We start from the raw sequence: 134,888 nt of genomic DNA, 5'->3' as shown, positions 1-134,888 counted from the left end.
TTAGTAGGTATTTGCTAGCTGTTTGCTGCATTCGTTTCTTAAGTAGGAAATGCATTCGTTTTTACCTACTTTAATAGGAATAGAAAATCATCCTTGTCAAACAGCAGTTCCCCGCAGCATTAATTCCCTACGAGATACCAGCCGTTATTGCCTACCTGGGAGTAAAAATAAATGGCAAAATGTGGTTGTGTACTCCATACTTATATTCAATCTCCTCAGGGAAAACCGACGACAATTTATGTAAATGCCTAGTTACTTCTTTCACTGGTAAAGGTGCGCTCGCTATAATAAGGTTTTATCATGTCTGCCGTTTTACGAGCCGTCCCAATGTAATAGGTGAAAGGAGCCCAGCACGCTTACGACTGGTTAATGAAATTGTAGTTATTAGGAACTTTGTCTCGTTGTACAGTTTGTGAATAATGATTGGACCACCATAGTTGTACCTGATTCATAAAACTTCACTAAATTCTAAACAGTTTGATCCATTTGAATAGCTATGACATTAAGAGACTGGCTGGATCTCTAACTTTTTTATTTTGTTTTTGTTGTGACAATACCAGTCTAAGGGCTAATTCCACAGTTTAGAAATAAGTGTTATAAAGACAATTTTTCTATCTGATAAGCTATTTGCTATCCAGATACTTGTAGTACCAAGGTATATAGGTATTGTGTATCCATGTAATTAATTAAATAACTCTACATGCTAAAACCGCTCTTGTATTCAACTCTGCAAACGGTTTTGACCGCCCAGTGGTCGTTTTGTTATTTTGCAGCTCCAATATTTGCCTTCCGCAATGAATCCCCTGACATCTATTTATAACAATTTGTATTAAAACCTTGGCATATTTCACATATCAAGGGAAACCCTTTCATCAGATGTTTGTCCATTTCCATGACAGACACCAAACCACTATTTTCCACCAATATTTGAAACGGCGAAGCATAATAACTAAGCCATAAAGGCTATAATCGTTTGATATTACAATTTTCGTAGTGACAATTTTGTTTGGTCCAATGTTTGGTCAAGGTTTTGGTGTAATACCATGGCAGGAAATCGCTTTTTTGGGGGTTTTAGGTCAAATATTATCATAAACTTGTACTGTAGGCTTGGTAAGGCGTGGTGACGTAACTATGAAAAATTGATAGAGGATAATCCGTATCTCCGACATTATGTACCCCTGAATTTAGAAGTACGGTGGACATGACATTAGTGTTGCTGTGGTCGAAGAGATCGCTACTTCGCTACCAAGTCAGTCAAAACAACTGAACAGACTTCCTTCTTTTAAATAGTTATTTCATTTGTGTGATCCTCAAATATTGTTGTTTCGGGTCTGGTTGTACTTTCGTTCTCTCGTTGTTGTTTGTAATTCTCTATAGGTTCCTGAAGCACGGGGGGTATTCGAATTAGTCCGTTATTATACCCAACTAATTTAACACAATCATTTATTGAACAAATTAACTATAATAACCTTACCTTACCTTATGGTAGCTTAGTTGTAGATATTATAACTGGTTTAAAGTAAGTTGTTTATTTTTTCGCTGACATCATATTAGTTTAGTAATAAATCTATCAAAGTTTCAGCACCATCATCATCTATCTGTGTTAAATATTGTTGTTTGCTGTAGCAGAAAGTTTGATCATTAATTTTCATTGGAATCAGACATGGCAGCTAGACATCAAAGGATTCCGACAATTTTATCACAATCATTTATGTTGATTCACTTAGTTAATCGAGGTTGTTAAACAAACATTACAACACACTTATTTCTTTAAAGATTACAACTTAAGTAGGATTTACTCTAGTGTCGCAAGGATTTTTACAAACATGAACCCCACCCAACTTACATGAAGCGAGACTCTTAACAGATATTTGTGAATCGCATAAATATTTATTCTATGTCAGCATCAAAACCACGACTTCCCGACGTAGAGGTAGAAGCAAAATTCGTCATAGCCTGCCAAATGTAAAACAATAAAAAAAGTAAGCATATTTATTAATATCTCCTTTTATTCCCAGTTGCTTCTTGTAACTTTAATTTTAAGATAATTTCAAACAGATATAAAATATTTTATACTACACATTAACTACTACAATTTTTTCCTTTGAAGTCCAAGCATCCGTTTACCGTCAAGATCGGTCGGTTACCCACCTCAAAGGCACTCGTAATAGTTTTTCCTTCATCAGTGGACTATGTAATTTCACCATAAAAACACACAGCTGATACACCATCATCTATACCTGCGTTGATGACACTAAAAACTGCAACAGCTGACGGGCATATGGCTAATAGTACCACCACACCCCTATCTTTGACGACAACATTAGCTAAGTTACCATCCATTGCGCTACCTGTTGTGAAGAGCGTTACAAATTTGTGTGTAAAAGCAGCAATGTATAGTGTTGTTTAATTTGTTTGGTTGTTTCTGAGTGCAGGGTTGTCCTATCCTTCAATAAGCAGGTGTGTATACCTGTTTTTCTATAAAAACGCAATCTTCGTTTAAACTCGTCGTGTGGCAAGGTGGGAATGACTGTTTTTGTACAATATCTCGGTGTTTTCAATGAGAAAATAATAATATACAACAACTGACTCTGAGCCGCCGCTAATAGCTGTTTTAATTATACGTACAAGTGATTAGCAGACTTCCTGGGGACAAATTGTACACATTTCCGTATTATGACTAATGTTGAAGACACTTGACTTTGGTAATTAATACAGAACTCATTAACTTTTGCTTTTATCTGCCTGCAAGACGCGGTAACTAACGTGAGACTTTAGTCTCAGTCTAATTTTGACTTATCAGCAAAGTTTGGATAACGTTTATTGTGAATCACGGGATTGCTGTGGATTCGGCTTTCCACTACCGCCATATTCAGTTGTGGCTACTATAGCCAGTTACACACACCAGGCGGTAAACTATCTTAGAACGGTGGTGGGTGGTGGATGGGTTAAGCAATACTTGGCGCGGTCTACCCGCCAATGGGTGACCGCTTAGTGCTATTTGAGCTGGGCGTCTCCGTTCTTAACAAGGTACGAAAACTGTCGGTTCCAGTTTTATGAACGAAGTTAACAGTCCTTAAGCCATATCAAAGGCTACGGGCCTTCAACTTTACATAGTAATTTCAAAATCCTTTAAAAAACCAAGAGCATAAATCATCACGTTTGCAAAAGTGAAACGTATCGTCGTGATGCGCCCGCGCAGATCGTGACACGCATTGCGCATGTAGCCTTGCCGATATGGACGCGTATTGTTCACACTTGACACTGCTAGCGTAAGGTGACCAACTTGCCATGGTCAATTTGATACCTGTATGAAGACGATTTTACTATGATAATCTTAGTTCATCGAAAACCGTTTAAACAGTTGTTTATTAATTGCGAGATGCTCATTGTAAACCAAACGAAATATCTTGTAATATTAGCTGTTTTATATAATCGAAGGTACGCGCGGAAGCCTTTGGAATTAATAAATGATGTGGTAGATTGCTGAAGTAGTTAAAAAGCAGTAAATAAGCTGTGCTTGCAACTGGCAAGATCTTCCTTATAGTTCTTTACTACGGGCCGCACGAGACTTCGTCGGCTCTTAAATTAGTTTCCCGTTTCCGCAGCTTATTTTGCTGATCTTTCGTATAAAAGCTTTCCCTTCTTTTCCAAAAATCCTCTCTTAGTGCGCTATACACTTCCTAAAGAATCTTCATATCACATTTCAACTATCTACGCTCAGTAGTTTCAGCTGTGCATTGTTCGTCAGTCAGTCAGTCTCTCAGTAAGGGAAGAGTTTTATATTTATTTATTGTTTACCGAGCTGTTCGATAATCACAAACATCTTTAATTCAAACTATTATTCTTTATAGTGCAGTAGTATATTTATATTTTGCACTTAGACATCTGAAGACTTACGGAGCACAAAACTATGATAAATTATTAACTAAAACTAAGTCATCATTAATCACCTTCAGTTCTGTAGATTTGTACTAAAAGATAAACCAATAGCACGTGGGCCGTGTCTCCTTATATTGTTTTAAATGTCTTGTACATTTAAAACTTCGATAAAAAATAGTATTTATTGCTATTGTTCAAAGAAAAACGGATGTTGAGATCATGGTATTATCAAGTAAATCTTAGTATTGTAATTTTATGCAAACTATGTTTAGTAAGCAAAAATCATTTATATCAAAATTTAAGTTTTTCTGACCTTGCAGTTATGGTATGCATAAGAAGAAACCTATATGTAGAAGTATTTTGGAGACCGTAACATGAATATTGTTCATAATCTCGTAACTTTTAACTAGGTACCTATTGCACATCTATGAAAACGTCTTTTTAAGTTTGATTTGAGTTTCAATGAAAATTGTTTGTACTTTCCGAATTACTGAGGTTGTACTTATAAGTAATCCTATGATCTATGGTAGGCACAGAGGTTAGTTCGTGAGTAAGCTACAGTTTAAGATTGTAATACAAATCTTATGCTGTAGCCAGTGTTGGGTCAATCAACTAATTTTTTTCAATCAATTGATTAGTCATGACTAATTTAGTCATGAATTATTTAGTCATGATTGAATTAATCATGAGTAAAAATAATAATCATAATCATGATTAAATAAATTAGTCATCAATCATTTAATGATTAAATGACTGATGACTAATTTATTGTATTTTTGTATGAAGATTAAACTAAAAAAAATAATTCAGGTGACATAATTTTAGTTTAATTGAACACATCTATAAAACTATAACTGATCACCACCTTAAGTTGACTGAAAGAAGATAATTCCATTATTTATAAAATTTGATTTTCAAACCGCGTAGTTTTAAAAAGCAATTTAAATTATTTTAAACTAAATTAGCCCGAACTTATTTTTGCAAATGTGTACCTGTGTAAATTAAAAAAAAAAACTGATTCTGTTGTAAAACTAGCTTTAATTAAAAACCTGTGATTAACAAATCAACAGTCATGGAACGTAGACTTGAAAAGCTTAGTTTTATTTAACTATTATTTTTAGTCATTAAAATTTTAGTCATGATTGAATAACTAACACTAACACTAATTAATCATCAATCACGACTCATGATTGAATTTTTTTAGTCATTACTCATTAGTCATGAATAAATAATTTAATCTTAATCATCAATCATCAATCATCAATCAAACTAAATTTTGCCCAACACTGGCTGTAGCTAAGCTCACTAATCTTACTAACTTTTACATGATGGATTACTATAATCTATACAGTAATATTATCAAATTATATCAAAATTATACACCGGAGGTAGCTCTTCCTCAACAGTCCATCTTCCGCCGTGCATACCACCTTAAAATAGGTACCTTCTGATTCGCAAAAAAGCACAACCCATGTAACAGGATGCAAGTCATTACGATTACGATCAACACAAAAACAGCATTGGTATTCCATAGTATCCCATTGTGTTCGTACACCATGGTGGCACCACACATTATACTTTCTATGACTATATGAAAGTGTCGATTGTTCCATAGAAATCATCGCTACTGTTTGACGATGACTAGCTGACTTGTCCAACTTCGCTCGCGTGTATTTTGTCTAAAAGACAGAATTCGTTTAACTCTATTTCGTTAACTATCTATATCATAGTCAGCTGCTCTCATTCGTCGGTAAACGAGTTAAGCAACCTTGGCGCGGTCATTCAATAGATGGGTGACCGCATAGTGGTAATAGAACTAGGCTCTAAGTCGACACGTTTAAAGTCGGCGCTGTTTAAGATAACAGTTGTTAAGCCATGTCAAAGGCTTTTGAGCGGTACTAACTACACAAATGAATGATAACACTATGTCGATGATAAATTCTAAGCTAGTATAATGTGAGCCGAAGCGTCAAGCAATCGAAAGTAAAACGACTGTTTCCATTAATCTCCGTATAAAATTTTAATTTTCATATAAAAAGCTTAAATTGTCTGTCACCCAGTTTCCCTTGACATGTCGTTGTATATTATTTAATGTATCGGCTTTTTGAAACCAGTAGGCAACAGACAGAGAGACAAATTTTCTTTTGTATTAGTATCGATTGTGACTACTATCAAAGAAATTTTGAAGTAATTGGTATGCAAGTGTCTGTCTGGTTGTCTTGTCATTTCCGGGTGAATACTGACTCAGAGTTGCGGCTGCTGACCTTTGGATACATACGCTAAGCGGTACAAAATGCTTTCAAATAGTATTCACCGGATTTCGAGTTAATCCTATCAATATTTTACTTAATTTTCTGTCTATAATCGCATCAAGGAAACAGTTTAATACCTATCATATGTACATAACTAAAAAAGTTGATTGTAATCTTAATTGGTTTCAATTTCCTGTATGTATATTTTCTTTTAGTACGATCATTCTCTTTTTAGGTTTATATGATATGCAAATTAAGCATAGTGATTCGGACAAGATATCGGAAGCTTTGAATTTACGTGTAAGATGCATAAGTAACGTAATCGAGTAAAACTTATTTTATGTTGCGCTAGAGTCTCTCCTGTTGACATCTTTTTATTAAAGCTGTGTTTATCCACCCAGTGTAAAAACTAATACATTACGATGTTAAGTGGACATTATGTATGCAGCGACGCGTTTAGAATACTTGCGATGTAAATAGAGCATGTAGATAAATGTGTCGTATCTAAAAATATATTGATTTGTTGTTTATATGTGTAACCACACTTGATTGTGATTTGTACTTAGATTGTTCTGCAAGACTAGGTTTATGATGGATTCTAAGAGAACTGGTTTTAAGGGTACCATTTATAAAATATGAGGAGCCTACTTTAACTGCCCTCCCTCAGTGAGATATCATGTTGAAGTCGACTTCGTTCAACTTTTCATAGCCTTTCGGTGAGGTAGATCCAGAGGACTTTATTCTTCTTCTTTTTATAATGCCTCTCCAACTAGTGAAGGTTAGCAATCAGCTCTGCATATAGAGGGCTTTATGGTCACCATAAATACTAAAATGCACTGTACACTAAAATACCCAAAAGTGCCAATATTCTATTAATATTATTGGCAAATAATCAATAATTTTAATGTCTGTCAATATTTTGAATTATTTGCAAAATTTGGTCTCGAGGACTTTATGGGTACCGTGAATCTTAAAATGCTGGATACACTGGCATAACCTAAAAAAAGATGTTATATATTATATTGGTAAATAAATATTTTTAAGCACTTGAATGAGTTGCAAAATTTACACTTATACTAAATACTATCATTAACTACATACAAATGTCAGTAAAGAACTAAAAAAAGCTCTCTAAATACATCGTTTACTTATTCAATCAAGTGTGTAATAACAGTCTAAACATATCAAAGACAATCCATCAATCATATCGTTCACTTACTATCTCTTTACCGCAGATACTTCTTAAAGCGTTCTAATAATAAACTTAGTTATTTACACAGTAAAGAAAAGTACGGTGAATTGACTTTATATGAAAATGGTTGTAATTTTTTTTCAGGGTGTTTTATGGGAAAGTTTGTAAGGATGTAAGTCTAAGTGGCATTCTTTGGTTTCTGCCTACCCCTATTGATAAAATCGTTGGTTTACTGCGGTAATAGTCTTAAAAGTATTCATTAACCTTTTTGTTAACATTTACAGTCCCAAATTAGTATAAGCAAGAATTATTGAATGTGGGGAAATAGTCGGAAGATCACGAATATCGATCAAAATGAATTATAATTTTGCAGAATGATCGACAAATTATTATTTCTTAGATACTGTGATTTAGATGGCTCGTATTCATATATTACTCAAGTAGGTAGGATTAGTGTACTTTCGTTTGGGACTAAAAATGGTCTATCTATATTTACTAAAATAATGCATCTAAGCTGATGATGATACCATAAGTATAGGTATAAAATTCATTGGAACTTAAATCGTATCTATCTGGCAGCTTGGCGTTTTTTTTCATACTTTGCACTGTGCACAGTAGCGCGATTCGCTGTCACTATCGATTTTCGTCAAATAGCTATTGAGTTTGTATGAAAATCTGATCAGCGCCTCTAGCGGATTTTTGTCAAACTCATGATACTCCATAGTACCGACTGTAAAGAATCGCGCTACTGCTATACTTCGTATTCTGGCACCTTATATTACTGCCTACACTACGTAACTCATCAAGAGCACTTGATGTCAGAACTTTCTCATCCGTACATAATACTATACAGTATATAATAGGTATATAAGCATCAGTTCCCAGCCTGTCTGTCTCACTGTCCCACTCAATCAGTTTCAATGAGTCAACGTTATTCGTAATCAACTGATTCAATTTCATCTACTGGTTATTTCGAGTTAGTTATGAGTAATGTCTTGTTTAATGTGGTATTAGTATTGAAATGTTTATTTATGATATTAGTTTAAGTTAAAGTAGTTACTGATTTTGATTAAATGACTGTTTAATTTAAACAAGTAGCATTGGCGTTAAACGCCATGTTCTTGATGGTTTTTCGTCATGACAAAAACGTAATTTAAAGACTACTACGTTTTAAAACGATGAACTCATTTCGTTATTTTTACTCTTGAAATCCAAAATACGACACTCAAAGAACTTATATTTTATTTGGTTTGGTTAAATAAAGAAGATGTCTGCGATAATCATGTCTTTCAGGAAACTGCGTGTATTGATTGTAAGTTTATCAATAAAGCTGTAACTACCTTTCTAAAGCTGTTTCTTATTTGCATTAAAGTTAACACTAAGTAAAGTAATTAAAATAAAATTAAAGTAAATTAAGTAGTGTAAGTACCTACAAATACAGCTGACATTCCTTGACTTTTACGAAAAGCTCAAACAACACTAGTAAAGTTCCACTATAATCTGTTGTTATCTTCAGTACAGCATCAAGTGAGTGCCTCCGGCTGAGAGAGGGATGGACATCAGTGCGGTAGGTCTCGTACTCGCTTACTTTCCAAACAATTACCTCAATAACCTCTAGTTAAAGATGTTATGTTGAAATATCGTGGTTTAAACGAATTATGGATTGTGTACAGAACTAGATAATATACGTACTTGATAAGGAAAGGCTTCTCCAAAATGTTAGATTTTAAGCTTTTGTTGTTATTGATGTCTGTTTATTATATGACAAGATGTATGAATGTGAATAATGTAAGGATCGTAGGATGTGGCGTTCTCTGGTCTCTGACTATCTCTTTGTAAAAAGGTAAAAGTTTATCTGGTATGTATGTTTGTAATTAATGTATCTATGTGCGGTGTAAGGTGGTGTTCTTTGGTGTCTAAATACCCCTATGGGAAAAGGCAGGGTTTATGCATATATTTTTTTTATTCCTCTTATTTTCTTCGTATGCCAAAAAGCGGAGTACATTGGGGCGACAATCATAGAATAATATTCATCGTATAAACCATATCTCATCCTTTCACCTCTTGAACACTAGACATCAATATCACACACAACCCCGCTCACGAATTCGCACAGAATTCCTCAACTTTACCTTGTATTATCCATCAAATCTATTTTAGTTCAGCCAGCTCACCTTGGCCCTAGACTTGTCGCGGTGACATTTAACATGTTCAACTTTATTCGTATCACATTATCGCTACAACTATTTGCAAATTTAACGCCTATGAAGGTAGATATGAACAGCTTATCAGTTTAAAGTTCTCTAGTTATTTCTTGCTTTCGCTTACTTTAGGTTTAAGCTAAACGACTAGAGTTGTTTGCGAAAGCTTGTAGCGATGAAAATACTACATGTATTTGAAGGGCGATATTTTGATACGCAAACGTATGGACGAATTTACAATATGTACAGACGCCCTCTTTGTGCCCTTCTCTTGACATGTAGTAGGAATATAACATGTATATGTAGCCTATCAGTGTCCCACTGCTAGGCAAGGGTCTCCTCCTGGAACGAGGAGATGTTAGTACTTGAGTCCGTCGAGGGTAGGGGTCCAGAATGAAAGATATTTTAGATACTAACAATTTGCCCTATGGCTATCAACATCCCTTAACCATACGATAATAGTAAAAGCATTTTAATAAAATGATAATTTTAGAATATACAAATTTAACAATGCAAAAACTGAAAAGTTTTTAAATAAAATCTCAGACTTAGTTGTTAAAAGTTGTGAAGATTTTTTTTTAGGGTGTTCTTCTCATCTATCATTGACTTACAATTCAGCGTATACAACTTAAAACAAATCGACCAATGTCCGACCATAGTACAACAAACTGAACAATACATGCGCGAGCGCAGTGCCATATGGCCGCGCGACCCTGGGCGCTAGGTCACGTCGACCAAAACTGGACAGTTACCGTCTGTCATACGTACCACCGGTCACTGCTCGAATTGACCTGTCATGACCGTAACACAATAGAAAGTAGACAATGATTTTGTACAAATAGATAGCATAATTATTTAATAATATAAAAACTAAATTGAAATCACTGCACCCATTCGGGAGTTATGATGCCACAGACAGACAGGCGCGTCAAACTTATAACACCCCTCTTTTTGCGTTGGGGGCTAAAAAGTATTTTTTTGTTGATATAACATAAAACAATGGAATTTGGCATGTAAATCTATACTTATAATAAATCTGTAGAGAGGTCAATTCTGTACATTGAATATATTTAAAAAAAACCAATGGGGGATGTTTAGTAACGGATACTGATACCGAATCTGCAATTTATAATTTTCTTTTCTGTCTGTCTGTCTGTCTGCCTGTCTGTCTGTCTGTCCTCCGTCTGTATGTGTCGCTATCACGTAAATACTACCGGATAGAATGCACTGAAATTTGGTATATGCATAGAATAAGTAGTGGAGCAACTTCTAGAATACTTTTTATAGCATAAAATTTCAAAGATTTTTAGAAAATTGAAAAAAATACGTAGAAATCGTTTGAACCTGCGTTTCCCTATAGAGACCATAGATGGCGTTGCAATCCATTTCACAACATTCGCATAGTTAACGCGGCGTCTGCCGTATCGATACCTGTTGTTCGCACCAACCAATAGATGGCGTTATAGTCCGCAACAAAGCATGTTTTTTCTAATTAATTTATTTTGATGGCTTTGTTGTAAAAAAATACCTTTGAAACATGCTATACATTTATAAGATTTTCAAACATAAATGTTGTATGATATATTACACAAAAATGTTGGTTTACGTGGGTCCGGTGCGGTCGGGATATCCTAGATGGCAAACCGAGTAATTTCGTTTGTTGTCGTTGTTCGCCGCAACTAACAGATGACGTTGTTGTTCGAAACACATAACCAAATTAATTGGTTGCATTAAGGAAATAAATTGGATAGCTATGAAACAGACTATGTGGTAAGTTTTAAAAAATAAACAACGGATGATATATAAAAAATAATTACGGGTTACGCGGTTTCGGACGTATCATCGCAAGTATACATTATTACGCGTGTGAAGAGCACCGGCGCAGATAGGTTTGTCTGTACCTGTAATAATATTCTGAATCCAGACGGGTAAGCAATGGTCAGTCTATAATAAGGTATTATATTTTACACTGTAAACTGCTACGGATACAGACGAGAGCGAAAAAGAAGGTAACCACAGGAAATCAGGCCTGCCTGAGCCTGTGTCACATTGTGTGTCCTTCGGGTCCCTTTCGTAAATAACCATTAGATGACAAAAGAGTTGTTAGCATTTTTATGTGTAGGTGTATCGAGTGCTTCCCAATTCGCGTGCTCAAACGAATAAGCAACAGTACGAAATTCACGCGAGCGGAGCCGCACGGGTCAGCTAGTCTTTAAATATATACCTGAAATTTCCCTGTTTTTTTTAATACAGCACTGTTCCGTGACTGTTTTCATCACATTTTTGTTTTGAATACATCAAAGCTTTGCCAGTTTTATTATTGGTTCTGGGAGTATTCTTAATAAATATACATTATTATTATAGTCCGAGCTATAATTATGTACAAGAAGTTTGTATTTCATAGAGCATAATATCATGTATGACTATATAGGGCTATAAAATACAGGTCTACGCGATTATTCCCGACATACCGGGACTTATTTAAAAGAATAAACCTGTACGTTTGCGATGTTACAAAACTCAAAGCTGAATAAATGCGTACCAAAACTATTAGTACTCAAAACCACTATAACTATAGTACTCAAAAAAGAAATTATTTCTACAGTACTACATCACACAGGTCTTAAAAGTAACATTAAATAAAACATAACCTTTTATTAATAAAATTCATGAATGAAGCCCGTCACAGTTATTTATCAAGTCTGTAATTACGAGTATTGGTCATAAAACCTCTCAAATGAGGCGGTGTAAAAACTCATAAAACTTTAAAGACCCGCCTAAATGACATTGCTATCAAGAAAATGTTGAGTAAATTGATTTTTAAAGTAAAAAATATATAAGGCTTTACGCCCAATACTCGAACGAAATTCAATTTTAAGCTGGTTAAGTAATTTAAATGTTGGTTAAGTATTATGTTGTTACCCCCGGTTAGGTTATAGCTTTTCTTTTTTGTATGAGTTTAAACGCTATTGAATAGATAAACTACCGTTAAATGTACTCAAAAACCTGGAGTTAGTGCTTCACCACTAGCAGTTCTTAGATTGTAAAGAAAATGAAAACATAATATAGATAAATATGATAAAATCCAATCGATAAGTTAACTCGCGATAGTTGATATCGGATGGCATAGATTATTCACTGAAATTAGTAACATACACGACTTAAGTCTACTGGCAAACCCTTTCCCATTTTTAAGGTTGCAATTATAGGGTAATTATAGAGAGACTTCAATAAGTGGGTTTCTCATATTTAGAATGCTTACTCGTTCACATATTAATTCCTGCCATCTGTCTCTCCTAATTTTTGAGTTCTGTTGGCTGGTAGACAAAGAAGATATCCATTTGTAATCTGATATTTAAACATTTTTATGCCTAGTTATAAAACAAAACATCAATCAAAACGTCTTTACCAGCAATAAACTTGACATCAATCCACCATATTGGATCAAAACTAGTCCGAATGAAAAGTCCAATCTAAGCTGCACTAGTTGGCCTTTGTCATCCTTTTGCAGAACATTTAATGCTCCCACTAACCCAATGAGGAATGTTGGACTGAGTCACGGGCCACCCGCTTTTGTTTCATAACTAGACTGGTTCGGTGACAAAAGCGTATCTTGATGTGTTTGTTCTGATGGTAATCTATGAGGATTGTTGCGTATGGTATTGTAACATACACATTTTGACTGCCTCCGTGGCGCAGTGGTTAAGGTCATCACGACGCAATGTCAGCGGCGTGAGGTTGTGGGTTCGATTTCCACACGGGACAATTATTTGTGCGATCCAAAAATAATTGTTTCTGTTTGTACTTTGTGTCCATAGCTTGTATGTTTGTAAAAGTCTCCGCGACACAAGAGCAATTAATAGAGCTGGAGTTATCTTTTAAAAATAAAAAAAACACAGTTTATTTTTTTAAGAAGACAACTCCCGCACTAAGAAATGCTCTTGTGTCGCGGAGTCATTTACAAACAACGGACACAAAGCACAACCATACCCGAAACAATTATTTGTGGAAATATTCGTTTCTTAAAAGCTGTGATATTGCTAAGCTTTATACGGCTACGGATCACAGTTGACAACTATTTCAAAGCCACTGTAGTGTGCATTGTTTTCTCTCTTAGATTATAGTGATTAACACGTTGTACTAAATAGTGATCATCAATTTGACGTTTACTAGCTGTCAACTACGAAAACTGATATGCCCGTTGATCTTGAATTTAGTGGACGTTGAAGTAAGCTTCCGAATGCAACGCGACGCGATATATTTCCTTTTCAGTCTGCTGTATATATTTATTAAAAGATGGGTCGTTGATTTAATCACGTACGACTAACGACTACGAATGACTTTTTAAAAACGGATAGTTGTGTAGGTCCTTTATCTCTCAAACTTGAAACGAAACATGAATGTGATGTATTATACATATAGTAATAATGACAAGTAGCAGATTACCGATTCATTTTACTACTCTTTCAAACCCTTATTGAAAAATTTACGCGCTTGTTCTTCTTTTGTTTTATTCATCTCACATATCAGTACTAAACTTTTATACATACATCTAAATCGATTTGTTTAACAATAGCATTATCCTACACAAGTCATAAATCAAGACCGGTATGTGAACACTATTTGGGAGTGGCGGAACAGACATGTTATGATGTCATTTGTGCCTACAACATAGCCTAAATCTAAATAGAATATTGTATAACACTCTGTAGTTCAAACTTAAATAACATTAGCATTCTTATAACGCAGTTGAATGTTGCTACAAAATTTACATTTACTGTCCAATTATTGTTGACTTTTTAGGATATTCGATTGTAAAGTGAAATTGTCAGAGTGCTGATCACGCCGTTATGACTCGGTTGAGACACAGAGCATTGTGTGATCCTCAAATACACATGACTTTATTTAAGGTGTCCGTGGAAGAATTTAATTTGTAAAAGCTGAAATCTTTAATACTGCTGAACACAAGTATTCTCTCGGCATGCAATAGAAGTTCAGTCCGAAACAGTCCATAATGCCTCCTATACCTAGACTTATTGGAGACTTTGCGTTCCTTAAAGAGCTATTGTAAAAAATATCAGGCATGTAATTTTTTTTGAAAAGATGTTATAAAGAGGAAGATGCTACAGTATTCATATGAATCTGTTACACAAGTAGAAAGTATCGCATAAAATAAATGTCCAATTAGCAGAAACAATCATGAGCAATCATCACAGACACCTGTTAGAAAGTGATCGGTTCATCTCGATTGTGTCGGTCCATTAGATTGATTGGATGCTGCGTACCAACGAGTCTATTGAACATTGTAATTTGTTGGTTCTAGAGTACGTGACTCAGTTGATTGGTAATGAGGTGCTTAGTGTATTGATGTTATGAATTACTGATGGTGGGGAATGAAAGAAAGAGAGGTTAATATTCTTTGCATCTTTTAGTATTTAAATATATATTGAATGTATAATTAGAGTCTCTTGTACATCTTTTTCTAGGCAATCTTGTCCCATTGTTGGCTAAAGTCTCCCTCAAATTCCTCTACCGGTCTCGATCCTCAATAATGACATCTCCGTTGCAGGCGTGATAAAAAAAATCAGCCAAGTTTTATCTAAAGTGGGTATAATATGATGAGAAGTTTGCAATTCGCAGTAAACCGTTTATCGTAAGAGGAATCGAACCTATGATTCTCGAAACTGGAGACCAAGCGAGGCCACCATCGTTACCGCTGTTCTATGAGTACCATCATAATAGTTGCCATTATTTAATCACAACATTTATTTAAAGCTGTAATCAATACACATCTTTCTAACTGTTCTAAGATAGAAGATTGTTTCATGTTTCTGTCAAGACTTGTCATAACATAGATCTAGCTATCTCAGATCTAGCAATCTAAAATAACAGATAGATTGGTTATTTTATACCTACATCGTCTTGTCTGCTCAGTTATCGTAGTAGTTAAATCAAAACGATAAGTTGTCTTATACATTTTCCTTCTAAAAATAACTTATAATAATAGTATAATAACTTATTATAGTGTAAAGTGTGTGAAGTGCACGAATTTTACCAAATTTCGTCATTACAATAATTTGTCCCACGACCCATGTAATATGAGGCGAACCTATTTATTGCCATTTAACGAGCACGTTACCACACTTTTGACAATTATTATAAAAGAAATTAGAAAAGACCCATAAAGCTTTGCCCGAACCGAGATTGAACCCGGCACCTCAAGCTCGAATACACTGACAGTCACAAAACTGTACCTCTCATCTTTGCTAGCGAAGATAACTCCGTGTAGGATAACCATATATAGTAGATATGCCTAAAATCAAATCTTTATCACTTATTCATTTGAGAAGATCTTTATGTATCATCTTAAAAACTTCTAACACAACTATTGTACAATGTAGTTGGTCCATATAACAAACGAACATCTTTGAAAGTGCAACACATCAATCAAGATCACTATCTCTACTTTCTACACATTTTACACAGAAATAATACATGTTTTTCAGCGCTTAAGTATCTAACACCGCGGGCGAATATGGCGTAAAATTAAACTAAAAAATATATTATGACAATCCCACGCTGTAACATGATCGTGTAATGTAAAACAGCGAGAGAGTATCTTTATATTACAAAATGCGAAAGTTTGTAAGCAGGTACATATAATTATGTTATGTTTCTTACTTTTTGATTCAAAAACGATAAAATTTTGATGTGAAGTGATGAAAGAAAATTTGGCAGTGTTGTGGCATAGTATATACCAGAATAACACATAGACTGTAAATATACTATCTTTATAATTTATTTGTCGCGGGCAACACCCATGTAACTATAGTCCATACGGACGGAGTCACGGGGAAGAGCTAGCAATGTTATGAATGCGAAATCTTGTTCAAAAGTTAATGTTTGTTATGTATTCTCGCCAAAACTACTGAATAGGTTTTGATGAAGTTTGGTACACAGGTAGTCTATAGCCTAGATTAACCTTTTTGCTTCGATGAATCATGCTAAGCGAAGTCGTGGGCAGAACTTAGTATGTAACATGAACCAGTGAGAGTATACAAGTGTGAAAGTTATATGTAACGTTACATTAGATACGAATGTTTGTATGAACTCGGCAAATGATCCGCGAAATTGTACGAAATGGAAAGTATTCTGTGTGGTTTTGTCTTAAGTGGTTAATCCGTGTTAAATGTTTGTGAGAAAAATAGTTTTGTAGTACTGATGATGCAACACGTTGTTATTAATTCATTATAGATGCAGATTTTAAGTGCATTTTTTTGCAGTCGCAATTCTTACTCCCAGAGGGAGAAAGACTACATTTATTCAGTCTGTGACATCTGCAAATGTATTTTTTGCGCAGTGAAAATGATAACAGATGAAATGAGTATATTTTTTTTGTTAAATTTATTAAATTGGTTCATCAGTAGGCATAGCCACATAATCGTTACAGATGGGGCACTTAAATGTGCCGTGCGGTTTACAGCACAGCGACCGCGTAGCGTTCAATGTGCCCTTAAAATCACTCTTTGCAAAATAAAATTTTAACGTTTTAATCTAATCCTATACCGTAAACTCGAGGACTCAAAGCCTAACCCCTCACCTCGTTTGAGAGGAGACCCTTGCCCTGCAGCGGGACAGTAATGGGTTAAAAAAACAGTAAACATGCAAGCCGAGAGTTTAAAATGTATTAGGTACTAATCTACCCCCACACCAAAACACAACTAGAGTTCGAAAATATCACTAAAAAATTATGTTCCCTGTTATAATCAAACAATCACCTGTTCTGACGACCACCATATCCATAACTTTGCCGAGAGTGTTAGTAGACGAGCAGTTAATTCAATAACCAACATATCCCGAGGCGATCTCTCATAAGAGTACAAGAACTTTCTTTGAGCATATTAATTGACTCTAGACAGTTTTGTTCATGGTCAATGACTTTTGAGAGTGAAATGAAAAGTTATGTTTGTTAAAGTATTCTATTGCTGTAATTTTATACGCACTTATATAAATGTGCTATGGTACTTGGTACTTAACGTATATAAAAAACCCGCCAAGTGCGAGTTGGGCTCACGCACGAAGGGTTCCGTACCAAAAAACACGTTTATTGTATGGGGACCCCCTTAATACATTATTTTTAAATTATTAGTATTTGTTATTATAGCGGCCACGGACAGACAGTGGAGGCTCAGGCTTAAGGTTCCGTTTTAACATTTTAGGTACGGAACCCTAAAAGGAGCCACACAGCGCGATCTTAATGGTGGGATGGTTCAATCCAAATGATGGAATCAAAAAGTTAAGTAGGAGAATGTTAATCTCCTTCCATAATACTAGATGTAATTCAAGTATCCAGGCTTACATTATGTATTCTTCTTCTTCTTAGTCTTCAGTCGCGTTATAGATGAATATCGAAAGTATACATCACATAACATATAAAATCATGCCTTTTTCTCAGACGTGTTTCTGCGTTTCCCACTACACGATCCTTGTGAACTTACCTTTGAAAATATTTCTACATAAATAGAAAAATCCAAAGCTTTTGCCTTATAATTTCGTATGATTTCGTCCATAATCGTTCATAATATTATCATATCAGACTTATTTTAAAGCTTATAATTACCACAATTATCTTTTCAGTCTGACATTGAAACGGTTAATAAATCAGTGCTGAAATACACGCGACCCACGAGTTAGGCAGTAGATAAGTTAAAACACGCCATAATTCCTACACGCTCAATTATAAGGGATTTAGCGATAATAACTGTTGGTTAAAGACTTATAATTAGTATGGTATGAAAATAGCAAGTTTTGAAGAAAATAATATATTCCGTCGTTTACATAATTACTGAAGGTGTCCTTGAAGACTGTGTAATTTAAATTAAATTAAAGCTCCAGCCTTCTGCTTTTTTGAGACATTAGCTATCGGGAGAAAATAAATAAAAATACGTCCGATTATACTCACGCCCCATTAATTAAAATGTCTTCTGTCATAATGGAAGCACTTTACCTGTCAAGATACAATTGTAATATAGTTAAACATGTACTGGAATCCAAAGTATATAAAGGTGCGATTTACAAAGCTATTGCCAACTGCTTTACTTATACAAATAGATTAAGAAATAAAAATTTGAGTTGAACGTTATTTTGTTGGGGCATTCTTAATCTGCATCTTAAAAGCTGTTTATCCATCCAGTGTTTTTCTTAAGTGCTCTTTATCCATCCAGTTCCCTAAGTCATCGTCGGGCTAGTGGCCAGATGCAACAGGCACAAGTGCACGGCAGATATTTGCGGAATGCAGCGCAGGCGCAGCGCGGGGCGAACGACCGCCGCTGCCCTACGTCCAGTCTCCAGGGCTTTCACATTTCACTGCCTGCTCTAACGACCTTCGACGACATTCATTATTGCGAATATTTGCAGTTCGATTCTCACCTGGACCCTTCAGGCACTGAATGATAAATCCAAATACAGTCAGATCTGAAGGATCTGTATTCTTGATGTTATTTGTAGGTCACCTGCATTGTTACATTCGGATATTTGCAACGTAACATAGAGTACGTTTGTCTTGGGTTATAGTCTCGACTATAATCTTTCTGAAACGGGTCGTCAATCAACCTAATTACAACAAGATTCAAAGAAAATTTCAGGTTTGATTTTTGTGTCTCTGTAGGATATGTAAAACATATCTAGTTATAATATTCTTTATGCAGAAAAGCCTTAAAACGTACAAATACTGAATGCGTTTGAAGAATACAAAGATCGACTTCTTTCAATAATGGTTGTGTTATGGCTAACACATTTAAAGCATACAAAGACTGATATCTTTAAATCGTGTTTGTTTTTTGGCTATTCTTGTAGTGCCAATAGCTTGTTATGGCAAAGAAAAACTATAGAGAGACATTCATATAAATATTTTTCTATCAAACCACTTTTCAGTAACTAATAAAGAATAGTCAAGACAAGTTCTACTTCAACTCTAGTTACTATAAAAAGCCAGAATAAGCCCTTTGTATCATTGACACTTTCAAAAGAAAGTTCAACTGTCCATATTTCGAAATACTAGAAATTACAACAAAAAACGTAATCACTATGATAAATACAACACTTAACCTTTAAGAGCAATAAGTGCTGATCATAGCTTCGCTGCATACCGCTGAGAAAACAACTTTTACTGTCACGCAACTTTTATAAATGGTTATCAATAATGTTTGTTTCAAATAGTTTGTGTACATAAGGAAGGTAAAGGAGTATGTATACAAACTATATGAGCCCTCTTAAGTTATTATATTTAGCTTGTGGTGCAAAAGTGATGTATTCTACAGCCTTAAGAAGGTGCTTTTAAAAAGCTGTTCTGAAATCTTCGTTCTAATATTTTTAAATTATATCATATGATTCTAAATGATTCATTAAAAAAAATATGCTTGTGTCAAATCTACGTCTTATACCCTACCCTAAGTGCCTTACCCTTAATTTACATTTGCGGGTTTTTAGCCCAGATTTGATGCCTGCTAGAGTTGCTAGATTCCCTGAAACATTTTAAGTTTATCATTCTTAACATCGGCTTTCAAATTACCAAACGTAAAGAAATTACCGTTTAAGACAAGATATTCTAGCATATATGATGAATACAACAAAACACGTCCCGAGCCAGTGCGTCGGCCTAATGTAGTCGTACATTAATACTCGGAGTTGCAAAGATAATAATTTCACTGATAACACAGCGACTGTGCGTATTTGTGCTTGTAGAAGCAGCGTGCGGTCACTGCGTCCGGTGATAATGTAGGTATCCGTTGTCTTACGATATTATATTTTGTAATTCGTGAAAAAAAGGTAATTGATATCGGCAAAATGTTTATTAGGATTTGGAACGAGTTAACTTTTTTCAATGTAGACAGCGCTATATTACTTTTATTCTTCCCATAAAGAGTAGGCAGAGACCAAAGAACATAACTTGGTACGATCTCTACAAACCTTTGATTGAATGAAGCAATGGAAGTTTTATTAGTAGTAGTTTACAAAAACATTATCTTCTTCTTCTTATCGTATGGTTAGTGGTCAACCTAGTGTCAAAGTTGTCCAAGCCGCCCGAAAGGCCTTTGACATAGCTTCCTGCTTCATTCAACATTATAAGAGTGTGCTATCAAAAGAAGTAATCAAACTTGGCAGTCATCAGCCTAGACTTTCTTTTATAGTACTTAACCTATAGTACTGCTTCATCGAGGAAAAAATAGTAAAGTATACGTTGATAACAAATGGATATGTACACAGGATGCAGCTATCTGTCCGTGGTCAGCCGGCAGATCGTTCTTGGAGATAGCCTCGCACCTGTTTGATCACTGGAATGTAGTTGCCACACACTAAACATTACACACAACACACTAGCACTCACTACCTTTTGTTATTTCAAGTGTTGAATAAACCGTATACGTGCTACAATTTGCAAGTTTATTTTTTATCTTGCTTGTATTTTGAGAAACTTTAATAGATGTAATTTTATTAACCATCAGTAATTTCTTTTTCTTTACTGATAATGTTTATCTTGCTTTGATATCTTCTTTGCTTGCTGATTATCATCGTTGAAAGTAAGAAATCAATTTAAAAGGTGCGTTTTGATTGTGTGTTAGCGGCCTGTGAACTTAACGTTCCATAATCACACGAAGTTTATTTCTGAGATCTTTACTTAACCTTTTGCTCGAAGGCAGGACTTGATTGAGTAAAACTCTTTACAACATGAACCAGACCGTGAGCAAATATCAACAACTTACGAATTAATTTTCAGGTAAAGCTATAAAAAATTTGTTTATGTAAAGACAATGGAAACAAAACATCAACCGCTTTAGAAGTGAGTGCTTTTAAAACTGTCCAGCCGCGCCTCCTACCTGTTACATGAACCATAATCCGACAACTCATAACAGTATTACGAGAAAGTGACAATAATATCTAACAACTAAATATGGAACATATTTCAAATCACTACATAATCATGAATTTGGTAAATAAACACCCTATTATCGTAATTTTGTTTCGGTCCGTAACTACGTCCGCGTCAAAGGATTTTAACGGGGTAGCAATTCTATGTGCTTATCCAGGCTATAAACTATCTGCGTAGCAAATCTTACCAAAATCTGTTAAGTAACTTTGGCGTAAATGAGTAACAGGGAAGGTTTTTTTTTGGAAAGTCCTATCAATGTGCAAATTTCATTTAATCGGATGGGTAGTTTTTCTTAAATAGCGTAACAAATAGAGTTTCCTTCACCTTTATAATAACAGTTATAAATGTGAAAGAAGGAATATAATGTTGGTCTTCCAGACATTTCTTGGTATTGATTTCATTAGAAAATATTGCGTATTATAATTGCTTTGTAAAGCGATAAACAGTCTCGTTAAAAGTGACAGTGCTCTACTTAACTATGGTCACGTATCTCGATGAGAGTTCAATCTGATTGTAATTATAGCCACGCCCAGATGAAACTGATGATTAATTCGGTAAGGTGGTGCTGTCAAAATAAGTGAGTTCAATGCCCGTAACACATTGCAGACCTGAGGTTTCGTCACTTATCAAACTCCATTAGTTTTTCATAAGGGTGTGTAAAGGGCGCCCATTTATGTTTTTCAATACTGAGTTGAGGAACTGATCTGACAATCTAACCTGCAACTACTTACCTACAAAATATTTATCTATATAGTTATAGTTAATATTGTGTGTTATTTGGCATGCAAGAATATTCTTAGTTGCAGCGTGTACATCGTTAGCTTTGTTAGTAAATAATAGGTATGTAACACTGTAATTAGCTAGTTTAATATAAAAATTTCGCTGATATTTGGGTATAAGGAAAATATGTTGCAATATTTCTTATCGTTCTCATGCCGATACCATACCATGTCTGCACCATCACCGCCCCAAGCCATTACAGATGTTCCGATAAACCATGAACGAACTATTGTTACACCTCATAGAAAAGAAAGTACAATATCAGATTCTAAATAAAAACTATTGGATTTTCTCTCATATTTGAATGTTCACTTTCTACGTTTGTTCTGTCGGAATTTTAGGCAAGAAATATGAAACTTTTGAAGGGAGTAAAAAGATTGTGCGCATCGAATTTTCCGATTGTTAATGGTGTTCCGTGAGTGCAATCAGTATTGACAGCTTACAATCGTATACCGAAAATTAAAGATTTTTAAGCTGAACATGGCCGCAGAAGCTGTTTAATATAAGGAAAGAGGCATAATGTAGTATTTTTGACACTTGTGTAAAATGTAACCCATTCCCATCCCACTACTGGGTAAGGGTAAGGTGGGTACGGCCTTGCGGCCAAATGCGATTTATACTAGTACCTAGTTGTAAAAAGTGCAACCTGTTTAGTTCTATGTTAGGTATGTTGATTTTATTGGTGTTTATAAAGAATTTATTTTATTTCTTTTGCTGCATGGGTACAGCGATAAGAATAAGGTTTTTTTCTAAGTCGCATGAAAATCAAACAGCAAATCACATCCGCCATTTTGTGAGGTTGTAGTAAATTCTAAAATTGCATTACGAAAAATCTCACGGTCCCCGGTGGCTGGCATGTCTAATAAGAATGAACTTTATTGTGTGGGTGCGTTCACCTCGTGGCCCCGGGTTCGATTCCGTGACCTCCGAGAAAGTAAAATTGAGACGGTACAGTTGACTTCCTGTTCATTCTGATCTCGTGAGGTTATTTGGAAAGTATAAATATTTGTTAAAAAAGTGAGAATTGAATTACTTTTCGTGTTTGAGCATCAATGTTTATTTTCATTGCGTGTTATAAAAGTAAGTGTTGTTATTGAATGGAGCCTAACACTCTTATTTTGATTTTGTTTGTATAAAATGTTTGGTAAGAAAATTTAAAAAGAATAAAATTCGTTGTTATCTTGTCAATAAATGTTAGCTCGTTGTGTAGTTTAAGTAACGGTGATAGCATGAGACACAGACTGCACGATTAATCTATAACATAATTAAGAAATCTATGTATTTCCAAAATAAGTAGCTGTATCAAACAGGCCACCGTCAGCTGTTTAGTTCTAAGGTTCACCGATGTCTAAATTCAAAAGTTTGTACACCTCCAACGGCCGGGAACATTGCTCGCAAGGCTCTCCACTAAGTAGTCGGATTATAGTCAAGCTAGTGTATGTATCTTTAAATTTAGTAGATATTGTTTAAGCATTGGACAAGTAAAACAAAAACGCAGGTCAAATCATTTAATAAGTGTTACAGTTTTTATTTTACTTTAACATTGAGAGTGACGCAACAAGCCTGGGAATCGTTTTGTTCATTCCACAACTTGATTTTAACTGGAAACTTGCCCTGAAATACAAATAAAAAATACTCATTAATTGTAAATTATAGAGGCTAGTGGCCAAGATGATCTACACTCTAATAAAACTGCGTGGATGCGATTTTACGAAACAAATATTTTGTTATTAATTTGTCTATAAATATGTCGTTTGTCAAAAGTCTTCCAAGAGGGAAGGTGCTTGAACAGTTTATATTTAGTCTCCTATCCTGAATCGGCTGGTGATTACAAGCAAAATAAATACATACACATAAATACTTAAAAAAGGCGGCAACTGTTTCAATCGACACTGCATCCTTAAACAAACGCCTAGTGCCTGATTAAAATGTCATAGCATTGAAATGTAAGTACACCAAGTGTAGTATAAATAAATAGTCATAGGCGTCAAATTACCGCGGCTCGTTTATCAAACATCATGTAGACGTCGAAGATCCTCCTCTCCTCAGCCTTAAGAGGACAGTACAGCAGACTGCAGGCATCTGCTGGTGCCTTGAACGACGTCGTGAAGTTACCACTGTTATCCACATCGCCTGACACGGATAGTTTCAGTTTTGATGCTGAGAAATCTGCGACAAAAAGTAAATATTTTAGTGTACCCGACGCCGGCATGATAAACGCGTTTGTGTGAAGTGTGTTTGGTGTGTCAAAGTACCGACAATTTTGAACATTGTTATATTAGTGAGGATAGGCGTATAAACTTGCGCCCCAAGAAGCCCCAAGATCCTTACCAGCCATATCAGCCCGTCGGTTCAACAAATAAGGTATTGTAACCTTTAATTTTCAATCGCGGTTAAGACCCGTTGTATTATGATATTGTTAAGGAACAAAAAATTTAAATCTAGATGATATTACAATGCTAAAGTTTGTAGGGATGGATCACAGCTTCATACGAAAGTATAATGATATTTTGATGAAATTTGACGGTATACAAGTATGTAACATAATATCACGCCTGTTGCGGGCAAAGGTGTATGAAACACACACAGCTTTCGCCATTAATACTCCTACGCCCTATATAATAAAATTTGAGCCTATTGCTAATTATAACCTTCATTAACAAATAAATATAATACAGATAATGACTTTCCATCCCAAATATATTTCTATATTCGCGCGCAGTACGTAGTACCTAAATACACAAAACTAGAAGCTATTTTTTTATTATCAGATATCATTGGTAAACAGTTCAAACACGTACCTATTCTTTATTTGATTAAAGCAGGTGGTAGCTACATAACACACTTACGTAGGTACTTATTTCAGATTCCGCAGTTGTTTAAACATAATAATTCAACTTAGAGAAGAATAATAAAGGAATACTATATCGTGAATAACAATTTATATTAGCTTTTTAGAGGCTCACTGCTGGGCAAGGGCCTTGATTTACAAAATAGCGTCATATCGTTTTTGCTTTGCATAAGTATATTTATATTCTTAATAGGTTATGGAAAGCTACCTACATATTTTGGTTGTTATCTATACTAATATAATAAAGCTGAAGAGTTTGTTTGTTCGTTTGTTTGTTTGTTTGAACGCGCTAATCTCAGGAACTACTGTTCCGATTTGAAAAATTCTTTCAGTGTTAGATAGCCCATTTATCGAGGAAGGCTATAGGCTATATAACATCACGCTACAGTCATTAGGAGCGGAGTAGCAACGAAAAATGTTACAAAAACGGGGAAAATTTTGACCCATTCTCTTAGGTTACGCAAGCGAAGTTGCGCGGGTCAGCTAGTTATTATATGAAATACTACCCTCTGTCCGCGATTTCGCCTGCGTGATAAGATTTCCCGGAGTATAACGTATCCTATGTGTTAATTCAGGATATCAGCTAGTATTGTACTAAATAACATTATAATCGGTCTAGTAGTTTGTTGGAAAAGGAGTAAGAAACATACACCTCTCCATACTTACAAACTATCGCATTAATGATGTTAGTAGGATTGTTTGTCACCAAACTAAGTTATATAGTTTCCCTAGCTTGAAAACTCTTTACTGTGACTAAATTATGTAATATACATAGGTACGTAGACGGACAGAGCATTATAAAAGACATGGAACAGCTTATAAAAGCGAAATAATGACTGAATTAAAAACTCCAACTCACGTGGTACCATATCCAAGGTAACAGCATAGTTTTTGTTCGTCTTCACGGTGCAGAAGGCAGGACCTTGAGGACAAGGGTCCACGATCACACTGTGCACCGTACATTGGGTCGCATCCACTGGAACAGTTTACATAAACCTTTCAATTTAGAAAACCTTATGCTACGATAGTTATTAGTATCACGATTCTTTACAGTTGGGCCAATTGAGTATCGAGAGTTTGACATTTAAAATGTACTTCAAAATTGTTCCAAGCGCGCCCACTAGAGGAGCTGACCAGATTTTCATACATTATTAATTTCTCGATAGCTGGCCGTTTGTCAGTAGTCGATAGTGATAGAGAATCGGGCTTCTAGATTGCGCGCCATAACAGTTATATTATGAAAATGTTAGAACAGAAAAACAAGGTACTGCTAGAACAGAAAAGTAAGTTATTTTTGTTTACAAACTAATTGACTAGAAAACAGCTGTGGCAAATATTTTTTAATAATATGTGTCTTTATTATTATTTGAATACGTTATCTTGGTATTATTAATGTTACATTTACTTATGAGTATAATATATGGATCTAATAATTAGGGGCAATGTTCGATGTGGGCATTAGATACTTTTTGTACATTATGATCATTATACATTTTTAATATTATATTATTTGAAAGATCAATGCTGTGTCTCTAGTAAAAAAGAGTTAAAAGTCCGATTTTGCCGAAAATTAGTTAAGAAATTAGAAAAGCGTAACCCACTTCGATCAAATTCTAAAGTTTATTGTGATCTAAAACGACAACTAAATTTTGTTGTATCCTTATTCCCTCTTTCATTTATTTATTTAATAATTGGAAGACGAACACAGTCAAAAAGTCAAAAGTCAGCCAATTACAGATCCCCGCTAAATAGTCGTACCTATATCATTTAGGAATAACGAACTCATAGTTGACCTTTATGATATTAAATACTTAATCACCTTACAAAAATTTGCTTGCTTAATAGGAACATGAGTTAAATATTAAACACAAACTAAATAATTATTTAACAATAAAAATAATGATTAAAGTTAATGACAGATGGAGCTAGGACTGAATAATACTTATTTATGTCAAAACAATAATAAAACATCACTTACCATCTTTACAAAGCTTTCGATTAACATATTCGGGGCTACCGACCACAAAACTGATACACACTAGCAGAATAAATGACTTCATTATTCCACTACGAATGAAGAACTGAACTTATTGATAATAACTGTCAATAATGATAACGAACGTCTCCTTTGTCTCAGTGTTTGTTCCATTGCGAAGGTCGTTGACGTGTGCCCCGTTAATAGTGTATGTATAGAGGCAATTATAGGCCGATATTTGAGTAATTGGTTTAATGTGATGTGCTGTTTTCAATTGGTTGTAGTCGAATATTCGAGGAGCTCGTGGCTTTGTTAACAACAGCCGCGCGGATCGATCTTTGATGTTAAACGCTTGCCGAGTTTTTCTGTGGATGGGTGACCTTATGCGTATCGAGTTCCTCCGTGTTTCGGAAGGCATGTTCAATTCTGGGTACCGGCTGTTATTTTTGAAGATCTTTGACAGTAGTTAGGAGCTTGAAAGTCTGACAACCAGTCTTAGCGAAGGATATAGTGTAATAACCTAGGTAAAACTGGGTTGTGGTAAAACACTGATATTCGGCTGCATCCGGTTAGACTGGAAGCTGACTCCAACATAGTTTGGAAGAAAGGCTAAGCTGAGAATCTTGGAGAATATTCGATTTCTGAACGTGCCTTTCATGCAGGGATAGGTTATTTTTTTCAAATAACCTTTATATTTGAAACTGTAAACTAGTATTACGCGGAGTGCGCTTCCCATCTTCTACGATTTAGATTTTTTAATCCTATTGACTACATAATATATTACTTACATTCTGCATCACATTTATATTCTGTATTATAGTTCGCCTAATTTCCCACTGTTTCGCCGCAAAGTCATTCCAATGCACATTGATTCGTCGCTATTGTATAAGATATTATATCCTACTATATTTTTCTTACAAAAACATCAACAATAGTTAGTTAGTTTACTTTTAAGTGGAGCGTCAAAGATTCAAAATTTCCTTTTTTAAAACTGTCGCTAGCTTTTCTATGCAATTTAATGGCGATTTCTCGCCTTCCTTATGTTGCGTGGTATAATCTACATATAGCTTTTTTGTACGTGTGTATGGCTATCATATAGAAAAGTATTTTTTCAAATAAGGTGAGAGATCATCGTCGATAGGATGGATAGGAAGGATCAGACACTTCGGTATTACGGAGGGCACGTAAAGCCAACTTATGCAGCACGTTTAGCTTGCATACTTGTCCTCTTACAGTACCGCGATTCTCTACATTTGGAACCATCGAGTATCGAGAGTTTAACATTTAAAATGTACTGCCAAAACTGTTTTTACGACGCCCGCTAGAGGCGCTAAACGGATTGTCATAAAACATTTTCGGTAGCTAGCCCGTTTTCGGTAGTCGATAGTGGTAGAGAATTAAGCTATAGGTCGAGGCTTTTGCCCTGCTATCGGCCTATGAGATTGATATTATAAAGAAAGTACTACGTACAACACGTAGTACTTTCTTTGCTACTTGCAGATTATTCTAATTCTCACATTATTTATAATACGAGTAGGATATGAAAGAGGAGTTTCAATAAAAAACAAACAAAAAATGTAAATTAATATTTTTTTATTATTTTTGTGCTTACTTCTGTTTTTTGTTTCTTTTAATCCTAATGCTAGTACTGAAGCAACACACTTCCCCCAATTCGTTATCAACGTTCCACACCTTCCACTCGAAAGGGTGCAAGCCCTGAAAGAAGAGAAATTAATACATAAATATTTTTTCTTATGCCCGGTTTCTGAGTACATTTAACGGTAGTTTATCTATTCAATAGCGATTTTTCTATTTGAGTTTAAACGCTATTGAATAGATAAACTACCGCTAAATGTACCTCAGAAACCGGGGGTTAGTCGGTAATGGCAGTTGCAGGATTTGTGACTTGAAAGGTGTTTTTGTCCCAATTTAGCTCGTAGGAAAGTGACAAAAAATACTTTTGTCTGGATAGGTCTACTAGACAAGACACATACCGTTGAGCTGTGTCATTCATTTCGTAGTGTTTAAATAACGGGCTTTATTCGTTTTGACAAGCATTCTTTAGCAAATGATGCAAGTGAAGGACTCTTTTTAAATACAAGAATACCAGAGTAACTTAAGGTGCTCCCACACAGCAGTTATATAACGGTATACAACATTGTGTAACACGATAACAAAACAATTTTGATACAATTTTAAAAGATTTTTTTTTAAACATATGTTATAAGTCAGTTTCTAACGTTATATAACTGAGGAGGCTGAGGCTCCCGGATCTGATATAAAACGATAAATGAAAACAACTATCGACCAATCATTTGATATTAACAAAAATACTTGCCTGTGACTGTGACGTATTTCATTGTAAGTGTAAGCAAATATTTTCATACAATTCTTTTAAAAAATCCGACTAATTTAACTAATAACTCATTGAATATTTTGAGAGATGGTTTTTTAACAGTCAAACATCATGGTCAACCTTTCATGGCTATAGTTATTTAAAACAGATCTTTAGGGTGTGCAAAGTACCCTGCCCCCACTCAGCCTGCGAGGTGGACTCGCGCCTTAATCACTCCAGATGGAGTCTTTGGAAATGAGGTATATAAATAAGTAGTCTCATTATAACGATATTTGCAATTTATAGCCACATTTGGAAACTTACCCTCTTATTCATAAACACACTATAAACCTATTTTAGTTAAACAACTACTAAAATATGTTTTCTTTCTTTCATTTCGCTAAGGAGTGAAAGAAACAAAACGCTTTATAAGCCTTTCATAACTTCATATATTTTTATGAATAAGAGCGTTAGAGACTTATTTCCTCAGAAAGTGCGATAGTTATTATTAGTTATCTTTTAAAAAGGACTAAAAATTATACTTACAGCGGGTATCTTTGACGTGATAGCCAGTTCGTAGTTCAAGGTTTGCGACTGGCCTGATACAGCGGGGCAGGTTGTGAATAAGCAGGCATTTGTTTCTTGGCCTGCGAAAGGTATGCCTCGGCTGTAAGCAAGCGTCTGCAGCTGCGTAGCTGCGAATTCTGAACACCACAAAAATTGATTAACGTTTTTTTATTAACATCTAAATTGCTTTATAACCCCTCCCTCCCTACTATTATTTTATATTTACGTTTTATTTATAGCCTAGCTGAGAGAATGGGTCACAATTTTTCCCGTTTTTGTATAATTTTTTACTGCTTCTCTGTTCCTATTGGTTGTAGCGTGATAAAATATAGCCTATAGCCTTTCTCGATAAATGGGCTATCTAACACTGAAATAATTTTTGAAATCGGACTAGTAGTTCCCGAGATTAGCGCGTTCAAACAAACAAACAAACAAACAAACTCTTCAGCTTTATAATATTAGTATAGATGCGTAAGTAAAGACCATAGCACACTATGTAGGTATTTTATACGCGCAAGCGACGCGTATACGCGCTTCATACGAGATTTGAACGCGACCTCGTAACTTAAGCACACAATGCTTTCGAGCGCTTTTACTGCGCGAGTACGAACTGTAGTCGCTCGTTGCCTTTGCGTTTTGATCAGAGACTCTTCTCTTCAGTTGTACAGTCAGCTCGAAAAGTAGCTGAACAACTTCATATTTTCAAACCTTCGTGTTACGTAGCTTTAATAAATAACTGGTCAAAATCAGGTAGAATGAGTTAGAATTAAACATTTCAATCAATTTCAGAAAACGCAAGCTAAGGCCTAAACATTTTTACATTTGAATGTACTAAATTTAAAGGGGAAATAGAACCGTAACCGATTTCCATAACTTAAGTCTAAGCACAAATAAAAACGTGTAATAACTTACGTGGCGTAAAATCGAAGGACAGAGTGATGTTAGTCCCTTGTTTGACGATACATTGACTACTTCTCGCACACGGCGTTACTCGCACCTCCGTCACACTGCATTTGTCATATGTTCCTGAAACATTTATATAAGACTAGCTGACCCGCGCAACTTCGCTTGCGTCACATAAGAGAGAATGGGTCAGAATTTTCCACGTTTTTGTAACACCTTTTTACTGTTACTCTACTCCTATTGGTCGTAGCGTAATGATATAAAATATGCTTTTTTTTCACGAAAAATATTCTCAAAATTATTTATATCCCTTAATATAACGAAATCGCGCTAAGGCATATGCGCCATTAAAACAGTTGCCATGACAACGGAATTTTGTTAATTCAGTGTCATAATATTGAATATTCGCGACTTCGTTCGCCACGTGAATTTACCCGGGAAATGCGTGATTTTTCCCGGGTAAAAAGTAGCCTATGTCCTTTCTCGGGTATCAAAATATCTCCATACCAAATTTCATGCAAATTGGTTCAGTAGTTTAGGCGTGATTGAGTAGCAGACAGACAGACAGACAGACAGACAGACAGACAGACAGAGTTACTTTCACATTTATAATATTAGTATGGATTTCACAGATATATTGGTGACATGATAAAATGGCTACAAATTTACTGCCTATTAATAAAAGTGCTATAAATCTTGTAAGTCATGAAGCACGCAATCATCGAAACAACAGAGGTTAAGCAAACTTCAACGAGGTCAACTTATGGATAAGCTATCTTGTTTTTGTATAAAAATAGTTTTCTACATACATACAAATATCATGCTTTGTTCCCATGGAGATACGCGTGATAGAGGGAAGAAGGGACTTGCAAAATTATATTTTTTTATTCGTATTCATATGTACATTTTTTGTTATATTTGGTACCTCCTCACATGATCAATTAGTGATCAACCACATTGTAAATCATTTGGGGATTGAAAAGAGTGGCTGTGTGTTTCTTGCTACTCTTTTATGGCTCTAACCTCTTTCCGAGCTAGTGGTAGATTTAGTTAATGGACGACTATCGTAAACGTCATTTTTGACGTAGATGCATTATTCTAATGCGGTATTTATCATTTTTTTACTATACCGGCAAAACATTTTTAACGAAACTTTCCCCTAATTCGTATGGAACATGAACAACAAAACATAAAATCTTTATTGACATAAAAGCGTTTTTTGTATGAGTTTAAACGCTATTGAATAGATAAACTACCGCTAAATGTACCTCAGAAACCGTGGGTTAAAAAGTTTTGCATTATACAAATGTGAATAACTCGTGGTATACAAGGGTTAATTTAATTATGTCGCGTACAACCAGATCCAATTATAAGTGCGCGTAGAATGCACTGATTAACTACCACTAGCACTGCTTAAAAGCGGATCAAATCGAATTAGACCTGACCATAAATATTGATCCAGCCAGCCTAGCTTAGAACTGACCCTTTGTGAAAAAAAAGGAGAACAAATCAATAGCGATACATAAAACTTTTTTAAATACTACGCGGATTGGGCAAAAATACCTAACGAATTTGGGTAACATGGTTGAAAATAAATTTCGCAACGAATAGGATTGTGGTGAAATTAAAAAAAAATGTTTTAAGTACAATAGAGTAGATTTCTATATCAAACTGATAGATATACAACTACAACCTTGAGTTTTACTTAAACATCTTTGGCCACTAGGGCACTTAGTCTACAAACTCGCTAATTTTAAGGTTTCGAATAGATAGTGTCCCATCCCATAGATTTCCTCATTGAATTGCAAAAGGAGAAAACACTGTCTATACGCGAACACGCATTAGGCATTTTAAGGTAAAATGCGTGTTAGCGTTAATTCCCGTATTGTATTATACATTAAACATGCAACGCGAGAGTTTAAAAGTTATGACTGTCTGCCTTAATAATAAACGTGATTTTATTCTATCACGACGAAAATTGCAGCTATTTAAGCTTATTTCATTAATTAATAAAAAAAAAGTAAACAATAATTAAATTAACACGAATATTAAAAGCAGTACTTTCGAGTAAAACAGACATGATAATATATGTATGTACATCGAACTTTTTATATACGATATATGTATGTATGTAAATACGATGGTATATAATGTAAAGAATTGCAGAAAGTAAGGAACATACCTGAGCACCGTCTGGTGTCAATAACAGTGGCTATAGCGCTCGCGCACAGCGCAACTAACAACACGGCTGTTGTCCAAGACATGTTGAAATGAACTGGCTGTCTACCCCAGCTCCCCGGCTCCCTATCTCCTGACTCCACGACCCGGCTGTAGATAATACATGACACTGCTCATTGTGTCTCCGTCTTCAACCAATTTACGATGTTTGCTAATGATAATGAGCTATTAAGATATTAAATTAATATTCGCAGAACTAAAAAATGGCTTGCAAAAAAAAAAGTACTTAGAACTAAAATACTGCTTGCACAAATCATAAAAGAAAAACAAGAGAAAGGTTTTTTAAGATCAGATGGCTGGAACTGGTGAAGATTTTAAATATGTACTTATCAATTTTCAGAAATTGTTTATTTTTATTTAGCGTTTTGCAACAGCAATGTCGTAGCAGCAGTCGCAGCTTAGCTTTGATTGTCTTTGAGGGAACTGTTTCACGCAGTAATCATTTGAGACATATTACCCAATAATTTGGAATATCCTGACAAAATCGGCTTCATTTTGTGAAGTGAGCTATGTACATAGTTCAACAAATTATTCAGTAATAATTATAACATTTTCTTCTATACATATTTATTATTTATTTCATTCTATACAAACGGTCGTTGTATGAATTTAAGTTACATAATTTTGCCATTTCACAACATTTTTTATTTTTGCTCCACTAATATTAATCATTGCGTGAAGTTCTATCGCACGTAGGCTTCTTCGATATGGACTATTAAATTTAAAAATATTTTTTCAATTGACATCAGTAGTTCCTGAGTATAGCGTGACCAAACAAACAAACACAAAAATTTACAGCTTTGCCTAGTGCTTTAAAACTTTTTCAAGGTGTTTGTAAAAAATAAATTAGGGCTATAAAGTGTAATTAGTTTTAAAGTTCAGGATATTTGTCCTAATTTACTTGTAATAAATAAACCATGTCATTCTAATTTCTCGTGATAACATTGTAATTATAATCTCATATCAATATTATGTATTTGTAATTAGTGCTAATTAGAATCATAACATAATGAAGTGCATTAGTACTAGGATGTTATTGTTGTGCGTTGTCGAGTTGTCAATCACGAGTTCGAGGGTTCGATACACGCGTCGGATAAAGTGCTATTGATGAATTCGAATATTCTTACTAGTACCTTGAAGTTTAGTTACTTTTGGTACAAATATAACAGCAATTTTTCGGCCTCCTATTACATGGGACCAACAATATTACCCACTGACGAAATGTGAGTGTATTTCATACATTTATTCATAACCGCCACCACGCCGTGTTGTGCATTAAAGATCATTAGATACGACATACTAATATATGTACATTTAATCATGCCTTTTTTCAATAAGGTTAGGCAGAGACAAGAGTATGGTGTCATTTGGCACCCTTTTTATAAACTTCTCTTGCTTCGTGCGGTTACGAGAACGACACACCCAACCTTTTTGCAAGACATTATAAAAAAAGGAACAATAAATAAGCCATTATTGTTAAGTACATATGATTTCTCCGAGGAAGTGGAATACAAGAATTAAAATACGTATACTTATTATCGGTAAATAACACTGCTCTCTTTAATTAGTCATGAGCCATAAACTGAAAATGAATGAGTAATTTCCATTAGACAAAACAAGAAATCGTCAAAATTAATTTTTATAATCAGATTACTGTTGATTTGCTTTACTATATTTTATAATCATAATACATACTTAAGTACATATATACCTAATGTACTAATCATTGTATGATAAGCCGGGAAGATACCTGACGTCATAGGGGTCAATCAATAAACAATCGATCATTTCATCTTATGACGTCATTCTGATTTAAATCTTAGCATTTAGTGTTAAAGCACAAATTGCTTTGGCATGAAATTAGTTCGTCGTAATGAAATAGAAGTATTGGGACATTGGGTTCAATATAATCTACTATGATATCATCTTATAAGTAGACTTTGTTCAGAAAATGCGAATGGTTTCGCGTCTGACGCAAATTTAAGAAATAATTGATTGCTGTGTCATTTAAGGCTAAGATGCAAATATCAGAATGAAAAACATTGTTACACCTAATCTACGCTTTTTCAAAAACGAATAAGAACGAGCAATAGGAAAGGCTTTCACTTAATAAAACTTAAGGAAGCCAAGAGTGTCTGCTTTTCATAAGTTTTAGTACCTAGATCACTAATCATTCTTTTCAAAAACATCAATTTTAATACATGGCTTAAAGATGCATCGGAAATATACGTCTGATCAAAGTATTGATTGTTGGTTAAAAACATTGAGAAATCTGCCGTTTGCAACTGTTTTCAGCACTTGTGTAAACCCATAATTTATTTATTTCTAAAAGGATGGCAACAGTACAGACGTCTGTTTGCAATTTTTCGTAACTAAGCTTATATTTGTACTTATATTGGGATACGGCGTAAATAAAAAAAGGAAAATGAATAGTAAAAAATGTTTATTCTATATTATTTACAAAAACCCCTTAAATACACTAAGGGTATAAAATATACAGTGAAATGATTACGTTGTATTTCTTCGTTGTCGTGCATAACACTAACACCTTGATCAAACATCCCACAGTTGAGCCGCTCAAAATAATCATACGCTCAAAATGAGAAAACGTTCAATATGAGCATACGCTCAAAATGAGAATACGCTCAAAATTTGAATACACTCACAATGAGCATACGCTCAAAGCGAGCATACGCTCAAAACAAGTACGAACATAAAAAATGGCTAATTGTAACTAAATTATTCTAAAACTATTTACAAACTAATTTACATCATTAAATACATGTTTTTACATACGCCGAGTCTCTTTGGCATACTTAATTCTTACGGCCAATTTCACTCTTGGATAAGCATCGATTAGCTTAATTAATGGAATATTGGCAGTTATTTTCATACACTTGCACTTCATACAAATAGTTGTCACCTTATCTATCAGATAGATCCATCAGTTATCCACAAGCTGTGAAACTGGCCTTTCGTACTTTAAATACGTTAAAATCTGTCGCGCGTTGAGAACTGAACAACTATTACCGTTTAAAATACATTGTTGTATATTTTACTTCATTTATTTTACTTTGTTTGATATTATACTTGGGTGACAAGATAAAATATAGGAGCCGCTGATTTACACAAAAAAAAATATTTTATTCACGAAACTAAATGTGTAAAGAAATCTCATTTCGATTATGATTAAACATTATAATTATTACAATACTTTTGAGTGGACTAATTACATAATTTTTCTCGTAGAAAGTGCATATTAAAGCCAATAGACTTCATGAATACAAAAAATAACTAACAAATATATAAAAGGAATGTCATGTTTCGTTGTTTGAGTATTTATATCGCATTCGTATTCGTTGTAAATTACCCGTATATTTAATTTCTTCACATTTGGGCAAAAACATAGCCATTTTACCACTTATTTATTTGCCTACCTACTATAAAATTTTACAAAAAGAGAACTTCGCACAAAATATCCATTGCTTCTTACAATAATGTCTCATTTCCAGTTATCGTTTAAACAAAATTTGAATTCGAAACGAAATATCGGTTTTGGCACATAGTTGCCGATCACTGAAAGTGTAACGAAACTTCTGATAAACGAGTGTACGCTCAAACGTAGCACCAAGACTTGATTTGAGCAATCAATCACATCAAAAAATCAGTTATTGAACAGTACTGATAAGACTTATAGTACAAAAATAGTACAAAATTCGTTGCATACTAATATTTATGTATCTTATTGTCAAATATAACGTAATACTTGTAACAAGCGAGCTTGTCTCGATACCTAGTGTATCAGTCTATTCTCAAAATGTACACCTTAGAACCAATAGGGAAGATGACTGGATATAAAGTGAAAAACAGATTAGTTCGTCGTGTGGAAAACAAAAGGATAATAGCATGCGACACATATTCTACGAGATAAACTTAGTTTAACTTAACAAATTTAAGGTGCAAATTGTTAACAATTTATATATATAACTTTGAGTAAATCTCACGACTCTGCTATTAAATTATGGAGTACGGAACAAAAAAGCTACGGAGCGGTAGTTTAGTAACCTTTTTTATTATAACGTCCAAAATATTAACTTTGTGAGACTTTTCAAATAACGAATCGTAGAATTATTTGTCCGAAATTTTATGTCCAGTGCCAAGTATCAGTTCGAATTCAGCTTCGATGCGAATGAATGTTGAATAGATTAAATATGTTTCCAATAATTTAAATCATTTATCAAACAGTTCCCATCATCATCCCTATTATTTTTTTACTTTCAAACAATAGCTAGTGTAGTAGTAGTATTATGTGCGTCGTCTCGTGACAGATGGTGTAAGTCCTGGTGGATGCCAGCCTCTTTCAGTATCCTCATCCTGGGCCCGAGGGGCACGCCCAGAGCTCGCAGCTTGTCTTCACCCACGTAAGGTAGTTCTGCTGCTCCTACCTTCTCTTTTTCCAATAGGGCAGCGTATTTCTGAAACATTTTTTAGATAGTTAATTAGTGAGAGCGTACAGTTTTTTTTTCTTTTTAACTCGTAATTGTCCCACTGCTGAGCAAGAGTCTCCCGAATGAAGGAGGGGTCAGACCTTCAGTCAGTACATAAAAAACATAGTTTTCTGGTTCAGACCAGAAATTTGGATCCCGTTTTCTGGCAATTAATAAATTTACTTTACAGGTACAAAGCCTAAAGCTGTGCTTTGAAAGACTAAAAGCTGATCTTTCGCCGGTTATGACGGTTACCGTCCTACCGGACCTGACCGGCTAAGAGGATGATGGAAAAAAAGATAATTGCTCTGTTTTGTGAAATAAACTCCTGCACAGTTCATTACTGAATATTGGTTATCATGTTATTATTTGTTTTAAAAGCAAATGTACAAAGAAATCTTAGCAGGTCATTTACCTCATATCCAAGCTTCTTCAAGAACAGCCTCATGAGAGGAGGTTCGTCTCCGAAGAACTTGGTGAGTCTCTTCACTCGGTCAGGGTTGCTGAACGAGTAGGGGTCCAGCTGCCGGCCGTGCTGACCTGAGCGGATGTACTGCTGGGATCTGGAAACAAACATTTTTGTATTAAATATTGAGCATTGAGGAAATAATCGTCACATTCCAGGATGATACGTTTTGTTTGATATTTGGAATTTGTATTATACGAAATTGTGAAGTAGTTTGTTACGGGCAAGTTATTGTACACGTAGCTTAAATTAAAATAAATAATTTATTGTTCACGATATCATCCTTAAAGTAAAGATAAAATTACCTTTCATGGGTAAAGAGGGTGGCCAAGTCAATTTAATAGATTTTCGTTGCCTTTCTTTAATATTACTCAGTTACTGTATATTTCACTTGGTGTGTGTAATGTACTTACTTGTACATATGCCTAAGAGCGGCAATTTCAGCTCGGATGTTGTCCATCTCCTGCATGACGAGATGCTGTGTTCTCATCTCGCTGGACAGATGGGCCACGGATCTGGCGAGGGTCACTACATGAGACTCCAGCCGCTGGAACCGCTTATTTATACCCTGGAAGAAGGTTAGTCATCTCATTAAAGCAATTTGCTGTGTGTTAATAATATTTTACGAAACTTCTTTCATCTTTTTCTTAGCGCCAAATGGGAATTTTTCAGAGGTAAAATGGCATAGTTTCCAAGTTTTTCGAAAAATATCTGATATTTTTGTTTACCAAAACACTTCAGTAACTTATCACCAAGTATCACTAAATGCCTGTAATTTTTTAATCTTTCTGTAGCAAAATTCTTTAAAATGTATCTTTAAATTGAAGTTACCTTATAGTCATGTTTCTTCCTATGTTCCGTGGTGCTCCGTCTCTTGTCCCTGACAGGTCGACTGCTCACTGAGCTGGACGGGAGTGACGACATGCTGCCGTAGCGACGCTTTGAAGATAACCTATAAAGTATTTAGGGGTTTGTTTAAGTGCAAAACTGTGGTGACTATTTGTTGTCATTACACAGGTATAAAAACAATAATATAATAACGACAAACATAATTTTGAAGCAAGATTAGAGATGAATTTTAAGTATAAGTACTGAAATGTATCTTCTAGTGTTCACTACCAGCCTGTTTCTTTCATAAGAATGCTTATTAAACTCATTTCAAGCGTAAGAATTGGGTTCTTCGGAAAATAGGCATAGGCTCTTAATTGGTCGCAGGGTCGTATCCTAGATGATACAGTCCTTTTATATACTTTCCCTTACCTAGACTCCCAAGTAGGTTGTTTAGCCAAACTAGCAGGTTTCCTAACTCCTAGCAGCTGCAGTACTTCGGCATACATGTTCTCGAGTCCTCGCAGCTGGCGGCGGATAGCTCGAGCTGATCCTGATGCTGAGCTGTCCGAGCGACCTTCCAGGAGTGAGGACAGGTCCAGGCTGCGCGTGGTTGTGGATGTCACGTCTGTCGTGTCTAGGCCGAATACTGGAAGTAGAAGGAATAATATTTATAGTATTTTAAAGTTATTTCTATTTTTTATACACATAGATTTTATACACATAAGAACATAGATCATAAAATAATCTGACAGCTACGACGTCTGTGACGAAACATTCGGCCGAACGCGGAAAAGTCTCTTAATGTTTAGTAGCTTCGTTCAGATAATTATAATTATCAAATGAAACGGATATGATTACAAACTGTGGTGCTTCGCTAGAATGTGGTTAGACTGTCAGAGCCGTGAGATAGAGGATTTTTTTCTATTATTGGACTACTACTACTACTACTACTATTTATGGACCTAATATTCTAACAAGTAATAGTAGTAGTTTTAATTAGTATAATAAGTCCATGCTTGTACCATGACCATTGACATTTTATAAAGAATTATAGAGTACAAAATCACTGTTTTAAAACTTACAATGTTTCTTATAATGGTGGTCTCTTTTGGAGGAGTGCTTCTTATGTGAATGTGAGTGCCACCGAGGTGACTCGCGACCGCGTCTTCTTTCCTCTGGGTACTCTGATGACCTTCCCGGCAGACTGGAAAAAAACAAACAGTAATTATCAGTCTTATTCAAACTTTAGAGCAAGTCTTAAGGTTAATTAAATCAATTTTATTACGGGGGTTACGAAACCAGGAGTAGTTTCAGGAGTCATTAAAATGTAAACTTTTCTTTTTCATATAACATTTTTGTGCTCTTTTTATGGTCGGGAATTACTGTTATTGCTCTAAAAGTTTACAGGGAACATTTTGGACAAAATTTCGAATAATTCTCACATTTTCATGTCGAATAATCTTCACTTAATTTTTTTAACAGAGTGTCGCTTTCTAAATGATAGTCTACTTACCTATTTCTCTTATGCATATCCGAGGATGGTGAGAGCGGCGGCAGGGGAGGAGTGACGGACGTGTCCGAAGACCCTGACGAGTCCAGCCTCATGCCAGCCAGCTTCGGTTCCAAAATGTGACGGAGCTCACATTCCACCCAGTCGTTCTCTACACCTGAAAGAGGTAAAGACGATTGTGTAAGTAATTTTTAAAGTCTTTAAATTGAATAGTCATTAACTTTGGGAAAAGTAAAAGAAATGGAAGACAAATGTTAAAAAAAAATAGTGCTGGAAAATTTGAAAGGCTGACTGAAAACTAGTACATGTGTCTCTTCCTATTTTTTAAGATGCTAAAATTAAAACGTAGGTGACAGTTTTTATTAAGAAAAAGCCTTAAATAATATTATAAAAAAAAGAAGCAGAATTTTAAGGAAACACATTTTATCCGTAATCAAAGCGACTGCGGACTTTTTCCTCTTGAAGATGTTTTTTGTTGTAAGTAATATACATACTTGGTCCAGGAGGTTGTTGGCTGGTCCCGGGCTGTGGTTGGCGAGTACCCAGGGCATCAGAATCAGCTGATGTATCATGCAGTGGTTCCGGACGTCTGCCGCTAGAGTACGCCACGCTGCCACGCCCGGAGTCCACGTTTGAGGACTGACCGCCGTTCTTGTCGTAGTCTGGAAGGTGGAGAATTAATAATTAATATTTTTACGTGTGAACTTAGGTATTATTCTATACTAACTACGGCGGTGGTCCGAATCACGAGTTAAATTAAAATTGCTTTCTAGGAAAGAAACCATAGAATACTTTTTAACGCCCGATCCGAAACTATTTCCATGCAAAATTGTACCAAAACCGAATTATACGGTACTCAAACCGTTAAAATGGAAGTACAAAATATACATTTCGTCATAGAGTAAATTAAATGTGACAATATAAACAAGTCAAAACGCAAGGAATTATGGAGTCTATAAAATCAAACACCGTTTCTGCATTTTAGATATTTAGTATTTAAATAGCACTAAAAATTTATTCGAAACTTAGTTGTAAAATGAACTTCGTAGAAAAACCGTAACATATTTAAAAAATTCACAATTTTCAATTTAATTTATGATCGAAGTTGTTAATTAAAAACGAATTTGCCAATTTATTTTATGTTTATTTTGTCAACATGACTCATGGGCTATTAATGACCGTGATATACGATAAAATTTGTCTAGACTTGAAATAAAACTAATTAAAAATTACACTGTGGTGATCAAAATAATTTCCTTTTATAATAATCATACTGTTTTATGACATGACTTAAATATTTATTTCGTCAATATGCTACCCATTTGTCAAAAATAATGCTCTGCTAATCAAGCTGCTGCTGCTAATCAAGAAAAATGTATATCAGGTAATTAATAGACTTAATTAATTTAACAAAATTAAACAAATATTTTTGGATGATAAATTATTTTATGTCTCAACAGACAGGCAGGTGTTAACGAGTAATAACAACTTCCAACTAAACTATTATGACAACCTATGAAAACTAAACCTATGTAAACATTATTAGTCAACTTTGAAGACCTTGTGACATTCTTAGTAAAGCAGGAGTTAAAAAATAAATAAACAAAAAATATACCTGAACTAGCTCCGGAGCCTGCTCCCTTCTTTCCATGAGCTTTCAAATCTTCTATCCTATTCGGCGTCTGTCGTGAAGAAGACGGTTGAGGATTATAAGCTTCCACCTTTCCGTTGGAATTATAAACGCTGTCAGCTGACTTCTGACTGGCACTCTCATCATTAATCCTGTCCTGCGACGTCGATGCTTCGTCCTTTTCCCTCTTCTGTCTCAAAGAATCTGGCGTCCTCCTCTCTTTATGAATGTCTGGCGTTCTTCGCTCTTTGTGATGATCAGGTGTCCTACGTTCCTTGTGATTATCAGGCGTTCTCCGTTCTTTATGGCTGTCAGGCGTTCTTCTATAAACATTTTCTTGTATTCTGTTAGATTCTACTGATCGTCCACTAGTCCTTATTCTTTCTTCGAAGCTGGATCTGCCTTGAGCTGCGAGCCTTGCACGGAAACCTCCATCATCCGATTCTCTTTCCTCACAATTTCTTGGCATTTCATGACCAGCTTCTAAAAGATTTCCATGGGAATTTCTTCTCCCAGGGTCGTGGATTTGAGGAGTGGTTACCTCAGGTCTGTGCTGTGGTTCGTCTAGAAGGTGAGGGTGTGATGCTGCCCTCCTGCCTTCTATTAAGCCTCTCTGTCTTATAATTTCTCGTTCCAACTGCTGTGGACTTCTGAGATCTGGTCTTGAGTGTGAGTTGTCGAACTGAAACGAAAATATTGTTTCTATTAGATTTAGTTTAATTTTTCTATGTGGTCAATCTAAATTTTAAAGTAAATTAACACTTTGGAAGACCAGACAGACATTTTTACATGACGCATTATTTTGTAAACTCCAATATATTATGTCGACAGTTAAGAAGATGAATTATAAACTTTGTTTAGTTGATATTTGAATGGTGTTTAGTAGCCATAATATCATTTAAATAAAATCTACATACCGCAATAAACTTCCAAAGTAATAAAATAAAGACGTTAAAATAATATATGTATGCCGTGAATTACTACTAATCGCAGTCGTTGACCGTCATTTATTAAAAGAGTAAATATTTTCTCAAAGGAAGCGCCTTTGATAGTGACGTTAGGTCGTGAGTTATAAAACTAGTTTGTTTTATAATATCATCGTGAAAGGAAGTCAAAGTTGCTTGGTTTCCTCTTATTAAAACGTGATGCGCAGATAGTAATAATTAAATTATGCTCTGATATTTCAACTAGATGCTTATCTTAGCTTGATTGGCAAACAAAACATGAAAATTGCAACGTTTTTATTGGTAAAAATTTAACAATACACATTATTGGAGCTAACAAAGCTAACAAGCTTCAATTAGATAATAAGTGTGTAAGAAAGGACGAATATATGAAGTTAGGTTAAGAAAACAATGATCCAATAGATCGAGTTTCTTGTAAAATTCTTAGTTGCGGCGCCTTCGTAACAAGTAGTCGTTATAATTGCACTGTATTCGTGAGAAACAAGCGTTAATTGTTGGGAACAACCATTGTTAACCGTCTGAGAACCGAACCTGGGACACAGTAGGTGTTGCAAGTGTTACAACAGTTCGGCATTTTGATGAATTGTTTTAATTTGCCATTAATGACCGAGATTTGGAAATTATGGTCAGTTTTTAATTTGAATTGATTGATCTAGTTTCGAAAGAAACTTCCTTGATTTCGCAATTTAAGATATTTTATTGATGACAGAAATTAGTATTTATCCTTATATGAAGCGTGGTAAATAATTTTATGCATGTCAGTGTCATTTTTGGAAAATTTATTTGGGTTTATAAAGGTCAATGCGCCGAATGGGTTTTATATTAGACTTAAGTTTTAAAGAAAAATGTTTTGTTTTTTTAATAAAAAAATCATGATCATATTTTGCGGCAAGTGGATATGTTAATTAAGGTTATTTTAAAGAGGATATCTGGTAAACCACGAATTAATTTCATAAACGTAATGTTCTGGTCGAATTTACACTTAGGACATGAGTATGAACTGACTTTATCAACAAATTATGAATACTATTATTTACATCAATTTTAACGCTCATTACGTTTCCTACATTTAATTCATAACACCAATCAGCTTTCCAAACATGAATGGAACAGAAAACGTAGGCTTTTTATACTTTTATAGACCTATTGTTACCGCGAGGTCAATGACCTGTATGTACTCTCCGATCGGTTATATACAAACAAGTGGGTGACAGAGTTCCAATGGCGTTTTTATAAGGCGTTACTCTATTGTTTATTTTACAGTAATGTTACATATTTTGTAGTTACGTGAAAGATAATTTAACCTTGGATGGGAAAATTTGTTTCATAGCTGTATTGATAGCGGATATTATTGTTTTCGATCAGAATATTTTGTTAAAGCTTTTTTCTGAATATGAGTTGATTAAAAGTAGATAGTTAAGTAGGAGGTCGGTGATAATAAAATCTAAGTTAATATACATGCATAATGAGGATAATATATTTGTGTAGTAAGATTTCTTGACGAATTGTGACATTACAATAGGTTATTTCTTTTTATGTTGTCGGTTCATGTTATCTATACTATACTAATATAATAAAGCTGAAGAGTTTGTTTGTTTGATTGTTTGTTTGTTTGAACGCGCTAATCTCAGGAACTACTGGTCCGATTTGAAAAAATATTTCAGTGTTAGATAGCCCATTTATCGAGGAAGGCTATATATAGGCTAGATAACATCACGGAGCGGAGTAGCAACGAAAAATGTTACAAAAACGGGGAAAATGTTGACCCATTCTCTTAGGTGACGCAAGCGAAGTTGCGCGGGTCAGCTAGTTATTTATATTTTTTATGTTTGGCTTTTAATAATTACTTATTAATATAGATAGGTACTTAACAAGTTTAGGGGCTATCATGTACCAGCCCATCTGTTTGTTTCCATCGGAAACCTTGACGTCGTTTTGTTCGAAATGTATCTTTAGTATTGTCAAATGACAAATAAAACATAACACATTTAACACACCTGACTTTGCGGCCCACTCTTCAACGACGTGAAGTTAGCCATGGACCTCACATCCAAGTCTCTCTGGTACATCGCACTCCTCCGGCCTGGAGGTCCATACTGCTGGTATAAGGCATCAGCTCCCAAAGCCTGGGGCTGTCGGTGGGGGGTGCTGGCTAACATCTCCTGAGACCTGGCTTGAGGACTCATCATCATTTGGGATTGCACCATCTGTTGCTGCTGCATTAGTTGTCTGTTGATGAAATAAGATTGAGTGATTAAAAACAGATATAGATAATATTACGATTTTTATACTTGAAGGTGTATGCAGCTGTGTATAGAATACACCCACGTTTTGCCATTGTCAAGGATTGATAAGATAAGATTGACCAAATTACAGCAGTCATATAGCTCAAAAGGCTGTGAAGGTGAATAAGTACATGTGGTTAACCATATTATTTCACACAGTAAGTAAACATCCTGTAACCGTAGTTTCAGTCACTGGGTAGCTATAGCCAGTGCTTTACTAAATCAAGCGAAGTCCCCAAAGAAATTATATTAAAGAAAAAACTGCTAAGAGACTAATAATTTGATTACTCAGTGCTAAGACAAACACTAAAAGCTACTACAAAGTAAAAAGCAATAGAATCACGAAATAAATTGTCTATCGTGCGTATCGTACGTCGAGTATCACGACTAACAATCTAACTAGATGGTATAGTGATTAAAATTTTAAATACAGACACTGTTCAATAAGTAAGGAAATCAGAAGGGTGGTCCTATCAATATTCAGCACCACGTGCGGACAATGACACCTTTGCTTGCATCACATTAACTTCAGAATATTGTAATATTGAGCTTGTAACGGAACGGCTTTCAGGAGAGGCTTGTATGACTATAGATATAAGATAAGCTATGATAAGTAAAGGAAATCACGTAAATATTAGGATAGAAAGATAAGTTAAATGACTTGGCTCTAGTTTTCATTGTGCAGAAAACATTGCAGGGGAATATGATCATGAGTTTTAGAAGTATCAATTTGGCTTGAATTTAGTAAGACTGATGGCTCCAATTATATCAAAAGTTGACGAGATCTGAGTTTCTTGAAGGGTCAGCTCCTTTGAAACTAAGACGAAATGAGGTTTCGGTATATTAATATAATTTAAAATTACCTGTGGGGTGACGGACTAGGATACGCCATATTATTCGCAAGTCCATGTGTGTACTGCATCTCCGGCCGTGTCTGCGTCATGGGTCGTCCATAGATCCCTTGTTCCACCTTCCTCGGTCCGCTGTCCCTCGGGGTCACCTGCTCCGGCGGTTCAGGCCGTCGTTCTGGCTCCGGCCGTTTTCTTTCCTCACTATTATTCAAACTAGGTTCCTGTTCATTGTTCTTTTCACCGTCATTCACATCTTTACTCTTAAACCTGCTCGAGATCATATCTTTAAGCGTATGATATGTTTTACTGACAGACTTAGCGCTTTTCGGAGCATCTCTCGTATTATCTTTACCAGTTTCAACTGTAACTGTTATAAGTTGAGGATTGTTAGGCGTGTCTTTGCCGTAAGTCTTAGCAGGTATAGGAGGTTTCGGAGAGTCATAATTCTGTATATTTCTGGCCACAGCACCTTGGTTTTGGTTCATATTATAGCCGTATTGGTCGTGATATTGTCTGAACTCCGTCGACGTCCCGGCTTGCTGGTTCTGCGTGAGAAATAAAAATTAAGTATATTATTGTTTCCCAGTGCTGTGGGAAACCTCCACAATGGGTTGTTAGGCAGTTCAAATTGTTGGAGTATGTTTGGTGTAGCTGTAAACGTGGTAACGTTTGGTGAAAGGCGCATTATTAAGAAGGAAATTATGAAAATAAGTGGCTTTAATTTACTTAGAGGCAATCGAAAGTTTATTACTTTGTGTTTTCTGTACTCGTAAAATTTTATTTATGTAATGCATGTACCTACCATGATGTGGTAAACTGTATGCATATGGAGTATATTATTATAAAAGACTATGCCTTCTGCAATGTACGCATTGACTTATAGCTTTTGGTTGAAGATACAACTAGATTTCATAACTTTTAAGAAGTAATTAACCGTCTATAATAAGCATAACAGATCTCCATTAAACATAGACTGCTCTACAAACATAGTTTACAGATCAAAGCTAAATTTAACAAACCAAAACAATAGCATTGAGCCAAAGATCTCCACTACCGATTGCCTACAAGGCTGCTTATAACACAGGCCACACAGATCTATGAAGTCAAAGGAGCCGCCACAGTCACCTCGCACCTTGCGGCGTGTCGTACCTACATAAAGGAAACCCCTGCATTTTTGTCACCGGATGCATTAATAGCTGAGTCAACACTACCACACTTCTAGTACAGAATTAAACTGATTCGTTTTGATTAAACTTGTTTTAAAACTTATTTATGTAAACTTAGATTTTTTTAGTGGAATTCTTTTCATAAACACAACAAATCTTGCTAGATTTATTGTAATGATGATGATTTAAATAAGTTCTACATTTTTACAATTTATAATAAAATAAAACTCATCAGTAATAGATCCAAACCGTACGTAAACTAGTCAAAAGTATTTACAGATTATAATAATAATATGAATTTGCAATCATATTTTTTTAGATCATGAATTCAAAATATGCACTATAAATAATATAAACAATAACAAAATCGTCGCTAACTGTCTTGAGACACACTATTCCAAATAAATCAGCAGTTAGACAGATAAAAAAAATCACTCAAATATAAAGTTGGGTACTTCCATTAAATCAATGACAAACGAAACAACATCAAACAAAAACAATTCGATATACCGACTTTACAACAAAGTCGATATTATTGCCCACAGCTGAGCAACCACTGCCTTCCATTCAAAAAACCAAACACAAAACTCTTTAAGACACCAACAAATCACATTATACTAACATTATTCTCTAAAGCGAACTCCACCATTTTCACAGTCTCACAGTTTCACAGGTTCACAGATTCACAGTGTTTCACATGACACGGCAGTAGATGGTAAAGGTCTAAGTAATACTGGCGCGAGGTAGCTCGAGGTGGCGCGAGGTGGCTCGAGTGGCGTGCACCGGATGTGTGCGTTTGGATCCGACCGCGCGCCTACAATACGCGCGGGTTATGTACGACGAACTTAAAGTTTTGTTATAATGTTCGCGGTTTTGAAGGTAACTAATGCCTGGTTTCTGAGGCACATTTTAGGTAGTTTATCTATTCAAAATGTTTATGCAGCTTAAACGCTATTGAATGGATAAACTAACCGCTTATTGTACCTCAGAAACCGGGTATATGTAATTTTTAATTGGTCAGTACGCTTTAATGGTGAAGTGAAGTGAAATGGATTTAGTTACAATTAAAATCTTAATTGTGCATTTGTGTTATTACTGACAACTTTTTAATTATAGTTTTCAGTTAATTTAGCATTCCGCTGTTTAAAAATTATCAAAACCCCTTACGCTAGACCAGGATTACTTTTGAATATAGGGGTTACTTTAAAATGACAAAAAATGGGCATGTTTAAGGTCAATTACACTATCTGAAGTGCTACAATTTTATTTATAACAATATTTATCACCAATAACCGGAAAACTGAACACGTCGCTAGCTTTTCAAGCGAGCTACTTTATTATTTCTAGAATCAAATTAATCCCAAATTTTCCTTAAGTTATTCCATTCAAAACTACTTGAATATTTAGTACCATATAGATAACATATAAAACACCATGATTGTACCATTGTAACTGTAGTAAACAGCATAATGCGTTACTTTCACAGTTTCTTCGCTACAAATAGCACATATGGGTACTATTCAATTATTACGCGCGCTACTATTAAATCGTTTATGTATTGTGCTTCAAGCGCCTATTATGGCCTTGTAACTGTTCATAGTTTTATGTGTGAATGAATTGAATACCATATACTTATGGAACTGTGTATCTAGTTTTCCTTATTTTCTGTTACAAGTGTAAGTGTTAAAGATGTAAAGTACTTTCCAACTCTCTTTCTAATAAACGTCGTGTAAAATCTAATTAATAATACAGAGTTTTGTAATTTTCAATCAATTTTGAATCTGCATACGAAAAAGAGTATAAAAGAAAAAACGCTAAGCTGTGAACGTATTTTTTTAATTTATTCTAGAAAATATTTCCTTAACATGGTATTTTTAGTATAATCAAAACCTAAGCAAATCGATTTACAAATTACCCGGATAGATCTCAAAACCTTAGATATACATACAAATTCAAAATCGCATTAAGAAAACTATTTACAAATCACCTCTTTCATGCACATCAAAGCACACCCGAACTTAATTCCAAACGCTACGAAATTCGCCCTCGTATCTTAATTTCAAAAGCTCAAACATTCGTCGTATAGAACCGGCACTGGTTCAGTACAGCTCGGCACACAACCGTTGTTTCTCCGTACGCAACACGACGTACATCAACGTCGCATGCGCATCATGAATTTTTATGCGCTACTCTGTACCGGCGACGAGCTATTCGTTTCATAACGTTTACTAACAAATATACTATATTTGGATCTATTTGGCCTTTGTTTTTAGTCAAGTATGCAAAGGAGAGTAATGTTTTTTCATCGATATTTTTAAATCTAGGCTCTGAACAGAATTGTGCTGTAGAATTTTATGGACTTTTGTACTACTCTCTATTTTTGCATTATGTGCTTTTATAGATAAAATTGTCGGAAAATGGTACTGACCATAAAAAATCGTTAAATAATATTAATAAGCTTTTCTATATTAGAAAAATATCACTTCAACATCTTTATTAACCATTGACCATTGCAGGCCTAAAGCTGCTTATGTTTGAAAATTCATTTCTAAGTTAAATTTTTAATTATATTGTCTAATGTTTATTCTATTCTTTACTTATAGTACAACCTTGAATGTGTCATTTTACCTAAAGTTTTAGTTCTAAGATAGTCACTTTAGCAGCTGATACTAACATGCAAATCAAATCAGTGCATTGAAGTAAAGTGCCGTAGCTTAGTCACATGGCTCAGTTGTGTAACCGGTCGCCACCCACGTCAGAGCATCAGGTTCGAATCCTACACGCAACGTTTGATTAAATTAATTGAACAATAAATATTGTCGGCGTTCGTTAAGGATATACTCTAAATGGGGATAAAGCTTGGCTTTTAAGAGTGAAGTGCAATTAACAATTTATGAGTCAGTCAATTCATTCATGTGCAGTAGTTCGTGCACTCGCCAACAGGTGGCACTACTATACCTACTGAACAGACTATATTAGAACTGATTTTCTTAATGCGAGAGTAATATAGACAGTATAAACATTACACACTACACATCTTGTCGAAAAATAAATTATTTTAAGATCGCTAGCTTGTAGTTTTACAACATAATTAAGCCGAACAATTATTTTTTGAGCACCTTTTAGTCGTAATTTCTAAAAGCTTTTTCCTTAAACTAAGGCAGTCTATTGCCTCGTCACACCAATAGGGATTTTTACTGAATAAGGTATCTCAATAAAATTATAACTCGTGAATTCTAAATTCAAGGAATGCAGGTAAACAATATTTTTATGCCGATTGATGTAAACAAAGCTGAGTAATATTACCTGGCAGTGAGCCAATATAAAGCTCTCACAAGTCTTATAGTATTGTATAATTACTACAGGTATGTATAACTTACTTACTACTTACATTAAAATTAAATTACTTAAATTAATAAATAAAATGAAGGTTTACCTAGCAATATTAGTCGTAGAGGCAGAATGTTTTCCACTTTTGGAATACATAATAGATAAATGGACGAAGTATTTTTAAAGGTGTTTAAAAATGTTATTTAGATATGTCTTGGAGAAATTGAGCCATAATATGTGTTGGTATTCTCTTTGCATGATGCAGTATTATAACTTGATACCAATGATAGTGCCTACACAGGAATGCTATTGTTATTGTCATAGAAGTACTCAAGCACAAGACCCTGCGAGGACCAGTCCCTACTTTATACAATTTTATAACTCGCTAGGAGTGATTCAAGGGAATCATTAGCACAACCTTGTAGCAGCAGTCCTGTTAAATGTCTGGCATTCCAGACTGGATTCCAGTCACGATTGTACCATATTCGCTTGTACCTGTCGCGGTTGGAATTACTAATTGTTATGTATTATGAGAATACATCCATGTGACTCTCAAAAATGTCTTAATTTATACTGAGATAAAATTAACGTTAGGTAAACATGTAAATCTTTTTTTGATGCCTTTTATGTATTAGTTGGTTATTTTTTAATAACTTCTAATATTAGGAGGAATACTTAGAACGCAAAAAAGGAAAATTTCGTAATTTTTTAGCTTTCCGTGAGTTTTTCCATTTTACTCTATTATGCATGAATGATGGAGAGGTAGTAGATACAGAGAGAGAGAGAGAATCCCCATAACACGCATGAAAACTTTTTATGAAGTCTACGATCAGATTTCGATTTGCTTTGCAATTAGTAACTTATGAAACGTGGGCTGTAATTAATGTTGTAAAAATGCTTAAAAACTAAAAGTTCGGAAATAAGTTAGTTTAAAATTATCTCTAAAGCCTGGGTATAATAAACTTCACAATCCAAATACTGTATGTTAAGCAAAACATATAAAAAGCAGCCTGATCCTTCCTTATTCTATTCTTAACTAAATAATTTTACATATTGATAACCTAATTGTGAATCTGCAAACGTACTGTGACGTCACTTTAAACCCGACCTTGGCTCAGTCACTGTATGACGCATCTCTATTTTATTTTCCAACCTTATACCACTAACTTTAGGGTTGAAATTTGCTCAGCAGGATTTACAGTAGGCAGTGACCGTTGAGGTATTTTCGCATACAGAAAAAATAAATTTTCTGTGCCTAGAATATATGTGGGAAGGTAATGGTAGGAATAAAATTTGATGGGTTGTTGTCATAGGGAGGGGGTTCGTAATGACGATACATTATGGGTAATAACCTGAATTACTTGTGGGTCGTTTTGTGGTTAGTAGATGATGCTTAGCTTCTGGAGAATTAAAAGTGTCCTGTGTACAAACTACTGGAAAAGTTATAGCAATGCTGGACTAGTAGTGAAGATAAGGGTTTAAGACAGCTAATTTTGACATTATCTACCAGTACTTATTAATATATGGTGTAAAATATTTAGTTTTGTTTTAAGATCCGCCTCTTTCAAGGCTATTTACATATTGTTAGAGCTAGAAATAATCTAGTATTATTTCGTACTCTTAACCAAATTCTCCAACCTATACTTGGCTTGTGTGGTGGACTCATGACCTAACCCCTATTTCTTTCCGGGAGGAGATCCTTGCCCAGCAATGGATAGTAACGGCTTCAGTTTCTTTATTATTTTGACAAACATTTTTGTTATTGTGTTAGGCCACTTTATCTTTCCTCATAGACATCCATATTAATTCATTTATAAGCGTTATTTTTCCTATATTTATACCATGGTATCAAACACAACAGTTAATACACCATAGTCTTCCTGTTGGTCAATGACCATGACGACTGGCCAACCATACAGATGGATTAAGTTCCTTGCCCTTACAATTATCACGTATGTCTTGTATATGCTTAGCTGTCACGCTTCGGTGCTTCTAGTAAGTACTGAGACGTTCCGGGTTTGATTCCAGGGCAGGATAGTTGAGATTTTTTGTTGAGCAGTGATTGGTTAATGCGAGCTTTCTTTAATACTGTAGACTTATTGTAGCTTATAAGACTTGGATGTTAAAGTATTGTTTTAATTTTTCAGGTACTTTCAGATAAATATAGTTAGTTTAAATAATTACCCGAGTGGTTAAGGTGGTCGTCATGCCCATTGCGTCGGGAAGTCGTGGGTTCGATTCCTACACGGAACAATTATTTTGAGCGAACCATAAATAGTTATTTCGGGTCTGGTTTCGGTTGTTATTTGCGTCCGTTGTTTGTATGTTTGCAAAAATTTTAATCAATTTCTCATTCGAAGAAGGTTGTTTTCCTGATTGTTTGAAAATTTCTGTAATCAAACCCATTTTCAAGAAAGGGGACAAATCAGATATAAGTAACTATCGCCCCATAGCCCTTATTCCTATTATAGCCAAAATCTTTGAAAAAATTATGCAGCATCGGTTAATACAGTTCCTAAATAAATATAATATTCTTAACCAACAGCAGAATGGCTTTCAAAAAGGAAAATCGACAACGCTAGCAGTTTTTAATTTGGTTAATAAAATACTCCAAAACTTAGATAAAAATATACGCACGTCAGTGGTTTTCTTTGATTTAAGTAAAGCGTTCGATGTTGTACCACATAGCAAGCTACTTTCGAAATGTGATAAATATGGGATCAGAGGTATTGCAAATAAATGGCTTGAAAGTTATTTAACTGGTAGAACGCAGTTTGTAGATATCCTCAGTGTTAATAAATGTATGCAAGAAATCCACATTAAATCGAATTCTGTGCAAAACCAACTCGGTGTCCCCCAAGGAAGCATACTAGGTCCACTGCTTTTCTTAATATTTATAAATGATCTGCCTGAAGTCACTCATCATGATTGCACACTCTTTGCCGACGATATAGCAGTAGTAATATCAGACTCTAAGGTAAGCAACTACAATGATGATATAAACAGTTGCATAACTCAAATTGTCTCATGGTTGGATTACAATGAACTCAAAGTTAATATTAATAAAACAAGATTTATGCAATTTTATAATAGATATCCAAACAATAATGATCTTAGAATTAGATATAAAGACGAAAATATCCATGAGTCACAAGATGTTTCCTTTTTAGGTATAATTCTAGATAGCCAGTGCCGTTGGTCTTTACACGTAAAAAAAGTTTGTAGTAAAATAAATAGATTTGCTTATGCACTCTGGCGGTTGACAAAAGTGGCTAACCAAAATACAGCTATTCAAGCTTATCATGGATATGTAGCATCGATAATCAGATATGGCATCCTTTTGTGGGGTAACTCTGCTGAGGCCCATAAAGTTTTTATAGCACAGAAACAATGCATCCGTGCTTTAGCCGGTGTTCCACCACTAACTTCTTGTAGGCTATTATTTCCAAAACTAAAACTATTGACGTTACCATCTATCTACATCCTGGAATGTTGTTATTTTGTAAAAACCCATCCTTACCTTTTTCAAAAATGGAGTGATCATTGTAATTTTAATACCAGGCATCCAGATAGATTACTTGCGCCTAGTATGCGAACTGAATTGTATCGTCGAAATTGTTACTCAATGGCTATAAAGATGTATAATAAATTACCAAAGGATATTATAAATCTACCAAGCAAAGTATTTAAGGCTCGGCTCTGGTCGTGGCTTGTAACCAAAGCTTTTTACTCTGTTAATGATTACTTACAAGAAAAAATTATTATTAACTGTTTACCTGCTGTTTCAATGTAAGTTGTTATAATTCTGTAACTGATATAAATTTACTATTATTGTTATTTTTTATTTTTTTATTAATATGTGTGTAATTATAATGGAAAATAAGAGTAAGACAGTACTGGATTAAATTATACTACTTGTTATATTAAGTTTCTGTTTAACTAAAGTTTTGCATGCTGTCTACAGCCAAACATATGAGACTATCCATTGTAACACCTTTTGTACTATGTTTGATGCAAATAAAGATTATTATTATTATTATGTAAGTCTGTACCTCATCTCGGGACTATGGAGTCCCGGATTTTTGGTAGGCGTGCGTGGGGCCGAAGCCAACACGTAGAGGCCCTTTTCGACTGCTTTAATATTTAAAAAATGTATGATGTCACAATCCGGTGATTATCCCTGTTTACACTATAAAGTGCACCCAAGGACAATCACCGGACTGTGTGGAACTATGGCAAAACTAATGGAAAAAACTACTTGGGCTATTGGGATGGGTTGCTTGTGGACTGGAGTGTTGGTGATCTATAGGGACTATGGCGCCTGCCGATAACTATGTTAAAAACATGTAAAAGTGGCAGACGGAGACTTGCCAACTCACAAACTGGGCCCCCTAAACTAGTCGCTGAAAATGCAACAAGGGGGCAACAGGGACGTGAGCGGCTGAAGGACGGAGAGGCCTCGCTGGACGTTAAACTCAGATCATTTGCTCCCTGAGGGTCCGGCATCACTGGCCCACTAGCCATTATTATTATTATTATTATTAAAAGTCCCCGCGATACGAGCAATTCTTAGCGCGGGAGAAGTCTTTATAAAAAGAAACATAATACCTTATTCTAATTTTATTGTGGGCATTTGTGGGTATTCAATACCAATTTTAATTGTATTGTACGTACAAACAACTATTTTCAAGTTATTAAATACAATAATATTTCAAAAAGTAATAAAACTAAACCTTATAATCAAGAGCCACTAGCTCACATTTGAACGTCTCAGCCGATCAACTTTCTAGCCGCGATAATACTTCTATTATGATGAAGTACAGTTCGTATCCTAGTGTTCCAGTCTAGCGATATCTGATAGCCGTTAGGTGAAACATATTTATACTTTAGAGCTATTTATATTAAATGGCTTTGGAAATAAGGCTGCCTGTTGAAATTGATCCGTTTACCAGCTTTTTTGGTTAAATGAGACCACTCCCGCACTAAGATTTGCTCTTGTGTCGCAGGGACTTTACAAACATACGAATGGATACAAAGTTCAACCAGGCTGGACAACTATAAACAATAATTTTGGAATTGGTCAGTGGTCAACCTAGTGTCAAAGTTGTTCAAGCCGCCCGTTCAAGGCCTTTGACATGGCTAAACGACTGTTCCCTTAGTAGATAACAGCCGGGACCGACTTTTTACGTGCCCTCCGAAGCACGGAGACGCCCAGTTCAAATACCACTATGCGGTCACCCATCTATGAAATGACCGCGCCAACGGTTGCTTAACCCACAGATTGTGACTAATTGGCTGTCGTAGTGACTGCGTAATTAATAGAGTTAATGTATCATAAGTTTTAAAACTTCTGTGTCTCTATCCCTAAGTACTTGTTAATTATCAAGCAGAAGTTGATAACGAGCAATTATTGCTGTTAAAGATAGACTCCTAATTTTTGATAGGAGAAAAAAAAAATTTACATGAAAGGAAGCCTACCATTTTTTATGAAAAACGATAGTCAGGCTCACGTGGAAAAGTAGAAAAATCTCGTAAAGCTTTTATAAAAATCTAGCCTTATTGGTAACCCTACTTGGTTAAAACACCGTACTTTAGGACTCTTAGCTGAGGTATCGGTGCCATTTGTGAAATGGACACCTGATCACTCGCAAGTCTCAAGTACTGTAATCATAGAACAGTCTCGAAAGTGGACAGCTTAGAATATCCCGTTCAGTCAAGTGGAAAGAATAGTGTTCATTCTGTTTTACTGTAAGTTGTCGTTTTCTAAAGTATTTAGGACAAAATAATGAAAACTGCGCAAATTTTGGAAATGATTTCCTCTCAGAATGAGGGAGAGATTAAGCTCTATAAATATTATTATTTAATAAATAAAATAAATAAAATATAAATAAATATTATTCTGAATATTAACCTTAGATATGTTATTGAAAATCATTGTATTTTGTCTCTAAGTAAGTAAATAAGACATCATAATCACGGGTTGAATGATAATGGTTAAGGAACTACGAAAATATTACGAAGCTCACATTTCACTTCTAGGTGATTTATAAGCAAATAATAATACCAAAGAATATTATTTAATTTAAAGAGATTTAAAAAAGTAACATCTATAAAATTGAATATTCAATTCCAAAACGGCACATGCCTTATCCATTATTAAAGTTAAAAGTGCTTCTTCAAAACTGCATATTCAACCGTGTTCACGTACAATAATGTTAAAAGTCGTACCTCAGCATGTGTCCAGGCTGACAGAGCTTTTGGTGGAGTATCAGGCGCGACGGCTCCAAGTCTGCCCCTCTTCCTCGCCTCTTGGAGAATAGGCACCTTGGAGTTCTTGTCACCTGATGACAGGATCACTTCGCGTTCTATCTGAGGAGTTAGAGATAGGTTGTTAAGTTACAATATTGTGAAGTCTTCTGTGAATCTTCATACTGTGAAATGTTTTGCCTTAAATTAATAAATAAATTTAACTTCTTAATGTCCCACTGCTAGGCATGCGTCTCCTCCCGAAAAGTGAGGTTTTAGGCCTTATTATAAAAAAAATAAAACAAAGTACCTAATTCTTTTGGGCACCACAGTTGAGCACATTGACAAGGAACGAAGAAACAACTTTAATATCAGACATAGACAGAAATCAAAATCTATGCAATAAAAAAAATAGTAACAAACACCTTGAATTTAATATTTACGCAAATCACACGTATCAGTTTAGATCAACAACACATTCGTTATCTAAAATCATTATACTCACGACATGACGCTTAAACACAGGACCTTGCTATCAATAAATAGCACTACACCTCATACCAAACTAATTGTCAAATATACCAACACTTAAATTCCTAAACCCAACAAAAAACTAAACACCAGCCCAATTGTCAAACCAACCTCACATTTAAAAACAAAGAACACAATCTAAATTCACAATCACTTAATTAAACCTTCCAACAATTCACTGATACACGTTCATCCGTCATTCGATCGGAGCCTGTGTGTTCACTTTCTCTCATACAATAGTCTAGTAAAAACATAATATTCTCAGTGCATTAGAAATCGCGGATATGTTCTATCACGAAAACGTTATGTTAATTGGTTTATGGTTATATTTATGGGGTATTGAAAGTGTGGATGTTTTGATGATGTTTCTGTTATTATTTATTACGGAGTACTTTTGGTTTAATAGCGGTATTAATTAATTTGCTGCTAAGAGTGATGGACCATTTCTAGTTGGAAAACGAAGCTTTCAAGCTAAATCTCTGCTTTTCTAAAATTCCTGAAAATATGGTGAAAAATATTCGTGATAATATGCCAAGAAAAAAAAACTTTTTCAATACTATTAAGTGTAGGAAAAAAGATGTGACACTTATAACACAAAATAATGGTTCTCCAAAATGAGTAACCCATGTTTGATGATTCATATTTTTGATCTCACAAGGTAACCCTACTGTCGTGATTCAGTTGTGTTATCCTCAGAAACTTAATAATTCTATGAACGAACCTGAGAGGTCCCTTGACGTATCAATAAGACCACGTTAAGCATATAGAAGTTTAAAAAGAGTCATATGATTTTATGTTATTGTGTGGTATACGCGCACTATGACTTGTAACTCTCAGACTACATAAGTAAACTTGATTAACATATTCTACAAACAAAAGTGTCTCCATTAATACAGATAGATTGACCGAGGGCATACACTGAGGTACTCTATATATAAGTCACATAACTAGCAAGTCAGTAACCCGGCCGAGGCGACATAACTAGTTGGGACGACAACCCTGACAGATAGGACCATTACTGAATCACATTGAACATGTCACTACTATGTGGATTGAAGACCATTCTGGGAGGTTCCAATAGCACTACGAAATGTTTCATGTACGGTTCCAACAGTAACATAAAGTAGGTATTTCATGTACTACTAAAATTAGTATAATTTGCTTTAAAGAATCGAATAAACATATGTAGGTAGGTATATCTATTTTTTTTTGGAGGAATTATTTGAAGCATTCTGTTTTAAAGGGTTTTTTATTGTTTTCTTTTCCTTTGCAGGTGAGGTGGAATTTTGTGTAATCCAAATCGAAGTTTTCATATTTATGAACTTACAGTAATTGCTCAAGTCAAATTTTTAAGCTTATTGAAAATATCTATAGTTTTTAGTTTGATGATCAGCGAATCTGCTGTTAGTTAGATCAAGATTCTGCTGGAACTCTACTTTTCTGGAATAAAAAATATGAACACGAGATCTTCTTGATATTGCTACTTTTTATGCACTTTCGATATCTGTCATTTGAATGACTGTCGGTTAACAATCTTTATACCAAGTTACAATGTAAATCATCAGTATTTACAACAACCAGACGAGATTTCTCGTTGCTTCTTCGTAAGAGACCTAGTTACTTACAGATAAACATTACCAACTTTAAGTGTCGCTCATAAAGGCTTTGAAGAGTAATTACTTAGCTATTGAAGGCTGTACTTACTGGAAACTTGGCGGAGTGCGTGTGAAGCGCGGCGGGCGCCGAGGGTGCGGGCGCGCCGGGCAGCGCCGCGTCCGGCGCCGGCGGCATTCTGTACGGCGGCACCGGGTCGACCGTGCCTGTGGGACATATATGTATGTGAGAAAAAGAGGTTATTTATGAAATACAAGTTATATGTAAAAATTTATATATAGAGCTTCTGGAGGACCTAAGGCGTGGCTGTGTTGGGCTTTTTCTTTTGGTTTTAAGGATGATTTTGGTAGATCCTAAGTTAAGTGAGTAAGGTTGTCAGCATAACAGTACATAATTAACTTTCCGATTTTAAAGATAGACTTAGGAAATTATCTTCCTATTTTTTCAGATTGTTATGCAAAATTACTACAATGTAAATTAGGGACAATCACAAGGAAATAATACTAAAATAGCGCAGATTGTAGTCTCTTAAGTTATTACATTGACAACAATACGAATGAGAAAGGATTCACATGTCAGAGTCGGGAACGGAAATTGTGCGTTTTTATTTATTTTCTTGTTGTTGGCTTGTTTTACTGAAGTAGATACTAGAAGCGTTCTCAGCTACTTAGTTATATTATTGTGGTTGAATGAGGGCTTGCATTACTATGTAGACAATGTCGAAGATTTGGTTTTATTGTAGTCAAAATGTCTTCGGCTACGAAATCAAATTTTTGATCGTCTTATAACGAATAAGTTATTATACTTTGAATAATTTTACTTGTCTGTCTGATCTGAAAAATCGACACTTAACAATACTTGTGATAATATATTGTTACGTCAAAATGATATTTTCTTTGATAACTTGATATTCCGCATCTTCGGAAAAGCTCAAAGCGTCTGGCATAAGTAAACGAACGCATTGCAATTATAGCAGTCCTTTGCTTTGATAAATCAGTTATCACGTTAAAGAAAATTAAACCTAGCAAAAACAATAATATAGAAACTAGGTACGCATAAGATGAGTTTTTCCTCTCGCTTCAAAGAATCTTGTGGAATGTGGCCAGAGCTTTCATCGCTTTATTTCTACGACCAGTAAGAAACATCGTCTACCATAGCTCGAACGAGTTCAGACATGTTCCCGACTTGTTTTTAAAGACAGATTCTTCCTGTCTGGTTAACTTATACGAGTTAGTTCGCTTTGCATGTTTAATTTGGTGTTTTTAATTATTTTCTTTGAATAGATTTAGTATGTTAAAGGTAAAGACAGGTTTGGTAATCAGATACGAAACGGGGATTCAACCGGGACAGCTCCCATGTTTAGTCAAAACTTGCCTTGCTATAAGCATAGGCAAATCTTTTACGATTGCTATATTTTACCAAGTTAACAAGAAGGAGGACTTAGACTGCCTCCGTAGCGCGGTGGTTGAGGTCGCCACGTCGCTACCACTGCGTCGGGAGGTCGTGGGTTCGATTCCCACACGGAACAATTATTTGTTACCACAAAAAATATCGGGTCTGGTTGTACTTTGTGTTCGTTGCTTGTATGTTTACGTAAAAGTCTCCACGACACGAGGCTCTCGTGTTACCTATTTCTTAGCGCGGGAGTCGTCTTTTTTAAAAGAAAAAAATGAGGTTCTCATTCCGTCTGTATTGTTTTCAAGTGGACCAGTTTAATCAGTTTTTTTTGTTTGAAATGGAGTCTCATTTAAATTTGATCCAGATTTTACGATTACTTTTTTGAAATAGGTATCCATAAATATTCGTAGTTCTGTATATTCCAATGATAAGGTCGTGCTGTAAGTCCATTTTTTTAATAATTATTTTATTCCAAAATAATTTAATTCAATAAAAATCTTGCATTAGTTACAATTTCAAGTGATCTTTTTCCTAAGTAATTTCTCCATTGTGGAATGTAAGAGACAGTTCAACGTATTGTAGCAATTTGTTGAAGCACTCCGACGTAATGAGACATAATGATAGTCATTGTTGAATTAATAACGATTGTTATGAAGAAGGAAGACGTTTGCGAGAGATAACGCGGTAAAAATAGTTCACGCAATTCTTTTAAATTGTGAGTCTTTTTTGTGTGATGATATTAGAAAAAATATTTCTGGAGCACTTTATAATTAATCTTGAGCCTTTTGATGCCAAACTGCATGCCTCGTTTGCCTGAAATTGTCACAAAATTTAGTGACGATTTTAACCGCTAGACAAAAAATAGTCAAATATTTTTTCATAATCTGCATTTCAACCCCAAATATTTTTTCTTCTTTTCCAAGAGACAACTACCGCACTAAAAATTGCACTTGTGTTGCAGGGACTTTTACAAACATATATACAAAGGACTCAAGGTACTTACAACCAGACCCGAAACAACTATTTGTGGATCGCACAAATAGTTGTTTCGGGTGGGAATCGAACACATGACATCCCAGCGCAGTGGTAGTGGTGCGGCCACTACCACTGCGTAACGCCGTTGATACTTTTTAAGTTTTATTAAATTCTAAAACTACCATTTTATTTTTAGTCAATACAAAAACGGCACCGGATATCAAATGACTATAAATAGTTGTTTCTCAGCAAATGTAATAGTTAAGTGGTCTGTGGTGAAGGAAATCGAAGGGAAACCGCAGAGATCAGACCATTTACGAGTTACGAAGAGTACGGCGGGAGCTAGAACGACTACTTTGTGTTATAGAAGTGATCATAGTCAGGTGCACTCGGTAGCAAAACTATCAGAGAGTTTTAAGATAGTTTTGCGTATGTACCTATGTATCTATACTAATGTTATAAAGCTGAAGAGCTTGTTTGAACGCGATAATTTGAATAATTCTTTCAGTGTTAGATAGCCCATTTCTCCAGGAAAGTAAAGCTATATATCATCACATTCATCACGCTACGACCAATAGGAGCAGAGTACCAGTAGAAATGTTACAAAAACGGGGAATTTTTTGACCCATTCTCTCCTATGTGACGCAAGCGAAATTGCGCGGGTCAGATAGTTAGATAATAAATAAAGAGCTAAACGTTTCGGAGCTTTCTAGTGTTTCCTAAACAGTTGCGTATAATGGATGGGAAACCACATTATCACATTTGCAATAAGTTTTTCTATACTTTGGAGGGACGACGCAAAGTCGGTTCACTGTGACAATTTAGGTAAAAGTCGAGTTTGTACCATAATACCTGGCCTACAATACCTAATTATATTCCAAAGCTGGGATAAAGTCTGACAGTTGGTTTCTCAAGAGATTAAGGGCGGGTAAAACCATTAATTTCCTTAAAAAGAAATCCCGAAAGCATTACCCCTCATTAAACTCAAAACCTCATTATATACCTGTACTCCATCATTTAGATCACCAAGTCATCAATGTCGTTGTTTTTGCGACATTAATTTAAGATGAGTAGTGTAGGACAATGACCGGAATCAGCTGAGGACCGGTCCCAAGTCTCAACGGTACCGTTTGTATCGACGCACCAAATACGATCGAGGTATCGGCATGAGACAGTTTTTGTACTCTCTTATGTTTGGCGATTCGAAGAAACTACAAACGTAAGAATGAATGACTGAAGATCTGTTTGGTGAAGATGTCTGAAGTTACAATGATAAATAATCTAATTTTCACTTGTGTACAAAATATGAATATGTGTTGGATAAAATATCCGATAGTTAAGTAACAGCAAGTATGAAAATAATAGCAAAAATTTCATAAAAAAACCAACACTTTACCTTATGTAACTAGTAAATGTCGAAGGATGTATCTATCAAATTTGATAAGTTTATATAATCCCAAACAACAACCAATTTCAAACATCATTTTCGAGTAATTTATGTAAAGATAACCAGTAAATTAAGTCAGTACATAATCGATTACGAAACATCGTTTTGAATGGAGATTAGTGAATTAATCAGAATCTTGTTACTTTTTTGCCATTATTTATTAATTATACATAAGAAACGGAAGTTATAAGTCAAGTAGTTATTAAAAACTTACGTAAATAAACAAACAATGGGAAATTATTTAGAGCGTGTTGTTTCTGAACGGATGGTGTTAAAACAATATGGCGTTTTGGCGGGAAACGAAACGTCATTTGGCTGTCATTAATTCACAATGGCGGTTTTTGCAATTGTTTAATAACTGTTACTCCATTTTGAGAGTCATTTGGGTTGCGTTTTTAGGAACGACAGATTTAATCTTTTGCTAATAATTGTGATGGGCAAAGAAACAAAAACACCAACGATGGCAGACGTGAGTCATGTTTGCGTAACATACAAATGGGCTGCTAGCGCCGTAATACCATCTTATAGAAAATCGGTGGATCAATTTGAATGCAGTTTTTAAGTAAAAAATCTTATGAAAGTTTTCTTCGGTGTAATTCTCCCTTATTTAATAAAGTTTGCTCATTATATATACCAAGATTTTGGTTGGCTTATATCCATCCGCAAAATAAGTAGTAAGTACTGTCTGGTGGCTTTGTGATCTTACTCTATTGAACCATATAAATTTATTACATTTAAGCAACTCTAATTCCGGTTCAACAGCTTCCATATTTATTAGTAAAGTCGAGGATTCTATGTGACAGTTAAGTTTAAAAATAGTTTAACGACTCAGAGTCAGTGTTAGGTCATCAGTATGCGAAACAAGACATGGAGTAAGGATCTTGGGACGCGGCCAACACCATCAGATTATTTTGCATTTACAAATAAATAACATGATAAGATCTTTTTGTTGGCTGTGCGTTATAGGTACTTGAGCTATGGAACAAAGTAAAAAAGTTAGTTAAACCTATTGCTTAGATTTATTTTTCTGCTGGGCACGGGTCTTCATTTTAAATAAGAAAGGAATGTAAACCTTGAGTTTACCACATTTGCCAAGTGCCTGAAGGACTTTTCGTTCTTTCAAAAACACATGAATTCAATTTTAAGCACGTAATATTAACACACAGTATTTAATTCCAATAACTTCAAAAAGCCATTGGTTACTAACCATTTGCCAACAGTTCTTAAGAACCTCAGCTGCGTAGGTGGCAAATGCTTTAACCAAGCTTTGATATCTGTTTTATAGATACTACGCACTATTGACTTATAATCTGCCAATAAACATTTATGTCTACTGCTACAAGACCGAGTCTTTCGTCCACTCTTAGTGCGATAGTTCTAATAGCAAACTAATTTCGCTACAGTCAATAGAGAGCGTCCCACATCCGTCGATGGACCATAACGATCTCTTGATACTAAAGAAATAGTTTTTGTTACTTCCGATACAGCCTTTCAAAACTATACTGTAAATAATTTTATACGCATCGCCACAGTTAAAGTTTGCTTTAAAATCTCATAGATTTAACGGACATTAAAACCGCTTTTCGAAAATACACTTTATAACGTAGATCATAAGGTAGAATTTTGTTTGAAAGTGTTTAGGGTCGAGGGTCTCGTGAATCAGCAGGTGCATCAACCTGCGTTTTTTTGTTATTTGGAACACATCTGTTCTGTTTTAACGTTAAGTTATTGGTCGTACGACTTTGTTTGAAAGATATGAATCATGCAAACGTGTAGCAGAATTGGATATGAAACAGGCGAACTTTTTGCTGCTGTTTGGTTTGGGAGTACAAGGTTCTATGATAAAAAAGGTTAATACGGTCATTTACAGAATTAGGGGACGATTTCTTCAAACACATTGATGATATGTCAATAAAGAATTAAGAGTATCTTAAACCTAACTTCCTTGGGACTTGTATACTTAAAATAACAGTTACTGAAGGCATGCAAAGTACTCAACCAGAAATCGATTAGTTGGAAATGGAATGGAGACTCAACCCCTCTCTTATACTTGGAGAAGACTTCCCAGCAATGGTACAAAATGAGGTTAAAATATATTTGATGACACTGGTAGTGATTGGAAGATAATGTAGTTTATGATGACGATTCAACAAACGTAAGTACCTGCTTCACTTTGACGCCACAATGATGACTTTAGCAAACGCATTAGTGACATTCAGAACAGATACTAAACACATTAAACAATCGCAAGTTGTAATGATAATTCAAATAAATTCATGTCAATTTGCTCTAGATTACACAAGTAGTTCTAGTTTCTAAGTATCATTGTCCCAAAATTGATTTTCTAGGTCATTTATTTGAACGACAGTGTTAATAGCTCTTGTTTCAATCCAAATACAGCAGAATTTATTGGTTTCTAATCTTATCTAAAGATTTATACATCTAGTATTTAAAATAGCAAATTTTAATCTATTTTTAAAAGTCTTGAAACATAAATGATTTATCAAAATGTATTACGTGTTTCCTAAATCGAAAATTAATGTACTTTGGGCCAAAATTGTTTGAAATTTCGTAACAATTTGAATTGGTTTGAAGTGAATGTGTATGTGACATGTAATAATATATGTATGCCATCAAAAACATTCTGTAAAAACCTCAAGTCTCGCCGTAAAAAGTTGTGAGATCGATATAATACCAAGTCGATTAATCTATTTAGTCTCTACTTAAAGGACCTTCTGTCTTAAGTTATTACGTATGTTATTATCATGCCAATTTAAAAAAAAATACCTTTAAAACAAATAGACCGACCTGGCCATCGCATGATTTAATTATTAGTATGTATCACACACTACACAGCACGACGAGAAGTTAATGCTCCTGAAATGTTAATGGCGAATTTGTGTTTTCTTGCGATGACCAAGTCGATCTATATGTTTTAAAGGTATTTTTTTTTTAAATTGGCATGATAATAACATACGTAATAACTTAAGACAGAAGGTCCTTTAAGTAGAGACTAAATAGATTAATCGACTTGGTATTATATCGATCTCACAACTTTTTACGGCGAGACTTGAGGTTTTTACAGAATGTTTTTGATGGCATCTCACTTCTTTTTGTAGAGCGAACATAAGTCCAATTTGTATGGAAAAACGTTTTTTTTTCATAATTCGACATATTTTCCGATGGAAATGTTGTTCAGTTTCATGGGCTAAACACCCTTATCCACCCTATACCCCCGCCCCCGTTATGTCTCATATAGTAGGTACCTATTTACACCTATTTATTTTATTTTCTACTGTAATAATAATTCATTAACTGCAAATGTAACCTTGTAATCTTATACATTTATATGGGATTACAAAGTTATTGTTGCAGTTGGTGTATTTAGAAAACTGGACCGAAATTAGAAAATATTAAATTTTTCCCATGATTAAAACACTAAACCCTATTTGTATTCTAAATTTTAAGCTTCTAAGTCTGCTAGAAGTACCTTAGACTTTTGATGATCGGTGAGTCAGTGAGTCAGTGAATCAGTGAGTGACAAAATTCAAAATTTTAACAAGTTGTCATTCCTAAACTACTGGTTCAAATTGACTGAAATTTTAAATATACCGTGTTTATACAATGACTGATTAGTTGCTGAAAATCCAGGCTTCTTGTTTTATCCACAACGAAATTATAGGGGTGTCAAAAATAGCCCGAATTGCTTCGAGAAAAGGATGTTACGGCCGTGCCGCTTTTTTTTTGCTCGACTTGCGGGGGCACTTCCGTGCCCCCAGATAGATTTATTTATAACCTAGATACATGGTTGAAGGTTTGTTACAGCCGTATATGGATAAAATAGAGTCGTTCTATCATGTACAGATAAATGTTCAATTAAATTAGCTACGTGAGAGGAATAATGATGTATGTTCATGTAAGTCAAATTTTCTGTAGGAAATATTTTAACGATATGTCTTGAAAGGTTATAAAGATAAGTTATGGTACACCCACATTTGAGAGGAATAACGATCTTGTAGAAATGAAAGTAGAAATAACCAAAAGGTTTTCTTGTAATACGCAAGAAGATTTTATGATGAAAATCTCGACTAAATCAAGCACCATCTGTTTTTAAGAAAAATATAATTACCGGTCGCTTATTGCGTAAACCATAAATACGTAAGCAAGCCAGCAATTTTAGCCTCTTCGCGGAAAAATGAAAAATTCTTAAAATTTAAACAACATCGGGACTTCAAGCCTTTATTCTTCTTATGATATGAATTTAGGCCTCACTCTTTAAAAATACCAATAATTAAAATATTTTACCTGTCACATTACATTAGTGCCAGATAATCTATGTCCTAGATAAACAGCAAATGTATGTAAATGACTGTGAAAATTCCATCTGATTAGTTATATTAAAATCGCATAATAATCATTGTACTTTCAATCAACATACTATTTTGACCTTTCTCTATAAGTTAAGACAAAGGCGTTACGTTCTACATTGTTTAGGTCCTGTCAAGCGTCAAATATGGGTCCCATTGTTGTATGAGGTCGTAGTGACAGGTTGACTGGTCACCTTGACTGACTTGACAGGTTGGTTCTTATTGATTGTTGGGCTATAATTGGTATCGTTGAAGTTTTAATACTACAATGTAAATTACTATACAGTGTCTTGTCACTAAATATCTAGGCCGTTGATTTTGAAAAGTAATAATATAAACTGTCATAATTTACATCATCCAGGGAGAGTTATTTAGCAAAACATTTTTTTTGGGTTAGAAATACGATGCGCAATAAGATAGGTCTAGGTGTTACAGTTTAAAATGTACAGCTTCCATAGTGTTCCTTTCATCACTTAATCTTTTGCTTTATACACGATATTGAGTAGATAATGAACTTTTGAGTTAATATATGCATAGTATGTGGTCTGTCTTACGCAGCACATATGTTTAAATAGAAGCAATTTAAAAAAATATTTCTTTAACATTATTTAACATCTTAATAACAAGACAGATATTGTTCATTTCTTTGGAAGCTCAAAATACTTTCATACTTTATGATGTTGATTTTTTGATCGATTCTTATAATTTGAAGTTCTTATAACGTTACTCTTGATTTTGAATACAGTATTTAGAAAGGTCGTCCACCCATTAGCTGTCTATTTCATAGCCAGTACTAAAAGCTTATTGTAATATATTACTCTCTGTGTCCACTAACACTGTGTATAAGCACACAATTATTCCGTCGTGACTCCCCCGGCGTGAGGTGCGAGACAGTTTTACTAATAACTTCCTTGTATATGCATATTATTCTTATTTAATAAACTAGCAAAACTACCAGACAATTTGCTGAACTTGGTACCAGATCGCAGATATTTTTATATATTATCATATTTCAGGAAATACATACAACTTCATCATACATAGTATGCATTATAAATTACAAACCATGCATAGAGCCCTTCTCATTAATTCTATTCAACAATAACAACGAATATTGTTGACAAACGTCTGTATTGGACCAATATGAATAAATGTTTTGATTTTTGACCACTTCTGTCTATGGGTTTAAAACTTTAAATTATGTGAAAATCTGTTCAGTTATTTTTGAGTTCCTTTATTACAAGCAGATAGACGCGACGGGAATTTTTATAATATATTATTTAGTGCTTCAGTGGAATGCTTGAATTCTTCTGTGTTTTATACCTACATTTTAGTTAATTTTAAATGGGTAGTAAAATTCGAAGAGTCTAGACTAGAAGATTAAACTACTTTTACTAGTTTTATGAGGTTGGTGCTATTTGACATTTATATAAACGTGTTAAATATTTTTTACGGCTTTTAACTGTAAGCAGATACTCCTAATAAATTGTGTGTTTTTTTTAATAATCCTAGACACGAAAATATACCCTAAATCAAGAGAGCCGAAAAATTATTCGTCGTCTCGGCTCAGTTACCTCCGTTTTAGTTAGTCCAGTTAATATCATTGTACGTATTTTTTCATTTAAATCAGGATAAAGTTATTAATAAAGACATTAGAAAAGAGTCCTAGATACATCAAATATAATCATTTATTTAATTATTGTGAACTTTGTTTGTTTAGATGTATTATATACAGGCGGACTTAATGCCAAAGGCAATAACCAGGTTCAGTTTCAAACCTAGACCAAAAGCAGGTTACTATCTAATGACATTTCGCTTAATATTAAAACATTAAATTATCATCGGACACATAAATATCATTGGATAACTATGTGATATCTTATTTAGGAGGTAATTTATTCGAGAGATATATTCTATAAATTAACGAGCAAGATTTAATGGCACGTCTAACTTTTACGCGAGTATTGGTTAATTCTGTTATTTATAACTGTAAGCATTAGTTTTTTTTCTAGATTTTGTCATCAAAATCATAGACATTTTTGAGAAAGTGTAGTATATAGTAGCTTGTTGATGTTTGTTGCCCTATTATTCAATAATGATCTTGATTAATATTTCCACACGGTCTCTAGCAGTAAAAAGATAAATGTATGCTTACTGTTACATGTTTGAAGTCAAAGACAGCGGAAATATAGGTGTAACTTTACGCATGGATATAGCGAAGGCTTTATCTTTTTTACTGAAAGTCAGTTTTTATTAATATTTTCTTTGTTCCATTTCGTTAAGTCCCTTTATTTATACCACTAGCTGACCCGCGCAACTTCGCTTGCGTCACATAAGAGAGAATGGGTCAAAATTTTCCCCGTTTTTTTAACATTTTTTATTGCTACTCTGCACCTATTGGTCTTAGCGTGATGATATATAGCCTATAGCCTTCCTCGATAAATGGGCTATCTATTACTGAAAGAATTTTTCAAATCGGACCAGTAGTTCCTGAGATTAGCGCGTTCAAACAAACAAACAAACAAACAAACAAACTCTTCAGCTTTATAATATTAAGTATAGATTAGTATAGATTCGAAACAAATAATTCAAATTGGACTGATAGTTATCTAACAAAAGCTTATTTGTGCAAAAGTATGTTTAAATACAATTGTTTATCTGAATTAGTATTGAGTGAAACTGATTGAGTAATAAGAACGGAATAAATATTCATGAAAAGAATCCTGTCAACATTTAATCTATACTAATATTATAAAGATGAAGAGTTTGTTTGTTTGTTTGTTTGTTTGTTTGTTTGTTTGTTTGTTTGTTTGTTTGTTTGAACGCGCTAATCTCAGGAACTACGGGTCCGATTTGAAAAATTCTTTCAGTGTTAGATAGTCCACTTATCGAGGAAGGCTATAGGCTATATATCATCACGCTACGACTAATAGGAGCAGAGTAGCAATAAAAAAAGTTACAGAAACGGGGAAAATTTTGACCCATACTCTCCTATGTGACGCAAGCGAAGTTGCGCGGGTCAGCTAGTCAAAAATATTCTGTAACACATGTCAACTTTCTACTTCAAGATAAAAATTTATACTCCGGTGTATTTATGACTTTTAAAAACTCGTTTTGATGCTCTCGTTTATTATGTTTGTCTGGTGACAAATAATATCTTTCTTACACGAGTGTGTTTGGTCGAAGTATGATCAATTGTTATATGACTAATTATATAAAAGGATTAGTCCTTCGTTTATATAATAAACGGCTAGTTCACGGCTTGTAGATAAGTGTCGGTTAACTTGTCTAATAGATAACTTACTTACTCCGTTGGCTCAACGACCCAAAATGTGTCTTGGCCTCCGACACGAGAGAGCGCCACTTCGCCCGATCTAATAGATAAAGTAACCGCTAATTTAACCAGTATCGGCTATGGGTCTCATAGCTCATAACAATTCATTTGTTAAAACTGTCATGAAGTTATTTCAAAATGGTTGTTCTTCGATTTAACACTAGTGCGATTCGATACAGCCGGTACTACTAAGTATCGAGAGTTTGACATTTAAAATGTGCTGCAAAATAGTTCAAACGGCGCCCGCTAGAGGCACTGCTCAGATTTTCGTACAAAATTTACTAAAAAACGGCTAGTGTACTATGTCTCTACGTATTTCAGAAAGTATCTATTGCACTTGGTCCAGTATAAATAGCTGCGGGTTGATAAACTCAGTCGGCTCATTTGAATACCTGTGAGAACTGATAAACATCTGATAACTCTACATTTTAATTATATCCTCGTTTTATTACTTCACGCCTCTTTCTTACAGAGTATAAGTAGATATATTACACTTTCTATTGAGTAAAATAATCGAGTTTTTAATAAGGTTTACTCTATATTGTAAAATGGTTTCTGATATTTTTTAAATTTTGGGAAAATAACTCTGACTATTTCGCAAATTTCGTGAAATAAACTTATTATTTACTTTCTTTCAATTGGTTGTTTTTATTGCATTGCATTTTTTTTAACGTTATAATTATTTGGTTCCAAAATAATTTTATTCGTCTCTACAAAAAAATAAAAACATTGGACATAAACTATAGCAAGAGTAGAAACATTAAACCGGAATTTGAAAGATAAATAAATAAATATTGCATGTATTATACTAATAGGATGTTGTTAAAAGATTGCAATTTGACCAAGTAAAGTGCGTTCGCATTCCAACCGTGACGTGAATTTTAATGAAAATTAAGGCCAATTTACCTCAACAATGTGAATTCTGAAAATACATACATTATTATATTCTTACTTAAACACCAAGATGTAAGAAAATAATTGATGAAAATATATTATTCAATTGAAAAAAAAATAGATTTTTTTGTAATCCAAAAGGTGCTTATCTCAGAAACTACTTTATTTTTGCAGTACATTTTAAATGGCAAACTCTCGGTAGGTACTATGAAAACCTTCAAGTAAAGTAGTAATAAATTGACTACGGTTATATTATTCAGTTACTTGTATAATTAATTATATGCATGACACATAGAAGATTAATTGGCTGTGAATGAATTCTTGTCAACTTGTTACTTGATCAAAATTAATGATTTCTCTAGGCGGAAGAAAGTTGTATTATGTTGTGGATTGTGCAATAGTGTAGTGTCAAGATCGCAGTATGTGTTGGAAATTAATTAATAGCGATTAATTAAATTATTTTATATCAATAATTTTATAAAATCGTGTAGTAAGTTAATATCATGGAACTTGTAAGGTAACTATTCAGATATTATTCTGAATGAAACGTTTAATTTTAGTAAGAACTATGCCGATAGTTTTTGGACTAGACTAGACTTTGACAAAAGACCGGATTCACGTCGAACGAAATGATTTGTATTAGAATAGTACATAGTTAAAAAAAAGTAATCACGCAATATAAGCAAGGGCTAACCTCTCTTTATATTCGGGAGGAAATCTTTTTGTCCATCAGTGAGACAGTTACAGGCTAAAAAACTACAAAAAGTTACCCTCTTAGCAAAATGGAAAGGAGAAAACATATTATAGTAGTTGTTTAACTAAAATAGGTTTACGATGATGACGTATAGTGTATTTATGAATAAGGGGGTTAGTTTTTGCTAGTTTACCAAAGACGGGAATGGCTGTAATACCCATACATCTTCAGTTTCCTTACTTTACTCATTTATTTATTGATTAAACATCTTTAAAACAGTAATTTAGTAGATGTCCCACTAAACCTAGTGGTCAACCTAGTGGTCAACCTAGTGTCAAAGTTGTTCAAGCCCCGTTTCGGGCGATTTGAACAACTTTGGCACTAGGTTGACCACTAACCATACGACAAACAACAAAACAAAACTACCGATGGAGTTTGATAGTAGGATCGATATTATCGAAGTTTAAGCCGGTAGATAGCTTTACTACTTATTACTTAACAGGTATAAGTGTCACACATCTGTCAAACACCATTGGATACAAGCTTGATGTTACGTTTATGTAATATTTATTATGTATTGAGAGCAAAATTATTATACACAGTTTATTAGGAGTGGCTTTTTCAACCGACGAACAAGGCTATGGCGCAATGGATGAAGTTATAGCCATACTGCTATTATTGTACTTGGTGATGTAGGTTCGATACCTGAAAATCTTTTTGTAGCCTATAGATTTTGTTTCTCTGTACACAATTATAACCGCAATTTTGTATATTTCTCTGTAATTGTAACGTAGGTAGTATGAGAAAATAATCGTGTTAAAATTAAGTTTCTAAGTATAAGTGATCAACTTTAATAGTTTGGTTTTGCTAGAGTTGAGGTTCTTGGCCCCATCACTGCTAGGTAAGGCCTTACTCCCGGAATGAGGGAGGGGCCTATAGTAGCTTTCGAGTTCACCACGCTGGCAATGTGCGGGTTGGGGACTGTACATGCTCTCAAGAAATAAATAGATAAAGAAAAATATAGCCTTATAAATTGATAATTGATTAGGTATAACCGTTTTAAAAGACAAGAGAGTTTTAATCTACTTTTGTAATCTAGACCGCTAGAATTTCACACTGATCTTGTACTTAAGAAAGTCTTTGAGAAACTTGATTCGTAAGAAAAAACAAAGTTAGTGTCACTTATAAAACCAGGTTAAGAACGAGGTTTATTTTTAAAACCGAGTGAAGACAAACATAGCTCAAAGTTGGTTTATAACTGTATGTGTTGAGCGGATACAGTTCGAAATAATACGTATATAGTTCTTTCTACTTATATGTCATGTTATCATTCCGATAGTCTGCTATTTCAACGGTACAATTAAAACATTACACTAGTATTAACAAAGGGAAAACCAAAGTATTCGTATGTAAGAATTTGCCAGTTAGTTTTATCTCTAATTGATCTTCAACAATGAAATTCTTTGTGTTAAACATTTAGTAGAACAAAATAAAATACAAAGGCTTTCAACGTGTAAAGGTCGTGTGCTCATCATCCGTAAAAACAATGCCGATTCGACACACATACCAAACACCTTCCCTCATACATCATCATCACATAAAACTCAGAAGAAAAAAGCTCATGTCCATCAAAACCACGAAGCTGTACATGTGTGTAAATCTACAGCAAGACAAGGACACATACCGGACAGTCCGCGGTGCACAATCTACTACTCGATGACTTATAACGGTCACTCCACAACGCGCCGAGTCAACGGCACCGACAACGGATCATTCACACACAACCCGAAACAATACACCAACCAAATAACAATTATATCTACAACTTTACTCATCAAAATTTAACTAAAAAATACAAACGACAAAACAAGACATTCACCTGTGGTAGGCGCGCGCGCACTGGCCGCCAAGCGCAAGCGCCCGCCCGCAGAACCCGTTTCGTAGAAAAAAGCGCTCCTTCCCGCCTCCGCCGCCGTCATAGCGACCCTTTGCATATTCCCCTGCTCACTATTTATCATTACGACGCCTCTATCAGGAATTTCTTCGAGCCTCTCCGGCACAAGTTGCGCGTCTGGCGGCTCGACGCGCTGACCCGCGACGTTGGCGCGTTCTATCAAATCCACTTGATTAGCCACACCGTTTACTACTGCGTTAGGATTTCTCGGTATCGCAATCGGTATTCTGCCATAAACAGGTTTGTTTGTGTACTTCTGTGAGCTATCTATGTTGTGTGGATTAGCAAAAGCGTTTACTTTCAATATTTCGTTCGCTTGCTGCAGGAGCCGTCGCTGTATCGTTTCTATCTCGGTCCTCGATGCTCTCGAGTTCTCGGACAGCTCGGCTATCAGTTGATTGACGTTGAATTCAGCCATTTTGTTGGTCATCACTTGTGAGGTGGAGGCTTCAGGTTCCCTGGCATTATCTTTGAGATCTTTCTTGGCCTTGACTTTCATGTCTCGGTTGTCTGGAGGGGTGACGACTATCGTTGGTATATCTTCTTTGGGACTAGATTCTTTTTTGCCGCGTTTCACTTTCTTTACAATTCTGCTTGCCATTACATTGTTATGTTAATGGTGATTGCTTCAAGTTGTAAATGCATTTTACATTGATTGTTCTCATCGGTTTTATTTGTCTTTAAATGGAATTAACGTGAGTTTGGACCTCGAGTTTTATTGAGGCTACTGATTTAATTATTTAGCGGCTGTATGTTAATTTGTACCGAAGTTGTTATCAGTCTAGTAGTGCGCTTAACATGAATTAATCTGGTCTTGTATTGGAATTCCTGCCGTAATTTATGGAACTTATCGGTGGTAATTGCGATAGAGGAGTGTCGTAAAATAAAGTTTGAGAAGTGGTTACAACATTGATTTAATTAACTTACTTTTATGGATATTCTTTAAATTTTGTTGAACATAGTATCAAACCTTAAATCAATGCATTAAGACATATGCATTTGAGCTCAACAATTCGTTGATAGTAGTAATGTTGGTGGCACAATAAACAAAATTAAAAATAAAACAGGAATCTTATTAAAAAGAAACATAGAAGGTGACTAACAACGGTCATAACAAAAGAAAATAAATGTTTTTATTTGAAAACAACTTGTTTCCAAAATAGCCCTATTCAATACAAATTCTACTCAAACACATAAACATAGAATTCATTATAAATTGGCAAATTTAATACATTTTCCTCAAACTATGAATCATACGTCACAGTGCGTATACTGGTATATATTTTCGAGTAGCAAATAATGAGACTCGTTAGCTCAGTTGGTCAGAGCACCGCATTCAGAAACTATCAAGAACCAGCGGAGGGCGAAGGTTCAAATCCTTCACGAGTCAGGAATTACTTTTTGAATTATATTAATATTTTCTCGATTCCTATTACAGACATGTAGCATGTTACAGAAAGACAAAACTTTTACGTCTGGGCGAAGCTTGTTAGCACAGACATGTGTTTTTATACACCATAAGACCACAATGGGAGCCATGTATAAAACAGTAGGAAATTATAGTTTTTATATTCCTAGTTTCGACTCTGCTATACCTACATAATATTTTTGTTTATGAAAACCCAATTTAGAGAAAACTCTTACATTTTTTCATTAACACATAAAATGTCATCATATCAACTGCATCAGAGCCAATTTCGGCCATCTTATTTTATTGAACTTTTTTATATGATTGTTTGTATAAATATACTTGAATCTATGTGTGTTGGTGAATAAACCAGACCCATGTCACAAAATTATAGGTCTCCTAAATCAGCTAGAACACTGTGTACAATGCAGTAACAAGGCAACAAATCTCGAATGGAACTGGATTTCTCGTGCACTACCTAATCGGAACCGACTAATTTTATTTACGATAGCTCAGACGCATAAACTTACTACTATGTTGAGCTCTACTATTGTTTTGATTTGCATGAAACTTTAACGTATAAATGCATTCTAAGATTCTACAAAGCAGGTAGATTTTTTGGCAATTCTTTTCTTCTAGCCTAATGGTAAAAATGCTATTTTTTGTTCGAAATGGAAAGATTATTTGTTTTACTGCAACGTGTAGGCAGAGGAGTACGAAATGAAACCACGTTTAGCTATTTTACAATACTTATGGCTCCCATGCAAAAGAGAGGGAGTCTATAGCGATATTAGGTGCTTTACCACCATGATACTATATGGAAATATAAAGCAGACGACCTTAATCCAAAAAAAACTTGTTTTACTGAAGATACTGCGAAAATTAAGTAACACGATCGGTGGCTAAAGCTATATGTTACTTCACTAACTAAAGTTACTTTTCTCAAGATTTAGTAAAAAGACTGCTACGATGAGCAAAGTCACGGTCAAAAGATCGTGTTAAATGAACCGACTTTTTTAATAAGTGGTTACGTTATAGTTTGTAATATATTAAGCTTTTTATGGTAAGGTCTTTGTCTAACAAATGAACTGCGGTTAGAGGAACTCATACGTGAAATAGCTGTTGTTTGAGTAATTGAGTATGATACTCTACTTAACAATATAATTACTTTATTCTAAGTTGTTCAGTATTAATAGTTACGTTATTTTTGCAAGGGGATTATATTCTTATACTATCGGGAGGATACACCTTACTTCCTAAAATAAAGATTTAGCAAGAAAGATTGAAAGAGAACCATTTTTTGCATTTATAGAACTCAAGAAGGTAAAGGTAAGAGGGTTATAGAAAGCTCACACGAATTACCATTACCACTATTGTTGGTTTCATACGTAATAGGGGAAGCATATTGCCCTAACCAGGAATCGAATCCGAAACCGGTCAGTAGTCGCAGATAATACTGTCCAAACCACAAAAGCAATTCTAACGATAGACTTATTGTTTTCATAAACCTCGACTTCTCTATAGTCCATAGTATACCTCTAAGTTAACAAGTCAACACACGACATAGTTTTGTTTCGTAACCTTTTGTTACAATTAGTTATGGGAAGTTTACCATGATATTTCCCAAGTAAGCCTACCACGCATTGTTTTCACACCTCGGCCTCTCTACAGTGTACTATGGGAATTTAAATTGTGTCAACTGTACATGTGGGAATGGTCATGATCTCACTTTGCATCTTCAACTCTGTGTGAAATCTTCAACTTTTTGCGAAATGTTTTTAGTGATAAGATTTATGTTGAATTTGGTCTAAATACTGCTTAAGTTCTGTGGGGTGATTTCCTACGACTAGACTATCAGCAACCGGCTAGCTATCGAACACTGATCCGTTTTGTAAAACTGATCAGTGTCTTTTGTTTTCACAAACCGAATTTCTTTAAGTAATTTTAAATATTTTTGGGATGGATGACCAGAGTTGACCAGACGTTGCGTCTGGTCAATCGACCGAGGGATCTGGAAACTCAGGGGAGATGCCTTTGCTCAGCAGTGGGACATAGAAACAGGCTAATTAAAAAAAAATAACAAAAATTTGTCTATCATTAGCACCAACTATAGAAAGTCACGCTACTTGTCTGGGCTTTTACAAATAATTCGCGTCCAAAATTACTGTTTGTGGATCACAAATACTTGTTCTATTTAGGGGTTGAAATGACGTAATAAACTACGTCACGGGCGCCATGGCTTACAAAATGTTATATGCGAAATTCGACGATTTTGATTCTGGACGAATCGTGCTCACTTGTAGGTTTTTACTATAAAAATATCCTAGTTTTCATTCAGTAACAATTTATTTCTTATTAAAGGTTTTAGGAAGTTACCCATTATGTTAATCAAGTATATGATAACTGACTTAATATCTCAGATAAATTTCTTCGTTATCAAACTTATATCGTAATCATGATCTAGATTTTCTAACATTTATATGAAATGTGAACACTAAGTACTCTAGAAAAACCAGTTTTATGTATTTAATGAGAGTATTTCGTAAAACTAGACGCAATTATATTTGCTTTCCATAACGATTTAATTACTAACTTTACTTAGTATTGCCAGCGCATTGCCTATCAAAGGTATAATTTAGTTAATTTATTATCTTAGAACTAGGTATTAAGATTTTCTCAAGTCCGTTTTTTTTCAAAATGTGATAGAAGTTGGAATCTATTAATATTATATTTCTTTTTGCAATATTATGCATTGATAAATTGATTACTGTTTTATTATTATTTTGATCTCATGTCATTTTTTTAAAGACACCTCCCGCACTAAGAATTGTGTCGCGGGGACTTTTACAAACATACAAACAACGGACACAAAGAACAACCAGACCCGAAACAATTGATTGTGGATCGCACAGATAATTGTTCCGTGTGGGAATCGAACCCACGTCCTCCCGTGGTGACCTTAACCACTGCGCGACGAAGGCATTTAAAACAAATCACTTTGCCCGACCCGGGAATCAAACACGAAATCATTTTTATCACAGTGACTCTACAGTACCACTTAACTTAGATACATTAAGCTTCATAAAGATGTAATCATGAAAAAATCCTTGAATTTTTTGGCCATCAATCTAAATATCACCCGCGCCAGTATTGCTTAACCTAGCCACTCCTTACCTATGTACTGAACAATGATTTTTATTTGACACTTGATTTTGAATAGATATTACCATTATGGTACATGACCAAATGCAGTTACAATAGATTATTAGCATATAGTGTCAAGTAGATGCAAATGTGCATCAATTGATTTCTTAGAGATTATTGTTATTGTCGACTATAAATATATTAATAAATGTTCTAGGTACTAAGTTTGGTAGAGTTAGTGAATTCGTATTTTGGATGTATAAGCGTTTGGATAGAATAGAAAAGGATCAAGGACTTTTTACAGCCACACAACTAAGTACAGAACCTTGGCAAACTTAATTTGTCTAGATTCTAATGAATAATTATGTGTTTTATTTCCAAAATTAAGTAGCCGTATCATACAAACTACCATCAGTTGGATAAGCCTGCTGGTCACTTAGTTAATTTTTTTTATTTATATTCCTTTGCTAGCCGCTAACCTTTGCAATGATTTCTACAAGTTGTTGAACTATAGAAAATAAGACATTTCTTTATTTTCCTTAGTAAGCAAATACTAAGAATTAGGTTTTTACTACATCCCAATATATGTATGACGTAGGTACATACCTCCGGCAGCCAAACCTTTCCTAAAAGGCTCTCTTTCAAACTGTTAGACTGAAGTAGTACTTAATAATGATGTAACATGTAAAACGCATGTAATTGAGTTGCTCGCTATAAAAGGTGTTGTAGGCGTAAGATTGCAATCGGTTGCTCATCAAGTTTACGCTTTATTTCCACTGGGTTCGGTTTCCGGATGACGTTAACATAGATACACTTGGCTAGAAGCTAATTTTATTTAACTGTTCAAACGGTTTATTAGGAAGCTAAGAGAATAAAATTTTAATGACACTTACTATGTTCAACAAAACTTAAATGAAATTGTTTAAAAGGATTATTTAAGTTTTCTTGTGGGAATATTTTTGTAGTAGCTAAGAGTTTGGATGATTTTAGTTTTAAAAATGGCACTCAATTGAACTACTTACCTAAATGAGTTTTAAATTAAGATAAAACAAATGTATGTTTTGTAAAACCATATGTACTCGAACGTTTGTATAGCTCCTTGGATAAAAAATCTGTAATCCCGATAATTTTCCGTGTAGGTATAAAAGTTATCCGATCATCAAATATTGTATGGGAATTTTATTGACAACACTCAAATAAGTCATTACCATTTTAACATCACTAACTTATCATTTATACATTTTCAAGTACGTCACCAAAATAAGAAACACATAATAATAATAACATAAGTACATAATAATAACAAATAATTGTACCTCATGACTCACGCGTACAAATGATAGCTTTCTCTTAAACTCACTGTTCGAGTAAACTTGTGGTTTTAAGTTTGTCAAGACGACGCGGTAAAGGGCTCAGTTATGTAATTGTATGTTTTATGGAGAAATTTTGACGATGAGACATACAACAAAAAACAACAAAAAATACGTTCTCAATATTGACATATTCAGAACGTATTTTTTTGGGTTATGTTGGATATTTCAATTTGAAATTTAATGAAAAAAATGATATAAATAAGGACGAAAGTGACGTTATTTGTTGTTTAATGCTGTAATTTAATTCCTAAATTAGTGAATTTAAAGATAAATATTGTTAATAAATTCTGAGCTAAATGTTTTATCAATGTACGTCATTATTGAATTTAATATCGTCTTAGTAGAACTTAGCGCGGGGAAAACAAACATTACCTAACGAGTACTAAATCGGAAAAATAAGCTTTAAACTTAGAAAAAAATATTTTCAAAGGGCTTTATAACAATAAAGAATTGATATTATTTCTTCACGCATTTGATAGAATGAATTTTCAAATAAAAATCTTAGCTCAAAATAAACGCATATTTTAATTTATCAAGTTGTTACTCTACCACTTTACAGTAATAAATAACAACAGAAGCTCGATTCTCTTCTATTATCCGACAACCGGCTATCTATCTAGAAATTTAATACGAAAATCTGTTTAGCGTCTCTACCTATTTAAGACCTATTTTGGCGAATGTCAAACTGTCGATACTCGACAGTACCGACTGTAGAGAATTGCGCTACTGTTGTAATTTATTACACTAGTTACAGCCTAAAGTATTCTCAACAAAAGCGCTATAAACAACACAGGCACGCCTCTCGACATTTATTACTGAATAGTGCTCATTTCAGTGGTTACGTTCGCTCAATTCACTGATGATTCACTGCTGTGTCGTAGGTGCTCACTCCTATGAAACTATGATGATCCGGGTTGCTACCAACATGGAGTGGAGGCATATTCTCCGAGTAAGGGTCTTAAGGCAAAATGCATATGGGGGGCACTGGAGTGTTTTTTAGGTCCCAGGGTTCTCTCAGTAGCGCATGTAACGGATGGTTATCGGGGTGGTTTTTTAGTGGAATCACCACATAACCTGCAATTTCCTCCCCTAGGGATAGCAGGTATCCGAAGGGATTTTTCCCCCCGTAAAAAAAAAAAAAAAAAAAAAAAAAAAAAAAAAAAAAAAAAAAAAAAAAAAAGGTGCTCACTCCTACGGTATAATGCACCTGAATGACATCACTAAACGCTGTGAGAAAGGTAAACGTGTGCGTTGACCAATATTTTGGCTTTAGATAAAATATTTATTGCGTTATTGAATTATCTTATGACGATTTTAGTTATATACATTGAAATTGAACTGAAAATGTAACAGTAAAAAATGTTATAGTAACGGGGGAAAATATATGACCTATTCTCTCTTATGTGACGCAAGCGAAATTGCGCGGGTCAGCTAGTACATAATAATTATAATAATGGATAGTGTCTCATATTTACGAAGATATTAGTAGAAGCTTATTATATTCAGGAGGTTTTCTGGCCTCTGCCTACCTCTATAGCAAAAATGCGTGATCTTATGCATGTATGTGTTAAGAGATAAAGTTTTTCTTTAGTTACGTCACTTGTTTTTAAGTCATTTATTGAAAGTCACTTAAAGTAATGAGCAGAAAGAAATTACTTGTCATATATACTTATGTAATGTTTGTACGCTGAGAGATTTAACAACATTGAATCATGCTTTATTCAATACACACAACAATCATCAGCAGACATACTTTAAACATGAAGTATGGTTTTGCTTTTTCCATCCAGAAAATTTAAATATGCATAAAATATTGGTGACTTGAACAAAGTTATCAATTGTATCGTTTTAGCAAATAATGTAATTCGGTTAATAATTAACTCTATATTTATATAGCTACTCTTAGCACAAAATCACATAAAATTATCAGATAACATCCCGTCATAGGGGATTACAAAAGAATAAGCATTATTAATGATTCAATAATGCAATTTCCTACACACTGTATCGTTTTAGTATCAAAAGTTTTACATATAAAACTATTTCACATAAATTAATTTCTTTCAAAATTCGTTAGGGGCGCTGATGGAGTTTCCATACTAAGTTCGTGTATATACTTGAAATAAATAGTTCAAAAGTAATAGGAAATAACGCCCTGAATAGCTCACAGATACCTGATTACAAACTAAATAGTGCTTATAATCTAAGAATAGCCTAGACCATTGTGGTCCAACTTCCTTCCTTACCGAACGGTACTGTAAGTAATTAGAAACAATTAAAAGCAAGCCATTGTGAGCGGTCATCCAACTGTGGTTCCTTGCTACTATTGTTTGGTCAATGACATGTTGTAGCCAAAACTGAGATGTTGCAAGCACATACTTTCTCTGCTATGTGAGGAACAAGTGTGGTTATGAGACTGGTTGTATTTTTAAGTGTGTATGACAACTCCTGCACGATGAATAATGTTAAAAAACGGGTACATTTCACAATAAGTAAACAACGAGTATAAAGTAGAAACGATTGATAATAAAGTTAGCTCTTCGGATAATCATTAAACCCAATGTCTTTTGCGAATTTTGAAGTTACTATTTTCCCAAAAATAAATCTACTGGGCATATTGAAAGGTATATAAGACTTATGTTGAAAAACATAAAAAACTATTTTCTAAAGATTATTAGTTCAACGAAATCACAGATGACGTTTCGAGGATGTAAACTTATTCACACGTACTGTATACTAACATCGCGGTTGCCTAATACGTACCTAATTTGTTTATTGTATGCAGCTATGAATTTAATGAAACTGTTAATACAACTGTCAACTGTCATTGCTAACTTTATTTGGTGACAGTTGTCAAGCCATAGCTTTCCGGCGACGCAAGCCTTTCTACCAATAACACAAATCATTCTGGATGGAAACATTCGAAGGTGGAAATAATTAAAATAATTGCGTGAAGATACTATCTGATTTTTTATTTCGTTTTGTCTTCAGTCAGTACCTTAAATAAACCTTATCTGCGTTTGCGTAATTGAAAGTAGCCGTTAAACAAATTGTCACTGCTGTCTATCAGTAGTCAGTCATAAGAAATAAAGAAAGCAATAGTCTGTGATTCATAACGATATCCCCATATGATAATTCATTGTAATTAATTACGGAACACGGTAATAGAAGTTAGCATAGTATTTAGAGAAACTCGCATACATTTTACTTTAAAAACTACTACACATTTTTTACATAACTCTAGCGTATTTTTTTTCATCGCGCCTTATTGGAAATCAAAGATGGTTTTGCTAGATTTGGATACTTATTAACATGGCAAACTTATTGCTTTGTACGTGTTGCAGATATTTTTTTAAGACAAATCTTCGCACCCAGTGTTTTCGTATGTTTAATAATGATGTTCTCTTAGAACAACTTAAACTATGTTTATATAGAAGCAATGATTCGTATAATATAGAACTGTAAACTTTTCCTTTCATAAAACTATCTAACGTAAATCAGGCCTAAATATCGTAGAAGTCGCAAAAAACTAGTTTCGTATCATTTCTAAAAACAATTGACATTTGAAACCCAAAAAATCGTGCCAGTAAACTACATTACAATAAAATACAATTGTTATATTAATAAATATAAATTGTGAAGCATTAACCGAAATAACAACAAGAAGAGGCCACTAGTTTAAATTCACGTAATTCAGGCATTGCGGTTACGTAGAAATGGTGCTACCAGATAACCGCAAACAATAAAATATGCGCTACTAAACTCTTTTCAAATATAAAAGACAAAGTTTTATGATTTTTTATCGTCACAGATCTTGAAAACGTTATGATTAGATTCTTATCTGCACGTTTAGTCATTTTATAAAACAACTGATCTTTAAAACGTTAAGTTTGTTTTATTTTCTACATTTTTATACCCAACTGAAACGCAAACAAGGGTAATGTGTTTGTACCGAAAGCTTAAAGGCAAACTAATCATTTATTGTACTGTAATTTAGGCACTTTAAAGTAACAATCTTAGGACAGCCAAGTTGAAGCCAATATAGAGCAATCAACTTATGTATTGGAAAAGGGCTTTAAGAACTCTTACGTTCTTTAAAGAACTAGGCAAAATATTATTATAAAAATCTTATTAATAGTTAAGTAAGACGATCAATTCTTAATGAAGATCAAAATCATGACCCTCCTTTTTGCATCACCGCAATAGAGTAATCAGGAAAATAAGACCAAGTTCTATATTTTACAAAATGAGTCTTTTTGTAGAACTGACATAACTAAAGAATGTTTCTTAGACTTGATACGTAACACGTAACGAAATAATCAGAGCGTCGCAGTTCACACACCAGTATCAAAAGTATTCATTAATTAGTTACGATGTGAATATCGCAACTACACTATGTAGTTGCTCTAGAAATTAGCACGTAGAATGAGTGTTACCTGTAAATAGTTTTTGCTATATTTATTGAATTTGAATAAAATAATTAAGAAGAGTTTCCTTTGGGTAGATAAGCTTTGATTAAACATCCTAAGAAATGCAAATTTCTAAAAGTGTTTTTTTATATACTTAATTAGGAAATAAAACGTAAGAACAATTTCAATGCGACACTTGTGTTAAAAATCGGATTACATTTTATAGACCAGATTAAACTAGAACTCTGTTATTTACGCACAGAGAAGTAAAAATTGCCTTTTATTTAAAGATAACTAGCGCAACAATAAATTGATTTAATTTTGTCTATAAAGAAAACATTAAGAAAACCGTGCATATCTTTCAGTAATAACAATATTTCCCGCGTAATAATACCGCTCTATTATTTGTTAAACGATAAAAACTCGAGCTCCAAACTTCAGCACAATTTAAAACACTTAAAAATCCGCAAACACACTTCTACATTACTTTTTAAATCAAAATAGTCTCTTCACAATAAAAATAAACTCACATTTTGACACAACAATCACAGAAAAAATACACAAATATTACCGCGAAAACACATACGCACAAAAAAAAACTTTTTAAATAGAACACATTCACATTTTAAAAATATTTTACTTTTACGCGCGAAAAGTATTCACAATTTTTAAATTTACTTTTTAAGGACGGTGCACAGAGTACAGTAGAGCACAGAGTCGCAAGCGCACATTGACTGAAGCCCGCATATTGGGCAGCTAAGAATCTCTCACCAACGTAGCCTCGACAATCGACACACAAGTCGTGTGAAATTACTTTGCCGTGCTAATTGTATGAAATTGTATTTTCGCGTAGGTTTGTTTGGATGACATAGTATGTGCTATTTTCGTTTTATTGATTTGTTTTTGTTTGAAAACGTAAGTTATTTTTTATGGTGTTACGATTTTTGAATGAGTTTAGTATTTGAATATAATATTGTAAGTATTTTGTTTGTTTCGTTAATGTCGTGTTTAAACGTTGCAGTTTTATTTATTAGTAGGTTTTTCGGTAACATATTAATGATCTTTCTGTCAACTGGTATTTAAAATGTAGGAAACGTATTTAATTACGTTAGATTTCTCATAAACACAGTTTATACATCTATTTCACACTAATTCAATATTAAACAATAAGTATCTAGTTTATAATCTAAAATAATAATACTTGATTCAGAATTCACCAATTAGAAGAGTCATATTTCAGCTCAAACAAACCCAAAAATACGCAAAATATTTCACCAAACAAAACCACGTAGGTGTAAATTATCACCACAGTATCTCACCAAAAATGGCAGACCACTAAAATAAAACCGTATCATGCATTCGAAAGCCGGTGAATGAAATCGTACGATAAAGAATGAATGTATGTGACAACTAGAGACCGTACCATGAGACTTTTAAGCAGTCTTATATCTGGCGTGAACAAGAGACAGCGCTATACAACTTGCATAGCGTTGTCTCTATCTCACATTGAAGAAAGATTACTCAAAGATACAATGGTATGGATCCAGGAATGACACAACTGTCACAAATGGGCATGAATGACAAAATCATCTTGCAACTACGTCGGTTGAAACGAAAGCGAACAAGTATGAAATAACTCTGCAACCTGATTTAAAAGATAGCTGGTTTAATTGCCTTTTTTGTTCGAAGGGAAATCCTTTGAAATACTTGTTGTTTCCTCTCTTGTCTGCGAGAAGCTGTGTGCTTTTTATTCTTTGAAGATGTGAATAGATAAGGGACTGTTAAGACAATTTGTAGAGTATAAAGCTATTCGTAAAAATATAAAGCTGAAGAGCTGTTTTTTTTTATTAAACGCACTGATGTCAGAGATTACTACTTCGAATTGAAATAAATATTTTGAATACTTAATTTATTAAGGACGGCTCTATAATATCACGCTATGACCTAAAGGATACGAGCAGCAATAAGAAATGTCGTGAAAACGCTATAGGAAGTATACTAAATTCAGAATGGAGAATGTTACTAGGTATGCCAAATCGCTTTAAATTTTGATACAATATAGCCTGTGTGTATACATATAAACTAGTTTTTGTTTCAGTCAAAAATACCGAATAGTTTTGATTTTATAAGCATTCAAAGTTTCGAAAAATATCGAGTCCCGCTAACGGCCGCGTGAGTGGTTGTGACGTCATACTACTACACTTGCGCCGCGCGGGCCGCGTCCCGCTTAGTATTAAGTTGCCAGCCGTTGTTGTTGGTGTAATAACTTGCGCAGTATTTTGTTGTTTGCATCCGTTTATTACGTTTATGGTGTAGTAATAGTAAATATTATTCAATTAATAAAATGGATGAAGGATTTGAAAAAGGGCAATCGGATAATCTACCTAAAATAGATGAAAATAATGTTTGCGCATTATTTATCAACAAATAGAGATTTTGTTGCCTCCGAAATCCTTTTTATTATTATAAATACGAAAGTTTGTGAAAATGTATGCATGTATGTATACATACTATTGTATTATATGTATACTATTTATTTATTTGTACTATTTACTCCGTACGTTTGGCGCAGTGGTCTAAGCGGTCACCTCGCCGCAATAACCGTAACGCCGCGTATGGAGGTTTTGAATCCCATCCGCAACAAATCTTTGTGTGATGAGCACGAGTATTTGTTCTGGTTGTCAATTTATCTATATATTGAGAAGTATATGAGTATGTATATCAGTTATTTGGTTACCATTGTACAAGCTCTGCTTAGTTTGGAATCAAATGACCGTGTGTGATTTGTCCAGCAATATTTAATATTCAATTAAATATTTAATGTATGTATATAGGTATGTATGTATATATGTATGTATGGATGTTTGTATGTATGTATAGATGTTTGTTACTCTTTCACGCAAATGTGACAGAACCGATTACGATGATATTTGGTATATAGGTAGCTCAAGGCCCAGAATAACACATAGGCTACTTTTTATCCCCGAGCTGCCGAGGTATCCCGATTTAGTTCCCGAGGGATCGGGATTTACACGGGAAGGGTTTCCATGGCGACGAAGTCGCGGGCGGCCTCTAGTATATTATACATATTTGTAATATTTATACTAATATAATAAAGCTGAAGAGTTTGTTTGTTTGTTTGTTTGTTTGTTTGAACGCGCTAATCTCGGGAACTACTGGTCCGATTTTAAAAATTCTTTCAGTGTTAGATAGCCCATTTATCGAAGAAGGTTATAGGCTATATATCATCACGCTACGACCAATAGGAGCAGAGTACCAGTGAAAAATGTTACAAAAACGGGGAAATTTATCATTCTCTTATGTGACGCAAGCGAAGTTGCGCGGGTCAGCTAGTCTATACTAGAATATTAGAAAGCTGAAGAGTTTGTTTGTTTGAACGCGCTAATCTCAGGAACTATTGGTCCAATTTAAAAAAAAACTTTCACTGTTAGCTAGTCCATTTATCGAGGAAGGCTATAGGCTATATATCATCACGCTACAACCAATAGGAGCAGAGTACTAATAAAAAATGTTACAGAAACGGGGAAAATTTTGACCTATTCTCTCTTATGAGACGCAAGCGAAGTTGCGCGAGTCAGCTAATGTTAGATATTCACGATCACGCATATTATAAAGAAACAATTTTTAATCGAAATAATCGCGTACCTACTTATTGATTTTACTTTTTTCCTGCCACTGTAAAAACAATAAATTCGCGATCAATCCGGTTAGAAATTGTTTCATTATAAGATAAAGTTAATTATTATTACTTATATACTTACCTACATAAAATTTTATTACATTTAGGCACAACATATGATTTCCTAGTATTTGAATTGAACATTTTTAAAAGTATTTACGTATAATTTCAACGCACCGAGCGCGCGACCGCAAGCGAATTGTGTGAGCCAGACTGAGCGTAGTGTAGAGTGACGTCACACCGTCACCGAGAGCAAGCGTCGTGCGGTTACAACTTGTTTTACTTATAAATCGGAAACTAATTGAGATATCGAAGTAATTCTTTCACTAGTATTTTTTATTTTTAACAAAGAATAAGGAGGGCTAAAAATCAAAATTTGTTAACATTCTCCATTAAGAACCTCAGTGACACCTAGGCTTACGTAGCTGATAGTGACCTGGCTCATATAGCTATGTTATCTCGATAAATTGAACATGCCGAGGTTCGCTAGCGTCCGCGGACTATGGTATTCATAGTACCTATATTCTTCCAATTTACTAAAACAAAAGAACTCAAAATCTGTGCTAAAAATCAGTGTATTCTAGTCTAAACAATACATAGTCTACATACAATGGTGCGCTACTGTCGTTCACAGATGGCTGCCCCAACTAATGTGATATGCTCTGCCGGCCAAGCTCAAGACAGGGAAAAACAAGGGGTGATGAACTTATGGTGGCGTATGGGAAGGTAGTAAGGTGTATTTAAAGTTTTGAATAAAGTAGAATTATATGATGGTGATAAACCATGGGAGGTTCTAGATGATTTCAGAGTCTATTTTTGGAGAAGGTTGGTTTAGAGTTTATTTTTCTGGCAGGAGAATAAATTGTTGTTGAAATTCGAACTAAGCTGTAAGAGTTAATGCCAATAGATATCTTGAAACGCCTTCTTTTCAAGATATCTATTGGCTAAAAGAAACCTATTGTTTCTTTATAATAAGCATTCAACAATAATAGTAGATCAAAAGCATGGCTGTATGATACGTACAATTGATTTAAGGTAAGTACACAGTTCCGTGTCTTAAATGTTGCATATTTATTGCCAGGTTCTGCTAGCCGTAGCTACGTAGTGGATGAGAGACATAAATAAATATATTTTTAACTTCACCTCATGACACATTTCGAAACTCCAGTGAAAAAACACTAAAGGCATTTCAAGATCAGTCAAAAAAGCGGCACTTTTTCCGAGCTGGGAACCACCAAAACTACCCAGACCACCGTGGTAGCAAATAAAAGTAAGTATTTTTCACCTTTACATACGATTTTAAAGACGGGAAGTCATAACCAGTAGCTAGTTTACACCTAATGGCATAGTAAACTAGTGTTTAGAATATTTTCTCATTCATAACACGTACCACGTCTTTGTGCTTACAAATAGGCCGCGGCTTTTTCTGCATCTATTGTTTTTCTTTATGAGAAAGTTCCATGAATATGGGTGTGAAATGGTCCCTTTGAAATGCTTTATTTTTCTTTCTTCTAGGAACAACAAATTACTTTATTATTGTATTGAATACTAGTATAGATTAGTATTTGAGTTGATATTTCAGAAGCTCTATAAGTTTGTTAATTTGTCTAATTTATTAGTTTCGGATCTTGTCTTATTTCTGTCTCTTTGTCACCTAGAATGTAGTGGTTTTTGTGCGATATAAGTAAACGGCCACCCATGTACTAATGAAGGCTTGCTGGTTATAATGCCATGACGTTATCAATATTTACTTGCTCTATCGAACATCAACTGTCATAAGCAAAAAAAGTCGTTTTACTTTAAATCAAAAATTTACAACTTTCTTACTATTTAGAACACTTTCAGCCTTATAGTACTTGAAACTTAAATTTAATTCAAGAACAAACTAGATCATAAAAAGAAAAAGTGTTATACAAAATATAAATGAATTACGTAAGAAGAAGTATGTAGTTAAAAAAACTCATATTGTACGAAATGTAGCAAAAAAAACTACTTGGTTTTCAGTCTTAACATAATTTGCGCTTATACCTATGATAAGTTGCGCAACTGACTGTGACCGGGACTACACGTGATACAGCCAGAATATGCGTATAAAAACTGTGATGGCAGACAAAAGGAAGAGTTAAGCGCCCAAATATTTTTCACTATGGGTTCTTACAAAGGACCTGCGGGCTTATCATGTATCCCAGTTGACAACAAGAGAACGTCAAAGTGCTGGTCACTATTCAGTACATTGCAGCTTTGACGTCACGAGTTAATTTAATGTACATCTCAGTGGCTTTCAAATAGTTGACAACTGAAATACGTGATAGCTGATGGCTGATGTTGGGGATAGAGTATGTAAAAAAATGCACTACCTATTTTACACTTACACAAAATATGCTTATAGTTTTCAACGACAATAAATTATTTTTGTCATAGACATAATTTCTGTCCTAATTTTCGTAACATAAGTTGCTTTTAGGGTAAAAAACTGATTGTAGACGTTGTAAAGTAGAATCTTACTTGCCCTACATGAAGAAGAAATAAGCTGTAAATCAGCTTCCGATACTTAATGGTATCAGGTGTTTCTTACACAAATATCTGCTACATTCAAGCGCTAATGACTAATGTCTAGGCTTGTGAACAGACATGTAGTACACAGTGGTTGCACAACCTATTGTGGAGCTTGTACAGCCTTTGTACTCATTGTCACTTGAAAGGGAACAGAATGTAATCGAATTGCAATATACCATTGTATACTATTGTAAATTGTTATGTGAGAAACTGGAATCGCAGGTATACGCTGTTATTTTATGGATAGGTCGATTTTTTGCGGGTTTGGACTAAAAAATCTCGGCTTGATAGCCAAAATATTTATTATTGTATGGTTTCTATTAAAAAAAAAACGGAATCCTGAAAGTATGTTAACACTAACCGAGACTAAACTAGCTAGACTAGGTTTAAATCGTATAAATAGTATTTTTTTTATAACATCTCGCCTGTTGTACCCGAAAGTGTAGGCAGAGGCCCACGTTTCACCATTTACAATGTCGGTCTCATGTTATAGTAAACCAGCCGTTTGCTATATACTAGGCACATCAATCAAATAACAATTAAAAAATACCCAGAACCGATCCCGAGAACTCGTAATAATCCGTCGAACAGGATATCGCCTATATTACATAGGCATAGTGGCCACTTGGTTGATTTATTACAAAAAAGGTATTTGCATCAGCCAATAAAAAGGTTTTCAAGAAAGCTAATCACTACTCAGTGATTTCCAACGATAGTCTACTTAGATTAACAAACGCACATTACTTCACAATCTTCATACCGTATAATGTATTCACAAGGGGATGAGCAGGAAGCGTTCTGTTCATACTCGGGTGAACATTGCGTTCAAATACCTGTGAAGTACCTGTCTTGATCACTGTTACGTATAAGAATAAATACAGAAGTTTTGTGTTTATCGATATGTTATTATAAAACCTTCCAGTTGTGAGCTGCAAGTAGCCGCGCGAATATAAGCTTTCGCTAAAGAGCTAATCGCTCTACGCATAAATGGCTAGGAGTTGTTTACAGAGATAAACAAAACGAATTCTGTTCTCATCTACGTTAGAAAATATATGTTTATAAGGATTGATCTACTGAAAATAGCGATATTAAAGAGTAAAAGGTATTTTTGAATGAGGCACGGTTACGAAACAAAGCTTTTGCAGTAAAACATCCTCAAAATGCCTATTACCTATCTTGCCTGTGAACACTCACATACCAGACACAATAGAATATCGTTTCTCTCACTAATCAGTGCTTAATCAAAGGTCAAAAGGAAGAATATTATGGGAAATGGACCCTACTTCTAGCGGTTATATCAAAGAATTACTAAGTACTATTATTCTAGGTAAAGACGAACCTTATAGGGATTTTTTGCTCTTCGTAATGCAACATTGAATTAAAGCTTTCTGCTTCATGTGATGTCTGTACTATGTTTTGTGCTTTATAAAACGTTTTTATGCGAATTGATAAGTATTTAATAATGGTATAGTAACGTTGATTGATATGGCACACGCCCTCGTAAATACCCCTTTGTTTTTCAAGAAATATTATGTTTTTTTAATGAGGAATTAGGTTTTACTAGTTTTTCTGTCTAGCCTATTGTTCATTTTAATTGTCTAAACATGTCTAAACATTCTTAAAACTGATTAAGGCTATTTTTGTTATCATAAGTTTTCAAAAACTATATCCTCAAAGTAAAAATTCGAGAAGCGAGTGAGAGAGCAAATCTGCCCTTTGGACATTTATGCAGTTGTTGTTTGTAGTCATTGAAATCTAGGATTTACAGTTACGGGTCATTAAATGATATAATAATTCGCTAAAACATTAAACACGACATAATGCTGCTGAAAGTTTGATCAGAAATAAAATGGCACTACCAAACAGAAAAATCGGGCTTTAGCCCGATAGCGAATTGTTGAATAGAAGAGCAATATTTTATTACTATCGAGAACCGCAAATCTGAATAGCGCCCCTGACGGCCGCTGAAGGAACTATTTTTGTAGTACCATTTTTTCTGTTAAACTCGTTACTCGATAGTAGCGACTGTAGAGAACCGCGCTAAAGGCTAAAGGAAAGCAAATCTGTATTTGAAAGTGCAGTGATTTGTGCTTAACCTTTTTTCTTTCATACATGTCTAGTAGTAAACCAGAGTCACAAGCATGTATAATCCAGTGGCTATTACTTCACGAACCACGGTTACACCACGACACGCTCAGCGGCGCGTGGCGTTCTGTTGCCGCCCGACTGTTGCCATCACATATCAGAATGTAGGATAAAAACAAATACTAGATTATCTTAGAGATATGGGCTTTGAAAATGTATGAGTTGAGTGAAGAAAAGGAAATGTAATATTGATTATGAGCTCGGTGGAGCGAAACCATCGGACATTTTTATTTTCATCTGTATCTTATGCGGTGTAAGTCTTTCCTATTTCCTTCCTCATAGTCGAAGGTTGGTAGGTACCTGAATTTTTGAGAGTATTTAGAAGAAATGTTACTATTCTTACCTTTTAACGGTGAAGGAAACCATTTTGATGAAATTTTTGAAACCTTCAAGAAATCCTTTAGCATTAAAATACCCAACCCACAGTTGGAAAGCATAGTAGGGTCGGAAACTAATCCCTTCCTTATTGCAGGAGGAGGTTCTTCAGACCCTTTCAGAGTACAAATTCGGATAACTTAATTTTATATGCTCCTGACGAGGACCTAACAAAATTTTCTATCAAGACTGTCTCGCCAAAACAAATTTCATAGTCTCTCCATAGGAACTTTGCACAAGAAATGATTGTGTATCTAATCACAATCTGGAACATGTGAACAAGTACAAGTACTTCTCTACCAGTTAGTGATAGAGTCATAACGCCGTAGAGTCGTTTGTGGACAGCTTTTTGTTCCGACCAGTTCGAAAGAAAATATTGATGGATGGAGAAATACTGGTTAATGGCTGCGTTTCTCTATAAATCATTAATTTACTGCTGGTTTTTATTGTTCAATTGGTAGTGGAAAATATTAAAGCACAATCATTTCATTGAAAAAGGCGATCAATTTTGTAAGTCTTTAAATAGAGCTGTATTGAGCATAGAATCAAATAGCACTAGGAGGATTTGGTGTTTTTTGCTACGACGATATGATATGATTTGTATTAAATACATTGATTTGTATTTCAAGATAAATCCAGTAAAGTAGACTTTAAACAATGGGTGTGAATCTACAGAAGGTAAGTGCAATGAAGCGGACTTGTTATTTCATTATTATAGGAGACCCGCGTGCACCCGTGCATTGCAGTAAAAAGCACTGACAATGAAAAAGAAAACACAAAAAAGCTATACATATTTTTGCACACCAAAAGATGTGGCTATTGCCCTAAAAAATAATTTTATTTTTTGTACTAAAATATTTTACGATGAGTAGAGATGATTATTACAAGTATGGAAAGACAGATGCTTAGTACTCGATCGTAAATGACAAAAAACTCAAAAAAAATTTTTTTTAGGCTTACTTTATTGCTGACGAATATATTTAAAAATAAAATAAAAAATGTATCGACGTTATTATTTTAGGTGTAAAAACTACGGAGAAATTCGATGACCTAATTGTGTCAGTATTCATTTCATGGACATATTTCCTTATTTAATATCTGTTTATTTGTAAGACTAACAATTTTGAGTCAGCCCGTGACCACGGCCGATGTACTTCGATCGGAACGTCGGGTAAACAAATAAGGTAAACTAACCTTTAGTTCTCAATCGCGCTTAAGACCCGTTATATTTAAATATAAAATTATACGAGCTGACTCGGCAGACGTTGTTCTGCCATATAAAAAAAAGTGTCACTTAGGGGTATGAAAAATAGATGTTGGCCGATTCTCAGACCTACTCAATATGCTCACAAAATTTCATCAAAATCGGTCAAGCCGTTTCGGAGGAGTATGGCAACGAAAACTGTGACGCGAGAATTTTATATATTAGATATTATAGTAATAAGTATGTAGTGTGGATTAGTAACAGTACCTACTAATTTTATATTTAATCCAATCTACAATCTGAAACACCTGTCGTTTCGTCACACGTTACAATGTAACACGATTAACATGTGTTAGTTGCATCACAATATCAGACTGATCTGCAAGGTAACGCAATTAGATGGATTGTTATAGAGAGATTAACTTGAGGTCATATTCAGTGAAGACAGCTTTTGTATATATGTAATTTAGCTTTCTATATTAACAGAAAATGTTCTGTATCGTACTAATATTATAAATGCGAAAGTTTGTGAGAATGTATGTGTAGATGTTTGTTACTCTTTTACGCTAATACTACTGAGCCGATTACGACGATATATGTAGCTGAAGACCCAAAATAACACATAGGCTACTTTTATCCCGGAGTTCCCCAGGGATCGGGATTTACTTGGGAAGGGTGTCCACGCGGACGAAGTCGCAGGCGGCTTCTAGTATTGAATGAATCCGTTAATTAAATATTTTCTTTTTGAACATTAAATTTGATGTGTTTAATTTAATTTTGTTTTCCGATCTCCATTTTGTAATTAAAGTGCCCACATAAAATAAACAATTAATAAAACAGTACATAAAAGTTGTTGTGCAGTTTTGAACATAAAAGCGGCTCCTTTTGGATAAAAGATTGTGATTAAATGTTTGCAAAATATTGTTTATTCATTTAGGTCAAATGAGGAAACTTATTGCAAAGTCGCTAGTTAGGAACATAAAATTTTAAGATGAACTAGCGAAAAGAGCGAAAGCTATGAAAATGCTTGCGTGATATCCGTGCTTTCTTTGCATACGTAAAAAATATGACGCGTTTTTATATGAGTTTAAAAGCTATTGAACAGATAAACCACTGCTAAATGTACCTCAGAAACCGGGGCATAGTGATTTATCAATGCACAGCCCAAACCACTGGACGGATCGGTCTGAAATTTGGGAAACTTGAAATTCTGGGAGGAGATAGATACCCTAGAAAAATAAATACGGGTCATATTTTTACGTATGCAAAGAAAATCGGAAAACGGGGATATGTCAGTCAATCAGCTTGAGTTATAGTATATTTAGGTACAAAGATTTGAGTCAAGTAGTACCCCACGTTACTAATACGAACCTTTATATTTTTTACAAGTTTGTTCATAAATGGGTTTTAAGTGTATATTTGTGAGAGATTCATGAAACCGAGTTTCATTTTGAAAGAACCGGCGCAATAAAAATGCAAGTTTAATCGTAATGTGACCAGAATTTGTATAAAACATACCAAGGTTGGTAAGAGAAATTACTTTTATCTTTATAATTATATTTATGATATTACAGTGGTTTGTTTACCCGTACTGCACAAATTAAAATTATAAAGATAACAGGTTTGGTTTTTGAGTGCAAGCTAACATTAAATAACATTTTAATGGAATTGCAATCAGTCTGAGTTCTAAAGTTTAATAAACTTTTGACTTTGCCTTTAATTTGATGATAACAGATTATTATTGACCGCTTCGTTTGCCTAACCTGCCATAGCAAGGAATCAGGTTCGATTTCCGAGTCTAGCAGAATTTACTTTTTAGTAAAACCAGACTGAATTCAAAGTTATTTACTTCAGCAGTCACGGACGCTGCCTACCCTTTCTTATAGTTTGTGTTGTCTATTATTATATAACAATACGTAACTAACAAGAAGAAACGTATAAATATGTCACCAATTTGTTCTTTGGTTTCTGTTTCCCCCTACAAGAAAAGGTCGTGGTTTCATGTAGATATGTATGTATGTTTTTTATCGTAAAGTTAGTGGGCAACCCAGTGTCAAAGCCGCCCGAAGGCGTTTGACGTGGCTTAACGACTGTTATCTTAATTGACAACAACCGGGATTGACTTTTTACGTGCCCACCGAAGAACGGAAATGCCCAGTTCAAATGCCACTATGCGGTCACCCATCTATAGAATGACGGCGCCAAGGTTTGCTTTACCCATAGATCGTTTACTGACCGGTGAGCGCAACTGGCTATGGGCGCCTATGTAGGTATGTATGTATGTATTAAGTAACTATTACACAAACACTTTCGACCATAACATAACAACGAACCATCACTCCAATCAAACTGCTAAAATGTAGTTATTGTACCATATGACTAGCGATTGCCTTCGGCTGCACTTTCCATTTCGAATGACTGCAAATGACTCTGCTATTACCAAGGCCTTAGGGTAAGGTACCTTATGTAAGTAATGTAATAGAAAAACGTTTAATGTAACATCTAACTTTCTAACGTAATTGGTTTGTAAATATGAGGCAAATGAATGCAATTTGATTAGTCATTGATGGAATTACGTAAATATTATTAATTTCTTGTAAGCAGTTTTGTGTTGTAGTTTGGTATAGGAGATATTTATATTTATTCTCGAGTGAAGAACTTTGGCGTGGATAGCTGTGCTACATAGCCGGTACGCGAATGCGGGCATGAGCATTGGAAAATAAGTAATCGTGAATTGAGACTAGGCAAGGCCAGAAGGATGGACTCGAGCGAAAAAGTCGTGACCGCATTTTCGTATAGGCATAATATTAGGTAATAATATCTTTTCTCTACACAAAATAGCTCGATATTTGGGTACCTCACGAGCTCACTGGAAGAAACCTAATGAACCGTGTACTCATTAGTGATTCTTGAAGCCAAAGAGATTTTATTACAAGTTCATACATACTATAAAGCGAAAAGACTTTTTCCCCGACCTAATATTATAAGAGTATCAAGTTCTTCGTTTGCTCAAACAAATATAATAGGACGATATTTTCTAGCGGAACCGCACAGGTCAGTTAGTTGTATGTAATTTAGTTTTTGTTACATATTTGTTAATCAAAAAATACGTTTTGACTGAAAAGTTGTGTAATTATTTTCCTCCAATAGCTTTAAAAAATTCAGTGGCATCAATTCAAGTAGTCAAAATAAGATATACCTACAAAATATTTACACCCGTAACCACGTGTTGTAACGTACAAACTAACATTCTCTACAACAACAATAGCTACTAAACTATAAACTAGCCACCTTTCTTTGTTCAATATAACGTGTATTTCAACGGTTCTCAGACATCTGCTAAGGGTTGCAAATATCAAGGTAAGAACGGAAGCGATGCACCTGTACACAAACCCTACGCTCGAGGCTATGAAACAAGCGGGTATCCGGTCACTGGCGAAAGATTGTTGTGAGAATGTGCTTGGTGTCTGATATTAATTGTAGGTGATCTTTTTTTTGTTTGGATAGTGATTTGTCTTGTATATTTATTTATTGTAATGAACCTCCAACAAAAGATACACTACACACAGAATCGACATTAATACCATCCATACTATCCATACTAATTTTATGAATGCGAAAGTAACTCTGTCTGTTACTCAATCACGCCTAAAATAATGAACCAATTTGCATGAAATTTGGTATGACATCGGCTACTTTTTACCCCGGGAAAATTACGCATTCCCAAGGGAAAATGGCGAACGAAGTCGCGGGTAAAAGCTAGTAATGTATAAAGTTATACTCGTTGCAAATAAAATATCACATATTTTTTACTTACGAAAATGATTATATTGTCGTTTTAAGAATGAATACTTTGAGGTTCGTGTATTACCAAACGTAGAAACAAAGGTCAGGTTTAACTAATATATCAAACTTTCAAGAGGCTGATCCAAACTTTCGTCTTACCAACCTTTTGCAAATAAAATTAAAGGAATTACGGCAAATATTGTATGTACATTGTTTGGTTTTCGAATTCACATACTTTGGTATATTAGTAGTAATAATAGTGACTATATTAAATAATAAGTATACCAAAAATAATTAATATATCAAATGTAGATTTCGTTGTCATAAGAATCCGCCTTCTTGCCCTTTGTATCTCCGCGGCTCCCATGGCCCTAATATTAGAAAGTGTATTATAGAACATCGGTTAAAGTTGAACGCACACAGTGGCGCGAGAGTTTTTGCGACAAATTCTTGTACAAGCTACATACAAGGTACTTACGACATACACGAAGAAATGTCACCATTAGATCAAATGTCAAATACACGACGAGAATAGATAACTTCGTTAAAATTGTGTTATAAATGGATCTACTTAGTATTTTAAATATGTTGAAGAGAATTTATTAATTACTAAAGTGGAAGGCTTTTGAACATTCTGTTGCCTTTTTTTCAACTAGCAATGCCTGATACGAAAATAATTGGCAGTTAGTGGGCAAATAATATTAGATTTTCAATTTGGAGGAAATAATAATTCTTTCATCTGGCCTCAAAAATATAGGATTTGGAAGTTATGATCCAATTTAGTCATTCTGATGCATCTCTTCTTCGAATCTAAGGTATCCACATACGTATATACAGATAGTAATTAACGCAACCAAACATACAAATATAGTTAGTAGATAACAAAACAAACCTCATATCTTCCGATATGATATTTTTTGATTTGATTATTTTTTTTTTGTTTCAGAGAACGTGTATTCACTAAGCCTTAGCATAAAAAATTGTCTTTACATGTAAGTAAGTTGTTACATTTAGTTTAATCCATGTGGGTGTAATCGTTTAATATGTTACAGATGAAAGGCGCCGCGCTCTAGGTACCTACAACTTTGTATCAAACTATCCATAGGCTTTGTACACACTGAATCTCTAACAAAAGCTTTTAAATGAAATAAATACCTAAACAAGTTGGCCTGAGTTTTGATACCCGATAATAAATCTAAATTTTTCATGCATGTCCTAAATTTTCAGGCAAAATAATACTAATAGCTACTGTAGAAGTAAAGTCCGAAGATTTTCAGTTCAATTAAAATAAATCTAGGAAAAGACAAGCTCAGTTTAAATACCCATATACTAGGTATAGAGGTAGACTACAATTTTAAAACTAGACAATTTATTTCGTGTCTATCTATTCATGATAATTTCAACAAGGCATTAGATAATGAGAAAAGGAAACATGTTGATTGATCAATTAGCTTTTTAAGGTTTTGTAAAGGATATTGATATATTAGCTTTTCCGTTATGGCGTTAGTAGTTACGTCAGTTAATAGCTATCTAGAAATAATTAGTAATCAAATCTCTGGGAAGAGTGTCAAGGATGCAAAAATGTGTTTATCCGGTGATATTTATATTATTAGTATAGGAAGATTTCAAATATTATAATCGTTGTAAGAAAAGTAATGTATGTACATGAAGAGGTCTCAAGTTCTTTTTCATGGTTGGGCATAATGTTACTATTACCACTGATTTTTAAAATATGTATTTAGAATTTTCTTATCAACAGAAAAATGAGACACAGAATTCAGAGTATACTTCAATATTTTTTAAATTTCCCCTACTAGAGTTCACTGATCATGGCTAAGGAAAATGTTTAATATCTTAAATTCATAACAAACCCGCACTTGTGCACGTGGAAGACTCAAGGCTTAAAACCTGTTCGGGAGGAGACCTTTGTCCAGCGTGGTGGACTCAAGATCTGACCCCTCCCTCGTTCGAGAGCAGACCCTTGTCCAGCAGTGAGACAGTTATGGGTTAAAAAAACTACTCTTCACTGAATATTACCTTATCTCCTTCGTTCTAAAATCTTCTCAATAGTGTGAAAAGCACCTAAACCACAAACCATTATACATACATACTAACATACAAAGGTAACACGATCATAAGTGTCCACCCACACGCTGGCTCGACAGCTAGTTAGATAATGACTTATGATAACTATTTACGTTCTACGAATGTTTAGCTTCGAAAGGAAAAGTGTCAAGTAGTTCCTATGTTTTATATGGTTTTATATTAGGAGCAAAAAATATCAAGGATTTATTTACAGTGGTATAAAAAAAGATAGGTATTATATAATTATATACTATCGGTCCGTCTCGGCTCTGTCTGTGTCGTAACTGGTTAATTTTAACATATATTAGGCCTTATAATCTTTCTCCAGGAGCATTTTTATGTATTGGTCAAAACCGCATGAAAATCCGGTCCGCAGTTTTTGTGTTTATCGATGAGGAGATTTTGGTTTATGCTGTGTGTTCGTCGTTAATTCGTACATCTTTATCTCTATCATGAAGATAGAGATAAAGAATTTAAGAGATTAGCAAGTTGTGCGTATAGCCTTACCTTTCTGGGAGAAGCCGCGGTGTTTGTATGACAAGTAGGTGTTATGAAACCTAGTTATGTATGTATAAATCCTTGTCAAAAACATAGAACTACTTTATATGGTCCTATAATTATAATAACTATTGCAATTTGTAACACACGCTTAAACCATTAGGATGTTTGTGTTTCATATCAAGGTATGAGTTTTATAATTATTAGTTCGAACTAGCCTTCACATATTTAATCATTGTAGTATTTCAAGTCTCGTAATTTAGACTTTCAATACATATACATATGTAGATAATGAATAGTACACATACCGAATTCCGCAAATATGTATATTTGAGAGAGATGTGTAAAAAATAGTGGCGTTGAAACCTTTTGCTAACGTTTTTTTCTGGTTTAAGTAGCATTGATGAAAGATATTAAATAAATGGTAAGTATAAGATACAAATGTAAGCATGCATAGCTATGCATAAGCTTTAGGTTTGATTTTAGGATCAGAGTTTTTTTTGCCTATATAAAAAAAATGGCGGTATGTTTAAATAATGCGTGGGCTTCTTAAATAACAACCAATCACTAACCCAAAATACAATTAGACCCAAAACCCTTGGATCGCAAAAAAACGGCTAGAATTCGATGTCATAAAACCATAATAAGTTCGGAAAAACTATGATCCACTTTAAACCGTACATCTTGTACTAGGCACCTGACTTTTTTTCAACAGTAGGTACAATACACATCTTACACATCTCTAATTTACCACCATCGTACTTAAAGTAGGACTGACTACAATATCACCTGTTTCTTTCCATAATAATCTAGGACACTAAAAGCTCACCTAGTTGTTAGTTAACCACTAATTATAACATAGTTGTATAAACTAAATGTCAGTGTAATCATAACATTATCTCAAGGTGTTCAGAACTGACAATTAATTTAAACAGCGGTTTGAGACTAATGTTTTGTGGAGAGTTGTGAAGGCACACGGTTTGTAGGAGCCAAGTAAAGAAGTACATACACACGTTACATACATTGACGTAGTTTAATAACACATAATATATTTTCTGTTTGATTTATCCCCGAGTTACGAGGGTTGTAGGTTTAATTCTCAAAGGAATAAATATACCTACATAATAATATGTGTGATCAGAAATAGTTGTTTAATGGTCTACTTTTAGTCCACTGTTTTTTAAAGAGGGCGACACTAAATTAATAGTTAGATTTAGTAGGGAGTTCTTTTTGAAGAAAAGGAGAGCAGTACTACTGGCCTACAGAATAAAACGTCTATCGCAAAATATAGTCCTACCTGTCATCAAATTGTCAGCAGGTACCCAGTTTTATTCCTGATAAAATATAGTATTTATTGTCATCTTACCATTGTCAGGTGACATGACGTGAATTTAAGAATAAAAAAGAAAAAAATGTGAAAAATATCTATTATACTAAAAAATAAAATCTTTGTTTATAACGAAGAGAACTTGGCTCTATTTTTTCCTGTATCTTTCTTCATCTGATTATAGTGAATATAAATGGGAGTATACAGACCGACACTATGTTATTATTAGATGATTATAGATCTATGATAACTGTGTTGTAACGTATGAGTGTGGAGATAACTGTAGAGGTCAAACTTAAAGGTTGTAGCGGTCACGAACTTTTGTGTATCTAGATTTGATTCCCAGTTGAGGATGTGTAGGCGGTATAGACAGTTGCAGGTTCGGCAAATAATAAGTAAGGTTAGGCATCTTCTTATGCAACTGGTTCCATAAGTGGCAGTAGCATATTTAATATACTCCTGTACAAAGTTGATTGATTTGGAGTTTTTGTGATTTTGTGGTAAATATAACAATAAAATGTTGCCTAGGTTGTTGATAGCTCTTTCACTATTTTTGTGCCAAATTCTAAACTACAATATTTCGGAGATTGCAGAAAAGACCTGTGGAATGGTAAATTCTCGTCCTATTAGGCATCTAAGTCCCATATTTAACTAAGAACACCTGTAGTCCTACAAATTAGACATAATTTATTCTGAAAAATTTTCAGGACTCACGATAATAAGAGCACAATGCACAATCTTTGGATTACGAGAAACTGAAAAGAAAAAAAAACGAAGCTTTATCACCATGAACTTTCAAAAGGTCAACACATTATTTTGTAGAAGTAGGTAATACAATACAATAATATACAGAGGCGTGAGACGAACATTACCCTCCTTTAGCAGTCGGGTAATAACGTTTATTTTAATACTTCAACGGTTTAATTTCTTGAGATACGGATGCGATATTAATAAGGAAACAATATGAATAATCATTGACAAACAATATTTGTTGTATTTTTAGTATGTTTGATAAAATTACTTCTGTCGACTTGGTTTGTTTAAGTCGTGAATTATTTAATTCTAATTAAACCTAAGCCTAAGGTTTACCTATCCCTCATTTTAACCAATTGATAAGCAAGGAGTATTTTTTGTGCGTAATTTTGTTTCCAACAAAGTGTGACAAACTGCTGTCATACTTTGTTGGAAACACAAATTGGCTTTGAAGTCGTTTTTTAAAAAATAAATATTTAAAGCTACGTATTACAAATTGCTAACCAAATTGATATTGTACAAAGGAATAAACTTCGAACAGAAATATAGAACATAGGGTAACTTAGCTCAGTTATCAAGGGTGACGTAAGTTAAATAACTTATGTCTATAATTTATAATTCAATCTTTTTTTTGTTCAGTTTACGATTTTATTCAAGAACGTATTAAGCTACCATTAAATATCATTACTTAATAACTGGCCTACGGTTAAGTAGGTACTTAAGTTAAAGTTATTACTATAAACCATAAGGAAACTATATACTATACAGGAAACATAAAATATAGTTATATAGTAAAGTCCCCGTATTTGGGCACTCTCAATAAGGTCCCGCAAGTCCCCGTGGGCGTATAATAACACAATTTTGTATAAGAATGCGTTTATTTCTCAGATTTGGACCGATCACCGTTTATAGAGACATCCATTATGGATATGTAATTGATGTATTTTAATATATGAGTCAATTGATTGGAATAAATTATTTTTTGTGTTATAGGGATTTAATATGTGGTCTATATCAAAAAACGTAATTATTACAATATATCTGTTACACGAGCTGTGGGCGTACAACAGTACAAAAGTCGTTTTTGACGACAAAATAACTTTTGGTGTTACATTTTTAATAAGAAAGAATTTCTAGAAAAGACTGATTGAGTTTTGCGTCCTGGCGCAGGCATCTTCTGACGAAATAAACTGGGTCGTTGTCAATTGCAAATGTCGATTGTCTTATTATTGGAGATACGATTAACAGGATTAATATGTCCAGAAACAATTTAAAATACTATAACCCATTGTTCTGTCCAATACTCAAGTCTTGAAATAAGAGACAGATTATCTAACTCCCTGATTGGTCTAGAATAATCTTCAAAACTAGTGCATTTCTTAAATACTTAATTACCTTTTGAACGGTCTTTCAAAGCATTAAGAACATACATTAAAAAACTAGTGCCTAATCTTTAAAATATATAAGTAAACGTCAGTGTTATTATTGGCATAGTTATGTAAATCAGTTAGTAAGTCATCATTACAGTTATTGCACTTCACTTGATACACGTAATATGCATCGCGTTACTTACACACAATGAGAGTGGTTTTAAAATGCCTTGTTTGTAGGGTACGATTTACGAGAGGAAGCGGAGGAGAGAGCGGGAGTTTGTTCAACAAAACCTATATATGTATATTGTATACTGAGGCATAACATACACAACAAATAAACAATTGACGTATTTAAACGTGATTCGTTAACCAGCAAATCTATTAAGCTTGGGAATATGAGTGCTGGATTTTATTTTGTGCCCTTGTCAGTCTAAAACGCTCTCATGATTAGACCGCTGAACCGACGCTGAAGAATTTTACGTGGAGATAGCTATCAGTACTCTATGCCCGAAGTCTAAAACCCATGGTACTTAACAAAATAAACATACAAATTTTGAAACTATAATTTTGTTTCGTATCTTCGCGCACTGTAACACGTTGTCATTCTGTTCATTGTAGATAATGGGATAATTGTCATTGTAAATGTAAGGTCGCGACAAAAATAATACAAATAAAATTATGCGTAAAACGCCTTTTCTCCTATCTTGTGCCAGCACCCAAATCTACCTGTCGAACATGAGGTGAACAAAGGCTCGCATGCATCAGGCGCATGCGCAGCCGACCTCACTTATCCACACGCGACCACACTTAATATCTACTTAATACCACTTCCAACAAACAAGTTAGACAATAGGGTTACGATTATGAAGATATACAGGTTTAGGGTTTTAGTCAAATTAAGGGCTAGGGAGGGTTTTTGATTTTATTACTCCCATTTTTGTTTTGTAATAGGTTAGGTTTGAAATCATAGGCTCAGCTAAGATAAGAGCTGGTATCTATAAATAGGTCATAAAGAAGACAGAATCTGAAACAGGATACTTAAGGTCGATTTTATCACTTCTAAATAAGTATTAACTATAACTTTTAAACTCTCGCGTTGCATGTTTAATATGTAATAGCGCGCATTTTACCTTAAAATGCGTGTTCGCGTTAATTCCCGTATCCTATTAAGTAAAAGTAGTATCATAGTAAAATATATTTGTTATCGCTCTATCTTCAGGATAGCTAATACATTTCTACACAAGCTGTGAAATTTGCCTTTCTATCAATATTTTTACTCATTCCGGACTGTTGTTACGTAGCTACAGTATATTTTTTAAAACAAGTCAAAGAACACTTTGTAAAAGAATCACCGCTCTTTAAAACTGCATAATTTTCTTTTCAAAGTTGTGCAGCATGAGCAATATAAGGAAAAATGTAGCTTTGTTGTTAAACACGCACCTGTGAGTAAATTGTGGCAAAAGGAACAACTCAAAGGAAGCTCCTACCTACGTTGAGTAAAATATAGACTATCTTTTTTCTGTTTTGTGAGATACAAATCAAAGAACAGTAGCGTTTTGCAATTAATTTTAATCCACAGAAAAGTAAAGTGTGTGTCCAAGTGCCAAGGCACAGACAGCCATAAATAAATAATATCCTTTTGGCCAATACTCGGCTACGATAGCCGTTTTATTTAAAACCAGACAACTCTGCAAGACTTTGTTTTTATACTGACCAGGTATATGCAAAATACATAGTGCTAATGCTAAATAGACACGAACAGAGGGCTTTACTTTCTCTCCGAGGCGCGGAGGTCTCCTAACTCATGGCATCGTCATCATTTCTGAAGAATTCTTAACAGAAAAACTCAAAAAAGATTTTGAAGCGACTTAGGATTTGAATCTGAGACCTTCCTGCGACAGTCGCATACTCTACTGAATGCGCCACAGAGGTAAATAAAGCCAATGATTCAAGGCCAAACGAAATATTTTAAAGTAATTTAACAAATACAATTGTTTTTAAAATAGATGCAAATGTCATGAGAATATTGTAACCGAAGCGAATTAGATAAATAATCGATATTGTTATACCTGACCTTATATACAAGTTGCATCACTTTGAAAGCATTCAATGCACAGTGAAAAGACTACGAAAAGATGCAATTATCATAGTTTTAGTTATTAGATAGGATATTATTGCAGTACCACCACATTACAGTCCTCTTCTATGTACAACTCTGTCCTCGCTCAGTTCTTTCTTATCGTATGGTTAGTATTCAATCTAGTGTCAAAAATGTTCAAGCCTCCCGTAAGGGTATTGGTATTATCTTAATAACAGTAACTGAGACAGGCGTCTTATGTGCTCTTCGAAGCACAGAGACGCTCAGCTTAAATACTAGTAGCCAGCCGTCTATGAAATTATCGCGTCAAGAGTTGCTTAATCCACAGATTGTTTAACGACTAGTGAGTACAACGAACTATTAGTACCTATTATAAATGTATTAATTTAGCTACAACATGAAGCCAAGTAATACATATACATATAATACATTTGTTTAGTCAGGTCTGACTTTAGATTAGTTGGAATACACTATAGAACCTTCTTATACATATATTGAGACTTCCTTCCAGTAATGGGACAATGGAGATTGGACAATGGTTATTCAAATATTTATACCAATAAATATGAATCACTGCAATCACTGTCCATGGCCTCTTTGAAATATTTAAGTTCTTAAAAATAATTTTATAAAAATTATGATACTACCTCGATTTATGATAAATCCTGCCGATAATACAATTAAAAACATGAACAATTTTTTTATCTCGATAATTCGACTGCTTTTTTTAAACCATGGTAAAACTGAGAGAATTTTCTTTTCAAAAATATTTGAGTTACAGACCACTATGGTGTTCAACGCCATCTATGAAATAGATTACAAACTAAACGTTAGACCACGTGAATACGAAGGCTGTGTTTACTAACGTTCTTGACATCAATGAACTTTTTGAGGTTAGGAACCTTAACAATGTATGTATGTTTGTACTTTACTCTAAAAATGCTGACACGGATTCTATATGATTTGCTCTTTCGGATAGCTTGACTGTCATTATCATCATAAGAATAGAAGTACCGTTACCTTTGATTGTAAAATTTCAAGTAATCGAATGATGACTTTCAAATTTTTGTTGTCACTTTAAGGGAAGGTTTAACAGCTTTAAATAAGCATCGGATAACCAATCTGCTAGATAAATTTCCAGCAAATTTACAAAAACAACCGTCATAATTCCATCGGATAGGCAATCTAACACTTATCCGGAGGTAGAGAAAACAGGCCCAAATAGTCTAACTTAACACTTACTTTCATAGTAGCTTAAAGGAGATCCAAAAAATCCTCTTCTTCTCGGATCCAGCTTGGCAGAACACACAAACACACACACAAAACACAACACTACGTACACTACTTAATTTCCAAAATTACTAAAATTATATTATTATATTTATAGATTTGTTTGAAACACGTCAACAATGTCTCAAGTTGTACTGATTTTGGTTTGATTTTATGCGCAAGCGCACGTCTGTGTGGTTCGCGCGATTGATATGCACTCACGTAGCGTAGGTACAGTGTTGATGGTCGAAGCCTTATGTTAGAATTAGAAAAAAAAGCTACCCCTGTTTTTGTTGGCTGTGTGGTTTTTGTTGTGAGGGTAGAATGATGTGGTGGCTAGAATGCTTGGAAATTAGGTTTGATGTTCATTATGTTAGCTAGAGATTTATGAATATAAGAATGTTTTTTTTTAAGTATGTATTAGTTAAATTAGTTGTGAACTAATTTGAGTTGCGGTCTTAATTAATATAAAAAAATATTATGGATTCTAATATTCTACTCTTGTAAGAAAAATCTTTTAAGAATAATTCGTAATATAATTAGGTACATACAGTATTGTAGCTTTAAATGCTAAAATATGTATGTTACATATTAATCTCTGTTTAAAATTACCAACTAAGTATAAATTACTATCGGTCTTACTTTATAAAAACCATGAAATCTCTGATTTATTAAACAGAGATTTTGGCACTGTCAAACAATCGTGAAAATGCATTTGAATGACAAAGACAAAACACTCTTTAACACACACACAACGTTTATTAGTATATAAGAAAGTATGTATTTAGCTTAATAAATATAAATATTATCATTTCACTATTTCAAAGAAGCCTTAGAACCTCCACAACAGTTGGAACACAGTATCGTGTTAATATATCTCTCTCTTTCCCACCTGTATAAATTATAGCCCAATGTTTCGTGCATCCTGCTCATATTATATTTTTTGTCGATCAAGGATGAGTGAATTAGACGAAAAGGATGTAGTGAATGTTTATTTATTTTTTTATCATGCTTGTTTCCCGTTAATAAAATAATAATTATTATTGAGTCCATAATTTGCCAAGGTGGTTTTGCAGACTGAAAAGAGTTTATTGTGCTCAAAATTGAACGTAATGTAATATCAAGCTTATTATATCCGGAAATGTTGGTAGATACGTATAAAATATATCTACGTTTTGCTATTTACAATGTTATTCCTATTTTATAATTATGGGGCGAGCATATTACTAAATAAAAATACGATCGCCCATTTAGTGGCTCTCATTTTGAACCGAGGACTTTGAATATACAGCTACTGGGTAATCAAGAATGGACAATGAGATTTATTGCTTAATTACATACTTTAGGGAAGTAATATATGGATATTCTGAATATTATTTTCAATATTAAATTTATTTTATTAGGTTGAGAAGTTTTTTTATAAATACCTATTCACAAACAACACCTCAATTAATAAAAAAGGATTGCTGAAATATTCTGTAAATAATTGAAAAAATAATACACCTAAAACTTTTATGTATGTACATAATATGTCCAAAGCGATAACTTATTTTAGCGGCACCATCACACGCAATGATTAGTTACGCAGTTCTTAAGCAAACATTTTAACATGTAATTAACTAATTACAGCCATTAAAGTCATTAAAGCCTTGCGATTATTTTAACTACAAACACTCTTCTATAATCAGGTCGCTATTTGACTAATTTTCAAGTTATTTAGTCAATCGTTTTAGTTTTATTTATGGCTTAACTAACAGAATAGTTATTTTAAGTATGAGGAGTATTTTGAAATTCGTTGAAGATAATTTTGTATGTATGTGCAATGTTTCTTGAAGTATTTTTGTAAATGGCGGCGTCTTTCAATGAAATAGATTCGTAGTGGAGGCAAAATAAAAAGTAGAGTTGTTTGTGCTGCAGTTCTTGTAACTCGTATTAAAAATAAATGTTTAGGTAACAGTGAGGTACTGAGATGTACCAAATGAATAAAATGGTAGGTATATTAGTTATACGTCAAATAAATAAGTACTTAATATTACCTATTTAAGCGGGTAAGCATTTCAAATACGAATGTATTATATCTTAAGAGTATACCAAGAGAGTGTATTAAGAAGTGTAAATATTAATATAATACACCCTTTTCAATTCATAAACAAACAATAACATTAAAACAATCGAACTTCTAATAAACGCAATTTCAAAGAACAGTCGTCGTGAGAAGTGTGCCTCGTTAATTTTCATATTGCATACTGACCGAAATACGTGGAACCGATGGTTGGAGCCGTGACTTGGTTCAAGTATACCGCCTGGTGGTGCACTGACCCCTCAATCGACACTCCTTGAGGTTCCAGACGGCCCATTTTCTGTTGAAATATGAGTACAGTAAAAAATTTTCATATCGCTGTTTGAAAATTGAATACAGCGCCATCTGTGTACAGTATTACGTACTATATAGTATGTTGTTAGTTTTAAGTCGCAAGTGATGAAGTAGTTATACATGTGAAGAATAGATGGCGCTTTAATTAATTTGTGAAGCTTATAATGAACTTATTCGCTGAATTAAAATAGGGTGATTACAAAAAGCCATTGTTTGGCTTTTCTACGAAAAGATAGGTAATTAAAACCGTCATAATCACCTGTATATCACTATTGTCTTTGTTTCTTTGTTCTTGATTCAGGTTGATGTTTTTTGTTTGCATTTTCTCCCATACAGAGCTTTAGCCCTCACCTGCGAATTAAAAATTGTAATTACTAAATTATACTTTCTAACAAGTGCTATATTTGTACTAAGTAGACCTTTCTCACGCGGCACTTAGTTTTTATAACACAATTTATAATCTTTTCTTCACTTGAAATAAATATCGTAGCTTGATATTGTGTATTTTCTTGTTACTTTCTTTTAAATTCCTTTAGCTTACAATAGACACGCTAGGTACAATAGTTATAGTATGTATGATGTTGTTTATTGGACATAAAATACCTGCTTTTTAAAACCTTAATATTTACTATGTTAAAAAATCTAGTTAGGCTCGGGGATCAAAATCCGATTTCGGTATCAATCTTAGTTCTAGAACCGCCCAAATAGACTAGATATATTATAATAGGTATAGCTTTTTTCAACATGTTTTGAGGGCATGTAAAGTCCCCAGCCCGCACTTGGCCAGTGTGGTAGACTCAAAGCCTAACTCCTCCCTCGTTTGGGAGGAGACCCTTGTCCAGCAGTGGGTATTGAATAATATTTAAAAAAGCTTTTTGTATAAGAATTCTTAGAATCTAGACAAAGATCGAAATATTACCTACCTTAAGTCGTAATTAAGTTTCAAAACAAAATATACATAAAGCAAGAAACATGACTTAGGTTTAATTCAGTAAGTTTAGATAGATAGATCAAGATAGCCGAAGGCAAATGTTTCAGGAATAACTTGGTAAAAACATGGAATATCAACAGCAACCCGTTTATGAAACTTTTTACAAAATATATATGAGCTAGTGATGTCATGGATGTGAAATTTCGGATATGGATACGGATATGTTAAGAACAATTGATCCGGTTTCGGTTATTAATTAATGAATTCTGTTTTATTTTGTAGTATGGGATAGGCTGGCTTATAGACAATGTATTTATCTATCATGTAATGAATTCGATTATATTTCAGGTTGGCTTTGTCACACTGCTTCACACAGATATAAATATAGACTGCGAGATAAACGTAGACTGTTTTACTCCAAATGAAAATAGTTATCTTCCAAGAAAAGTCCCGTCAAAATCGGCTCAGTCATTCCCTTAGCCAGATGAATAGATACTTTTACAAATCACTCTTCAATATAATTTGCCTACTTCGTCTACACTTATAAAATGTTTTCGGATATTTGATATATTTTTCGGATATTCACTAGTTTCGGTTACAGTGCCTCTATAACATTCCTAGTATTAACGTGGGTAGGAACATCAGAAAGTTTTTTGTGATCGTCCTAATATCAAAGTTTGATCAAGTTTCATGTTTGAGACAGGATTTAGGGATATTTGAGTCAGATCTTGAGATTAACATGAAAACTTTTATTCCGCGAGGTATTAATAGATTTTTCTTTAGGAATTATACTTCTATTTTATGTAACATCAACTTTTATCGGGCCCACTCTTGAAAAGAAAGAAAGAGCCTTTTGAAAGATAAGAGCTATTTTCATCTAAAACTATATAGCGGTTTATTCGCAACTACTTCACAGACAGACAATATAACATATATTTATAGTAAATAATAAGGGTACTGTTTTACCCAGTGGTATATAGGATTTAAGCAAGTGTAGATTTGTATGGTCCAGGTTCAAACGTTGAAAATATTTTACCTTAAGGATCAAATACTCAACCAAAATATTTTCCATCATTATTAGAATTTATAAGAACATATTTTAGACAAACGACACTCAAGAACGGAACATTAATACATAATACATAAAAGAAATCATCAATATATTCCGAGACATCATTACTCTTCGATATCCAAGTGAAAATTCTTTGTTCTTGCTCAAATATTCTTTACATTAAAGGTATTAAAACGGGTCGGGATATAGATCAGCCGCGAAATAAACCGTATTGATTCTGCGCTCCTGTTGCTTGTAATCTTACTTTTTTTGGATTGGATGAGCTTTATAGAAGAAAATAATTCTTTTGACCATTCTACCTTATTCGGATGCAGTCATTCTGGGCTACTGGTATTTGAAGAGACTTGGTTTTGTAAAACTGTCGCGAATCTAGCCAAGTTGAGAGTAAAACTCACTGTTTTTTTATACTAGGAGGGGTGAGTGGCGGGAGGGGTTGATATAACTGAGTAACTAAATATACTAGCAAAGTTTTTGAAAAAATATGCTGACAGAATTCAAAACAAACGTATCTGTCGATTAAGATTTATGTTTCCAGTGTCGCAATATACTGCTGTTATAAAAGCTGCCTGAATACATTGAAATTAATTGAATATTACATTTGCTGGTCTTAAGTGTATAAAAAGATAACTTTCGCCATTTGGGTACTGTCGTACTGCCGGGCAAGTGTCATTTTCAGGAAATAGAGTAAAATTGGGCTTAAGAGAACCGATCTGGCCTATTGCGTAGTTTGGGTTGTTAGCATACAGAATAAATAACATAATATAAGGAATTCTTAACAATATCGATAATTTATCTTCGAACCCACAAATCAGTGTAACGATGCACCTGTTACAAAGTAAACGTAAAGCCTTGAAGGATGATAACAATCAACAAACGCAACCACTCAGTGACCACAGACATCCGTTTATATTGTTCCCGAGGAAATAGTGCAATTGTTTTATAATGGTAAGCTTGAAAAAAAAAAGTGTCTTTTGAGGAACATTTTATAAATAAACTAGCTGACCCGCGCAACTTTGCTCGCTAGGGTCAACATTTTCCCCGTTTTTGTAACATCTTTCACTGGTACTCTGCTCCTATTGGTCGTAGCGTGATGATATATAGCCTTCCTCGATAAATGGGCTATCTAACACTGAAAGATTTTTTCAAATCGAACCGGTAGTTCGTGAGATTAGCGCGTTCAAACAAACAAACAAACAAACAAACTCTTCAACTCTATAATATTAGTACAGATTCCATGGGCATTCATTTTATTATAGACGTAGTTCTGCTAAAAAAACTCTTTTTCCCTCTACTTTGTACGTAAAATCCATGTCTTTCTTCAAGTTCTAATCTATTTAACCACAAGTTTTCATATAAGGTATATTCCAAAACTATTTTTTTAGCAGCAGATTATTCTTAAGCTTAGGCCGTTCATACACAAGGGTACGCAAGTTTCCGATATTCAACGATTTTAGTCTTCAAGTGACTACCACCATACAAATGTGCGAACCAATCTATACTAATATTATAAAGCTGAAGAGTTTGTTTGTTTGTTTGTTTGTTTGATTGTTTGTTTGTTTGTTTGTTTGTTTGAACGCGCTAATCTCTGGAACTACGGGTCCGATTTGAAAAAATCTTTCAGTGTTAGATAGTCCATTTATTGAGGAAGGCTATAGGCTATATTTTATCACGCTACGACCAATAGGAGCGGAGTAGCAACGAAAAATGTTACAAAAACGGGGAAAATGTTGACCCATTCTCTCTTATGCGACGCAAGCGAAGTTGCGCGGGTCAGCTAGTGGGTTCTAAAATCACTGAGTATCGGAGTTTTGCGTAGCCGTAATCTTTTAAGAAACGTCTAAACAAAATACTGTTTGTTAGTCTAATCTGAAAGCCTTATAGGCAGAAATAGAGACATGTAAGTTTAGATTCGGAATCGTACAGATAAAATAGCTATTGGAACAAATGGTTTAAAAACCGTCCATTTCAATCCCTCTACGTCGTATTTTTGCATTATTTTATATTTATTTTTCTTGAAACTAACGATACAGCACTATATAATTGCTCGTAAACGTTTTACGAGACAGTAGGAGCTAGTTTAATGCAGCTTAATGGAGGAATATTTCCATAAACACAGCGTTATTTCAATACGCACCTTATAGTGATGATAATACCTACTTTCACAAACAACACCATGGAATCTGCCGTTAATATATCTCTTTAAAAGGTAAATAGAGGTTTCTGTGCGAATTACAATTAGTTGAATGTCGGTACAATTGCTAGGGTCCCTAGAAATTGGCCTTAAATACAGCTTTAGGTATACTCTAAGCTGTGTTACTAAATCTTAGATAGAGTAGATCTAAAACATGATAAAATACTTTAATTTGAATTTTAAAGTTTTTAAATTATAAAAGCCTAATAATTTATTAACTTTTTGCTTTAATTGATGAATACATATATGATAAAGATAAAAAATAAGAGTTCCTAGCAAGGCACGAAGACACAAATACAAGAACACCTTAAATAAAACGAATTGAACTCCTAAAATAACTATTTTGTATCAAAAAATAAATATAAGTATTTTGGTACATAAAGAAAGCTGCTACTTATTTAGTGTAAAGATAGTGAACTAGGAATTCACAATCCAGACAACTGTCAAACAAAATTGTGGCAACTTATCGCCCTGATTGATTGGAACCTAGACCGTTGAACATAAGTCTACAAGACCTGTTCCCAAAGTTCTATATAAGGTAATAATTGAAGGTGTATTTCACAGTTTCACTGGGGTCAATAATGCACATATATTATTGTTAGTTTCTTGTATAATTGATGCTACAGCTCTGTATGGTACGGTCACGATTCTGCGTAATGAACTATGTTTGTAGCTTAAAATACGACGTATGTATCGATGTTTTTAGATACTATATACGTTTGAGCTTGATGTCTGCTTTATCTATACTAATCTATACTAATATTATAAAGCTGAAGAGTTTGTTTGTTTCATTGTTTGAACGCGCTAATCTCAGGAACTACGGGTCCGATTTGTAGCTTCCTAGTCTTAGATAGCCCATTTATCGAGGAAGGCTACAGGCTTTATGTATCATCACGCTACGACCAATAGGAGCAGAGTACCAGTAAAAAATGTTACAGAAACGGGGAAAATTATGACCCATTCTCTCATATGTGATATGACGCAAGCGAAGTTGCGCGGGTCAGCTGTGTATAAATATAATTCAATTAAATTTAATACATTTAGTAGGACATTAATTAATAGAATGTATTATACTATCATAATGCTGGGCAAGGTTCTCCTCCCGGAACGAGGGAGGGTGCTAGGTCTTGAATCTACCACGCTTGAATCTACTTGGTCAAAGATATAACTAAAAAAACAATAACTACTCAAAGTAATTTCTTGCCAGTTTTAAGAATAAACAGTCATGAAGAAGATTAGTGTTCGAGGATGGAGATCTCAGTCCGATGAGTAGTATGTATTTTGCAAAAAAATCGTGCTATGATTTTTATAGAGAAATGCTGCTCTTACCACCCTCTAGATAAGTATATGGCTGATATCACCTTATGACGTCATATACTTTTATACATGGTGGTTAATAAATTAATATCCTTGAGACGCTATAAAACACTTTTCACAGTGTCGTAAAACCCGCACTTCCATCTCGTTTAACTACAGGGTGTTTACTTTATATAATTAATTGGTTACGTGATACTACACCCTGTATAACACTTGTAATTAGGGTTCGCAAACTTCGCTTTATGTAGACTGTTATTTAGTTGTTAGTACATGGATAAGAATATTAATATAATTTTGATATTTATTAAAGCGCCCGAAAACAATATATTTACTCTGGAGATGTATCTTATTACGATGTTCTCAGGGTAACAAGGTATTAAAAGATGTGTGGAAAAGAGGAAGAAGTTAACACGTACTCTCTCTCTCCCTCTCTCTCTCTTCCACGCTATGAATCCCATATGGGGTCAGCCTTCCTGGCCTTTCTTCTCCACTTCGCTCTGTCCTCGACATCGTCTTCGGAAACTTCACACTTACACAATAACATGTCTTTTTGCACTACAGTCAACATGTTCAAGACTCCACAATAAAAAAAAATCGATGATATTAATTGGACAGAGCCTATCCAGAGGGTGTTTATATAAGTACGAAAATCAGTGTGACCGCCTTAAAGTACTCCTAATGCCCATTTTTCTCAATTGTTTCACGTTATTGAATGTTAGGTTTTAATGGGTAACAGCCATTAAAACCTAACAGCAATCGGAGTAACAACAGGTGATGTAGACAATACTAGCTGTTTACTTCGATCTTGTACCGCTCGGTCGAAATTCCCGCGCGGCTCCGCGCGGTCATATGAACTTAGCCATAAGCAAATACTTGACTTTAAGTTACCGCACACCCATCTGTTTCTAAACCTCACTTACCTCGCTTAACCTGCCATTAGACTAAACGATAGCGACACTAATGACCAGAGTCATAACACTAACAAACCGGTTATTACCGGATAAAGACAGTCTCACGTCTCACCGGATGCAGTGAGTGATGACCGCGGGATGTGTTAGATTATGTATAGCCGTATGTAAAATACTATCGATCATAGCCCCGGTAATTATGTAGATAGAGATTTATTTAATAGACTGGATGATTTCGTCAATGTTAGAGAGACTGCACATCAAAATTGCCGACACGCCGACATGTGTGTTGATGTCGGCGGGTTTTCAAAGGCAGTTAATAATCCGCCAACATTTATGTTTCGTTGCTGAGTATGCAAAAGTGCGCTATGCGCTATGTTGGGATATGTCTGTCGGTTATGCATGTAAGGTTAAAAACATCATGCAAGCCCTAACGAGTATGGCCCCCATTAAAGCAGATTTCTTCGATTTTGATGCAGTTTTGGTTGTTATTTTGATACGCACTATATTGTAAAACGTTTATGCAATTCATTTAAAACTTAAAAAGTTCTTATTAAATTGTTTGTGAATATTTGATGACTATTTTTAAAAAAAGACGCCGTTTTCTATGTCTCCTATAAAGTATGTCCAAAAAAATAAATAGCGACGACTTTTGCACACCCAGCAACGATTTAGAAATAAAGACTTGAAATGTTGGCGAAAAGTCGCCTACATTTGTCGGTGTGTAGGCGACTTTAGTATGTAAACTCTATAAAGAGGTTTCCCGTCAACCGCTCAATTAGATGAGCATTAGTTACGGTAAAATTATTATTATTATAAATCTCGCACTGAGATTATGCAATGAAATCTCTTTCAACGAACCAGGTTTACCTTTTTATAAATAAACTGAACCACGCGGCTCGCATACAAATACTTTGGAATAAGAAATTAGTTTATATTATACTCTGGGATTGAACTATCTACATGCTTATCTTCATCAATATAGGATTAGCAGTTTAGCCGTGACACTGAAACAGGCAGACAGACTTTCGCAATTTATAACCTTAGTATGGATTGTTGTAAAGATGTGACTTGATATGAGAATAAAATTTAGATTTGATTTATAATTCTAAAATGTAATATAATATAACGATAAGAAAAATAATAAGTAAGATTTTTTATCTACACGAGTACCTAAATATGAAGGTTAGAATATACAATTGGACAATTTCGATTCTTGTTATCTTCGAAATATATTGAAAAACATTATTTAAACATTGATAATCAGTATCGTTTGCTTATCTCTCAAACATCTCAATAAATTAATCGGAAATCTTAAACCTTACTGAATCGGAAATCAAACCAGTAACCGAACTAAAGCCGTTGATCGTCACATTAAGTCAATGATCAATAATGATGATAATCAAGCTTTATCTCTCAAATTATCAGTCACTTGTGATCAAAGTTATTGAAGCGAATAAGAGAAATCTTAAGCTAAAATGTGTCGAGGCAGTTCTCACGTTCCGTTTTCTTGTTTGTTTGTTTTTGGTCAAAATGTTACCAAGTGATATCACTACATTATTATTTTTAACTATAAAAAGCCTATCGTCTGCTGCTGGGCAAAGGCATCACTAAATATCCTACAAATAAATGCAAAAGTTTGTTCGTTTGTTACTCATGTGACTCACGAATGTGACACACTGATAGCTTATAATCTGAAACGACACATCTAGGATACTTCTTACTCCTTCATCTTTTTACGCAGACTGCATCTGTTTGCAACAAACTCAAAATCAAAGTACAGATTTTTTTACGCCAATAGATAGGCAGATAGATTCTTAAGGAGGTTTTCGTGTATAATTTGTTATAGTTTACCCGATGTAACGAGCGCGAAGCGGGCCAATAGCGTTTTTATAACGAAATACTAATTTTTGTTTCGTGCTGGTCTTGCAAACATACTAATTAATAAAATAATGATCAATAACAAAGAAATCGATGATAATTATTTGTGATTCACTGAAATACTTAGTTAGTTTCAGTCTTTATCCTGTTAACCCCAAACCGCTGACTTAGGATTCATCGAACAATTATATTTATCACCCGAGCATTTTTATGGACATTCATATATTGTTTAAGGCAGACGCTGTCGGTCAGATTGTGGTAAGTACCTACAAAAAAGGTTATTTCTGTTACCAATATTTTGTTTAAATGCTGTTTAAAAAAATGACTAATATTTCTACAAACCTTGCGGTTGAACAAAAGCGCAAGTGACAAACTTGAGGTTAAGTCGTAAGAACTCGTATTAAAGTTTAACATTGAGTATTATCTTAAATTTACATCCTAATCGTAAACTAGGGATGTTTACCGAGGAAATAACCAAAAACTGCCAAACAAAAGAACCATTAAATTCATAATTTCAACATTTTGGTGAACAAGTTTCCCTCGAGTTGCGGACGTTGTAATTTTCAACTACGCTAACTTGAGGTGTAACTGTATTAAATAAAAATTCTTTGTTAAAAATATGCAGATCCATAAAACCTTTGTGTTCAAACTATAAAGTACACTATGTTTTTATTATTAGAGTAAAAATATAATACTATTTTTTGTATTTTGTGGCGGCTAAACCATAAACAACGGCCAATCTCAATGAAAGTTGTGAAATTTATTATTACTCGAGATAAATCTTTTTCATAGTCATTTATCGACATATTGCTATGGCTACTAATCTATCTATTTAGTCCTCTTCTTATTGAGTATAGACCTCCCCCTCAATACGCTATTTTTTGCGATCCTGCACTTGTCTCAATTGTGATATTTCTATGTACCTACATAAAAATGTTATAAAATCACAATAAGTTCAAACAAATCTACATCAGGTGGGTCACATACATTTTTGTTCCTAACTTGTCAGAACTTATTTCGTAGTGCATGTTACATATAACTGCAAGTTATCCTGCCCGTCTGACTTGATACTGAATTTACTTTGTTCCTTCTGTCTGAATATTTTGTTAGTATAATGCATACTTTGAAGAACTTTAGTTACATTGTTATGATGCTTTCTGTGTTTTGAGAAAGATCTTTGACATTATTTGATACTGTATCTGGTTTTGAGAAAGGGTCTTTGCGCTTACGTGAGTGTGAATTTTATCATCAAACCAAGATTTACCTTAATGTTATGCTTTTTCATACTTTGATTTTACTTTACCTTTATTTCTCAGTCCTGTAAAGATAGTTCAGTGTTTTTCACAACTTGTGATGAAACCTGAATAAAGATTCGGATTAGTTTTAACAAGTCATGCTAGAGTTTGTATCCTTGAATATTGAACATCATGAATGCTATTCATTGCATAGTGCATCAATACATAATAAAAAATCTCGTTCGTACGATTTAATGAGGCAATCAAAGGCCCTTACTAAAATTAGCCCTAATCAATGTAAAACAAAATAGATACAACTCTCTATTACGTATCTAATTTACAACAACAAACTTTCCATAATACATTTACAAGTATTATAGCAATATTTCATGTAGCACTCATCAACCGATTTATAAACAGCGTTTGAAGGGTTATCTACCTTTAACATAATAGCCGCCGGGCCAATTACGGGCTATTCCATTCACAAAACTACTTCGACCACGCCACGGGTTAAGATTAGTTTAATTCGTGTTCTAAAGTGGAATTTACTCTGGTTGATTTACAGCAACGATTTTAAAGTTAAATGTTGAAAATGGTACTTGTTTTGCAATAAAATTGATGGGAAAATAGGCTGTTTCGAAGCAAATTTTTATGTTTACTAGTACTGTTATCTATAATTAATGGAGGATATGAGTGTAGTGAAATACGACTTGCCTTGCTACTGATAGTGTTTCTGCAAATTGGTTTAATGCTCGAGTGAGTGGCACCGGCTGATATTTATAATTGATTTTTATCTTTTTATAGAATGATGAACAATTTTGCATTTGTTTTTCAATCACGTACTGGATAATATTATAATGCAGCGGGTCTTAAACACGGTTGAAAACGAAAGGTTTAGATACTTGGAAGTCATTTTGCTCACTTATTGGTTTCTAATCTCGTTCTAAATACAGTTAACCTTTTATCACGAAAATCTGAGCGGACTAAACAAATATTTATTTATCAATCTCTGGTAAAATAAAACAAAACAGTTTAACCGAAGGCTTGTGTACACGTCAGAGAATTTAATAAACTTTAGACATGGCTGCTGTAAGCTGTAAAAAACAAGATAAAAATAATAGCCAGTCTCACAGAAAATAATAAAGTAGTTGACCCGTTTTTAACTCATGCATATTAAATGATACCGTTGAAAGTGTGAGTAAAAAGTACTTAAGTAAGCAACATTAAAAAGTAAACTGGAAAACTTGAAAATGCGAGTTTTTTAGACGTCGCCTCTTTCATTTTTAACGTGTTTGAAACTTTTGGTCTTTTGGAGCCAAATTCACTGGACTGCCTCGAAATATTTAATTTAATTTTAAATAATAATATTTTTGCTGAATGATCAGGTCAGTAGGATATCAAAATTTGAAAATTGTCAAAAATCTTGCAGTTTATATTTTCAATCATAAATCCACATTCATTCCATAATTTCCTTTCGTGATTTTTTTCATCAAATTCATAGGTCGTGGTGGGTTTTCTGTAATTAATAATGAGCGAAGAATTATTTATTTACAAGTGACAAGCAATAAGAATTGTGGCGAATTCCATTTTGCTTTTTATTTGCCATCTACTGTATTTATTCCTTACGAGTATTTACTCGAAGATAGGTCTGATATACATTTAAGTATATCGATTATCTTGTAAATCTTATATTCTTTCCTCAATCATTACCTTCCTTAAAAAAGTTGTTTCTTAGTCCAAAATAAATATTTCTTAATAGTCGTCGCCCTGTCCTGCATAATAAATAAGGTTTGTGACAGTTTCTGTATAATTAAGGGTTATTTATTTATAAACCAAGTCATGGCTTCTACCGATGATTGCAGGCGCTATAATTTATGATGGGAAAACAATGGGGCTCAATGGGATTTGAACCGATATTTTAAAGGTAGCTTTATTGAATACAAAGTTGAATAGACTTTGAATTTATAAAGTTTAACGGAAAATTTTGTGAAGTGAAAATTATATTGAGAGACGTCAGTATAATGAATCAGTATAATTTTAGAATATTTGCGGAGAGAAGGGTTGTTTACCCAAAAATCCCATAATCAATCTAGTCCATGTCATTGATCAATTAATTGACTTGGATCAAAGTGGCTTTATTTCAGTATGCTCAAAAATGTTTTTTTTACGGAAGCCTTTAATCGTTATCTATCAAGTATGATTACCACGCCTTAAATGTATTACTAGATTAGAAAAAATAATTAAATTAAATTTAATTTAACTGTATTCCAAAGAAGTTTAATTGGACATTGCCATGAGTAACGATAATATAACACATTGGCTGCGCAGCTTATAAAAACACTATCAAATTTCAACCGTCAGATCGCAGCGTCCACGCGGCGTGTGTAAAACCCTCCTAAGCTAACAGGCGCCGGAACGGACCAGTTTCGGTTCATACTTTTAATTTAATGAGCGTTTTGAGATAATTGTATCATCGTGTCTGTAACCGTTTGGATATTACGAGCTGTTCTTTCACGCTTGTGTTCTGTGCTTTAATTGTATAGTAATTTTGTTATTGTTGTGCTCCGATTTTTTGGTATTGAAGTGTAGTTTAGTCGGTCTGATGATGAAGTTGATTGGGTTGGATTGTATACTTATTTTTGGTCGTGACTGTATTTTGATCGATTTTAGGTTAAAATGAATGAGATTAGTTTAATTCTTTGGTAAATGAAGTAGCGTATGAGTTATTATTCACAATGCGTTGCCTAACCCCAGTTCAGTTATCTTCTTATTTTTAATTTTAAAACTAAAACGTGAAATTAGTTAAAACCAAATGTGGGAACAATACTACGTGTTCATTTCCCACAACGAACAACACGAACAACTAAAAGCCAAATCTTTGTTTATCGCGGTGTTATACAGTTCCAATAAAACCGATGGGATCAAAAAGCGTCAACCAATCTACAAACAAACCACGGCAAAGCTTACTTAACTTACTAATCATTAACAAACCAGGTCTGTCGTTTCTAAAATCTCTACACATCTAAGCAGCAAAGTTGTGAAGCACAATAATTACGTTAAACCATCGTCGCATTAACATGGCAAACGACCAGTGAATAACATTTAAATAATCAGACGCTTGCTTTTTATCGCGTTCAACATTTACTCCGCGGGAAGGAAGTGCTCGGAGAGAATTTTTATATTTTAGATGGAAAAATTGTAGGCTATTTTATATTTTTGGATGGAAAACTTGAAGGTTATTCTCTGCCATTTTTTAGGTTTTGAATAAGAGTATGTGTATTACTAGATCATTTCAGAATTGGGTTAGCCGAAAAATTGCTCATACTAGGATTATCTTTGACATACAAGCGTTTAAGACGATTTTCTATTACTAGTTGTAATGTTTTTTATTGAAATTAAATTATAAGTAAAAAAAATGTTTGAATTATTAAGCTAGGCGTGTGCGTAACGCTGGTCTTCGAAGCGCTTTACACTGTTTGTAATTTTGACAAATTGATTATTTTGAAAGGAGCCTATGTTTAGTAATGAAAAATAGCCATTGACTAAGAGAAATGTGCCAAACTCTACAGAATAAAACTTATAAATACACAATTATTAAACGTTTACCTTCGAAATTAAACCAAGCGACAATTATGTACATAACTCAAGTTACCCAAAAGCCACAATAAATCAGAGCTAAGCCATTGTAACAGTATAATCAAGTTCTGTAAAAAGAAACCTATTACTGAAATAATTTCAGTACTCGAAGGATAAAAGAAAAATTACGTTTCAGCGGATTAGCCGCCATCGTCCGCGAAAAAGCTAAGAGTCAATTTAAATAAATTAATGAAGGTTTCAGATACGATGTTGCGGTTTTAAAAAGGAATATTTTTTGATAAATGGAAAAGAGTTTTTGTGATTATAATTGGGTTACTTCTTGGTACAGAGTTATTACTTTGCAAAAAAATTTATCGAAAGCAGAAGATATCGTTTTAACATTTTTTTTTGTTATCAATGGCATATTTTCGATTTACAAAGGGATGCACTAAGCCTAACAATTGCAATTAAAATGGGGAGCAAAACGGCGATAATTGACAATCTTAAGGCTTCTCTTTTTCATGTTTTAATCAAATTATATGCTTAATTAGTTTAATTATAATTGTATATTATGTATATCAGTCCTAACAGTTTAAAAAAACTGTCTTATTTACTTACACATTGAATGTAATTCCCAGACTAATTGTAGTCAGTACTATTATCATTCTAACTAAGAATTCTTTTTGATTTTAAAACGGTGTCCTTGGCAATGAATTTAATAAATTAAATATTAAAATTAAATACTAAAGAGAGGAAAGTTTTTGTGTGTGTCACACAGACACACACACACACAAAAACTCTTCTCTGTTTAGTTAGTTTAATATTTGAACGATGAATTCAACAAAATGAACATCGACAAAGATCTTATTTCAATTGATATATGGCTCAAAGGTAATAAATGGCTCTAGGAATTGAAACGATGCGTAACGTTACATAACCTTTCACCGAGAGTGCATTGCTACCTTCTCTCTGTACTTATACTATAGCTAGACAACTTAGTAAAGAAACCATTATGCATTAATGTCCCATTGTTGGGCAAGGGTCTCCTGCTGGAATGAGGGAAGGGTTAGGTTTTTAGCCCACCGCGCTGGCCAAGTGCGTGTTAGGGACTTTGCGTACCTTCAAGAACCTCCCGAACCCTCCCGAACCCTCTACCGCTTGACTATCACTAGGTATTAATTAAAAGAAGGTATTAATTAAATTAATAATTTGGAACATTAGTGACCCACAGGTGTGCGTCAGAATGGCTGGTTGCCTGTGGCGTTGGTATATGAGAGTTAATTTGAAAATTGCTACATAATTGCTTATATTTGCTACATATAATAAATAATTGCTACATAGGATATATATGTAGAAATAAAATATTTTTTTTGACCAGCCATCCTGACGTTTGGTTGGCTGGTCACCTCCTAGTTTAAAGTTAAGCATGCAGAGTTTCCCGAAATGTACTGCGTCAATAATTGCTACATATTTACTTCATTTATCTAATTTATTTGGAACTTCAAACATATGTTAAATCAAGGATATAGCAATTATTTAAATTATCCCGATGAAAAGTGCCTGATAAAATAATAAAAGCAAATAGCTGCAGTGTGTCTTCACTCAACGGTATTGCTATTTTAGGAGGCAGGCGTTTGAAATAATAATCGTAAATAGCATGTTAATTGTTAAATCCGCAAACACGTTAATTAACGTTCAAGAAGTTACAAAATGCCGGCGAAGTACATGTGAAGGTGTAAAATCATTTAGTATATCTTTGCGAGATCTTATTGCATTTGAATTTCATTCCAATCAATTTATTTCAATAGATGATCCACCAACATCTCTTTTGTTAGAAGGATCTGAGTTTCATTTACTATCAATTATAGAATTTGTGCCCCCAGTATGTAAAACATTAATTGGTCACTACAAAGCTCATTGCAGACGAAATTCAGAATGGAAATGTTATGATGACGAATCGAAAAAAATTACGAAGAGTAAAAAGAAGCTAATTCCACATTGTATAATATATGCGAAAAAATAATGTGAAAATAAGATAAATTAATAATTGAATATTTTTTAAGTAAATTGTAATATTATTAAACTGAATCTTACGAACGACCTACATTTTGTTTTTATTTACGATACACTTTTAATGTGCTTATTATCCACTTACCTACTCATAACATAACATGCTATTTAACAATTATTATTTCAAACGCCTGCCTCCTAAAATAGCAATACCGTTGAGTGAAGACACACTGCAGCTATTTGCTTTTATTATTTTATCAGGCACTTTTCATCGGGATAATTTAAATAATTGCTATATCCTTGATTTAACATATGTTTGAAGTTCCAAATAAATTAGATAAATGAAGTAAATATGTAGCAATTATTGACGCAGTACATTTCGGGAAACTCTGCATGCTTAACTTTAACTAGGAGGTGACCAGCCAACCAAACGTCAGGATGGCTGGTCAAAAAAATTATTTTATTTCTACATATATATCCTATGTAGCAATTATTTATTATATGTAGCAAATATAAGCAATTATGTAGCAATTTTCAAATCAACTCTCATATACCAACGCCACAGGCAACCAGCCATTCTGACGCACACGACCCACAGACTTATGCAGCTGACAGTGCCGTGTTAGATAGTATACAGGTACTTTAAACGTCAAAAGGTCGTGGGTTCGATGCTCACACAGAACTAATGTTTGTGCGATCCACATATAGTTGTTTCGGATCTGGTTATACTTTGTGTTAGTTGTTTGTGTGTTTGTTAAAGACACAAGAGCAATTTTTAGTGCAGAAGTTGTCTTTTTAAGAAAGAAAAGAAAGAACGAGATGACACATCTCTCTACGAAGTTGCCAGACTATACCATCTCTGTATATAAACTGTACTAGTATATTATTAAAGGTTACCGGTACTACTGGAGGTATTGGTAAAGATCGAACTGTTGCGTAGTAGGAAATAAATGATGATAATAATGTTAATGCGAAAGTCAACCTGTTACGCTTTTACAGCTAAATTCTTTATTGAAAGAGCTTCCACAAATCAACCACCAGAGAAAATATATCTGATTTTGAGTAGAGAAAATTCTCATTAATATATTTTTTTTTTTAGTATAATCACCGTTATATCGTAACTACGTAATATAATTTAAAAAATAAAACGTATCTTGTTTGGAAATCAGTTAAAAGTATTAGGATTAAGATAAAATTAAGTATTTCTCTTGAGTGTCACAATATAATGAAGCTTTATTTGATTTCTTATAAAGTAGATGGTATAATCAAATAATTTTGAATGAATAAATGCTTAATCAACCATGTTTACTAAATTTGGATTAGCAAACTTCACAGTCGAAAGTTCGGAACATAAAATGTACATTGCTGCTAAACTTAATCTAATTGTAGCGTATTTCAAAATGAACCGATCGATAGTCATGCAATGTCGTGTGTCGCACGCTGGCTGACCGAAATCTAGTTAAAAAGTTATCCGCCACACCGAGTTTAGAGGAGGGTTGCTTCTTGTTTCATGTTGATTATATAGAAATAACATACATTGATGAGACAACGCTTGTTATTTTGAACTAAATAATCAAAGAAGAAACGTAAGGAGAATCTTTTGGAAATAACACTGATTATAGTTAATACGGTTAAGTCTTCGAGTTTAAGTGTTAATTGTGATTGATTAATAGCTAACCTTCTATGGTCCTCTCTGGTTTAACGTTGTCTAAAGCAAGGTGTGCAGAAAGTATGTGTCGTGAGTACGATTCCTACATGAAGCAGACACTTGGTCGTTCCACAAATAGTGTCAAAATGTGAACTTTTTGGATCTTTAAATACTTTGATGTAGCATATTTATTATTAATTATTAAATTCCTCGACTACACAATCTTATTAAAAAAAAAATCATCTTCAATCAAAACAGCACTTCTGCAATAAAAAAATATGCTTTTCTCTTTGGTCTTATATTACATAACCCCCATCAAACCTACAGCCTCACCATCAAAAGCCATACCTTCCACCATTAAACCTGCGGGCTACATGAGTATTTTGGCCTCACCGTCATCACTTTCTCCCATCACCTTGCGATTGTTGTGAATTTTGATAAGGGTCCACCTTAATGTTTTTGGGGTCCTGCGCCTGAAGGGAGACCCTAAAACCTTCGCTCAAATTTGTCCGACTGTCACCGGCTTGCGGATTTTTTGTGGTATTTTAAGTGCTTTTTCAATTATTGGGTTTCGATAGCCTTTGGATTGCATGTTATGGATGATTTTTGCAATCTAATTGATGATTAAGAGTAAATCAACTTGACGATTATGTTTCTGAAGGTTTAATTAGGGTATTATTCAGTTGAAGTCCGTACCGCGGCTGTTTTGAGTCGTTGCTTACCAATAGAATTCGGGTTTTTGACAAGTTTAGCTGAATAACTTCCTTGAAAGGCTATCGAACTGATTTTATCTTTACATAACAAGACAAACAAGAATCTTTCCCTTATCGATCACTAGGTACTATAACTGCACAGTAACTTACTATACTATACTAAACATGATCTTAAATACACGATTTATTAGTTCTACATAATTATTATGCATTGTGTCTAGAATTTTATTAGCTGTAAAAGATCATAAGTACCTATCATAACAAAGCTGGATTAAACTTCTAAATATTTCTAAATATTAGGCTGCGCGCAGCTTGTTTTACAAAAATATACTTTAAACTTTCGTACTCATACAAAATCTAAAAAACGTACATCATTATCGTACAGAGATATTTCCAATATACCACTTACCCACTGGTTCAAAGCCATTAAATCGTCGAACAAAGAGTACACTGCACAGTGCACAACTACATGCTGATTATGGACAAAAGTTTGCAGTTTTTAATTCCCCTACTGAGTTATTAGGGCGGGGCTGTACCATTATAATCCGGTCGTTGCGAACCAGAATGCATTGTTTTGTTTTAATTTAACTATGAGAGGCGAAAGATTGTTCTTACGAGATTTTTAAGTAAAGAATGTTATGAGAAAGAAAGAAAATATTATTTATACAATACATACCTTATTTGAAACGAGATAAAATATTTAATGTTATAAATAAGATGGCATATCTATACTAATATAATAAAGCTGAAGAGTTTGTTTGTTTGTTTGTTTGTTTGAACGCGCTAATCTCAGGAACTACTGGTCAGATTTGAAAAATTCTTTCAGTGTTAGATAGCCCATTTATCGAGGAAGGCTATAGGCTATATAACATCACGCTACGGTCATTAGGAGCGGAGTAGCAAAGAAAAATGTTACAAAAACGGGGAAAATTTTGACCCACTCTCTTAGGTGACGCAAGCGAAGTTGCGCGGGTCAGCTAGTAAGTAATATTTATGTATTTTTAATGACTAAAAATGCATGTAATATTTTGGATAAATTTTGGATACTGCTTCATTGGTATTACAAAAATGTGTGTTAAGCCAGATTTTGAAACAGAACAGAAAGCTTTACTAATAGAAATAAACCAATGGATAGACACACAGAATTAGCTGTGATACTATACAAGTATACACATTAATATGTTTTAATCAAAAACATTAAAGTAAATATTAAGGTTTACCCAACTTAGGACATAAAATTACATATAACTTATAAGATATTTACTATGAGTTAAACTTTAGTCGTATTTTGTACGCAAACATAAAATATTTTTATAGCTACTTAATTTAAAAGTGGAATAATAGTTCATAAATACATATATTTTTTAATATCATCTCAAAAGAATTTAGTAAAATCATAACTGTTTAAGTTTATGTCATTTTAATAGACTTCCCGCGGATGCCGTAAAACTTATAAAAATGTATTAATATGAACAATATTTATTTATGAACAAGACTATCAATTATAAAGTGTCCGTTACAGTGGTGGTCTACCCATCATGAGGGAAATATAATTATGCAAATTTACCGAATATTTTCCTAAAAATAACGCTATACAATTTTATCAATAAAACATACCTACTTAATGTTAATATTACAAATGCGTCTGTCTGTACCGTTTCTGTTTCTAGAACGCTGAATTAATTTTGATAAAATTTAGCGTAGAGACCCTTGAACTTGTGGATCAAACAATTACTTTTTTACAATTCAACATTTTAAATGTTCATATAGACGTATGTAACCCAGTGAGTCACCTCGTAAAATTAGTTATAACATGTATTGTTAGACGAATGTTATAATTCTTATAAATGAATTTTAGATTAATTTTCAGCGATTTAAATGTTTCGTTGCTTATTCTAACTCAAGATATTTGTTATTAATTTAGTAACTTTTTACTCTATTTTTTCATCTAACTTCCTATAGTCCTCATTTTAGTACCCTAGTTTGTTTTTTTCTTAATAAACGAAGGAAATGACTTGAACATTCACCAGCTACGGCTTGCGGATACACTGGCTTCTCTAACCCGTAGGCTATTTGTAAGAGGATATTATTATGTATATCGCGAACATCATATTTTATACATTTCCTACTACTATTGATTGCAATATTATTAAGATTGCGTTTTATTGACGTGGAAATGAAATTCTAGATTTGTTAAAGCAGTTTTGAAGTTTTTGCTTGGTTTATAAACTCGTATCGTCTATTTATAAACGTCCATTTTAAAGTTAAGGTTCAATTTATATATATTAGTAATTTCGCACAGGGTACGGTACTCGATCGAAACCTTATATGAATATCAAAACATAAAAAAATATTGATTTCGAGTCGACAACATTATAAGTAAGTATATCCGCAAAATTCGGATTATGGAGAGATTTAAATAAGACAAACTTTCAAATATACAAATTAGATTTTTGTTTTGAAATGATAAGATCTCTAACTGCATAATTGCTGTAATTAACTTAAGCTCAAAAACCTTAACTTTTAATCGTTTATGTTGTTTATAACTTCCTAACAGAAGTTAGTTTAAACCGTTAATAGTGTTTGTACAACATGTTAAACGTGTTCACGATATATGATTATATCTAAGTATACTGTTTACATATCGTTAGTATATGTTGTTTTAAAAATCACGGGAAAATCATAACGGATGTTTGTGTTCACATGATTTTTGAATATTGATAAATCATTTTTTTAAATAAAGTGGATGTTTATGAATTGTTTACTATGTAAATATATGTTGTAAATATATGATTGTTTTACTTTGACATTTAAGGAAGAAATGACAAACATTGCAAGTAAAATAAAATATGAAAACTAATGAAGGTTCCATGAAAATATTAAGATAATGTTCATGACTTTGAAGACACAGTGAGTTTGTAAAAAAATCAACATTTTGCCTCTAGTTATCAATATACCTATGCTAGATTTTATAATATCAGAGTGTCAGAAAATCAAAGGATTTGAGATTATTGTAGTTGATCTACTTACATGCGGTAGATTAACTAACTTACCGTCCATAAGAAAACTGCTCATAGCTATAAGCGAGTGGGTTCATAAGTTTTCACTAAGTAAGTTTTAGTTTACGTGAAGAACAACCCACATCTATACTAATATTATAAAGCTGAAGAGTTTGTTTGTTTGTTTGAACGCGCTAATCTCAGGAACTACTAGTACGATTTGTAAAATGTTACAAAAACGGGGGAATAAATCACTCTTTCTCTCTAATGTGACGCAAGCGAAGTTGCGCTGGTCAGCTAGTATATTATATTTGTTGTTAGTTTTACTTTACCTTTATGTTATTAAATTGACTTTGAATATAGGAAATAAAGTAAGGCAAAGTTCATAAACCTATCAAAATACCAGTTTATAAAAAGTTGAATATTTTCAAGCAAACAGATTTAAACACCGGATGTGTCTATAAGTAAATTACTACTTACTCAGTACAAATTTATTACACTACTCGCAAGTAATAATGGTTTTATCCAAATACTGAATTGAGAGTTCAAATGTTTGTTCAAAAATACTTCTGGCTGGAATACTAATGAGTTAAACCACTGGGTGTTGAAACTAGATATCAAAATAAATAGTTGTGACTTATCATTTTGCGGGTCGAAATAAACGTTATTTAAGTTAAAAAAACGTTTCATATAATAAAAAAAAATATGCTTCACGAAAGGTTATTGGTGGTATCATAATTTCTAGTATTCATAAAGCTGAATAGAAATTGCTTAGGTATATTAAAATAAACATGGAGTTCTTTAAATTCTTAAAGAAAACTTTCATTCAAGTTTTTAATTGTAAGCTTAATTCAATCTTGACTACTAGTAGTAAATAATAAAGCTTGGGATAGACAGGCCACGCCTTGAAGACCGCGAATATAAATCACTATTGCGTCCTTCAGGGCGTGTCAAATTGTCTTCCTTTATCAAAGTACCCTCTAAATTCAACCCTACAAGTAAACAATAGGGTAAACATTGCAATAACCAAACGTAAAAAAATAAAACAAACTTACTTTTTAACGAAAAAATTCAAAACTTAACCATTTTAAAACCAATCACCACTTTCTTTAACCACCCAAATAAATCAATCCGAAAAACATAATCTCACCCTTATTAGACTATAATCCTTTAACACACACAAACACACACACAGTCACAGTTGCGCGTGCGCACGTTTAGTTTTCGTATCACGTGGCGACGGGCGCAGTTCGGAGAACGCGTGCAAGCCTTGTGCTCACCCACCGTACACTGCTTACACCGCTTCAAACGCCTCCACCTTACGCGCTAACCTTCCTAGAAATTGGTCCGATTGGTTACCACTCAATGGGTTTTGGAAACGGTTTAAAAATAACTTTGACTACGGTCTAAGTTAGCGTCGAAGTTGTTCAAGTAAAGTTTATAATTGACTTAACTATTTGTATTTATTGGCAATGGTATAGTTATTATTGATTATCGATTTTAAATGTCCCCTATAAGACAAACCCTGCAACAAATTAGAATTGGTCGAAATTTATAGCTTTTTATTTCAGGTCTCATCACCCTATAATTCCGACCGGAGACCCCATGTGCCTGCAATAAGATAGTAATGTGTTACATTTACTTATTCAAATTAAAATAGTTAAATTTACAACTTAGATTGGTAAACTAATGAATGACGTGATTTTCAAATGACTGTATTTTTTTAACCTACAACTATCCCACTACTGGGCAGGTATATCGTCCCTAACTGAGGGAGTTACTTTAAAGATAATTTACGTTCTCTAATGCAAATTTTAATTAGATTATGATTGTTTGTAAATTCTTCCCAATTGTAATAGGATACGGGAATTAACGCGAACACGCATTTTACCTTAAAATGCCTAACGTTTCGGCGCGGCTGCACTCGCCTATTATATATTAAACATACAACGCGAGAGTTTAAAAGTTATGATCTTCGCAATTGTATTTCCAAGAAACTGTTTTACCACTAACTGCTTCGATAGCCTATACTTCATTGAACATGAAAGTGGTCATCATATACTATTACACCGCACTAGGTCCGACTTCCGGTGGAACCAGTAGTTTGTGTTATAAATAATTGTGATTCGTTTGAGTTAAATTTATGAGTGTCATTTGTATTTTGTTAAGTAGGTAGTATACAAAATATAAAGAATAACTAACTGATCTTTTTATAATAAGAAAGATACATCCACTACCATACCAGAATCATAAGCATATCATAAGTAATATTTATTTAATGAAGCCATTATCAAAATCTATCATGCCAAGTTCACCATTTGTAAACAAACAAAAATATTCTCACAATTATGACCTTATCTTCAAAAGAGCATACAATTTGTTCCATAGTTTCACACGCGTTTCTAAAAGGAGATACAAAATATAACCAGACATCTTTCTTTCAGAATCAAACACTTGAAGAGGGACATATTTGAGCCAGACTGAGTCCTCTTTGGAACATAAACAGACAGCTTTTTATTAGTGGTCAATCTAGTTTCAAAACTGTTTAAGCCTCGAGAAAGGCCTATGACATGACTAAATGACTTTTAACAACAGCTGGGATCTTCTTTTACGTGCCTTCCCACCGGAGACGCTCATCTCAAATACCCCTACGCGGTCCCATCTTTAGAACGACCGCGCCAAAAGTTGTTTAACTCACTGATTGTTTCTGAAATGCTATTGAGTAACCAATTAAAGTACAAGTGTATAAAAAGATCTGAATTTTTTTGCACAAATAAAAAAATGACAGCAGGAAAGACTAATAAACTACCACAGTCAAAAGTTTTAAAGATATTTTAGTAGTACAGCAATGCTGCTCGGACTCTACGAACCCCACATGTGCAATCAATTGTAAATAAAAAAAAGGTCCTGTGCACATTATTGCCCCGAAGGTCTTCAAAAAACAATAAATCAGTCTCTTTTAAAAACAAAACAGCAGCAAGACTTGCACCTACACCTAGTTACGAGCAAACATTTTTTCTACACTTTATTATTCCGGACGGACGTAACACTGTGTGAATATCCTGCACAGTGGGCCGAAACGTGTTGGAGAAAAAATGTTTTACCGTTTTTTTCGAACATAGATTTGTTTGTGTAGCACGGAAATAGCCAATGGGTTGACAGGAACTGTGGTTCTGTTTGTAGTTGACAATTAGAATTGTCAAATTTGTGAAGTTCCTGTGTATTGATGGTCGTCCTTATTTGGTAGAAGTGGCCTAGGTTTTGAATGATTACTACCAATATTTTGGATCGATTTCTTTTAGATGTTTTTGCATATAAAATATCTGCTGGTCTTATTCCTATAAAAAGTTTCGTTCCCTATTTCAGTCGCTTACTTTTTTTCATGTGTTTCTTATACTATTTTTTTTTTCATGCAAGTCATCATCGAAATAAATTCAGTGGGTTATCTCCGAAAACGTAGGAGAAAAAAAGACAAACTTCCGAATTTACTCTACAATCCTCTTGCAGATTAATTGGTATACTAGAGTGCTACAAAAGATACGAAACATTCTGTCAAACTAGGAATTACAGCACCCGTTAATACTCCTACAATTTTGTAATGCTAACACGATGTGGTTTTAATTAACTTCGTCTAATTTAGTTGATAATAAACCTTTTAAAATATGCACATAAATCATACAGGTGCCTCTTCTCATCTTTAAGTTAGCTTGAGATTCCCACGGTTAAAATAGGGGTGGATCTATTTTTAGGGATAAACATGTTTTTGGTGCGCTACCACCAACCTTATTGTTCAACGACTAGCTTAAAACTATTAGTATTTTGCTTATTGCTTTTGAGTGTGTTTGAGAATAAACCAATTTCAGACTCGACGTGCCATTTTTTTTTTTTTTTTAACACTACTCCCGCGCTAAGAATTGCTCTTGTGTCGCGGGGACTTTTACAAACATACAAACAACGGACACAAAGCACAACCAGACCCGAAACAATTATTTGTGGATCGCACAAATAATTGTCCCGTGTGGGAATCGAACCCGCGACCTCCCGACATAGTGGTATCGGTGTGGTGACCTAAACCACTGAGCCACGGAGGCAGTCAAACTTATACTTAAATAACTTATTAATTAATAACTAATTTATTTTTAATAACTAATTAATAACTATAATCTCTCGTAATCTGTGTATAATAAGTCAATCTAGTAGTTGTCGGTCAGTGGTCACTAATAGATATAGTGATTTTTGAGAAAGATTTTAGTGCACAATTCGTTAAGGTTAATCTGAGGTAACGCTGGCAAAGCTGGAACGTGCCGCTAGTATGGTATAAAGATAAACGAATAGGTATGACACAGATAATACACATCTGTCAATCAATCAGGCCTAAATTTCACCGATAGAGTTACACAGAATGATTGATAGTAATTATAATATCATAAGCGAGTTTGTGAGCGTATCG

At 34.1% G+C, this 134,888-nt stretch overlaps 3 protein-coding genes and 1 non-coding gene across 10 annotated transcripts; 1 reads left to right on the top strand and 3 right to left on the bottom strand.

Annotated features, from left to right (window-relative positions):
* Positions 1-23,730: 23,730 nt before the first annotated feature.
* Positions 23,731-27,226, bottom strand: LOC142977405 (MD-2-related lipid-recognition protein-like). The gene is made up of 4 exons (XM_076121290.1): positions 27,066-27,226; positions 25,947-26,063; positions 24,233-24,405; positions 23,731-23,850 (listed from the first exon to the last, which is right to left on the bottom strand). Exons 1-4 carry the CDS (start codon positions 27,145-27,147, stop codon positions 23,764-23,766), a joined length of 459 nt encoding a protein of 152 aa, XP_075977405.1. The 5' UTR covers positions 27,148-27,226; the 3' UTR covers positions 23,731-23,763.
* Positions 27,227-28,638: 1,412 nt separating this feature from the next.
* Positions 28,639-33,208, bottom strand: LOC142977403 (MD-2-related lipid-recognition protein-like). Its single transcript, XM_076121289.1, has 4 exons — positions 33,050-33,208; positions 30,877-30,990; positions 29,944-30,101; positions 28,639-28,778 (listed from the first exon to the last, which is right to left on the bottom strand). Exons 1-4 carry the CDS (start codon positions 33,129-33,131, stop codon positions 28,671-28,673), a joined length of 462 nt encoding a protein of 153 aa, XP_075977404.1. The 5' UTR covers positions 33,132-33,208; the 3' UTR covers positions 28,639-28,670.
* Positions 33,209-35,531: 2,323 nt separating this feature from the next.
* LOC142977402 (uncharacterized) lies at positions 35,532-110,294 on the bottom strand. Of its 7 annotated transcripts, none has more exons than XM_076121286.1 (15): positions 110,217-110,294; positions 109,835-109,943; positions 59,108-59,223; positions 56,855-56,995; positions 46,143-46,675; positions 44,992-45,223; positions 42,015-42,711; positions 40,894-41,061; positions 40,403-40,556; positions 39,972-40,093; positions 39,319-39,535; positions 38,890-39,010; positions 38,472-38,626; positions 38,008-38,155; positions 35,532-37,580 (listed from the first exon to the last, which is right to left on the bottom strand). In XM_076121286.1, the coding sequence occupies exons 1-15, from the start codon at positions 110,277-110,279 to the stop codon at positions 37,383-37,385; spliced, it is 3,174 nt and encodes a 1,057-aa protein (XP_075977401.1). In that variant the 5' UTR covers positions 110,280-110,294; the 3' UTR covers positions 35,532-37,382. The 7 variants fall into 7 exon arrangements, with proteins under 7 accessions (XP_075977401.1, XP_075977400.1, XP_075977398.1 ...); XM_076121285.1 differs by lacking the exons at positions 109,835-109,943; positions 110,217-110,294 and adding exons at positions 74,006-74,758; positions 85,093-85,166; XM_076121283.1 differs by lacking the exons at positions 109,835-109,943; positions 110,217-110,294 and adding exons at positions 74,006-74,758; positions 84,902-85,149.
* Positions 75,384-75,470, top strand: TRNAL-CAG (transfer RNA leucine (anticodon CAG)). The gene is given in 2 exon segments: positions 75,384-75,421; positions 75,435-75,470. It is a non-coding gene; the product is annotated as a tRNA-Leu (tRNA).
* Positions 110,295-134,888: the final 24,594 nt, after the last annotated feature.

The sequence above is a fragment of the Anticarsia gemmatalis genome, chromosome 12 (assembly GCF_050436995.1).
Source record: "Anticarsia gemmatalis isolate Benzon Research Colony breed Stoneville strain chromosome 12, ilAntGemm2 primary, whole genome shotgun sequence".
NCBI lineage: Eukaryota > Metazoa > Arthropoda > Insecta > Lepidoptera > Erebidae > Anticarsia > Anticarsia gemmatalis.
Note: the sequence above shows the minus strand (reverse complement) of the source record. Positions and strands in the feature narration are given on the sequence as shown.

Coding starts and splice junctions, on each gene's coding strand:
- LOC142977405 (XM_076121290.1), bottom strand. CDS start 27,147: ATGAAGTCATTTATTCTGCTAGTGTGTATCAGTTTTGTGGTCGGTAGC. Junction 26,064..27,065: donor TCGAAAGCTTTGTAAAGATG/GTAAGTGATGTT, acceptor AAACTGTTCCAG/TGGATGCGACCCAATGTACG. Junction 23,851..24,232: donor TGTTTGATAAACGAGCCGCG/GTAATTTGACGC, acceptor TTTGTATTTCAG/GGCAAGTTTCCAGTTAAAAT.
- LOC142977403 (XM_076121289.1), bottom strand. CDS start 33,131: ATGTCTTGGACAACAGCCGTGTTGTTAGTTGCGCTGTGCGCGAGCGCT. Junction 30,991..33,049: donor TGACACCAGACGGTGCTCAG/GTATGTTCCTTA, acceptor TAAATGTTTCAG/GAACATATGACAAATGCAGT. Junction 28,779..29,943: donor TCACGTCAAAGATACCCGCT/GTAAGTATAATT, acceptor CTCTTCTTTCAG/GGCTTGCACCCTTTCGAGTG.
- LOC142977402 (XM_076121285.1), bottom strand. CDS start 74,681: ATGGCAAGCAGAATTGTAAAGAAAGTGAAACGCGGCAAAAAAGAATCT. Junction 39,536..39,971: donor CCACCATTATAAGAAACATT/GTAAGTTTTAAA, acceptor TTCTACTTCCAG/TATTCGGCCTAGACACGACA. Junction 39,011..39,318: donor CAACCTACTTGGGAGTCTAG/GTAAGGGAAAGT, acceptor AATACTTTATAG/GTTATCTTCAAAGCGTCGCT.